At 44.9% G+C, this 144179-nt stretch overlaps 3 protein-coding genes and 3 long non-coding RNA genes across 10 annotated transcripts in view; 2 read left to right on the top strand and 4 right to left on the bottom strand.

The window, feature by feature from the left end:
* The first annotated feature begins 17204 nt into the window (after window positions 1–17204).
* Window positions 17205–26737, top strand: LOC135896278 (nucleoside hydrolase-like). The gene is made up of 4 exons (XM_065424640.1): window positions 17205–17537; window positions 22917–23211; window positions 25770–25906; window positions 26387–26737. The coding sequence occupies exons 1-4, from the start codon at window positions 17268–17270 to the stop codon at window positions 26735–26737; spliced, it is 1053 nt and encodes a 350-aa protein (XP_065280712.1). The 5' UTR covers window positions 17205–17267.
* A 6332-nt stretch (window positions 26738–33069) lies between these two features.
* LOC135920682 (uncharacterized) lies at window positions 33070–34745 on the bottom strand. The gene is made up of 2 exons (XR_010570286.2): window positions 34427–34745; window positions 33070–34362 (listed from the first exon to the last, which is right to left on the bottom strand). It is a non-coding gene; the product is annotated as an uncharacterized lncRNA (long non-coding RNA).
* Window positions 34746–35014: 269 nt separating this feature from the next.
* On the bottom strand, window positions 35015–36551 carry LOC135920693 (uncharacterized). The gene is made up of 2 exons (XR_010570287.2): window positions 36393–36551; window positions 35015–36328 (listed from the first exon to the last, which is right to left on the bottom strand). It is a non-coding gene; the product is annotated as an uncharacterized lncRNA (long non-coding RNA).
* Window positions 36552–41785: 5234 nt separating this feature from the next.
* On the bottom strand, window positions 41786–96291 carry Dic1 (Dicarboxylate carrier 1). 5 transcript variants are annotated; one of them, XM_065455628.1, is made up of 10 exons: window positions 96100–96290; window positions 80747–80879; window positions 77661–77780; window positions 73308–73468; window positions 68565–68606; window positions 63449–63563; window positions 58550–58642; window positions 56217–56297; window positions 53113–53169; window positions 41786–50234 (listed from the first exon to the last, which is right to left on the bottom strand). In XM_065455628.1, exons 2-10 carry the CDS (start codon window positions 80876–80878, stop codon window positions 50130–50132), a joined length of 906 nt encoding a protein of 301 aa, XP_065311700.1. In that variant the 5' UTR covers window position 80879; window positions 96100–96290; the 3' UTR covers window positions 41786–50129. The 5 variants fall into 5 exon arrangements, with proteins under 5 accessions (XP_065311700.1, XP_065311708.1, XP_065311716.1 ...); XM_065455636.1 differs by lacking the exon at window positions 96100–96290 and adding an exon at window positions 95734–95989; XM_065455644.1 differs by lacking the exon at window positions 96100–96290 and adding an exon at window positions 95728–95989.
* Window positions 96292–101764: 5473 nt separating this feature from the next.
* LOC135920701 (uncharacterized) lies at window positions 101765–103072 on the top strand. Its single transcript, XR_010570288.1, has 2 exons — window positions 101765–102349; window positions 102424–103072. It is a non-coding gene; the product is annotated as an uncharacterized lncRNA (long non-coding RNA).
* A 12066-nt stretch (window positions 103073–115138) lies between these two features.
* Window positions 115139–144179, bottom strand: part of LOC135920705 (uncharacterized) — a 35336-nt gene continuing 6295 nt past the window's right edge. Inside the window, exons 3-6 of the mRNA XM_070524650.1 lie at window positions 143975–144037; window positions 125028–125096; window positions 120940–120993; window positions 115139–115225 (exon numbers count right to left, since the gene is read on the bottom strand). Coding sequence (XP_070380751.1) covers window positions 115139–115225; window positions 120940–120993; window positions 125028–125096; window positions 143975–144037 — 273 coding nt within the window. The remainder of the gene's footprint in view (window positions 115226–120939; window positions 120994–125027; window positions 125097–143974; window positions 144038–144179) is intronic.

Consider the following 144179-nt stretch of genomic DNA (forward strand, 5'->3'; position numbering starts at 1 on the left):
CTCCTAGGGATGCGCCAGTTGACGCGGTGGACTGAAAACCGTCTGTTGGTTCTCAAAATGCTAATGTAAACGCCAATGCAGACAAAGATTCTTACTGTTGACATAGTCAAAATGTACGCGTACAGTCATGTTCGGCGTGGTGAAATTCATGCAAGAAATTTACTTGGCGGTTCCTTTCCTGACAATTCGGTTTTCCACTGAATACTTGTACTCTGGGTCGCGTAAATCATTATAAAAAGATTTACTATCCATACTATTTCCGCCTCCATTTTACCGATCACTATGCAGTACATGGCCAGGCCACGATGTACTAAAGCGAGTTAGCAAAATGTATCCATTCCCTTGCTGTAAAACATTCTTTTATATATTTTATAGTGAAACCATCCCGGTAAAAACATGGCTAGAGAAAAAATGTATCTTTGTCTCTTCTGTTAACTGTCGCCTTTATGATGTGCCAGAGACAATTGAACATTCTTTAATTAGCTGCACTGATGCCATACTATTTTGGAGTGCCCTCCAACGGGCTTTAACAAAAGACTGAGATAAACGCTCATACTGTGCCATATCTGCTGCCACCTTTGATAATAGTTTACCTTTGGTGAAATGTCATCTATCCGAGTATTCGTTGTCCTCGCGTGCTCTCAACTGCGTTCCATATGCGCCTCGGTAAGGTCAAACACAATACGTCAATCGTGTCAACCCGCTCATTTCGCGCGCGTGTAGTTGATAACTCGAAGGACCGACCAATGGCGTTCAAATACAATAATTTTCTTTTCTATTCTATCATATCAGCGTGACGTCACACGACCTCCTCCCCGTTGGCAGTGCCATCGTGTGCCCAATGACGCACGCACAAGGCCTCATCTTTCGACGTGACGTGTGCAATGACGCGCGCACTTCTGCACACCTTTAGCATTGCAGAACCGTAGGCCGAATGTGGCATCTGGGAAGCGTGCTGGTCTCGTACACTGGAAGCCTGCACGAGATTCCCATCGAGCCCCAATTTAGCAAATTTTAGATGTTTACAGGTTTACAGGTTTAGATGTCTACAGGCACCACACAGTGAAATTAGACGTCGATCTCCGTAATTTTGACGTGTTTTGGCACTCTGCGCTGTCAGCCATTTTGGCACCATCGCTCGTTGGCGAAGCCAACGACGGTGCGTTTCCTTCAATGGGAGATATAATGATTTCGCATTAATAAAAATAAATAGAATGCAGTTTCAGTTGCCACTCCGGTATATGTAGCCATGCCTTTAATGTATCGCAGAAAGATTTCCGAACTTTTGCGCCTTTTTGTCGGTGTTTCGCGGAACGTGCGTGCTCGTAAGAAAGTGGCTGAGCTCTACACACTTCTACAGAACTTCAGGACGTTGCCGCGATGAAAGTTTTGGCACACGTCACCTAACTTACCCTCTGGCCATAACTGCTTTATTGGTAGTATGTTCCGGTAATTTGTGAAAGCCTGTAGCTTGTGCGCCTGCCTAGCGTGAAAAAAAAAAGTGTGCAGATTGACCAGGTGGAATTTCTCATTTCGCTGAACACACGAAGAAATTGCTATATCTCTTCTTCTGAGTGAGGCGGTATGATGTTGCATGAAGTTTGCATTCGAAGAACGCATGATTACTTGGTACTACATCAGTGAAATTTGATTTCATGATGTCTCGTTATTCTAGTCAAGACGTGCAGGCTATATTGGAATAGGATGACGTGACATGGAGAGGCACGGGACGATACTATTGTGCATGAGTTGCGGCCATCGTGGCCACGCCGAAATGTGCGAACAGTGGTTCTTCTTGTTGCCAGGCCAAATAAGCGATAAGTTTATTGACAAAGTCGATACGCAAAATGCTGGTGTCGACAAAATGCTGGAACACCATGGACATTCACTGTGCCAGTGCATTTGTTGGGCTAGGCCATCCATGGCGCAGTGCCTGCAGTCATAGGCGGGTAATTGTATGGGCTCATTAGGTGGACGCTCATGGGCGATGCCCATTAGTTACAGGGGATTAGTTCACGTAGCAACACATAAATGCACCGGAATATCGAAGGGAGAAGGGCGCCGCGGTAGCTCAATTTGTAGAGCATCGCATTACGAATGTGATGCTCTACAAATTGAGTGGTATCGTTCCCACGATTTGGCAAGTTGTTTATTCATGCACTTTCAATTTCAATAATTGATCATTTCTTCATTTCAATTACTAGATAGAAGTGATTTCCCCAGTGGTGTCCTCGTTGTATTCGTTTCGTCTAATGATATGACTAAAAAATTGGTCCTCTTGGTAAACTCCGCTTCTTCTCGTATATACGTACATATTCTGCGAAGAACAAAGGGTTAGAAAAATGATGAATGCTTTACTCCCTAATACGAGTTCTCTTTTAGCGGCGTTGCATTCGTGAAACCCGCAGAGTGCGTGTTTATTTCTTTCGCCGTCACATGAGTCCATGAGCTCCTTGCACGAACATTTAATAACGAAAATGACAACGAATGCAGGAACGCGTTCCCGTGGGGACTAGAACTATTCATAGGGAACATCTCAGAACCCGTTGTGATATTTGTTTTACTATGTTCACTAATTAATGTTCGAGCAAGCCGTCCATTCTCTTTGTCCTTACATTTATCTGTATGCAGGAAGAAAGGAATGGTTGTCATAACAAGATAAAAATGCAAAAATCGCATTCAGTGCTTATATACATGCGTTATTCACTTGCCAACTAGCAAACGGCACACCGATACTGCAAAGTGTACGTATTAGGCTGGAGAGGTCTCTTATTATGAAGAAAGAGGGTAAAAACATAACTTTTTTTTTACTTCGCACACTTTGTGTAATTGGGCGTACGTCGTTGTCGCAATATAAACCGAACTGAGCAAGAACAGAATAGGGTAAGAAAAGTAAAAAAAAGAAGAGTGTGAAAAAGTGAAGAAGGGAGCGTGGGTGCGGGGAAAGAGAAAAAAGTGGAACCGCACGGCCTCGACACATCATTATGAACACGTGATAGTCAGGCCTCATCAGTGAGTTCACCCACAGCGTTACTGTCCCGCATACAATACTGAGGGTCACAGACAATCACATGTACCTCTCTGTGGTGACTTTCGGGCTCGCTAACTAAATTATGCTCAAAGATATCACCTTGGCTACAATCACTGCTTTAGAACTTAGTTGTGTTGAGAGTTTTACGGTCGACGCTCCCTGTGAGCCTTTCTTGCTTGCCAAATGTACTGAGAACGACATTAGGAAAATGATCGTCCCGAATCTCACACCTGCGTAGACTGAACAGCTGTGCAGCCTATTGCTTTCCTACAAGGATATATTTGACCCGAGCGACCAACCCTTAGGCCAGACGTCACTTGTGCAACATCGCATAAATACAGGCGATAATTCACGCATCCATCGGAGACCCTACCAAGTTTCAGCTTCGGAGCGTCACTCCATCAAAGCTGAAGCAGACAAAATGCTAGCGAAATACATCATAGAGCCATCGTCAAGTCCCTAGGCTGTTCATGGATGGTTCATGGAGGACGGTTCATGGAGATTCTGCGGTGATTACCGCCACCTCAACCACATCACGAAGAAGGACGTCTACCCACTACTTCGTAGCGATGATGCCCTCGATTGCGTATTCGGGCCACAGTATTTTTCGTCCATCCACCTAGGTCCGGATATTGGCAAATCGCTGTCGATGATCTAGATCGTGAAAGACTGCCTTTATAACGCCTTATGGTCTTTACCACTTCAAAGGTATGCGTTTTGGTCTATGCAACCTACGTTTAGGCGTATGATGGACTCATTACTCCAAGGATTCAAGTGGTCGACTTGTGTCTGCTACCTAGATAATATTGTGTTCTCGCCCTCATTCAGCACAGACATCGAGTGCCTTTCAGCTGTACCTGCCGTTTTTCGCAAGGCAGGATTACAGCTCAACTGCAAGGAATGTAAGCTTGGCCATCGTGAGATTACTGTTCTAGGACATGTCGTCAACGCGACTGGCATCCGACCAGACCTAGAGAAAATTCGCGCCGTGAAAGCACTGCCTGTTCCTGGGTCCACAAAACATGTCCGATGTTTCGTGGGCCTTTTTTCTTACTTCCGCCTCTTTGTTAAAAATTTTGCCACCATAGCACGCCCTGTCACAGATCTCCTGAAGAAAAGTGTGCCGTTTTCCTGGGGATCCTCTTTGGCCACCGCCTTTTCTCGCCTTACCACCATGCTCACCACCCCGACGATTATAGTACAGTTCACTACTACATCCCCTACATAGGTGCGCACCGATGCCAGTGGCCAAGGCATCGGAGCCGTCTTGGCAAAAGTTCAACTTGGCCGTAAACGTGTCATCGCGCATGCTAGCCTTCTTTTGTCACGTGCTGAGTGGAACTACTCTATTACCGAGCGAGAGCGTTTGGCTCTTGTGTGGGCAATGGCGGAATTCTGCCCCTAAATATACGGCGGGCCCTTTTCTATTGTAACGGACTGCCGCGCCCACTGTTGGCTTTCGTCTTTAAAAGAACCCACAGGGAGGCTTGGACGATGGGCTTTGCGGCTGCCAGAGTGTTCCTATTCGGTGGTGTAGCGGTCTGGTCGCCTACACAAGGACGCCGACTGTTTGTCCCGTTACCCTGTACGCACGCCCGCCAATGCCGATATGCAGTTTGGACATGGCGAACGAGTAACGCCATGATAGTACTTTGATGACCCTCATTAACCGAATGGAATCTGCTGTTACTGATCCATCGTTAGGGTGGTTCGTTTTTAACGACGGGATATTGTACCGACCCAGTTTTCATCCTGACGGTCCTCCCCTTCTTGTCCTTCCTCAACACCTCCACTCAACCGCGCTTGAGGAGCTTCATGACGCCCCGACTGCCGGACACCCTGGCTTTCCTCGCACCTACTACCGTTTGCGCCACCACTTCTACTGGCCCGGCCTCGCACGCTCTGTACGGCGCTATGTAGCTGCTTGCAAGCCTTGTCAACAACGCAAAAACCAGCAACGCTTCCTGGCGGGTGCTTACAGCGAATCGACATCCCACCTGAGCTGTTCTTTCGCGTGGGTTCGGAACTCCTTGGCCCTTTCCCCGAGTCCAGCTCCTGCAACAGGTGGATTAGTGTCGCTACTGATTACGCGACGCGCTATGCCATCACTCGGGCACTTCCCACGAGCTGCGTAACTGGCGTCGCTGATTTCCTACTCCGAGATATCATTTTAGTACATGGCGCCTGGGACAGCTCCTTACTGACCGAGGCCGCATTTTCCTCTCCCAAGTCATCGCCGATATCATACGCACATGTTCTTCCAAGCACAAACTCGCCACCTCCAATCATCCACAGACCAACGGCATTACTAAGCGACTTAATCGGGCCATTACTGACATGCTATTGAAATATGTTTCAACCGACCACAAGGACTGGGATGTGGCGCTTCCCGACGCCACGTTCGCCTATACTTCATCGCGCCACGATACTCCTGGGTATTCCCCCTTTTACTTAGTCTTCGGTCGTGACCCTGTATAACCACTAGACGCTTTACTCCCCTTGATGCAGGATTCGAGGACCGAGTGTGCCCACGATGCCATCGCACATCCTGACCATTCGCGCCAGCTTGCCCGTACTCGTCTATTGGCATCGCAGGAATCTCAACGGCGCGCTTACAATCACCGCCATCGCGACAAATATTTTTCACCAGGCTCTCTCGAGCTAGTTTGGTCCCCTTGCCGCCGAGTTGGCCTCTCTGAGAAACTCGTTCCGTGCTACAGAGGCCCTTACCGACTTCTACGTCAAGTGACCAATGTAACATATGAGGTACTCAGATTAAGCCTTACTACGTCCTTACCGACGGCCCCGTCAGAAGCACCGGGACGTTGATATTTCTGGCTGGGGTCCTGTTACGGTGGGAACATAGGAAAAGGTCGTCGATGGTGAAGACGACGAAGTGGCAACAGCATTTCGGGATTCTCGGCTGATGTTTAAATACGCATTGTAAATACATCCTGTCAACAGTCTTATACCCGTAACAATAAATATATATATATATATATATATATATATATATATATATATATATATATATATATATATATATATATATATATATATATATATATATATATATAAAGCCTGCAAACAAAGGCGCCAACCTGGCTAACATTCCAAGGGTTAGTTCTCTTGGAGCTAAATATAGACACACCATAAGGGAGACAGGAAAACGGCGCCACGGTTGCCTAATTGGTAAGAGCATCGCACCCGCAGTACGAACACATGGGTTCGTATCCCACCTGGGGCCTGTGGTTTTTTCATCGATTTTCGTTTCCTCTAACATGTCATTTCTTTCATTGAATTCATCATCATCAGCCTGGTTATGCCCACTGCAGGGCAAAGGCCTCTCCCATACTTGTCCAACAACCCCGCTAATGCACTAATTGTGGCCATGTCGTCCCTGCACACTTCTTAATCTCATCCGCCCACCTAACTTTCTGCCGCCCCCTGCTACGCTTCCCTTCCCTTGGAATCCACTCCGTAACCCTTAATGACTATCGGTTATCCTCCCTCCTAATTACATGTCCTGCCCATATCTTTTTCTTCATTTCAACTAAGATGCCATTAACACGCGTTCGTTCCCTCATCCAATCTGCTCTTTTCTTATCCCTTAACGTTACACCCATCATTCTTCTTTCCATAGCTCGTTGCGTCGTCCTCCATTTAATTAGAACCCTTTTCGTGAGCCTCCAGGTCTGCCCCGTAAGTGAGTACTGGTAAAAAACAACTATTATACACTTTTCTCTTGAGGGATAATGGCAACCTGCTGTTCATGATCTGAGAATGCTTGCCAAACGCACCCCAGCCCATTCCTATTCTTCTGATTATTTCAGTCTCATGATCCGGATCCGCCGTCACTGCCTTCCCTGAGTATATGTATTCCCTTACCACTTCCAGTGCCTCGCGACATATTGTAAATTGCTCTTCTCTTCCGACACTGTTAAGCATTACTTTAGTTTTCTGAAGGTTAATTTTTAGACCGACCCTTCCGCTTTGCCTCTCCAGGTCAGTGAGCATGCATTGCAATTGGTCCCCTGAGTTACTAAGCAAGGCAATATCATCAGCGAATCGCAAGTTACTAAGGTATTCTCCATTAACTTTTATCCCCAATCCTTCCCAATCCAGGCCTCGGAATACCTCCTGTAAAGACACTGTGAATAGCATTGGAGAGATCGTATCTTCATACCTGACGCCTTTCTTTATTGGGATTTCGTTGCTTTCTTTATGGAGGACTACGGAGGCTGTGGAGCCGCTATAGATATCTTTCAGTATTTTTACATACGGCTCGTCTACACACTGATTCCGTAATGCCTCCATGACTGCTGATGTTTAGACAGAATCAAACGCTTCCTCGTAATCAATGAAAGCTATATATAAGGGTTGGTTATATTCCGCACACTTCTCTATTACCTGATTGATAGTGTGAATATGGTCCATTGTTGAGTAGATTTTGCAGAATCCTGCCTGGTCCTTTGCTTGAAAGAAGTCTAACGTGTTTCTTATTCTATTCGCGATTACCTTAATAAGTAGTTTGTAGGCAACTGACACTAAGCTGATTGGTCTATAATTCTTCAAGTCTTTGGCATCCCCTTTCTTATGAATTAGGATTATGTTAGCGTTTCTCCAAGATTCCGGAACGCTCGTGGTCATGAGGCATTGCGTATACAGGATGGCCAGTTTCTTTTGAACAATCTGCCCGCCATCCTTCGACAAATCTGCTGTTACCTCATCCTCCCCAGCTGACTTCTCCTTTTGCATAGCTCCCAAAGCTTTCTTTACTTCTTCCGTCGTTACGCGTGGGATTTCGAATTCCTCTAGGCTATTCTCTCTTCCATTACCGTCGTGGGTGCCACTGGTACTGTATAAATCTCTATAGGACTCCTCAGCCACACGAACTATCTCATCCATATTAGTAATGAAATTGCCGGCTTTGTCTCTTAACGCATTCATCTGATTCTTTCCAATTCCTAGTTTCTTCTTCACTGCTTTGAGGCTTCCTCAATTCCTGAAAGCATGTTCAATTCTATACATAATATACTTCCTTATGTCAGCTGTATTACGCTTGTTGATTAACATCGAAAGTTCTGCCAGTTCTATTCTAGGTGTAGGGTTAGAGGCTTTCATACATTGGCGTTTCTTGAACAGATCTTTCGTCTCCTGCGATTGTTTACTGGTATCCTGTCTAACGGAGTTACCACCGACTTCCATTGCACACTCCTTAATGATGCCTACAAGACTGTCGTTCATTGCTTCAACACTAAGATCCTCTTCCTGAGTAAAAGCCGAATACCTCTTCTTTAGCTTGATCCGGAATTCCTCTATTTTCCCTCTTACCACTAACTCATTGATCGGCTTCTTATGTACCAGTTTCTTCCGTTCCCTCCTCAGGTCTAGGCTAAGTCGCGTTCCTACCATCTGATGGTCACTGCAGCGCACCTTGCTTAGCACGTCTACATCTTGTAAGATGCCAGGGTTAGCGCAGCGTATGAAGTCTATTTCATTTCTAGTCTCGCTGTTCGGGCTCCTTCACGTCCACTTTTGGCTATCCCGCTTGCGGAAGAAGGTATTCATTATCCCCATATTATTCTGTTCCGCAAACTCTACTAATAACTCTCCCCAGCTATTCCTAGTGCCTATGCCATATTCCCCCACTGCCTTGTCTCCAGCCTGCTTCTTGCCTACCTTGGCATTGAAGTCACCCATCAGTATAGTGTATTTTGTTTTCACTCTACCCATCGCCGATTCCACGTCTTCATAGAAGCTTTCGACTTCCTGGTCATCACGACTGGATATAGGGGCGTAGACTTATACGACCTTCATTTTTTACCTCTTATAAAGTTTGACAAGACCTGCCACCCTCGCGTTAATGCTATAGAATTCCTGTATGTTACCAGCTATATTCTTATTCATCAGGAATTCGACTCCTAGTTCTCGTCTCTCCGCTAAGCCCCGGTAGCACAGGACGTGCCCGCTTTTTAGAACTGAATAGAACTGTGTATAGAACTGTTAGAACAGATCAAAATACATTTTTGTTGTTCGTTCTTGTTCGTCCCGTTTGCTAAGACGCACTCAGATATAGCCATCGTATTCTTTTTACGTGATCCCCTTTGTCCATTACTGCTTTTCAGAGCAAACAGAAAATGCAGAAGTACAAATTTTATATGTATCATGCTGATTTACCAAATGCCATGATCACTGCATAGAGCAACGCCGTCGGCTTCGTGACGGAGAGTAACGCAGGTATGGCGTTGAGATTCAACGTCTACTATAACTGAAATGCGGGAAAACGATGCCGGTGACTAATGCTAATACTTTATAAACATCGGTGCTTAGAACTTTCGTGGTTGCGCTAGGTCGGTCATACACGGGTCGTCTTATATTTTAGTCCTTATGCGAAATGTTGTGATAGTGAGAGGATTTTTCAATTCACACCCACATTTCACACACAGCTCTCATTCTTGTCAACTAAAAACTGATCCAGCCTAAATAATTCACAAAGCACACACAGAGGCACCCCGCCTGATCCGCGCGTCACATGTTCGTACAGCCAATTGGAATTGCCGCGTAATGCAGTTACCGCTGCAACTAAAGGGTGCGCAATGGTTCTTCCACGACGTCCTGTGAATTGACATCACGTAACTTTGACGGAGAACGATGTATTAAACATATCCAAATTCCTCCTTAGCACGCGACAGCAAAAAATTCAAGCAGCGCCACGTTTGCCTCGCACAAGCCACCGAGGAGGAAAGGCTCGGCGGCCGCCCTTTTGCCCTCGTCGATGAGAAGGTTTATGCTACCGAACAAAACAATACAGGAAACTATGTCGAGTATTTTTGAAAACATGACGTGAGAACAACCTTAGGATGTTCAAAAACGTCCGAATTATATTTATTAACGACATCAAACGTGCCGGACGTGACAACTATGCAAATAATTTTCCATCACTGACAGGAAATTCACGCCTTTAGTTGAACTCAAAAAAAGACATAATCAATAAAAACTCACCAAAAGCAGCCCCTAAATTTTCTCGCAGTAGATTATCTGACCTTCACGGGGCAAGCATGTTCAATTCACCCTGCATCGTAGTCGGTGAGGCTTCGAATAAATTTGGTCAGGTGTTGTGCGAAAAGTAGGACCTACATAATAACCTGTGTCCTTCTACTGTCTTTCCGCCTGTGGTTTATAAACCTGAGATTCAGACTATAGTTATATCAATGACTGAAACATGTGCTTGTGAGCGCAGATAACGTCAAAGTTGTATAACGTCAAAGTTGTATAACGTCATTCGAAGTTGTAAATGCTCCCCTCGCAGATACCTGTAACCGTATTCTTTTCCTCGGCATCTATGCGTAACAAATGTAACTAGCTCGAGTTAGAGTTATCCACAAAGAAGTGCCAGTAAACGAACAAAATAAATTCCAACCTCTGTCTCTTCTGACTGGTTTTTTCAGGATAGCGGGGCACATATTCAATAATCGAATCACCTGCTTTATAACTGCCTGTAAAATTATAGCTCAGGGCCAATACGGCTTCAGAAAAAAAAAGAATCTTCCAAAAATAAATTACTCTAAATGAAGGAATAAATACTGCAAAACCTCGAAAACAGAAGGTTCACGATGGGTATATAGGCGAATAATAAAAGATGCTTTCGATGGTGGGCAAGAAAACATGTTTTTCGCTAAATGCTCTTATTCTGGAGTAAGTGGAGACAGGTCATCGTTAATAAACAGCTGTGTTAGTTCTCCGTGACACTTCACAGGCATAAATGGTGCGACACTAAACAAATAGATCATGAAGTGCCGTAAGCTTTGATTTTAGCAGCTCTTTTAATTTATATATGCGTAAACAATAATATCAATGAAACGACTTCTAAGAACATGTCATAAGGAGATGAAACGTGTTTTTCTTCTGTACAGGACTACATCTTCTTTCCGAATGAACTAACTCCTTGTTGAATAATTTAGACTCGTGATTGAATGCAAATAAGCTCCAATTAGGTAGGAAGAAAACGCAGTGCCTATTTTTTAAACAAATAGAGCTAAAAGACCTAGAAGACTAGATTTAAATCTCTTCGATTCAGCAGTGGTCATCGGCGAAATTCCTAGGGATTACAGCGCAAATATACATCTCTCTCACCACACATAGGCACTGTGAACGTAGAATATTTTGGGGCCATAGGTATTCTAGGTAGGTTGCCATATCTTCTGCCACTGAACTTGAATTAAAATAGTTACTTTGGCCTGATACCCTGCTGATTCACGAACTGTTCCTTGGTGTTGTCGACAACACGCCCAGCTGATGAATTTTCGGAGCGATATGATATGCAAGGCATAGTGTTCTATCATTTCCCAGTTTTTTTTTTTACTATAATATTACTCGTCCATAAAATACAACTTGTTGCAAATCATACGCCTACCTTTTCTTTACAGTGTTTGGTTCGGTTTGCTTGCTCAGGCGGCATTGTTCTGGTGTTTCCGGCTAGTGGTAATTATCTTATCCTTATCTCAGTATCGTTGCGATTGACGCACGCGACGACGCACTTTGTTTCGGGTTTCAACGGGTGGTTACATCGAAGTTTTTCGTAATTATTTGTCGCCGTCTTGCAAATTAAATGCCCATCGCGTCACACGCAGAGTGCTGCAGTGTACGTGGCCCGGTCATCTTCCGCGTTGACGTATCTTTTTTGGCCAAATTCCTTCAAACGACGTTCACAGCAAGCTCTCCTCCCCTGCTGTATCAAAGAATTGAATTAGCATGCAGAAGTGGCGCAGCAAATATGGCTGTCAACGTTACACAATTGGAATGTTCCAAGGCTCTCTGAATTCCCTCATGAAAGATTCATACCGCCACGTTGCAGTAGCGGTGAAGAGAACAGTAGTAAAAGTGTGAATCATGGAATTAACTCTACCGCCGTGGTGGATAGGCGGCTATGGTGTTGAACTGCTAAGCACGAGGTCATGCGATGAAATCCCGGCCGCGGCATTTTGATGGGGGTAAAATGCAAAAACACCCGTCTCTAGTGCACTGAAGACCTCTTCGGGGCGAAAATTATGCGGGGGTGTCCCCCAATACGGAGCCAAATTGTGGTTTTGAGAGGCAGAACACCAGATTTCAAATAAATTCTAGCTAACTCCTCGTTGGGCGAATCTATGCCCGCCAGAACAGGTTACACCCAAAATGCAACAATAGCAGCAAGCAAAGTTGGTGATAGTCGAACTCTGACAAGCGGATCAAGCACGTCGGCTTTTATACATGGCTCATTCAAGGTTCCAGCCTTAACGCTGGTGCCCGCTCGCCTTCCAGAAAGCACTACACAATTCGCGTGGCGCATTCAGTTACATTACACAGAAGTTGGTGACAACATACATAGGACTGAAATATCGCTAGCATTACAGAAATATGCACGCGTGTCGTGCGCTGAGTGACAGTGCGTAACATTTGGCAGCCGGTGAAAGCGGACACCAGAGAAAGATGAAGAAGTACACGCGTCAATATTTTTGTGCACCGTCATCGACATAGGCTCCCTGGATAAAATTTCTTTAGGTTATTTCTGGTGAACGGTTGACGTCAATTACTTCAGTGACATTCCTGCTCAGAAGTTTGTTAGATGTGCGGCTGGCATTCATCCAAAAGGGCAACTCAAAACAGTGGTGGGAACAAGAAGCCACTGTTTTGGCGTTTATTGTTGACAATGGCTGCGTGTCTAGCAGTGAACTTTTGCCAAGGTTAGAAAAGCCCATAAACACCACCGCATCCACCCTTCCCAGCTCATTACACTTTCTGGAAACTCTGCGAGCACTAGTACAGTACGTGCCCTAGAAGGCCGGACTGGTAATTGCTTTTCAAGTCACAGAGGTGCGTACTTTCCAACGCTGTATCAAACATGCATTACTCTAATTCATTCATAGCTCTTGCTTCACTTTTGCCTATGGGTCAGAAGCGATTTGTTTTGATGTCTTTGGTGCGGTATAACGTTTTGTGGAACGATGTCATCACATAATTTTCCACGCAATCACTCGTGAATGTGTCAGTTGCCCTAAGTTTATTCATGCCGGGCTCCGACATAGAACATCATATTTGCGAAGTTTTGCAGTCGCTTACTGATAAAGTTGTATTCTTATTCGTCACACTTTCAAGTTATGGCAGGGGACAAAATAGCCAGCTTCACACATTCCTGCGTATCATGTGTCAATCACTCACTGCTGGGTAAATTCTTTAACGACTGCACTCATATGAAAGCTGCGACGATTATCCTCAGTTATCCTTTAATGAATGTGGTTGGACTTAGTGGGGACACAAAGAATAATATATACTTGTACGAACGCTAACGACTGTTCAATTACTAAATTGTGGTGATATCCAGTTACAGTACTTTTTGGGAACTTGAATTTTGACAAAAAAAGTAAATGAGAATTTGTTTTCGCCAATGAAAAGCCGCGGTTTCAGTATATATCTTCGTTCAACATGTTATTCTGTGTGATAATCAACCCAATTTTTCTTGTATCGCACATTATCTTTCCATAAACTGGGTTTGTTGTGACCTGCTGTCTATACACTTTAACAGCTTCAAGACGTTCACAATAAGTAAAGAGCTTTTCTTTATATGCTAGGATATTTCTAACTAGGTTACCAGAGCCTAGAGCCTACCATTTGACTTTGCCAGTTCAGCTGATCATTTATATGATAAAATATACCTCGAATTTCAACTAGGTTATGAATTGCAGAGCGTACGTTGACTGTAATCAACAAACTTGAATACTTGATGGTATTAAGCGAATATTAGTGGAGTAAAGTTTCGAATCGCATACTGCCTTCTAATGGAAGGGTATTGGTCGGGACTTCTGGTCTGAGCACGAGGTCGCGGGATCAAATCCCGACCACGGCGGCCGCATTTCGATGGGGGCGTAATGCGAAAACACCCGTGTACTTAGACTTAGGTGCACGTTAAAGAACCCCCGGTGGTCAAAATTTCTAGAGTCCCCCACACGGCATGCCTCATAATCAGAAAGTGGTTTCGGCACGTAAAATCCCATAATTTTTTTTTTACTTCTGGTAAAGAATTATAGTTGGTATAGTGCTCATAGACAAAAATTACCACTTCACGGGCGACACTTTTTCACAGTAGCTGTTATATGCCACCTCTAGTGCTGGAATATTGTTACGCGGGAGAAAAGACGCATATTTACAGGTTACATACGAAAGGACGCTTCGTTTGCCGCTCAATATGGATACCGAATGGCACGAACTAAAGTCCCTTCATGAGATTTAAGTGCTAAGTACCGAAAACATTTGCATCACCGCTGACGCACCTTATTTAACAGCGCGCCCACTTCCGGCTGGGAGCGGCTTCCGTTCGCCATGTTCTTCCTAGGGAGAGTCCAGCTGCTGAGTTTGACGGTGCTAGTAGGCTTGTTTTCTTGCTTGCGCAGTTGTGTCGGCTACAGATTTTCAACGATGGTGACTTCTGTATTTCTGTCGCTGTTTTCTTAAAGTCAACATGGATTTCTGGACGCTTCTTGCTGCTGGCTGCGGCACTCTTTCAATGTTCACCTCAAGACAGTGGTTTACGCATATTTATTTATTTATTTATTTCAACATACTGTCAACCCTTTGACAGGGTTATTACAGGAGTGGGGTACAGAAAGAAACAGTAATAATAGTAATTGTCAGGGTAGGTATGCTAAACAAGCACAAATAAGAATGAAAAATATACATACAACAGTAAGTATGAATACGAGTATTGACAAGCATGCTAATAGAAAAAAACAACTAATCATATAGAGAGTACAAATAAATGACATCAGGTTGATGAGTACGTATTAGGCGAGTTGTGTAACATCTCAAGGAAATCATCAATTCTTTGCTGTTCGACTATAAGTCGGTCAATGGTATTCCATTCCCGAGTGGATCTAGGGAGAAAGGAGTAATAGAATGTATTGTTGTTGCACGCATATTCTTGTAGTGTGAGATCATGTGTGTGACGTAGTTGCCTTGTTTGTTTAGTTTCAACGTATCTTGTGTGGTCTATCTTAAAATAGTTGTGCAGTAGCATATAAAAGAACTTCAGGTGGTGGATTTTAGCACGACTTTGGAGTGAGGGCAAACCTGCGCTGCGTAGCGATTCTGTCGGGGAATCAAGGCGTCGATAGCGGTTAAAAATAAATCTAATCGCTTTGCGCTGCACATTTACAAGCATGCCGATATCGCCGCTTGTGAAAGGGAACCAGATTATAATGGCGTATTCAAGAATCGGTCGTACGCTAAAAGCTTAGTGTCACGGTCAGCGTGCCGCAGTGTCCGCTTAAGGAAAAACAAGTTTTTCATTGCTTTCGCGGTTATAGTTTCCGTGTGAGCTGCCCAGCTGAGATCAGAGGTTATTATTACACCAAGATATTTGTACTGGGTTACATTTCGGAGTGCTACATTAATAAAACCATAAGAGAATGCTAGGCTTGTTTTCTTTTTTGTTATTGTCATTGCAACTGTTTTGTCTGTATTAATTAATATTTGCCAGTTAGAGCACCAACTTACTACTTCATTCATGGCAATGTTCAGCTCATTTTGGTCACTGTAGCTTTTGACCTCTTTATACAGTACGCAGTCGTCTGCGAATAGCCTAATATTTGCGTTATTGTTGATTGCCAGGTCATTTATAAACAACAAAAATATTATTGGTAACAAGACAGATCCCTGGGGAACACTGGATGTGACATTTATTGTGTCAGAAACGTGCTCATTGCATTGCACAAATTTTTGATGGCCGGACAAATAGTTTGACATCCATCGAGCCATTCGACCATTCCCAAGTTTGCGGACCAGCTGGATAACTACCTTTTCATGGGAAACCCGATCAAGCGCCTTTGAGAAATCCATAAAAATTATGTCAATTTGGGAGTGTTCGTTAATGCCTGGGCCAAGTTGTGCATTATCTCGACGAGTTGAGTAACGGTCGATATGCCTCTCCGGAATCCGTGCTGGTTGGGGTGTAGCAGATAATTGTCTTCGACAAACTTTGTGATGAATTTGAGGATAATATGCTCGAGTAATTTACAGCTGGTACACGTCAAGGAAATGGGCCTGTAGTTTGATGGGATCGTCTTGTCGCTGGATTTATGCACTGGGATTATTTTTGCGACTTTCCATTCAGAAGGAATCTGTTAATCCTGGATAGATTTTGTGAATATTAAGCGTAGACACTTACTAACTGGTTCTCCATATTGTTTGAGAAAAGCGTTCGGTATCCCGTCTGGGCCACAGCTGTTTTTGTCATCAAGGTTTAATAGCAGACACAGTATAACACTGTCGGTTATTTCTGGGGTTTCTGGTAAGTTATTTTTGGTAGATGGGACAATCTAGGAATGTTGCACTAGTGCATTATCGATTGTAAAAATCGACTGTAAGTAGCGATTGAATTGATCCGCCTTATCTTTTGTTTCTATTGAAGGAGAAGCCTTGCTATCGCTATGTTTACCAGTTACGTAACGCCAAAATTTTTCTGGTGACGTATTCATGAACTTGGATAGAGTGGTACCATTGACGAGAATTGGCGAGAATACGATATTTTTTGGGAGTATACCGTATCTGTCCGCCTAAAGCTCGCACTTCTATTTCGTGGAAACTTGAAGCGAAGTTAACGGGGTGCATTAATTGCTAGAATAAAAATTTGCCATCGTACGTTGTAGGTGGTAATTAAAAAAAACAGAGGAATGACGCCATTTTTAATTAGGCGTTCTCAGTCCCGACACTGAAAATTCAAGGAAGATATCACTTACGAGGAGCACTTACCTTTGTAATAACAGTACGTGCAGCTTCTACTGGCACTACAAAGGGCCTTCTGTTGCCGACCCTACAGCTAAACCTAAAGCCACTAAAGGGATAAATAAAGTGACTCTGGACCGGCGTATACATACCCTAGTCATTGTCAACACTGACGTCGGAGCAGGCATACCAATGTCACTGCAGCAAATTTCGAGGTGGGAACCATTAATTGAGCAAATATTATTCTTTTTATCTTTCGATGGCCAATATGCGGAGTGCGTTAGCTATGCTAGGGCGAGCACTGTGCGAGTACATACGGTATACTTCTCGGCTCCCACCTGACGATGAACGTGTGCCCCCTTTGGTCCTTCCAACATCCGGAATTGCAAATCTATCGCTGCGTTATGCCTAGCAGCAAAACGCGACGCCGTGCTTCCACAGCAAACCACGGCTACTGGGTCACGCAGTGTTCATACTCATGTGGACGAGTATACGCATCGCCTGCGCTGTGCTTTTCCTGGCGGGAAACGCTGACTTCGTCCTCTCGACGGGAGGAAATAATACGAACTCCTGCCTGAGGCTTCTGCTCGACGTGGACCCCGGCGTAGACGACGCCCTTGCAATCACGCTGGCGGCGGCACTCCCGAACGTGAGAATCGAAGCCATCACCGTGGTCGCCGGAAACGCCGAACTCGAGACCGCCTACAACAACACGCTCAGGATACTGAATGTCGTCAACCGAACGGAGGTGAGTACCGCGCAACTAGTCGGAGGGGCAGCGAACCTGCATGGGGGACGTATATTCTCGGACGATCGCTTTCGGAGACATGTCACTCTCAGTGCGCGCTGATTGGCTGCTTGAGCAAAACCGCTCGAATAATCCAGCGTGCCGTGCACTACGTCGCGCGAAAGTGACACGGCGAATTCAACTGGTTGATCTAGGGCCAAGTCTGCGTTTCCACACGGGTCGATTTGCACCCCACCCGCTCCGCTACGGAGCGCTGTCCGTTGATCCGCCGAGCAGACTCGGATTTCCTCGAAACTCTGACGACACGTTACCGTCACTTCCGGATCGGCTGTATTCAGCTCTCTTTGAGGCGTTCTTTGATATGGCGGACCGGTGCGGGACCCAACTTAAGCTACGCTCCCTGCCGTAGCATGCTTATTAGTGGGTGAGCATTCTTCTGCGAGTGCCCCGGGAAAATTTGTCCGTCCCGCGAAAATGTAATGTCTTGTGTCTGCACAAAAATGCGTAATTTGCGAAGTTAAGACATTTAATCGTTATAATAGTGCAAGTGTAGATAATCGATGCATTTATAAGCCATAAGCAACAATTGAAAAAATATGATCAGAAAGAAAACAGTGCCCGTCAAGCCACCTTGATAGCTTATCTTAGAGCAGACAAGCGAGCTGTTGGTCTACTGAGTGCAGAATAATAATTGATCTATATATGTGATAATAACAGCAACAACAACAATAATAATATTAATAAATGATTGGTGGTGTTAAAAGAAAGAAATTACTGGCGTCGCCGTCGCCGCGTGAAGGTCCTAACAAAGCAGGAATAAAAGGGAAATAAAAATAAAAAAGGGGACACAACATCTCTGGTGAAATCGCTTAGAAAGGGCCATAAAGCTTCCTGACAGCTCTTCTCCACGCAGTTCAGTACAAGAATTTAATTTCTTTGGCACCGAAAGAAAGCGATGGGTAGACATACGTAAGCAAGGAAAAACGAAGTAAGTAAAAGCGAAGTAACAGCCGAGCCCAATAATGTTCACGCATAAATAAGAAATTCTCAGAATTTCGTTAGAATTTTTTTTCACTAGTTGATCTCCATTGGTCAGCCCCGTGCCTGGTTTTGTTGCTCACTTGTGGACTCAGCAGACTACACAAAATCGACCAATTGAATTCACCGGGAGTATCGCCGAAAGTGATCGTCTTCGAATACCGTCCCTGATTGTGAACGATAACGGCATTTTCCGGCGCCTTCAGTGTAAAAGTAACCAACTGCTAGCCAACACAATCGTTGAGCGCACTGTAAACCATTTTGCATCAGTCAATAAATCACACCCCTACAGGGCTTCATAAGAGTGAGTTATAAACAGCAACGCACTCCTAAAGATGAAAATGTATTTACACTGTGGGTAGTCCGTGTACATCGCTTTCTGCTGTTGAGCTTGAAGCGGCCGCTCTCCAAGCTCCGGAAATTGGTTTTACTAATTCATTTCATCTGCCGGTACCTTAAAAGAAGCCGCCAGAGAAGCTGTGGAGACATTGATCCTTTTCACAGTCTATATGATTCAGTACGTGTCATTATCATCAGCAGCAGCAGCCTACTTTATATCCACTGCAGGACGAAGGCCTCTCGCCGCGACTTTAATTACCCCTGTCCTGCGCCAACCGATTTCAATTAGCGCCTGCGAATTTTCTAATTTCATCGCCCCACCTGGTCTTCTGTCGTGCTCGACTGCACTTCCCTCCTCTTGGCACCCATTCTCTATTCCTAATGGTCCGCCGGTTATCAAACCTTCGAATTACATGGACTGCCCAGCTACATTTTTCTCCCCTAATGTCAATTCGAATATCGGCTATCCCCGTTTGCTCTCTTATCCAGACCGCTCTCTTCCTGCCTCTTATCGTTATGGCCTATCATTCTTCGTTCCATCGCTCTTTGCGCGGTCCTTAACTTGTTCTCCAACTTCTTTGTGAAATCTCGAAGTTTCTGCTCTATACGTTAGTACCGGTGGAATGCATTGATTGCACACCTTTCTTTTCAATGATAATGTTAAGCTTGTCCGGATCTGACAATGTCTGCCATATGCACTCCAACCCATTTTTATTCTTCTGTAAATTTTCTTCTCATGATCAGGGTGCCCTGTGACTATATGACCCAGGTAAACGTACCCATTCATTGACTCTAGAGGCTGACTGGCCATCTTGAACTCTTGTTCGCTTGCCCGGCTATTCATTATCTTTGTCTTCTGCATATTAATCTTCAACGCCCTTCTTACACTCTGTTAAGGTCCTCAATCATTTGTTGTACCCATCCCCAGTGTTGCCGCACAGGGCAATGTCATCTGCAAACCGAAGGTTGCTGCGATATTCACCGTTCATCCTTACTCGAAAATATTCCCAATTTAATAGCTTGAATACTTCTCGCAAGCATGCAGTGAACAGCGTCGGACAGATTGCATCTTTTTGCATATCTTCCTACTTTTCTTGTGGAGCATCGAGGTAGCTGTAGAATCTTTGTTGATATTTTCCCAGGTATTTAGGTTAGTCTACAGTACTTATTGATTACGTATTGCCTCTATGAACGTGGCATCTCTACTTAATTGAATGCCTTTTCGTAATATATGAGGGGCTATATAGTATTTGTACAGTAAATTTATATAGTATTTGTATCGCACCCCTGTTTAAGGTCGCTCTGTGTTTTTATTGGTTTTTACGTTGCTTTTCGGCTGCACATGTGTGTCTCATCTATATAGACTTGGCGTTTGTTTCATTAAATTATGAGTTGTCAATACCGCTTCGTGTTCTCACCCTTTGTTCAAGTCTCGTGTTTTGCTTGCGGTAACTTCCCAAAGTCATGAATAAGCAATTTGCCTACACACACACTCTCCTATGTTCAGTCTAAGCCACTTTTCGTGAACATTACATGCCTGAAAGCTCCCGTGATTTATCCGCGATGGGCGGGTTTCGCTTAGCGCGGCAGGTACCGTAATATAGCATTATTTCTCAATGGTTCCAACATCGTGGGACCGGAGTATTGCGCACGCAGGCGACCAGGGACGCGCCTATATAGCATACGAGACATTTTCGACCAACTTGATCAGCTCTTAAACAGAGTAATGTAGATAGTGTACAATTGTCTCATCCTTTCTCTGAAGCTCTCGTTCATACGACAGCGCCCAATAATTGTCGAAATTCCCTCTCCCGGAGAGCCGACCGGTTCACCCGGTCTCGATTTAGCTCTGGACGAGGCATCCAACCATAGGTGGCCCAGGTCGTCGCTCGAAGCTGCGGTGCAGACTCCCAGAATGTGTCTCTTCTCTGAAGATTTGTTTGATACCCATGTAGTGAGTTTTAGGCACACGTTATCCTGGTTGGCAACAGAACCCTGGGGGTCAAAATCCGGAGCGTTCCACTGTGATCTCGCTCGTAGCGCTGGTGTTGCTTTAGACTTATCGATCAATCAATCAGTCAAAGAACGACTGGTAATAATACGACCAACCAACACGGAAAGCCTGGAAACCATTCGTATTATATATTCGTTATTTTCGAGTTTAAAACAACACTATATAAAAGTGTTACTTTGCATAAAGCTTTCTCTGCATTCCTTCAGCAGAAAGGCATTCTTTATGCTGGAAATAATGCCCAACATTATAGTAAGCTGAGCTACACATCTGTTACACTACCAGCATAACAAACTGGCCAGTCTTACCACGAGATATTCATTTACAGGTCAAGGAGTGAACAAGAATGGACGACAGGTGATCGATACCACCATTGGCATTGCCGCACCATCTCCCATTCGTGACACGAATTTCGAAAGCGCCTGTTGGACGTCCATTGAATATTTCTTCATAAAAGAAGGAGTACATGGCGTGCGAAAAGACGCAACGACTCCAACTCACAAGTTTTAGAAAATTTTGCCATAACATAAAGGGCAAAAGATACGCGAAAACACGAATAAATTACGTATTGCGCTGACATCAGGAGTGCTTCAGTTTGAGTGCCAAATTGAAGAAAGTAATGCATTGTGGGTTCAGGTCGCTTTGCACTTGCTAAGTCGTATGCTTTTAGCGCTAAAACGGGAAACACCGGAGGGACAAAAAAGAACAAACGACAGGTAGGCACGATATGCTATGCTGCATCCAGCTCTGGTTTTATGGAAACAGCTGTGACATTATACATGCGAGCGCTATCATGATCACTCGCCGTTGTTATCTATACAGTGACCTTTGAAACAAGTAGACTTTTCAACTAGGAAAGCTTTTTTGTATCTCATCGCGGCCGCACGGTCTTAGGGTTAAACCTACTAGTTTCAATACCACAAGCTTAACTTTGCAGTCATGGATATATGGCAAGAGAATATATACAGATATATTTCGTTCAAAATGTTGTTCACAGCCCACAGGCAAAGGCCACAGACCATTGAGTGAACCCGAATTCGTCAGAGCTATATGCAGAATCGCTATCTACTGTCTCCCATCTCTCTCTTCATACCCATGCCCCCTTCCCCCAGTGCCGGGTAGAAAACCGGATATGCGTTTGGTTAACCTCCCTGCCTTTCCCGTATTCTCTCTCTCTCTCTCTCTCTCTCTATATATATATATATATATATATATATATATATATATATATATATATATATATATATATATATATATATATATGTTAGTCATATAATGAGAAGCCAACAAACACTGACACCAAGTACAACATAGGGGGGAAATTGCATGTGCTTAATAAATGAAATAAAGTAACGATAAGTTAATGGAAATTAAAGTGGATGAAAAAACAACTTGCCGCAGGTGGGAACCGAACCCACAACCTTCGCATGTCGCGTGCGATGCTCTACCAATTGAGCTACCGCGGCGGCGTTTCCCCATCCACTTTCTTGGGTATTTATGTGTACTAGTAGAACCCTGGGAGTGTTAGCCACCGCCCCCACTCACAGACCTTGGCGGCGGACGTGGAACGTCTTTTTTGCCGCAGGCGTCACGAGAACGTGATCTTTTCGGGTGAAGGCAACTGGTCAATAAACCCACATATGCTACCTGAAGGCCTTCAGGTGTACTATGATGTACTATGATATGCAATTCGTATTATTGTCACATCACTTTTCATTGCTCAAATACGTAATTGTAAACGTGATAGCTTCCTTTTCTGAAAATTCGCGGTTTTTGCCAATTTTTAGTAAACATTGACGACCCAAATAAAAAAATTCGAAACCAACAGTCACAAGATTTTAAGTTTTTCTTTTAAATTAAACACACCTCGTCAGGCTTGGTGCAGTGGTTGCCGAGAAAAACGAGTTCTCCTTTTACATGTATTTAGGAGCACCCGAGCTAAAGCGTCTTCTTTAACAGGTAACGACGCTATTGGCAACCTCTTCTCGCAGGTGCCGGTTTTCAAAGGGGCCGACCGATCGATCGATGGCTATGGGAGCACTGAGAAGATATACTTCGGTCCCGACAACTTCGGAAACGTCAGTGCGCAGTACCCGATGTCTAGCAACCCAGATATTTGTTCCCAGACTGGCTACGCCAAAATGATCGAAATTGTGAAGGCGAACCCAGGACAACTAACGTTCATCCTCATGGGCCCTTTGACAAACATGGCCATCGCGCTGCTCATGGATCCCGAATTTTCTACGGGCATCCGGCACGTATTCATCCTGGGTGGAACCCTTTATGGTGAGAGACAGCATGCACCTTTCGTCTTCGCAACCGTCAGCATGCGACAACGCGCGCATGCACTATATAGGCAGCTGGAGCCTTAGATTGCTTCCTGCTTTCTCTGTATGCGGGCCTGGGATATGCAGTGACGTGTGCCATTGCGGGATTTTGTGCGCAGCATCTCCGTTTTCCCTACCTGTCCTTTTCTCATCTAATCTCGGTGTGTTACTTTTCCAGTTCTCCAGAGCAAGGTTGCAAGTGAGACTTCTTTCTGGTTAATTTCCCTGTATTTTCCCTTTTCGCTGGCTGTCTCTCACAGACACACATTCTACTTAAATAACAAGAAATCGAGGTTGTGTAAAAATGGAGAAAGCTCAGGGGACAGACAGGTGGTCGAGAGCCTGGCAAAACTTCCCATCAACATGGCACAATGGCCACTGCTCTATTTGACCTGGCAGAGCATCGAGATTGTGTTCGGAAGAGGTGGGCACACTGCCACCTAATCTGCTTTTAAGGCACTAACTGATATTCAGGCTAAAAGAACCGAAGAGAAACAAATGTCGTTATTGTCCGGCTATAAGTAAGACAGTCATACCCTTTGGGCTTCTCCTCGAGTGAGTGAGTGAGTGAGTGAGTGAGTGAGTGAGTGAGTGAGTGAGTGAGTGAGTGAGTGAGTGAGTGAGTGAGTGAGTGAGTGAGTGAGTGAGTGAGTGAGTGAGCGAGTGAGTTTGGTAGTTAAATAGTTAGTTAGGATTGGTTAGTTAGTTAATGAGCTTGCTCGTTCTTTAGTTAGCGAGCAAGCGAGCAGCCTGGTATCATGAGATTTGACGGCTGTTCACTAGCACTACCGCGAACGCTGTATGATGGGCACCTCTCGCGGTTGCAATGTCATGGTGAGTGGGAAGCTGTGGTTCGTGTGTATGATATTATTACTATATCAACGAGCGATGCTCAAGAGACGAGCCGCCGCGAGAACGACGATCAAGTGGGTCTGTGCCCTTGGCGCGAGCGAATGTCGGCCTGGCTCTCTGGCTCCAGTCCAGTATAAATTAGTGTAAATAGCCTGTAAATCGCCTCTTCCGTCTGTGTCTTTCTACACGTAACAATATATTGCCGTAAATGGGGCGCCATGGTGAAGGTGGCCCCTGCAGAGTGCATGCGACAACACATACAGTCGGCCGCAAAAGTTTACAGGACACGGGATTGGCAAGGAAAGCTGAATTCCCGCAAGTTCTATATACATATATCCTGGAATTTAAGTTTTCAATATACAGTAGTACTAGTACCCTGCGCGTTGACAGATTGAACTATGAGTTTCGTAGCTCAATAGAGCAACGCAGTGGTGGAACAGCCATTTCACCTTTCGGCGCAGGTCCGGGCGCAGGCAAAATTCCGATTTGGCGCAGCAGCAGGCATTTTTGGCGCAGGCTCCAACGCGCGTGCGCTTACCATATATCAGGCAAACTTTTAATGATATAGTCGATATGTTGCGTAGAAGGGTTTGCGCAAGGCTAACCTCGCAAGCATGTCCACAAAAAGGACGCGACGTTCCTCCAGGCCGCGACGCACAAAGGGCGCTATGGCCGGGTTCATCGATACGGCGCAGAGATGGCACCACAGACCGAGCTTCAATAAACGCCTGTTTATTAGCCCAGGATGCGGCATAGTGTGACAGTCATGGCTTGTGGGCAAACATGGCTCACCGTATGACCGGTCAAGCATACGCCTGCACTGAACACGACTTCATGCAATATACTCATGTCATGCCATACACATTAGGGAGTTGTCGAATAGGGGCCACAAAGATTATGCGGCCGCAAGAAGAGGGCGTTGGAGCCACTGCGCATGCGTGAGACGCAAATAGAATTTTTCTCCTCCATCGGTGACGTTATCCCACCGACGTAGCGCAGGGACCCAAGTTTGACGCAAAATTTTCCGTCAACGAACATGGCGGAACCCATCGAAGTGGCGGCGCTCGCCGTGTACCACATTCTACCTCATTCGCCAATACCATTCTTAACCATGCACCGCGTGCGATACTGATCGCAGCGGCTCTTTTCCAAAAGCCCTACTATTATCCATAAACATTGATAGAGGTTAACAAAGCGCCAGCAAGACGGCACAGCGGCATTACACTATACGTCCGACAAATAAAAAATGTCTGAATGACGAACCGGATGACTTCGACAGGCTCATAGTTTCTCCCTGTATAGTGACAAACTGTATGGACAGGTTTCCGCTTCCTTCTGTGATGATGACAATAGAGTGCTGTTGGTTTTAATTTTTGATAGCTGCGAAACATCGAAGGAAGGAGGAGTTATGTAGGGTTTGGAGCATGCTCGACGCAATTTTCCTCTGAAATGCCATTTTGGCGCAGGATGGCGCCCGGAGCCGCTCTCGGCGCTGTTTGGCGCAATTGGCGCAGCTGTTCGACTACTGGCAAGAATTCCCATTTGCCGTGCATCACCCATCCCGTAAACTTTTGCTGCCGACTGTACGGCGATCAGCCTCCACGCCTTGAAGAGTACAGTGAAATATCCCCATAATATTCTTGCTTCTTTTTCTCTCTGCTGCAGCGAAAGGCAATGTCCGTTCTTCTGCGGAATTCAACTTTTTCACGGATCCTGAGGCAGCGCTTATTGTTCTTCAAAGGACCACATGTCCCATCACTATTATTCCTTGGGAAGCAATCCTCCAGGCACCAATGCCGTGGGTTAGTATTCGGAAGGCTGCAAGGGGTGCTTTTAATTAATACTATTTATTGAAAGGAGAAAAAAAAATAAGATGGCGCACGAGTACTGCGCCAGCTACCCTGTGCTTCAAGCACAGGTCTTGTGCACGCACATATGTTCATCTGCAACCCGATAGACAACTTGCATAATCTTGTTCTGCAAAGTATGCACATTATTTACATACGCACACACTACATACATACATACATACATACATACATACATACATGCATACATACATGTATATATATATATATATATATGTGTATATATATATATATATATATATATATATATATATATATATATATATATATATATATACACATATATATATATATATATATATTTATATAGTCATGCGGTAGTGACAGTCAAGAAACACCATAGCAAACATAGACGCTTTCCTGTTGGCCCCCCTATCTACCACTATGAATATACTCTGCCTCTCCCCCTTTCAGGACACCTTCTACAGCATCACGAACCAGACGGGCACGCTTCAGAAATTTCTGCGGGACATCACGAATCACACTGTTCAGTGCTGCCTGAGCGGAGGCCAGAGTCCGGGCGGCTTCAGCCTGGGAGACTTCCTCGCTGTTCTCGCAGCAGCGGTCCCCGAGAGCGTCAACCAGACTGTGCAGAATCGCGTGGACGTTGAGAGGTGCGGCATGCACACCAGAGGCACACTTGTCCACGCGTGGGCGCCCCAGACCCTACCACACGTGAAGCGCAACGTGACGATCGTGGAAAGCTTCAACGTCGGCACTGTCGAAAACTTCTTCATTGCCACTTTCAACCGAACCGTAGTGTAAGATTAAAAAATAAACTGCACCTTTCGGAACAACGGGCGCCTTTTACTGCTAGCATTATTTCGTATAACAAATCGCTGCGGCGATTATCCGGGCACACCAGCTTCGTGTCATGCATGCGGCATATTTTACGCCAAACGCCCGGCATACCTACCATGAATGCCTTCGAACTTATTCCTACGCATTTCTTGACCCTCGGATTTTAGTTCCCTTGCTGGATCTGTTTTTCTACAGAGGCTTCTTATTGGCCACGAAAAGAAAATCCTTGTGCTAACACGGAGCGAAGCTTTCTCAAGGTTATGCTAGAGTTGATAAACGTAGAGGATTACGGAGATGTTCTTTCTTACCTGAAGTTGCGTAGGTTAGGGTATCACAGTGGCCCGGTCTTCAGCGGATTTTCTCGATCAGCTTTTCTGCTCCTGACACCAATGAGTTCGTTAAATAGCCGATGTCATCTAAGCGTCATACCTGTTGCCGAAAACTCTGGTTCATTAAGTGCGGGCGGCTTCTTTGATGCTTGTTCAAGCACATATTCGTTATGCTTGTTTTGACTAGTTCCGAATGGCTGGAGTGAAATGACAGAAGTCCGACGGGTGTAACACCAGCACAACCGGTGGTTGGAACTTCAAGAAATCAGATGATCTCATCGAAATGCCATTCAACTGTGACTTCGAGGGGGTGAAGACGATCACTACATATACATAGAACTTCAGCACTCTCCTTCCGGAAAGGGTCAAACGTGCAGTCAACAAGCACTATAAAATTATCCACATGCCTAAACACTTCTTCGTACATTTGATGCCTCGAAATGATGTTACAAGCATCTGTCTAGGCGAGCTAAATATATATTGTTAACACCGGAGATAGGCAGGACCCACTGCATGGCATGGCACGGCAAGAACTTTATTTTGGTCCAGAGAAACTAGGGCCCGAGGGCAAAAGCCCCCAGGCTAAGTCGGTGGCTCCGCCCACGTATGCACCGGTAGTCCAAAGGCTTTCCCAATGACGTGAGCTCTCCGGATGGCCAGTAGTTGATAGGAGCACTTCGGTGGGTATGCGCCGACTCCAGTCCTCCTCATTGTTGAGATCCGAAGCCGTTTTGTTGGGGCACAGCCAGAACATACGACCAAATGGACACGGAGTGTGTGTACAACTTTTACGTTCCGCTGGAAAATCCTGGTCAATTTTGTTAAGCACAAAAGGTGTGGCATAAGATTTAGTTTGAATCATTCCTAATGTGACTGCCTGAGCTCGGTTGAGCTTCTCATGGGGGGGAGGAAGAAGCCTATTGCCGTGCCTATAGCGGGAGGTGATCTCGTGAAAAGCACTAAGTGGATCTTTGTGGGAGCCGCAGTCATCTTGGAGCAGTTTCTTATCTGATGCGCGGCATGTGAGATCTTCCACAGCAGAATGAGCTTGCTCGTTAGGATTGCAGCCACTGGGGCTGACCGAGTGGCCCTGAGGAGCCGGAAACCAGGCAAGGTGGGAGCTATCCAGTCGCTCATAATTAAGAGTATTAAGACTGCGTAAGTAACTTGTGTGCTTCCATTGAGACGAAGCCAGCTGGGTAGTTCCTATTAGCTGCATGGGGATCGGAGAAAATCGGGGAGCTTCTCCTCATTGTAATTGCAAGTTCTATGCTTGCTTCTTCGGCGGCATGAATTGAGGTCGTTCTTTATGACGCCGCGCTTATTAATTTACCGTTCTCATCGATCACGGCAATAGCGTACCAGTTCCCCGATCTATGTTGCATCGACAAAAAGAGCTGAGCTTTGTTGTTGGTGCAGTTTACCCAGAACGCATTTGGCCCTGGCGTTCCTTCTGCCCTTGTTGTGGACAGGATGAATACTTCTAGGAGTGGGTTCCACAAGTAATTGTTTCTCCACCTGCTTGGGTATATTGAACTTGGAGACGTCTCCTCCTCGAGGCAGTATTCCGACATCATCTAGAATTTTGCACGCTGGCTTAGTGTTGGAGAGTCTTGCAATTTCTTACATCGGATGCGCCTCAGTGAGCTCATCTATAGTGTTATGAAGTCCTAACTTGTGAGGAGTTTGGTACTCCAGTTCCAGAGCCCGTTTGAGTCCGGAGCGCATAAGTGTGTTTAACTTAGCCTTCTCTCCTTTCCCCCAGTTCAGGTGTGATGCAATGTACCTGACATGACTGACTGCAAACCCCAGTTTTTTGCAGATATTAACGGTTGTTCAAGATGATGAAATTTGAAGGTCAGTGAAATTTCATTCTAAACTCGTACACCCACCCCATCTTCCCCAAGCATTATACCTGGAAGAGCTGAAGCACTCCAGCGTGAGAGCTGTGCCCAACTATATGGCCATGGCTGGTGGCCCACAAAAAGTACACAATCGGGTGCGGACAACCCGCCTGAGCACCATCACTTGAAACCCAGCTGGACGCCAACAGCGACGACTTAGAGTGAGCCATTTAAAGATGACTTCTCTCTCTCAGCGGCTACGGCGTTACCCTGCTGAGTGCGAGGGTCACGGGTAAAGTGTTTGATTGCCTACCATGGCGGGGGTATTACAATAAATTGCGGAATGTAAAACAGCTTTGGGAGCAGGTCCAAGACACCGTGGTAGTCAAAACTTACCCGGAGCCTCCCACTGTGGCTTCATTCTTAAGTTACAACCCTTGTTTGACGTAGACGTTCTGCGGGAACCCGTGAGCTAAGAATTACAATTGCTACAATTGCTACGAACCAATGGATGTCTGATTTTCCCTTGATACATTACTTCTCTCCACCTCGCAGGTTTCCGCAGCACTACTACGTCAAACACTTGCCTTTGCTTCGTGTTGTCGACTAATTCGACTTCGCCCTGCCGTTTGCTAGCCGCCTGGTTAGCTCACATGGTAGAGCAGCTGCCCCGGAACGGCGGTGGTGCCGGGTTGGAGTTCCGGACTAGGACGAATTTTTCTTCAACTCTGAGGCTTTTCTTTCGAGGAACCCGCATGGGTTTCCATTGTAGCAATGGCTACGAAAGGGTGGATGTCTGATGTTCTCTTTGTTAATTACAACCCTTGTGTTCATTTTGTATGTGCGCATATCTTTTTAGCCTTCGTATGCGGACCGATACAGAAATTTGACAAGGGGCACGTCAACACACCGTGTACTTGTGACGGCGAGCATCGCAAAGTGAAAGTGCCGGTGAAAGAGAAAAATAAAAACACTTTATTTCGTTCGCTCTCCTTTTTTATTGGGTGCGGATGTCACACGGCAAATCTAATGTCATTTCTAACAAATAACATTTGTTGCGAGAAATGTCATTATCACAGCGCGCTGTCACACGACGAAAACTGACGTCATTTAAAAATTATGGCAATGACAATAGTAAAAAAAGCACAAGCAAAAATAGACTCAAACCCGCTTTTGTCGAACAATGATTTTGCAACATGCTAAATTCCACTCGATTATGTAATCATCCCTTGCACACCGTACTGGTCGATCACTAACTTGTCGGCATTGCTAACGAAGTCCAGTGAAGCCAAGCCGAAGATAGAGTAAGCATCATGGTGAAAAGCACGATGGGCGCGTCCGCTACATCTGCTAAAGAGCAACGAGAACGACTGTTGCATGTCATCGTCGTTCTGATGTGTATGCGGGTTCCTAATATCCACATTCTTGGCGCGTGCCACAGGAAAACACGTGGATTCATTTACGTCAAGTCTATCGAAGTGGCCGCGGCCGATGCTCCGGTGCGAACCAACTCGACTGCCGCAGCGAAGACTAAAGTCACCTGTCTAGTCACTGCATTGAGAGTCGCTTTCTATAGTTATGCACTGTGACGCACTTCAATGTCGTTAAAGTAATAATTTGGCAATGTAATTGACAGAATATTATATATTTTCGTAAACCAAAAATAAAAGAAGCATGTACTGTTTGCAAAATGACCTGTACGCTCGTGGTGTCAAGGATACACATTCGGTTCCAAAACGAGTGCGAATGAGTTTGAGGAACTCATTCGTTTGTAAACGTCACTTACGACGAATGTCACTACGTTTTACCGTGTGGCAGCAAACGAATGGCTTTATCAGCGAATGTGATTTGTAGTAAATGAGATTGGATTTGCCTTGATACAGGGGTGACCCCTTTTGCTGGTGACGAACCACCGCTGGCGTTGCGATTGCATCACATAGCCGTGATTGATTGATTGACTGATTAAAAACTTTATTATTTCACTGAGCTGGGGTGCCTGCCTCTTGACCTACACGCAGGTAGGGGGGGAGCATGAAGCAGCTCCCGCGCATTGAGGACGGTGAGTATTCGCTGCCTCAACGGCCAAGCGGATTGCTTGACGCTGGTCGTCTTCAGCCTCGCTCTGGAACAAGGCCTCCCAAGCTTCTCTACTGTCAATGCTTTACTTGGCCCCTGGGGAGCCAGCGCATTCCCAGGTTACTTGATCTAGCATGGTGAATTTTGCAGAGGGCGTCGTTATAGTCCCTCGTCTGAGTTAAGTATATAGTGATGTATAGTTCTTTCCCTGGAGGGGCCACCAAATGCGAGCGTCCTCCAGAGAGAGGGACCAATGCGGAGGCGGAAGGATTCTTCTTTAGGCTTTGTAATGATCTGCAATTTACCTGCACGTGATGATGTTATCTTTGATCCCTGGAACTGGCTGATCTGGAGTTGCCCGGTGGTAGAGTGCTCGGGCGAGCTCGTGAGCGACTTTGTTACCTGGGACTTCATGAGCCGGTACCTACATAAATGTTATGCCCCTCCTAGGAGGGTTCTTGGGTAGAATTTGGAGGGCCTCATCCGAGATTCTCCTTTTGTTAAAATTTCGGATACCTAATATGCCATCGCAAAATATGACTCCCGCTTTTGTACCCGCACAAGTGAGCGCAACTGCAACCTCCTCGGTTGTACAGGCGTTCCTCGTGCACGTGGAGCACACGCTATCTTAACGCACCCGTCCACCGTCGATACCGCTGCCGCGTCTCGGCCTAAGCGGCGTCCGCGTATATATATATATATATATATATATATATATATATATATATATATATATATATATATATATATATATATATATATATATATATATATATATATATATATGTATATATATGTATATATATATATATATATATATATATATATATATATATATATATATATATATATATATATATATATATATCGTCGACGCCTTCTCACTGCTCGCCTCTTCGTCATTGTAGACACTGTTCCGTAGCATTACCCCCGGCGGCAAAAGCGCCGCCTCGGAGCGACTAAAGGTCGGACTCGGAAGCACTGTAGTAGGCCTTGAACCCACTGACGTGCACGAAATCCCTAGAGGCCAGAGTAGAGGACGAGCTTGAGCTCACAGGAGCAATTTCGTACGTCACAGGCATCACCTGGCGCAGCACGCGGTAGGGCCCTGTGTATCGCGAAAGGAGCTTTTCTGAAAGTCCAACGTGGCGAGAGGGCGACCACAGAAGCACGAGCGCACCAGGCGAAAACTGTACGTCACGGTGGCGAGCGTTATACTGACCCTGCTGAGCGGTTTGCGAGGCCGTCAGTCGAGCACGGGCAAGCTGGTGTGCATGGTGGCAGCCAGTGGAAGGAGCCATCTCCTTCCATTGGCTGCCTTCCCACGTAGGGATCGCTGGAAACGAGGAGGCGGATGTCCTTGCTAAGGCCGCCCACCACCCGACCGTTCCACTCACCATAGCAGTCGCAGCATCGGACTTCTCCAGGCAGAGACTCAAACAGCTGCTCACATCCAGCCACCCGGGTAGCAGGGTAGCTACCAACCGCGCCCCAAAACTCCTCCCTGAGAACGGCCTCTTGCGACGGGACCGTTCCACACTCCTTCGTCTGCGCACGGGCTCCGTGTGGACGGCAGCTACCCAAGTAACCACGGATATCCGGGCGACGTCCGACGGACGTCCTTTCTGGATATTCGGGATGTCCGTGGGATATCCATGAATGTCCGACGTACGTCCGAGGGACGTCCCTGGGAAATCCAAAGGTAATCGCTTTGGCATCCGTAGTACGTCCGACGCGGACATCCAGCATGGACATTCAGGGGACGTTCAGGATATATATATATATATATATATATATATATATATATATATATATATATATATATATATATATATATATATGTGTGTGTGTGTGTGTGTGTGTGTGTGTGTGTGTGTGTGTGTGTGTGTGTGTGTGTCTTCCCGGGGATATTCCAGATATACACATGCCTTGAAGCGACAATAGTGGCCGGGACACATTCAAGCACCGGACCATTATATATATTACATTGGTGTAATGCTTGAATGCATTCTTGTTTTAAATAAACGAGAAATGAACTTACACCAACTTCCAAATACAATTAAACGTTTATTGTCACCTTATACATATACATAAAAAGACCAATAAGCAGATATATGCGTACTGTTCAAAGAACAAATAAATACACGGATAAAGAAGAAAACTTGCAATTTCAATAGCACAACAACAAGGTAGAGAACAGCAGAACAGAAATACTTATTGCCCACCCTGCTTTGACATTTGAGTTTGCAGCATGGAATAAAAAGAAAGAGCAAAAACACATCAATTAGCATTATTAAGCAGCGAAAGCAACAGAAATGACATGAAGGAATTAATCTTGACTACATCACTTCACTAGCACTCTGCGACACGGGCACAAAAAATGATATTAACTGGCTAATGCCTTAAACTTTAATGTCATTCGCGGAGTGCCACACGGACATGCTTAATGGTATTGCAGCTTAAATGTTATTCGCGACGTAGTGCGTTCTCGTAAGTCAACTTGCCGTCAAATGCGTACTCTCGTTCCCAATGTCTCCACATTCTGACGTGGCTAAACGAACTATTAGTGAAGAACAATCAATATATTCTTCACTTTCTTTAAACAATAGCTCTTTCTCGTGGCGTAGTGCGTTCTTACAATTATTAAAACTCACTTGGCCATCGAATGCGTACTCTCGTTTACAATGTCCCCGCCGTGGCCGTAGTGACCATATTCTCACGATATTAAACAAACTTGTAGAAAAAAACAACTAATATATTCTTCACTTTTTTAAAAGGAGTTTTTTATTTTCGTAGAGATCAGCAGGCGATCTTGCCGCTACTTACGGCTACAGCTCTGATCATGAACGCATTAGCCAGGAGAATCAAAGGGCGCCGATGAAGAGTCCGCGGTAGCTAAAGCAAATGTAGACTCCGGGGTCCTGCTTACCAGAAAACCCGCATTGACTTGTGCGTACACCTCTCCTAAGGGATCCTGTTCCGTTCTCACAGCGAAGTGAACCATCCGAAGCGTCACGTAGAGTATATCCATCAGGGAAGCAAGGCACATTGTCCTTAGTGCGCGTAGTGTCACAACCACCGTCCTGAACTTCCGATGTCGCCTCGGTGCAGCGACCAGCATCACAAGGCGTACAAATGTTTGCAGGGACAGCCCGAACGCACTTGTGAATGCATGCGTGCGGGGTATGCGCGCCACTGCACAGTTCTAGACTTGCGAATTCTCGAGCTGTTGATTGCTGGCTGCCGGTGCGAGATCCGAAGTCCTCGAATATCGTCTTTGTTTCCAGCGACGCTCTTTTTCGCGCGTGCGGCTTCTCCCGCAGTCTAGGCATCCTGGCACCTGTGAAGAAAACACATTTCAATACCCAAACGAATTAAAAAAGAAATCGATGCAGCTGTCATACCTTGGTAGCTGAGTAGGAGACTTCGGCAGGCACGGAAGGTGACAAACGCTGCTCCGCTGCCCTTAAAACGATCGCAGAATGAAAAATGGCGTGGCGACGATGGCTAGAGCTTGGATTGGGTTGGATGACTGCAGCGTTCTGCTTTGCCAAGGTTGTAACACTTCCACCCAAGTAACCACGGATATCCGGGCGACGTCCGACGGACGTCCTTTCTGGATATTCGGGATGTCCGTGGGATATCCATGAATGTCCGACGTACGTCCGAGGGACGTCCCTGGGGAATCCAAAGGTAATCGCTTTGGCATCCGTAGTACGTCCGACGCGGACATCCAGCATGGACATTCAGGGGACGTTCAGGATATATATATATATATATATATATATATATATATATATGTGTGTGTGTGTGTGTGTGTGTGTGTGTGTGTGTGTCTTCCCGGGGATATTCCAGATATACACATGCCTTGAAGCGACAGTAGTGGCCGGGACACATTCAAGCACCGGACCATTATATATACATATATTACATTGGTCTAATGCTTGAATGCATTCTTGTTTTAAATAAACGAGAAATGAACTTACACCAACTTCCAAATACAATTAAACGTTTATTGTCACCTTATACATATACATAAAAAGACCAATAAGCAGATATATGCGTACTGTTCAAAGAACAAATAAATACACGGATAAAGAAGAAAACTTGCAATTTCAATAGCACAACACAAGGTAGAGAACAGCAGAACAAAAAATACTTATTGCCCACCCTGCTTTGACATTTGTGTTTGCAGCATGGAATAAAAAGAAAGAGCAAAAATACATCAATTAGCATTATTAAGCAGCGAAAGCAACAGAAATGACATGAAGGAATTAATCTTGACTACATCACTTCACTAGCACTCTGCGACACGGGCACAAAAAATGACATTAACTGGCTAATGCCTTAAACTTTAATGTCATTCGCGGGGTGCCACACGGACATGCTTAATGGTATTGCAGCTTAAATGTTATTCGCGACGTAGTGCGTTCTCGTAAGTCAACTTGCCGTCAAATGCGTACTCTCATTCCCAATGTCTCCACATTCTGACGTGGCTAAACGAACTATTAGTGAAGAACAATCAATATATTCTTCACTTTCTTTAAACAATAGATCTTTCTCGTGGCGTAGTGCGTTCTTACAATTATTAAAACTCACTTGGCCATCGAATGCGTACTCTCGTTTACAATGTCCCCGCCGTGGCCGTAGTGACCATATTCTCACGATATTAAACAAACTTGTAGATAAAAACAACTAATATATTCTTCACTTTTTTAAAAGGAGCTTTTTATTTTTCGTAGAGATCAGCAGGCGATCTTGCTGCTACTGACGGCTACAGCTCTGATCATGAGCGCATTAGCCAGGAGAAGCTCTTTGCCAGGAGAATCAAAAGGGCGCCAATGAAGAGTCCGCGGTAGCTAAAGAAAAATGTAGACTCCGGGGTCCTGCTTACCAGAAAACCCGCATTGACTTGTGCGTACACCTCTCCTAAGGGATCCTGTTCCGTTCTCACAGCGAAGTGAACCATCCGAAGCGTCACGTAGAGTATATCCATCAGGGAAACAAGGCACATTGTCCTTAGTGAGCGTAGTGTCACAACCACCGTCCTGAACTTCCGATGTCGCCTCGGTGCAGCGACCAACATCACAAGGCGTACAAATGTTTGCAGGGACAGCCCGACCGCACATGTTAATGCATGCGTGCGGGGTATACGCGCCACTGCACAGTTCTAGACTTGCGAATTCTCGAGCTGTTGACTGCTGGCTGCCGGTGCGAGATCCGAAGTCCTCGAATATCGTCTTTGTTTCCAGCGACGCTCTTTTTTCGCGCGTGCGGCTTCTCCCGCAGTCTAGGCATCCTGGCACCTGTGAAGAAAACACATTTCAATACCCAAACGAATTAAAAAAGAAATCGATGTAGCTGTCATACCTTGGTAGCTGAGTAGGAGACTTCGGCAGGCACGGAAGGTGACAAACGCTGCTCCGCTGCCCTAAAACGATCGCAGAATGAAAAAATGGCGTGGCGACGATGGCTAGAGCTTGGATTGGATTGGATGACTGCAGCGTTCTGCTTTGCCAAGGTTCTAACACTTCCACGTGCATCTACGCAAACATAAATAGGTTTTTTTAAATATTCTATTATTACACAGTTAAATATTTACTTATTCTGGGAATATTCGGTATCTGATTTTCGAGTTTTTTTAGTTTCTGCTAAAGCTGTCGGCGCCAGAATAACATAGCCTTTGAGATTACTGTCAATGCATGGCGGCTCTGACGCATTATAGCTTTCGTAATCGCTTTCAACGCATGCAGCCACCAAAAGCGTAGCCTTTGAGATTTGTTTTTGTTACCTATAATGATATTATTGTATGCACAATTGAACACTGCAGACAACTTCCTGTTTTAAGAAACCAGCCAAAAACAGGCGCACACAGGAAACATACGAGAAGACAGGAAAGAGGCTGGAAGAGGCCTGTCTTGTGTATGTTTCCTGTGTCCGTCTTTTTTTTTGCTGGTTTTTTTCTTAATACAATGCACCAACTAGCCCAACAACGTGTTTTACTTCCTGTTCCAATGATAAACCTGAACCTACATGTTAGGAGGTCAGGACCAAAACTCTATGATCAGGAACTTTTCATAATGAGGGGTAACTTGAGTGCTTGGCTCTAGGTCGAATAAGTGGCTTCAAATGGGCGCTTATATATTCTGCTAGTCATCCACAAGCATTTTTTTTAAAGCAAACTACAAATTGTTTGTATGACCCACCGATAGAAAAAAAATCGTATTTTAATACTGCGATGTTAAAGTGGGCAGAATTTATATCAAGTTGGAAATATATTTATTTTGCTTTGAAAAAAAGAATGAACTGTGTCCGATAGAGAACAAAAATAAACAGATATAATATGAACAAACTAAAATTTCCGGCAATATATTTATGCTAGTTTATATATAACTCACTAGTGTATATCCTGGGCATGCCTATTTATGGACAGCCAGCGGACGTTCAAAATGGGATGTCCCATGGACATCCCGGTGGGATGTCCTTCGAACATCCAAACAGGATATGGACTTTTCATGTACGTCCCACGGACGTCCGTGTTGGATATCCGGATGGATGGACGTTGGGACTTATGGTGGACGTCCCACGGATATCCGTGGTTACTTGGGCACGTGCATCTACGCAAACATATATAGGTTTTTAAAATATTCTATTAATACACAGTGAAATATTTATTTATTCTGGGAATATTCGGTATCTGATTTTCGAGTTTTTAGTTTCTGCTAAAGCTGTCGGCGCGAGAAAAACATAGCCTTTGAGATTACTGTCAATGCATGGCGGCTCTGACGCATTATAGCTTTCGTAATCGCTTTCAACGCACGCAGCCACCAAAAGCGTAGCCTTTGAGATTTGTTTTTGTTACCTATAATGATATTATTGTATGCACAATTGAACACTGCAGACAACTTCCTGTTTTAATAAACCAGCCAAAAACAGGCGCACACAGGAAACATACGAGAAGACAGGAAAGAGGCTGGAAGAGGCCTGTCTTGTGTATGTTTCCTGTGTCCGTCTTTTTTTTTCTGGTTTTTTCTTAATACAATGCACCAACTAGCCCAACAACGTGTTTTACTTCCTGTTTCAATGATAAACCTGAACCTACATGTTCGGAGGTCAGGACCAAAACTCTATGATCAGGAACTTTTCATAATGAGGGATAACTTGAGTGCTTGGCTCTAGGTCGAATAAGTGGCTTCAAATGGGCGCTTATATATTCTGCTAGTCATCCACAAGCATTTTTTTAAAGCAAACTACAAATTGTTTGTATGACCCACCGATAGAAAAAAAATCGTATTTTAATACTGCGATGTTAAAGTGGGCAGAATTGATATCAAGTTGGAAATATATTTATTTTGCTTTGAAAAAAGAATGAACTGTGTCCGATAGAGAACAAAAATAAACAAATATAATATGAACGAACTAAAATTTCCGGCAATATATTTATGCTAGTTTATATATAACTCACTAGTGTATATCCTGGGCATGCCCATTTATGGACAGCCAGCGGACGTTCAAAATGGGATGTCCCATGGACATCCCGGTGGGATGTCCTTCGGACATCCAAACAGGATATGGACTTTTCCTGTACGTCCCACGGACGTCCGTGTTGGATATCCGGATGGATGGACGTTGGGACTTATGGTGGACGTCCCACGGATATCCGTGGTTACTTGGGCTAGGCTCCATGCATGTTTACATTTGGCAAGCTGTACCGGCGTTCGATTTTGCAAACTTCGGGCAGGTTCGGGTTGTCTTGCGATCTCAGCCCACGTGACTTCCTGTCAGAACCGGAACTAGCTGGCTGCCATCTGGCTGCCAGCGGGCGGCCAGCACTCCGAAAAATCGAAGAGGCCCAGTGCAATGCCGGGTCTACCCACGGCGGAGGTGAAATAGGCGTTAAGTACTCCCCATACGTGGTCCGATCCCAAAGATAGCGCAATGCCGGTTCTACCCGCGGCGGAGGTGAAACAGGCGTTAAGCACTCCCCATACGTGGGCCGATCCCAAAGATGTAGCGCAATGCCGGGTCTACCCGCGGCGGAGCTGAAACAGGCGTTAAGCACTCCCCATACGTGGGCCGATCCCAAAGATATAGCGCAATGCCGGGTCTACCCGCGGTGGAGCTGAAACAGGCGTTAAGTACTCCCCATACGTGGGCCGATCGCAAAGATATAGCGCAATGCCGGGTCTACCCGCGGCGGAGCTGAAACGAGCGTTAAGCACTCCCCATACCTGTGCCGATCCCAAAGATATATCGCAATGCCGCGTCTACCCGCGGCGGAGGTGAAACAGGCGTTAAGCACTCCCCATACGTGGGCCGATCCCAAAGATGTAGCGCAATGCCGGGTCTACCCGCGGCGGAGCTGAAACAGGCGTTAAGCACTCCCCATACGTGGGCCGATCCCAAAGATGTAGCGCAATGCCGGGTCTACCCGCGGCGGAGCTGAAACAGGCGTTAAGCACTCCCCATACGTGGGCCGATCGCAAAGATATAGCGCAATGCCGGGTCTACCCGCGGCGGAGCTGAAACAGGCGTTAAGCACTCCCCATACGTGTGCCGATCCCAAAGATATAGCGCAATGCCGGGTCTACCCGCGGCGGAGCTGAAACAGGCGTTAAGCACTCCCCATACGTGGGCCGATCCCAAAGATATAGCGCAATGCCGGGTCTACCCGCGGCGGAGCTGAAACAGGCGTTAAGCACTCCCCATACGTGTGCCGATCCCAAAGATATAGCGCAATGCCGGGTCTACCCGCGGCGGAGCTGAAACAGGCGTTAAGCACTCCCCATACGTGGGCCGATCGCAAAGATATAGCGCAATGCCGGGTCTACCCGCGGCGGAGCTGAAACAGGCGTTAAGTACTCCCCATACGTGTGCCGATCCCAAAGATATATCGCAATGCCGCGTCTACCCGCGGCGGAGGTGAAGCAGGCGTTAAGTACTCCCCATACCTGTGCCGATCCCAAAGATAGCGCAATGCCGGGTCTACCTGCGGCGGAGGTCAAGCAGGCGTTAAGTACTCGCCATACGTGGGCCGATCCCAAAGATAGCGCAATGCCGGGTCTACCCGCGACGGAGGTGAAGCAGGCGTTAAGTACTCCCCATACGTGGGCCGATCCCAAAGATAGCCCAATGCCGGGTCTACCCGCGGCGGAGGTGAAACAGGCGTTAAGTACTCCCGATACGTGGGCCGATCCCAAAGGAATAGCGCAATGCCGGGTCTACCCGCAGCGGAGGGGAAGCAGGCGGTAAGCACTCCCCATTCATGGGCCGATCCCGAATATAGTGCAATGCCGGGCGAACCCGCGGCGGAGGTGCAGTTCGCCATTAAGGGGCCCACATACACAGCTACGCTGATCATCCTTCTTCACAGAGTGTAAGGGCACCGAGCTTTTTTTCTCTGTCTTCTTCAGCAACGTCTACCAGTTCCTTATATTCCCAGAGTGTTGCAGGACACGCCTCCATTTTGTCCTCTACGTTTTCGTGCAATCTGTTATTCGCTGTTCATTCATATTTACAAATTCTGATGCTATTAGTTCATGTTTAGCATTAGTATCTCCTAAATTTTAAGGTCAAACGCTTATGATCACTATCTAGGTTATCTCTTCCGTGTTCATCCATCACCATTTGGTCTAGTCATTCATAGACCATTTCAGAGGCTAGCTTAATTGATGCACGACTGCCTATTTCCGCACTGCCACATTACCTGCCCGTGACACTCTCCCTGTTTACTATAAGATTTTTGTTTATCGCAGATCCATCACTAGAAAACCGTTAGAATCAGCATATCTGTCTAAATCATTCATGTACGCATTCATATCTCCCACCATTATTACCTGGTCTGATTACTTGAACTCATTATCACTTCTAATGCAATCAATCTCTACTGTTACTACTTGTTTGTATACTACAGGTATGAGGTAAGCTACTCCTAGCCGTTTTTTTGCATTGCCCATGTGCTGATAATCCATAAACGCCCCTTACATGTATTGTTTACCCTTTGCCAGTTCGGACCTCGCCTAATTAGCATGCCTACGCCTCTGCCTTTCCTTGATTCAGTCATTCTGTTGCACCCTTCCCATACAAAGTTGTCAACAACAGGTGGCTGCTCCAAATGTCAAGATGTGTTTCGGCCAAGCCGTGCATGCTAATTGCTTCGCCATTCAGGTGCGTTTCAATTGCCAGCCATTTTTTTCTACGGCATGCGAGGCGCAAAGTAAGCAGTTGCTGGCGGAGTAGAAGCCGCCCTACCCCCTCCCTCCCGTGCTGCCTCCCTGCTTTCATCCCTTTTGCGCACAAGATTGAGCCGCGATCATCAGTTCCCTTTGCGCCCGATAGCAAAATAGTATGCAGTTGCTGCCAGAGCACAATGGAGATGTTGCAGAGGCTTTACGTGCTGGCTCCAAGACAACCAGAAATAGACGCCACAATGCCACATCATGACACGGAGTCAGTGAAGGTGGAGTTTAGCCTCGATCACTCAGCGAACGAGTTTAGGAGAAAAAGCACAGCTAGGGAGGAGGTTAACTTGTAATTGTCCATAGCTGTCTTAATAAGAGGCCCTTCACTTAATTTGTGGCACTAATGTTTTACTGTAGCTGTACCCTACGCATTTGCAAAATTTGTCCAAACCATTTCAGGGACCCTTTGAACAGGAATGAAGTATTCACATGGCAGCAGACTATCAGATTTAGCGGAATCTTACCGATAGGGGTGCTTACATATGTAGGTATGAAAACACCACGTAAAAGAAACAAGAGCACTCAACACCACCACAACATTTATTATTGCATAACTGGGCAACACTGTACAAAAATACGCTTACGCAACTGCTGATTTTGTGCCTTGCATGTCCCACCCTGATACCCATTAGAGCAATCTAAACAAAGATAAAAATAAAATTTTCTTAGTCTACTTTTAATGAAAGAACAGTGTCACAAAAATATATTCATGATTCTCATTTCACAATGCTCAACTGGCAGTATACACACAAGCAAAACCACAGTAATATACAGTACATCAATACCTAGGTTTTCTCCTTTTGAAACTGAAAGAGCATCTCCAAAAAAGCAGGTTTGATGGCAAACCAACATTTATGATATGTTCTTTATTCGATGCAATAGTTTCTTCATTCTTAAGAGAAGCGGTGAAGTGCTCACATGACTGCAGAGAACCATCAAAGCCATTAAGACAGAGTGCTGACCATAGACATAACAACAGCTCACTCAAAAAAGCAGGCATATCTGTGGTAATGTTTTACCAGATAACGCCTTGGCTAACGCCTCGCAGAACCAGAAGCAAGGTCAAATCGACAACCACACACATTTTCGTTTCAAACAAGTAAAGAAATGGCATGTCTATTTCAAGCTGCCCAATCACCAAGCAATTATCATGGCCAAAACGAATACTATGGTGTATCCGCTATTATCAGTGTCTAAAGGAATGCTTTAGTACAGGAATTTCGGTGCAGTGATCATTCAACATAAACCAGGTGCACCGAAGCTGAGTGATGACACGGTAAAATACTCTAGCAATGTGCACCCTATGGTCGGCACTTATGTCTAGTGATTAGATGGCCAGCACCACCTTCACATATAACATACATGACTCAAGCTCGACACATTAATTTGAGGAGTAAGTAAATTGGTCAGGTAATGCTCATACACATGTACACACATAAGGCAATGGAAAATTTTGCCCCTGTTTTAAATCCACATGCCTAAATGCTTGTAATACTTAATGCTTTTAATAGTTCTCAGTGCTGTGAGACAGCCTTGCATGCTCTTAAGTTCTGTTAAACAAACAACGTGGCATTATTGTTTTCACTACCTAGGTGAATCACACCATATCCAGAGATCTAATTGTGTGCTATAAATAATAGCTGCCAGTATGAACTAGTTAGTCATGTGACAATGTGCCAATGGCAACAGTGTTCCCATGCATAGGCATGCCAAAATATACTTTTGCCACTACAAAACGATACACAGTTGTGAAACAACACTATGCGACACAATGTTTCGGGTTACTGCAAACCTTTGCTGAGCTCGCTTTCAGCGAAGAAAACAGTGCCTCAAGGTTGCAGACACGTTCACTTTTGTGGGCAAGAATAGCCTGCTTGATAGTTAAGATGGTCTATAATTGCACTGTAGAAGACCAGCACACAACACAGGAACAGTGTTATACACTGGTCTACTGCAATGAAATACAAACATGCCAAGCCTTAACTCTTTCAAAGGGTAATTCAGTGCCTCATGCAAAAAAAAAAAATGGATCACAGCATACAAGAAGCAAAACTTTCTATGACTGAGGCCAGTAGTGGATATTTTTCCCTATTTTCCTATTCCATTCTTAAATCCATTTACCTCCTGTACTTCTGCTACAATTCAGGCACAGTCCTTACATTGCGATCTAGCAGTTCTAATTCTACTACCTAAACAAGTTCTATTCCTAAGCAAGCAACTATGCAATGCTAGAACACAGTGCAACAGCCATACCCCTAACAAATTGTTCTTTGCTAGACCTACATTTCTAAAGATTTGAAAGGCAGTTTTCCTGAGATTAGAAGCATTCCTCAGTACAGAGCAACATGAGCAAGGCAGCAATACTGTACACAAGCTCTTTTAAACAACACATCACAATGGACACCGGTGTTCAGGGGAGGTATTGCGTAAGAGTCCACCTAGTGGACATGTCCATTTCGTCTGGTTAAGTTCTGATTGGCTGGGCTGGGCTATGCGTCTGCAGCAGCGAGGTGCCACAGCCAATCAGCACTGCAGCAGCGAGGTGCCACAGCCAATCAGCACTGCAGCAGCAGACGGAATGGACATGTCCACTAGGTGGACTCTTACAGAATACCTCCATAGCTCACGGAGTATGCTATGAGTGACAACTTCAGCACACCACAGAAATCCACTGAGTGAGCCACTGTGCGTAGGTTCAAGAACACAAGCAACAAGCAGCGATGAGCCACATCACAGCTTGCAAAACTCGAATACAGCTTTATATATCAGTAACAATGACCAGTGTGAAAATGAACAGAACCCAAAGGAATATGCCACAGTGTACTAGCCTATTGTGCTGCCTACGAAGAAAAGCCACATTTTTCAAGGGCCAAGTCTGGACGTTCCTTCTCATTAAATGAAGTGATATTCATTGCATACATTACACAGAATCAAGGCTGTAGGGAAGGGCTCCCGTGTTCAACAGTTTTGTGGAACTTAACAGGTTAGGCTTAACTTTAAGTTAGCTACAATAAAAACCATTTCTGTATTTGGTGATCAGTCAGTTTTGTCATCAAAACATGAACAGCAAAGTTACTTTGATAAGAAATATTTTTGCATGTGTGTGTGATTTAGCATCAAATAGCCTTTCGGTACATAAATTCCATCCCATAAATTTTTTTCCATGAGGTTTTAGGAAAATGCAAACACAGAAGGTGTGCAAGAAGCGGTAGGAACCTATTACATCAACATGAGAGTGACCATGGATGTTCGTGTCATGTTTATTTGCACAGTGGCTCATGCTACGGGAGATACACTAACTAGTCCAACGTGTTCTAAAGGTATACATCAATGACCTGGCAAATCATGAAATTGAACAGACTATTTTTCACAGCGTAATGTGTACAGAGGAAAGCAGACACTTTCATGAAAATAAGTTCAGCTTTACAATTCACATCACTGTATCATCGCAACTCAAGCAGCGAAGTCACCAACAAGTGCAATTAGAAAAAATTTTCACTAATACTGAGTGAAACAAGCTTACGGTTCTTTAATTTCTGCTTAGCTTCTTGCACCTTGGCAAATCCCTCGCCCTGAAAGATACACTTTTGATCTTCAAAATCCCTGTGAAATATGCCAACTTATACTCCACCTCACAAGTCACTTCCAGCACCGCCAACCCAGGTGGTGCAGTGGCTAAGGCGTCGCGCTACCAAGCCTGAAGGCGCGGGATCGAATCCTGTCTACGGTGGTCGCATTTCAATAGGGGTGAAATGCAAGAACACCCATGTACGCTGGACCGGATAACTTTGAAGAACTTTAGGTGGTCAAAATTTATACGGTCTGCCTCATAATCAAATTGTGCTTTTGGCACGTAAAAAGCCAGAATTAAATTTTTTTTTATTGCAGCACTGCAGAAAGTATGGGGCATTCAAAGATATCCTTACACAGTGAAAATACTGTACCAGGCATAAATGTCTGATTAATGGCTAGGTTACAGGGTTGTGCTTTTGCTTGGTACATGACATGTTACAGCTATACACGACCTGTTAGGACCTTTGCGCATGCATGCCATATACCGCGAATTCAACAGGCACCGAGCAGGATATACAGATGAGCACATCTCGAGAGGCATTCACCCTGCCTAGTGGCTTAGGAGTCTTGCAGCTTCCACAGTGCTGCAAACGACTTGTGAGATGAAGCATAAGTAGGCAGCACTCCACAAAAGATTCAAATAGCCCACAAAAAGTGAGCAGGATTTTCTCTATCACCATCTGCCACCACCGAGGGCTGCCCACAAGGCAACATATAGAAACCAATAAACAATAACATTCGTTCACAAGACGTTCATATCTAAAAGCCAATATGTAAAAGATGCTTAAATAAGATAAAAATTTTGGCCTTAGGTACACGTGATTATTTTGCACAGCTAAAGGAACTTCTGATTGCTAAATTCAAGTTATTCTTGAGGAGAGGTTACTAAATAATGATAAAATACAAACTTAACAAAAAAGGTTGCATAACACACAACCAATATAAAAACTCAGGTACAAAAATTAAATTAACATTAGTAGAACACCAGTTAACGTCAGAGCATTCTCGTACACTTCAGTTTCTCCCCTCAGCAAAGGACACAAGATGCAAATAATATGAGCACAGCCATAGAAACACTACGCTGAGGAGAGAATTAGTTTGTATGTTCTCAACACAGGATTTATGAGGCTGAGATTACGAAGAATACCCAAGGCGCTATAGTCATGCCGGAACCATTTCTACCATTGTAGTAGTAACAAATCAAAAGCATCAAATATCATACCGGTTGTGGCATATAGCATTTAAACCGATAAGTTTCTCACAGTTCTGACTTCTTGAACAAAGCAAAATCGTTTAAGTTCTGTTGAAACACCAGTGCCAAGGTTGCATTTGATATGAAGTCATCAAGCTAAATCACTCGCAACAAAGATGGCTTCAGGTAATGGCCTTGAAAAATCTGCTATCCACACGACTGGAATGTGCAAACTGGTCACACTTTTTTGTAAGTTGGGATGTCAGCGCAATTGTCAAGCTCGCCTGCCTGATATCTATTAACTTCTAGACATCATGCAGCCTCGCAAAGACTCTTTTCTAAACCCTGTCAAGCAAGATTACTAGATAACTAGGGCAATTTTCGAACTGCGCCTAGGAGCTCCGTGAAAACATGGCCCACATTCCCAGCAAAATTCATATTGTACCGAAAACATGTTGCACATTTCCAACGAAATTTGACGCGTTTGCTGCCACATCACACACAATGAAGGGAAGTCACAAGTGGCATCGCTTCTATCTTCTGCACAACATTTCTGCTGCATCCCTCTAGGTGGCACTGCGGTGCAATTGCACAGGCATAAAGAAAATGCAGGCGACATTAACTTTCTCCATGGCAAGGCGACACCTGTAAGCCCCACGATACAAGGGGTGGCCTACAAATCTATCTAGTCGATAAGGTTGCAACTAACATGCAGCATATCCTCCGGGATTGGTAGCTTATCTCTGATGTCAAGGGCCATGCTCTGTGTAAACACTATTCATTACCTGCCAAATAGTAGGGTGCAGGTCATATTTTGCCGAATGGCTAATGGTCGCACAAAATGTGGCAGTTAAGCAATGTCTGCGAGCATCGGCTTAAACAACTTACTAAAGCAAGCCACAGTTTGTTTTAACACTCGGCATTGTTCAGCTATTAAATCTTCCCAGGATACCACAAAGTAGTGACGCATGCTTAAGCACACAAAATGTTTTTCAGTTCCAAGCAAGCAACTTCAGCATATGCCCCAAGTAAGGCAGTCCCACAATTCAGAAAGCGTCGATGCATTTGGACTGCAACATTGTTAACTTGTTAATACTTGAGTATGTAGGCAAGGAATTGGAAACAACTCACATCAATAAAAGTATTCATATATATTTGTTACTATCTAAACACCTTGACAAGAAACAACATAAAGTCATGCACATTTATCAAACACCACGGTACCCCAAAACATGCAGATGTGCCCTATTTCCAATATTAAAACACAAATTTCCATTTCATTTCAGATAATCACAATGTCTGTGACAGTGCCAGCTTTTCTTGATGATAAAGTGCACTTTTATTTAAGTGCTGACAAACTTTCAACTCCGAAAAAAAGAAAGCTTTTTTTTTATTATTGTGCTGAAAAGAGGAGACACCTGGATCATATCCACTATGTTGAATGTGCCCACATAACTGACTAGATTAATCACAATATACTCTCACACAATCAATCAAATACTCAAATGGCTTTCAGAGAGATAAGGAATTTAAGGTATTAGCCAGCGAAATATAGTGCCCGTCACCAGTTTCAACAATAAGGCAAAAATATTTGTCAATGTGTTACAAAACACCAGAAATATGCCAGCCCCCCTCCCTGTCATGCCATAATTTAATTTCATGCATAGGGGAAAGGCTTACATTCATACTAACCTGGCATGTGCAAAACTCAGCTTCTACTTTGCAGTACATGACCTAAAGAAGTCAAATATAGCCTAAACATGAAAATGAATAGCATAAGATTGTCTCAGGTTAACATTATGAAGCAGCATTGACGACAGGAGTCAAAACGTAGACAAAAATATTATGAGTACTCTGACTACACTGTCGGCATCATTCTTTTGCATTAAGAGAAGGTTCAAGACTGCTAAATGCTACGAAAAATACTGCAAAGCACTTAAGCTTCCTAAATATTTGAATGCCTTCTGTGTCATGGGCAAGCCGAGTTCCTCCACCCATTTGCGCTAAAGATAATTAAGGACGAGCTTAGCTTGTCGAAGATACTTTTTCATTTTCTGGCAATTTTCATTTTTTTTTGTCAGAGACATATTTTTTTCTTGTATAGCGCTTATATTAAGGTTGACTTTTGCAATAAATGGTTGAGATTTTCTAAGTTAATGCCTAAAATATTGTCTACACTGCTTATCGTAAAGGACTATCATAATAGCATGGCACCAAATGTGTAAATGTGAACCCTTTTAAGCTTTGGTACCCAGGAAGTATTTACCTCATTATGTTTTTTTATGTTCAAGAACCCTGTGGTAGGGTTTCTACAGCTTAGAAGACGTGCATGAGCTCTCTCTTAAAAACCATTCAAAAGCAGTGATCAAACAAGAAGTAGAAGTTTCATCACAACTTCTCTGCAAAGCATGAACATTCTAATGCACAGGCGTAAACCCTGCAGAAGATAACCGAAGAACTTTGCATAATAGAATAATACAGACAGCTTTATCAACAGCACTAGTGTTTGCTGGTAGCATGTGCTAGTGAGCATATGCAAATGCTGGCAATTGGCCAGAGCAGCAACGGTAGTGGCAACAGCCTAGCAATGTAACAGTACAGACTCTGACCAAGGCAAGAAATGAGGAACTTGAAGTTTTGGCCACCTACAGAAGTATTGTTCAAAATGAATTGCCACGGCTTTCATGTGTGGACAGAGATATCGTTTTAAGGATTATTTGTCACCCTTGATGGTGTCTGTCCAAATTCAGCACAACCCTTACTGTCCAGATGACATTTATACAGAGTCTCAACTTATTCGATTTAGCACTGCCTTTCACACACAAAAAGTGTTGGGTGACAAAGCTAAAGGCAGAGGTTAGTCAATCTGGCATAAGCCGAGGAAGGCAGAATATTTTAACTTAATAACTGCACAAAAATGTCATCACAACTGCCTCATGCTCAGATCTTGAGAAATTAGTGAAAAAACCTAACCTCCAACGTGCAAGATTAAGGACAACAGAAGCCATTCCAAACTTTAGTACTCATGCTGTGGCCGCAGAAAGAAAACATTGACGCATCAGTAACAGACCACGAGAATTACACTCGCCATTAGTGTTGAGCACAACCAATGGCTTGAGACAAATCCTCTCCATAATAGCTGCTGAAATCTAGTGAGTTCAATAAACCAAGGTAGTCCCTAGTCAATACATAAGTACACAATCTTAAAGAAAATACTATGGGTAGCAAACAAATATAGAGTCCTGGGAACCTCGTTATTTTGGCATAAAGTTTTGCACTTAAATTTAATAAATGATGTTCTATTCATAGCTTTCATGTAGCGAATTACTTCTACATCGTGCATAGCATAGACAACATTCAAACATGGCCCTCAGTCTAGAAAGGACTGCTTTAAAACACCTGAGGCTACAAGTCTTACTTCCAACATTTATCTCGATATCATAATGTTAGGCACAAATAAGAATCATTTGCTAGTCTTCGCAGTGCTGCCAACATAGCCATAAATAATGTAGAACTTGTATCAGTAGTCCCATGTTTCAAATGTGACATCAACCTGATATCGATGCATTGTACATTAGAATGCAAACACAGCTCTTACTTGACTGGTGATGGTATAGTGTGTGAAATACTTAAACACAAAAGCACTGGTCATCAGTCCAACGCAGTAGAATGGACCTCATATCATCCTTGTATCGAAGCACTGGACATAACAACATGGCTCGTGATAAATCTAAGTAATTTATATTCGCCTTCAAACTTACCGATGTGTTGAAACTGGATTGACAGTCCCAGTAGAAAAAATATAGTGAATATAAAAAATAAGACGTGCGAAGGCAGCAACAACCTCACCTAAGTGTGAAGAGCGGAAGCAGCGACATATGATAGATGAAAGTACAAAAACAAAGTGAAACTACTAGCCACTTCCTGCCCAGATGCCAAACCGTCTTGCTCTAATACATCGCTATCATTTAAGGGGCGCTTTTGCAACAGCGCAAGGTCGACAGGGGAGTCACTTTGCTGGTGGGCTCGTGGTTGATGACACAGATAATGCAGCACACCCTCATCGCAGACCCGCAAGCATGGTGAAGAGGCGCTGCAAGATCAGTGTGTGAACCTGACAATGCCAAAATTGAGGCGCATTTGTTCAAGGAAGACCCAAGTCAGGATGGTGTGTGGACCCAGTCGCACAAACGCTGGGATGTAACCCTGGAAAAAGAAAGAAAAGGTATTGGAATCATTACGGAAGGCTGAGAGAGAGAAGAAATTAGGTCAACACGTACAATAGAACCTCGTTGATAGATCCCTGTTTATTATGCTCATCCAGCTCTTACGCTCTGAAGCACTGGTCTCGCCTAGTTTCCAAAGGGTAATGTGCATTACATACACTTTAGTTACATCCAATAACTGTGACAGTACACCACCAATGCATCATTGTCCGTTGGCAATGCCCATGTTGACGATCACATGTCACCATTGAAAATCGTCACCTTGAAAAATTATTGCGCAGTGCAGGATTGAAATTACCATGTTCAGATCGTTGCTAGTTGCCAATATCAACCCAGCTCATAAAGTGGAAAGCCTAGAGGATGTGGATGAAGTCACAAGTAGTAACCCTTAACCCACATTCGCAAATGCTGTCTCATGGCCTTTCATACCCTGTGTGGTTACTTTGATACAGATATAGAGAAATACCATCTGTGTTTTGGAAAAGCTAGCAATAAAGAGTCGCAGTTTCGCCCGAAAGAGTAAGCACCGATTGCAATAGCAAATTAGTGGATAGGTCTACGAAGTAAGGACAGTAGCTTTAGTACCTACATAAACTTGGAAACATTCGCTTACTAACTAAATTAACAATGATAGAATATTTAGGCATGACTAAATGAGGATATAGGAAGAAGCAGACATAGAAACAACAGTGTCTCTGTGTGTCTGCTTTCTACATTGTTATTCAGTTGCGCTTACACGTTCTATCATGAATTAAAACCAACTAGACCGCCAACATGTTCTAACTAAATAAGCATGATGTTATGCACGCACAGGTAAACATCAAGACATCTTGCTTGATGAGCGTGGAAACTCGCTGTAAATATTCTGAAGTGAGGAATCGCGGCAGCAGCAAGCACACTGACCTTCGTGCATCTCTTGCTTCAACACGAATAAAACGTTGAAAAGATAGTGCATACGAAGCTACCGGCACTACGTGTACTCTGTAAACATTGCAAATTGCTTTCAAGACACACGAACATCGGCAACGCGTCCCTACAGCATCGGCCAGAGGCGCCCACTACGGCATTCGCCATTTGTGCGCCCAACACCACAGTAGACGCCGCAGTTGTCTCCACTGTGTAAGCACCGGCAGGCGAGGAGGACATCGAGGCACCCTAGCAGCTGCCAGAGAAAAACACCTCTCCTTCCTCGCCTGACCCCTTGCCTCGTACGTGACAGGAGACGGCACGCTTCCAGCCCACATTTCTCGATCGCACATACAGCATATGGCACACGGCAATGGTTTTATCGCCTTCGCACTTTATACGGAACGTCACGGTGATGGCAATGAAGAGGCAGAAATGCGGCTGGAGTGCCCATACAATTGCTATTACAACATAAGGAAGGCAGTAAGGTGATAAAACTCGGAAACTCGAGACGTTTAAAGCCAACAAATGAGTGGGCATTTATCTAAAACTCGGAAGAGACCCGCCAGTAAACTTATGTGCCTCAGTGATCGTACTGTGACCACTGATGGCGCATGTACATGTGTAAATTAAGGAACACATGCCAAATCTCACAACAGTACATCCCTTCTTACTTGGTGTGCGTCACCACGTAACACGGCTGTACTGCGATGAACAGAACTTTAAAATCAAACACTGCCAAGTGAATCGATGGCGTTTCAGTCTTTTCCTGCTTTTCAGTTCAACCCACCAGGCAATTTGATTAGTTTTGTTGTTCCTGTCAGGATCAAATAAACAGAAGTTGACTGTAGGAGGTTGTGTGAAAACTGAAAGAGGGCTGCGAGGCTCAAAAAAAGGTTTGTATTATCGATGATTCGATCAAGGTACCAGATGAAAATTACCCACTTCACTTAAGTCTGATTCACTGCTAGACAGCTCTGAAAAAGCATTTAACAATAAATTAACGACCAGACAGCGATAACAAGCTTTACTGAGTGGGTTATGGAAAGTTTGTTGGCTACCTATTCAACTTATGGTTTACTGTGAGAGTGGCCTTTGTTTCATCAGCAGCGCTGCTACAAGTATTATCTGGTGTAGCATTTTCTGGGATCACACATTTTTTTCTCCACTGACCCTAAAAGCATATCAGAGACGTTCTACTGTAGTGGGAATTTGATGCTGGTACCATTTGGACAACAGTGAGGCACTCTTTTTAATTTGACATGGTAAGACGCAGCAACCATGACCATCAGATGACTCAACTTTGCAGCAAAGCTACCTCTCAATGTACTAAAGAGATGAAGTGGCGCAACTATCACCTCCAAAGCTGGCGAAGCAGACAGCTCACGTGCAGGTAGCATGAAAAAAGAACACGCGTGCTCATCCATAGCGGCCGCAGTATCGGCCATTCCAGAGATCCCGCGGCCCCTGTGGCTGGCTCGCCTAAATAAAGTGTGGTCACGGCAGCTACCACTTCGCACCACCCTCCCACAGAGACCCAAGCATAGGAAAAATCATGGGTCTTACTCGAAGCAAGCACAGAACAGTGAATGTTTTGGCGCAGTACAATGAGTAGTCTATCAATAAGCACAGTACATTATGCTAAACGTCCTTCTTAAACCTTTAGCTAGATTAGTATAATGCACTAACATTACAACAAGAATATATTTCACTTTCCTAGTTGTCGAAACAGTACTCTTCTTGTAAACCAGCAAATATTCATGGTTGCATCATAGTTATGCAAATCCAGCATTTAGCCCAAGACAAATGCATAAAAGCCTTATCGTGCCCTGCACAAAAACTACATATTTCAAAAAAGAAGACCAACTGTAGTACCGTACATACAGTGAATGGAACAAGTTCAGATGCACTGTTCCAGTAGCCATTCCAACCTTCTCGTCATTCCAACTCACCTTGAAGAAAGCCATGATCCCCAATTTCTTTGTTTCTAGGGCACAATGCAATATACTCTGCCAAGGGAGAGTCGGAGAAAGAAAAAAAAAACATGTGGTGAGCTCCATGCTGCACAAGGTGAGAGGCTATACACGTATATGTTTGCAATGCAAAACATATTAACTGTGAAGAGCACATCGCCACTATTGTGAGTGGTCCCTAATGCACTAAATTCGAAACACGTAAGCCAAGAACAAGACATTGCAGGTACACTTTTCTTGCTTCTTATGCAATGCAATGCTAATGTTAATGCTATTCAAGCCTGTCCTGGACTACCCACGTCCAATGATGCACAAGGTAAGTAAACAATAACAAGACTAAGCGAAGGTGCGAGCACGTAAGCTCAAGCCACTAAGCCTACAAATATCGCTATGAATATACACCAAAATATCATTTATTTATTTTGTAAATAAATCATAACCTTGTTACTTTGCATTTTACGAGAATGGAAAAAAATTCTGAATTATCCACTTAATCACGGAGTTAACCACGAATGAAATAAACGAATGTTTACTGTGTCACCATGCCTTTATTCAGTGCAGAATCATAGTTTATATTCTGAATTCCATCGGTGTGGGAATGGTAATGTTCTCTCGCCTATGCAAACAAGGCATGCTTTTAATTTGTAATGAGAACTTCTGCAGAACAAAGAGGTCCTTGGAACTTTTTTGGCTTTTTCCCCCTTTTTCAGAGCAGCATGTGCACTATAAACGTTTTCATATTGACAGCAGATGTGCCTTTATTTACTATGCATATCCCTATTGGTTAATGCAGAAAGTAAGGCTAGTAGAAAACTTGACTAAATATTTCCAGCACGTTTAAGAATGAAAGGGAAGGGCACAGGACAGAAGGAACATCAGTATGCATCCGCTGTTCCCTTCCTCTTGCAGGGACATTTGTCTCTTACATCCCCTGATATTTGTCTTCCCTGCACGATTATAGCGCCTCCTGACGTTTGGTTTCTCCACACGACAACCCACAATTGCGGGAGGTGTAGCTACAATGTATGGTGATATGAATGTTTCTATGTTAGCGCCGCCTGATCGTATAGGCAGCATGAAAGACCTATTCCTTGTTTATTGCCTATTTGGCTTTAGTGTAGAAAAGGAGCAAGAAATGCCATGCTGTATTTTTAGACTACCATGTTACGTCTTCCTTTCGTAAAGCATTTCAACCTTACTCTCTTATTTAAGCCACTGGAAGTGCTAAATAGATCCCTTGATCATCTTGTCATCAGAGTGATCCAACCGGCAACGACTCACCCGTGGCGATGCAGTTGGCAAGTTTTACGCTAGCGAGCAAGCTGGAGTGGATGTGCCTTGCATTGTATTTGATAATGGTTTCGGCAATGTTTGTCCCCTCCTGTGCCTAGCAATGAACCTCAATGAGGCATCTCCTTGCCACAACTGTCATACAAAGCACAGTAGAGAAATCTGTTGTTGCAATGGTCACACAGGCATGTGGCCAGTGCTCTACTGCCGAGCACCATGTGAAATGCCACACCAGGAAGCACTCCCCTTTATCTTTCCCCCTTCTTTCTATCTATCACCGAATCCAAGCACTTGCGTGGCTGCTGGGTGCTACTATGTCGTGGCCTCAAGCAGCAGCGGTGAGCTGGGAGTCGAAGTCCCTCTTTTCCCCCTCTCATTTAGGACATTGTCAGTGACTAGACGGCAGTCTACTCGTGTACTAGAGGGGTGAAAGGGTGATGGGAGAGCAGAGCGCAAGGCCTCCAAGGCATAGCATGATGCAATGAAGGCGTACCATGTGAGTAGCGAAAAGGTAGGTGTGGCAAAGATGTGGGTACAGTGGGTTTTTCCCGGGTGATAGCGTGGAGCAGGAACATTGTAGTAGGTGGTTTATTTCTCACAGAACACATACAGAAGTTGACGGTGCATCGGCTGCTCGTTGTTATATTCGACATATTGTTAAAACTGGTCGCGTTATAAACGGGTTCAACTGTAGTTACAAAACAAAATACGGCACCAGATGGCATGTTTAAATTAACCTAGTCTCAGAATTACCAGGGTCAAATTAATGAGCCTTCACTCTACTTATGCTGTTCTTTGAGTAACCTGCAGCAAAAGTACCACATTTACTCGAATGTAACACGACGACGATTGTAATGTGAGGATAGACTTTCCAGTCAAGCGAAATAAAAAAAATAAAACCACGAATGTAATGTGACATGAAAGGAAGAAGAAATGAGAATTTTATTCAAGAAAATCACAATTACTAAACAAGTGCTCTAGGGGCGATCCTTTTCAGAGATAGGTTCACTTTCACGAAATTTCGCGTGACTCGTGACTGAAGGCATCCCCGACAAGTATTTGAGGCACCATGGAAGCTTGGTATCAGTGCCAAGAGTGCTGTCACCTGCATACTTTCACGCGATCAGTGCTGGGACGAGCCAAGCCTCCCAAAAGCAAAACTATCTCTGAAAGTGACTGCCCGAGAATCACATCTCCTGGCTTGTTTGAAATTAAGTACTTCTTAAGAGGCCACAAAACCATTTCATTTGGTGTCGCTACCAGGTCACTACGAGGTCCACAGAGCCTTTCCAGCCGGCCTCGGATTTAAAGAAGGCCTTCTGTTGGTCTTGTCGTGAATCGTTGACATCGAGCTGCCGAGTAGCAGCGGAGGGTGCTGCGGCACTGTAACCGTAACACCAGTTGCAAGCACAGCGAAAATGACGTAGATTTCAACAAAAACCAAGTTTAGACTTCGATCGACTTGTTTACAGATTGGATCGAGATGCACAGGTTGCCAACATAATGATAAAAACTGCGAGATTTACAGCATTTCCTTTAAATTATCAATTTTGCTGTTATACGAATGTAATGTGAGGGTCGAGTTTCAAGCAATGAAAATCATGAAAGAAACTCACGTTACAATCAAGTAAATATGATTAAGGTTAAGAATGTGCCACACTGTGCTACAGCACAAAAATACTGGATTGTTCAAATGTTGTCTGTTGCTACAAGAAGCTTCATGGGAGCGCACAATTCACCGAGAAACATCTAGAAAAAGCAAGTATAGAGCGGCACTGCTGTTAAACACTCACCTTGTATTCACCTGGCTTAGCATTCATCATTCGTGTCTTCATGACGTCCAAGGGCTGCGTTAGTGTCGTCGCAATGCCAGCCTGCGACAAAGGGGATGACGAAATCAGCAGAAATAAAATCCAAGAGTGTCAACGTTTTTGCCGTCACCAATAACATATTTTTTTTAAGGAACTGTTAGCTTGCATCAAGTGACAACAGGTGAACATACTGTGAGCAGTCATTACAATGCAGGTGAAACAGCAGAGATTTATGAAGATTTTATGAAAAGGACAATTAGTAACTTTTTTGCTTGCAAATGTAATGCTCGGCACATGACCATACTTGTGTTTCATCACCATCAAAGTGTAGTTGCTGTAGGTCACAATTAGGGGCAAATGAATATTCAAAGTTTCAAATATGAATCATACACTACATGCTAACTAGTATTAGCATGCAAAAGCAAGCTATCCAATGTTTTCGAATATTCAAACCTAACCAAATGTTGCACAACAACTGAATGTTAGAGTCTAGTTACTGGTCTCCATCTGCTACACTAAGTACAGTCGACGTCCATCAATTCGATTATGACAGGACCGTCGAAACTGGGCAAATTATCCGGAAAGTTACACAATTACGGAAATTACACAAAAGCATGCCATTGATTCGCTTGGCAGTTTGCGTTTAATGTTTGCTTCGTCGCAACACAACAGTTTTATGCAGCAAGAGAGACAGAGAGAGAAGGAAATTTATTTAGAGCAAGGCAGAGAGGTCTGCCTAAGCTATAACTTGCTTCCCTGCTACTCTGCAATGGGGAAAAGGGATGGGAAGCAAAAAGGCTGATGAATGATGATAATATGAGGATGCGTACACAGTTGCCGACCTATTTTCTTGAGATTGTGGGGACCGAAACATAGTAAAGAAGTCTGAAAAATTGTTAGACCAAAAAAAAAGGAATTATTAGGCTTAGAGTGGCTTAAACATATCTAATAATTCCCCGCCTCATACTGCCCTTGGAGGCAATCAGATTTGCTTGGATTTGCAAAAAACTGACTTCGCCTCCGTATACAGCCTAACAACAGGATCACTGTGTTCGCAATATGCGATCTCCGGCACTATGGAGATCGAAGAAACGAGCGACTTTCTTTGCACCACTTGGCTCTCGCGAAGGCATAGAAGGAAGGCTTTGAGTTGTTGACAAATTCGACTTCACCCTGCCACTTGCTAGCGGCTGCCCCTGAAAGGCGGTGGTCCCGGGTTCAAGTCCCAGCCCAGGACGAATTTTTCTTCAACTGCGAAGTTTTTCTTTCGAGGAACCCATATGGGTTTCCTTTGTAGCAATTGCTATAAACGGGTGGATGTCTGATTTTCCCTTTATTAATTACTTCTCTCCACCTTGGGGGGTTCTGCAGCACTATTACATCAAACTCTTGCCTTTGCTTCGAGTTCATGACGAATTCGATTTCGCCTTGCCATCTGCTAGCTGCCTGGTTAGCTCAGATGGTAGAGCGGCTGCCCAAGAAAAGCGGTGGTCCTGGGTTCAAGTCCCAGCCCAGGACAAATTTTTCTTCAACTGCAAGGCTTTTCTTTCGAGGAACCCATATGGGTTTCCTTTGTAGCAATTGCTATGAATGGGTGGACTTCTGATTTTCCCTTTATTAATTACTTCTCTCCACCTTGGGGGGTTCCACAGCACTACTACATCAAACTCTTGCCTTTGCTTCGAGTTCATAACAAATTCGACTTCGCCTTGCCACTTGCTAGCTGCCTGGTTAGCTCAGATGGTAGAGCGGCTGCCCTGAAAAGGCGGTGGTCCTGGGTTCAGGTCCCGGACCAGGACGAATTTTTCTTCAACTGCGAGGTTTTTCTTTCGAGGAACCCATATGGGTTTCCTTTGTAGCAATTGCTATAAAGTGGATGTCTGAATTTTCCTTTATTAATCACCCGTCAAGTTATTTGACTATTCTGCATTATGGGAATTCCACTTTACCCCATCTGCTCCTTCCAGTTTCTTCATTTGTCTTTTTTTTATTTTACAAATAGGGTTCTAGATTCTGATAAAGCACTTCCTTCTGGCTCTAATCATCCACTCTATGTCTACGGTGCTGAAGAACAAGATGTAAAAAACGAGCAACCACTGCAGGCCGGTTTTGTATTACAATGACATGTGGTGAAGCACACACATGCAATGTGCCAGGAGCTTTGTTAAATAACTCAAGATTACCTTGCTGACTTGCAAAAATGTGGTCTTCAATGCAGCTAAGGATGACAAATGAAGAAAATTGATGCGAAACAGCAATTTCGTTGATACACTGCCTACTGTATTGCACCAAAACTACTGATATCAGAATCTTACCGCCATTAGGCTGGACGCAAAGTGTGTCGTTAGGTTGTCGCCAAAATATCCGGTCGTCAGCAGTACTTGCTTGATCTGCTCATAAAATGAGATCTGTGGAAGAAGATAGCAAGAAATGCACCTCAGATTTCAACTGGCATGACAGGAGCACAATACAATGATAACAAGAGATATCTGGTTATTTTGGCACCTGACCATGAAAGCAAAAGATAAGCGAAATTTACAATGTGAGAAAGATGACGTCGAGAAAGCCAGTGCACAGGACAGGTACTACCTCCTGTGCATTGTGCTATGTACTGCACTATGAGCACCTCTGCAGTGTTTCGTGGCATCATTTCTTCTGTGCTATCAATTTTACTTCTTTGTTACGAACCAGCTCGCCCAAGAAAATGTTTTGCTAAGCAAAAAAGCTTTGATAGATGGCTCAAGATAAAATTTTGCAACCTTCCTTACCTGAGTAAGAAAGCCCTCATTGTGTATAGGCCACCTAAAGCTTACTCCCGAAGGCACTCTACTTAAAGCTTTCATAGTGCTTCCTCACCGTAAGGCAGCCCTGAAGTTACTTTCATGCTTCCTTTTAATGCTCCTGACTCTGGAGAGCTTCCCCTCAATGCTTGTCTAAAGGAGGCACACAGGTGCATGCATGCTACCACCTGCCACTGGCAAACACTGAGACACAAGTCTGACTCGAAGGAAGTAATGGAGTTATAGCATTTCCTAAAACAGCAATGCTAGCAGTCTGATGCTGTCTGTGTCACAGTTTGCCCTCCATGGGTTAATTTTTTTACATATCATGAACAAAATTGGAAGAAAGTGCCCACACATTAGTAATATAGCACGCACTTCAATGAGGAACACATCTGACAAACTCTTTTTTTTTTCTGCTGATTAAAGGCATCTCCATAAAACTTATAACAGGTTCCCTTACTCTACAAAAGCACTCCTCTCATGAGTAAAGGTGAAGACGGGTTTCAGAATGTGCTTGCTTTCTCAAAGCTTTGCAGGGAGGAGGCATGAAGGGCTTTTCACATAAGGTTATGAAGTGGTGCAAGGACAGACAAGTTTTGCCATCACTATGAAGTACATGTCAGTTCCATATGTGAGCCAGTTTTCGGTGGTCCAACTGTTTGTGACATTTATTCTCCTTGACTACATGCCATATCCGTCCACAGATGGGTTTGTGTACGAGTTGAATAGTGTTTAGGTTTAGCAGCTTCAGTACAAGCTCAATGGTACGATCTCTGTTTTGTACAATTTCACTGCACCAACATTTGCAATTGAGAACAAAAAGAATGACCCAGTACAGTTAAGGTCCTTATTTAATGGGAATTACAATGGAGTTCTCTCAATTTTTTTATTAATTCTATCCCGACTGAAGGTCTTGGCTAGTGCTCATGCATTTCTAAGGACCCAAATTTCAATACTTCAATCCAAAAATTGGCCTTTGCCAGATAATTCAAACTTGACCAGTCAACACGCAGGCACCTGGCCTCTATGGTGACCACAATAACCACAATTGTGACCCCTTTAGTCGCAGTGTGTCTGTCTCGGTGGAGCATATGGGACAGTGAATGCATTGAACATATGCCATCTACCATCGAAAATGCCAATTTTCAGTCAGCCCTAGGAAGATTACCATGTTATAATTGTAGCTCACATTTTAATGCACACCTTTCTTTAAAGGGCCCCTGAAACGGTTCGGAGAAATTTTGTAGGCGCGTAGGGTACAGCTTAAGTAGAACATTCGCACCACAATTTAAGTGAAGCGTTACGTATTAATGGAGCTGCAAGCGATTAGAAGTTACCCTCCTCCCTAGCTATGCTTTTCCTCCTCAACTCGCTCGCCGAGCGAGAGGCGCTAAGCTCCGCCTTCACTGGTTCAGCGTCACGATGCGACGTCACATCGCTCACATCCGGTTGTTTAGGAGCACACCCCCTCAAGCGCGAGACCTCTCCGCTAGCCGCTTGGCCGTCGACCGAGAGCTATCGAAGCAGCGTGCGTTGCGAGCATTCTGTCGTAGCGCCGAACGTGTCCGGTACTCCGCTAAAAACAGGCAAGCTGGTCATTTCGGCAAATGACTGGAGGCATAAACTCAAGCTGATGAAGGAACTTTAGTGTAGACGTACGTGAGCAGTCTGATCGGTCTGCACGGTCCAGACACTTGCTGGCGCAGCGCTTAACCAGTCAAACAAAGCGCTAATATTGCTCTAACCAAGTGTAAAGCATTTTAAACATTTATAAATCAACGTGTTGATGATTACACTACTGCGAAAAATACACACCAGCAGCAAAGAATACGCTTCGTTGCTGCTACTGTGTATGGTTGAGCTCTGTGCCACCAGGTGGCTGCACCGTGCAGACCGTTCACATTTGCCCTTCTGCTCATCTTGTGGCTCATCCCGGCACAGTCAAGCGGCCAGACCCTGTCCCCTTGCGCTTGCGTTTGCCCTAATACTGGACTCGCGGTTTGCAGGTCGCTAGGTTTGCAGTCCACAAGGCAACAAAGTCGAATCATAGTGCTCGCGAAAAGACTGAGACCGACTCTGACCGCGGAGCTCTCGTCAAAATGGAGTACGTTGTAACACAAGCAGACGACACTTGCTGTGTGCCGGAAGTGCTGAAGTGTACAAAAAACTATTCTTGTGTATTCTCTTTAGGTTATTTTCTGTTTACAAAAACAAAGTAACTAACATTCCAACTATTACGAGCATCATTTGTTCACCATAAAGTTGGAAAAATTATCGACCACGCGCCCTGGTCAGCCAATCAGATAGCTCGCCCATGTGACATAATATGGGTTATTTGCATCATATGGGTAGGGGCGGCTTAAAATTCCGCCGAGCAGTGCGCTGCGATCGGCAGCGATGGGTATTTTTAAAACCTTATAATAAATTACACGCTTTACGCAGAGCACTTAGATGCATCAATTAATGATCAGAAGAACCTACTCTAACGACTCAGTACGTTTGTAGAAAATCGCCAAAATCGTTTCAGGGTCCCTTTAAAAAAAAAAACTGGGTCAAAAGTTGCTTGCACAGAGCAATCAGGAAACTAAAACTGCCTTTCCAACGTTCATATGCTTTACTGCAGAACATATATGTATTGTAGAAAAGCTGACTTTAAAAAGCCATGCGGCGAAGCTGACTTCAGGAAACCAGCTGCCAATGTGCAACGTATATTAGAATAACACCTAGGTTTGGGCAAGTTGGTTCATCTCTTTTCACAAAAAACGTATTGGACTTTAGCCAATTTTCCTTGCTAAAATACCAAGTGCGCGCTCGACTTCTACTTTGTTAGGAGCTTCACTGTTATTTTTACATTAGTTTTCTACTATGAATGCAAAGAATGTGTGCAAACCATTGATTCGGGAGCGCATGTTGGAATAGGGCAAATACCAGCAATGAAGAATTGGTGTGTTGATTATTTTTTCTGCACCTTGTTCAACTCAACCCTCTGGATAATTAGATGAATTTTGACGATCCTGTCAGGGTCGAATCAATTGAAATCGACTACGTTTCATGGAAACACAATCTAGCGGTAAAAACATTCAGTGCATTGCTACACTGCCATTGCATGGTACGTTTTCCAGCTGCTAAATTCCATATGAATAAGAAAAGGCATAACACATGCGCAATTGAGAGCAGTAGGCACTCACCACAGCCGCTTACCCACAGCACTCGCCTATCCATGTCATGTCTTAACACCGGCATGCACTCAGTTTTCTTTTCCGGTACCAGCAAACCTCCTCACAGATCATTGAAATCTACATTCACAGCTATTGCTGCCATATCCATGGTGATAGCCGCCTTCCCCTATCAGTTTGACAGCTTGTACGGCACGATGCCGTTGGAAGCTTAGTGCACGCTTTTAATAAGAAATAACTGAAACACACCGCTGTTTCCTGCAGCAGGTAGTGTGAAGTGAGGGTCAGGTTTCACTCTGGCGGCATTGTACTCTGGTGGCATCGTACTCCGCTGTCATGTACCAGCTCAATTTTGTTTCCATTTCCTGCTGCCAGATGGACAAGTTTCCCGCCACAACAACCAAGTGGCCACAACAATACTACCTGCCAAAATGCTCCACCACAAGAAACATCTGACCCAAGTAGAATTCGAGATGTGCAAACATAAGCCTGCTGAAGCCACAAAAATGACAATGTAGGTCTGCTAGGATCCCACCAGCTCAACGTAAGTCAACGTCTCATGCTGCAATGATTCATATTACATAATTTTTGTGACTTCGCATAGTACGTTCTCGCAATTAGTACGCCTCTTTTTTGCACTTTTTCCATGATGTCTGAATGAGTTTCTGTTGCATATTGCAGTTTAGCACTACCGTACTTACTCAATTATAAGGCGGTCACGATTATAAGGCGAGGGTGCCAGTTGGGGGACCCCAAAAAAGAAAATAGCACCTTATAGTGTGGCTTCACGGCTTACAGGCGAGCGCTGCCGTAAAGCCACACTTAAAGCCAGAGTTGTACTGCTGTGAAACCACACTATATGGCGAAATTCACACTGCCAAAGGCCAAATTCACGTATACAGAGAGATGACTTTGAGGTTAATGATTATGGGGGAAAAACTTTGCCTCATATTCTAATAAATACAGTATTTTGCAATACTCATTAGTTTTGTTATGAAATCTGGCTTTAAGAAAGCACAGCTGCTGTATCTCCCTAGCATTACGTAACACCTCCCTCGTCAGCAGTGCACTTTCCATGCAGCTATGCACTGTTGTGTATGTACCACATGACATGCCCCTCTGTCTGTGCGCACCTCCTTTATCACTAGCTGCAGGCTCTGGCGCAAATGTTCATGCAACGACACAACAATGCCAGTGCAGAACCATGAGCTGTCATTCAGTAAAAGAAAACTGTAAATGAAAGACAGCCACCAACCTGCCCAATAGTCATGAGCACAGCTCTAGCTGTAGCTGTGCCGCCTCCTGAGAAAAGCTTGAGTGCGCCTTCTTGCCGGTAAACACGCCAGAGGCCATCCAGTGCGTTCTTGTAGCTGAACAAAAGCAATGGGACATGTAAGCAGCATGTAAGCAGCATGTAAGCAGCATGTTAGCGTAAAAGACAACAATACTGTCACACAGCAGTGATAATGCAAAGTGAGCAGACAAACCCTGAACAATGAAAGCAACAAGCTCTTTACAGGTGAACCCGTGCACGCACGACTCAACCGCAGTATCACCAGGCGTGGTCAGTGATTGTTAGGCAGAATTATGAACTTGCGATCAGCCCCTATACGAATGGCATCCTCATACATTCTAATGAACCAACATTCACTGCCTGCTGACAAATTTACTACTACAGTTGAGTCGTGTGATGATGGAGCCCCATGTGTCATGAAAATAGCTTCACTATGTATAATACTATTCGCAATAGGTGTGCACACGAATATTGGCGAGGAAAAAAAAACATGGCTAGGTCAATAGAGATTAAACTTCTCTTTAAACATACCAATCTTTACGGAATACCGGGCTATCAGAGACTGGGATGGCAGGTTGGGTGGATAGCGATACCTTGTGAAACTACGTTCAAATGCATTGTGTTAGGCTTTTTTTTTGTTATGTGGGTCCTTCCGTTGAAGAAAAATAAACATTCACTTCGCATTGATGGTTACATCATTGCTGACACTTTACAGCAACAGCTAAGTAGAATGTGGTTAGCCAGCGCAGCGCTGCACTCTTTTTGACTGAACTCTGTGCCACTTCATGGCACCATGAATGTGGTCTCCAATATACCGCATTTATTCAAATATAAGGCAAGGTTTTATTCCCAGAATCCTTAGCCTCAAAGCCAGTGCCCACTTAGTACCCAAATTTTGCCTTATAGTGTGGCTTCATGGCAGTGTGGCCGCGATGCCATTAAGCTGTACCATAGGGTAAAATTCACGGGTAATTTCACGCAGACGTGAAGCCCCACCTAGAGAAGGAATTGGCAAATACTTGCACTTTACATGCTGTAGCACCCTTCACCCCCATTTCATAGTTGCCATTTCACGTTTTGGCTGTGCTGGTAACTCGTTATTTTGGAAAATCTCCAACAAGTCTGAATAATCCCTCAGCTACTCTATATCGCCTAAAATTAGCATGCATACTTAAGCTTTCTTTCTTGGGTTCCCGAACTGCGCCCTTGCCTTACAGCCGTGACCACCTTATAATGAAATAAATATGGCAAATGTCTCTGGTAACCAGGTATCCTATGAAGGGTGATAAGTGTATTGCCTACTAACAATCTAAAACTCTCTAATGTAATAGAAATGTAACCATGATGCCACCAATAGGCCAACAAAAGATCCCCTGTGGATTCTGATTGACAGCTGCTCAGCTCAGCTGTCAGTCAGCCAAACCAAGCCACTGGCCAAAACGTACATGCGTGTACAGATGTACCATTTCAAGTAGTTCTGCATAAGTATTTGACATTTTTTGCAACCAGAACATATATCTTGTTTCATGTGAAAAAAACTTGCTTTGCAGCAACTCATACTTCAGTTGGATTCCGCATTTTTGGTATGTTATAGCAGTAGAATACTCATTGAAGTAAAGCTGGGCCAATGAAATTGCAAGATTTGTACATTGTGATAAGCAATAATTTTTTATATCTCTGTTCAATACACCAAAGTTCAACTGTGCCCACATACATACCAATACAACATCTTGATCTCTTTGGAGCACATACAAGTGCGCTGCCCCAATTATGTGGTTAATATGCAGTGCATAGCATTCACAACCTAATTAACCATCTCACTGTGCCAGAGTTAAAAAGTTGTCTATAGGGGAAGCATCGCTAATGCCTCGCATTATTAATTGCGTCTGGCATGGTTGTGTATGTTGCACATTATCAATGCACTCATGCTTTGGCCATGGGTGCCCTTTTATTGATTGCTGTTGACTAGAACGAAATGTTTTGTTTGTGTTAAGGTGCAAAATCAGTTATTACAGCGGAACCCCATTGATACGTTCGTCGCTGTTGCATTTTGACAGTCCTGCCTTAAAGCCCATAGACTCCTATGCATTATGTTCCCATTCTATAACGTTCTTGCATCTTGTGTTGCAATGAATTTGGCGGTCATGCAAATTTTACGGTGCACAGGCAAATTCGAAAGTGCAAAATGTCGAAAGTATGTGATCGTCATTCCCTATAAGTATATCACAGTGAGAGTTTGTTTTTTGCTGGCTCCCAAAAGTCAGCTTAATTGCAATACAGCCATGTTAAATGGGGTTCAATACATTATGTGGGTACCGACAGGGTTCTACTGAATAAGCAATCATAGCCTCATCCCTTTATTAAATAGCCACTTTCCTACTGGAAATTCAAAAGATTGGCATGTAAAACAAGTATGTTCTCACATAAAATTAAAATACCTAAGTTGCAAAGGTACTTGCTGTCTATATGATCGGTGAAAATATGCTTGTCTTTGTTTTTCAACAGGATGGCAAAATGGTATGTAAGTTATTATAAGTGGTTCCAGGTATTCATTATATATGGGTTGTTGTTCCTTCCTCATTCTCAGTAAGTAGTTTCTAAGACGAGTGTGCCCTATATAGAAACGGCGCAGGATCACTTAACAATATTTAACAGTTGGTTAATAAAACACTCTTGGTGACAGCACATTTTCAATTCACCAAGGAGAGGTCCAGCATGATGAAATTTGTTATTTCCTTGCACTCCATTTCCCTGCGCTAGCACGTTTCATGTTCTCATTTACACACCCAAAAATCTCATACTTTATGTGCTGAATTCCATGACAAAATGATACTGTGGCATTGTGTGACACACTTTACAGAAAGGCATGGTTCTTTGATTAAAGAGGTGTGCTCAAAGTGAGCAACCTAGAGCATTTAATGAGATTGCTTGGCAGCAATTCGTAACATCTCTCATAACGTTATGTTGAAAGGGCTCTCATTATCTCAGACAATTTTATTCCAGCTCATCTTTAACCTTCCTGTAGTTCTAGTAAAGTCAAACCTCATCATAAAGAAGTGGCATCCAACATAAATATACCTTTGTCATATCCGACACAGTAGAACCTCGTTCATATGTTCTGGAGAAACGTGAGAAAAAACGTACTACTAACCGGGAAAACGTACGATCTGAAGTACTAACTAAGAAATTTGACCGGCTCAAGTATTGTTGACAACAACGTAATGTGAAGCGTTACTTGGATCGTGGAGGCACGAGACACTGGATACCGCTGAAGTGAAACGTTATGCCCACATCCCGTCACCTGCAGCAGGGAGCAGTGGCGCGTTTTGATTATAACCGCTAAAAGCGTGCTGTATGGCATACCAATAGAAATAAGCACCACATGCTGTAAAAGAGATAGCTGAAAATGCTTATCGCAATAGGTTTGGTGGCGATAGATGTGAATGTGTAATGTGATGACACAGGAAGAGCTTCGCTGGTAATTGAATAAGAAACTATGCCTCTTGTGCGCACTCACTAAGAAAGTGAGTGCGCGCCGTCGTTCTCACGTGAGACGGGTGGGTGGGTATTGTGGTAAAGCTGCCACAGTAGGCAGCTATAAACTGTTCTCGATTGCGCATGCCTCGCGCATTTTCTTGTTTACGTGGGATATAGTGGCTGGAAAATGTATCATACAATTGCAGTTTAGCAACGTAGTTTACGTTGGTACCAAAGAATCGTGTTTTCCGAGAATATATGAACCGACAAAAAATAAGCGCAACTCTATTGGGCCATTTTTTTGTTGTTGATTGCGAACGTTGGCGCTGGGAAAACCTATGTAATGGGAACATATGAACGAGGTTCTACAGTATTTGTCTTAAGTTTACAAACTAATATCTGCAATAAAGTTTGCAATCAGGTCTATAAGGCTTTGAGTGGTGCTAGTTGGCAGGACATAGTTTTGTTAACTCCATTCCATTAATTTGTACTTTGTGTGAACAGTACAACACAGCAAACAGAACAATATGAGGTTTGTGCAAAAGAAATTTAAGTGTAACGCTTTCAACTGGCCAATTAGGGCAGCCCATTGGCAGTTTCACAAGGTGGTACAAAGCTAGTGAGTAACACTACATTATAATACTCAGGCTACTGGCCAAGATGCGCATGCACGTCTAGAATGTGCAATTTTAAGTTGCCCTTGCTGCGTACTGGACATTTCTGCCAACAGAATAGATACTTTGAGCAGCCAGCAAAGAAATATTAACTTCACCATAACCAATGTTGCCTCGGAAGTTGCATTATCAGTTTCTTTACAGTAGCAGAGGAACATTGATTGAAATAAAGATTGACCTATCAAATTTCATTTACTTCGGTACAGCTGTGTTCGTTATACAGTAAGCCTCAATATAATGTAGTCGGTAAACTCGGCAATTCGGTTCATTATATCAAAATTTTGTTGCACTGAAATTTTACCTTTTATGCAAATAAGTGCAGTCACCAATAAATTTTTCTTGCAAAGAAAGGGACTGCAGAATTTTCCGAATTATCGAGCAGTCGCAAAAAGCAAATTTGGTAAGACAACAATTCATTTTCATAAATTTGGGAAATGGCGACGAATGATACGGTCTCATGCCACTTGCGTCGACGATATCTTCACATTGGCGGTAAGAATTAACGGAAGCCAGCCATGCCTTCTTTCACGTGCACTCCACCCCCGCAGCTGATTGTGTTGCCTGCACTGGGACAATGCTATCAGGAAAAGCACTGGCAGCAGGGAGGGAACGCTTTGACTGTGTTTCACTCCAGAAGGGTCACAGAAACTCAACATTACGCAACCTACATAGCACAGGAAGACAGCTTACATAGCGCCAGGCCATCTTTATGAGTTTATGAAAAGTGGAATACTTTGTTATAAAAAGAATTTCATTATATTGAAGTTCACTATATCAAGGTTTACCTGTACCAAGGTTTGACCGTAACTAAACATAAATTAAACAACGCATCTTTTCCAACATTGCTGCCACGCTTCCAACCAATTATAGCCGAACTTACTTATCAGTACAAGAGAGGCACGTTTCATAAAGGCATAGGTACTCACTTTCTCCGGCTTTCAACAGGAAGCTTGATATCATTTTGCATCCTTAAGCAAATAAAAAAAAAGCAGAGAATGAGAGAGAAATCAGGACCACCCTGCAGAAGCAGCATTGCCACATCACACATAATTATAAATAGTTTTAGGTGGTTCATCTCTTGTAACCAATTACCAGTATGTCTTAACAAACCAATCAATCTTAAGGTAAATGAAGGTGGCATCATACACTCAATTCCACACCTATTTTTACTGGGTAGTTGTGCGTAACAGTAACAAGCTTTGACAGTGAACATGCAAACATGTGACCCCACAGAATATGCAGAATGTGGTTTGTATATTGAACAGAGACACTCTAACATAGCACTCGAGCATCATCTGCTACTCTGACCACCACATGGCCTCTGGAAATGACATAGCATGCAGCCTCATGCATATGCTCAGACAATGCACATGGACGATTGGGGAGTGCATCCATGCAAATTACAAACCACGACAGAGTGCTTTGCATGTATTGTGATGTGCATGCTCCTTTCACTGTCATATAGCTTGCGAGTGCAAGGTAGACACCGTCACAATGATACAACTCCAGCAGCCACAATCAACTTCCATTAATTTGGCCCTGACAGAACAGACAAAGCTGACCTAATTATCAAGGGAGTCTAATTAAATGAAGAGGCAGAAATAAAGTCCAAGCATGCTACTGCTTCAGGTGGCACTATTTACCCAATTTTAGCGCATCTCCAAATCTAGTGTTCAACCAATATCATATTAAAAACATTGCATGCCTATGATTCTGCCAATCAGAAACAATATGAAACCTACAATGTTTAAATTCGCAGAATGAAAACTTATTTATGCTTAATGCTTATTGTCATCATAGAGACTGGATGTTCTGGCACTAAAATTCTATTTTAGTCCCCTCTAACAGGAGCTAAAGCTGTCAAACAGAGCATATATAAGCATCAAAAGTCTGACTTTTAGGCATGTATAGGCTCAAATATTAGGCATTTCCACTGTGTATATAAGGATAAACTACGATCTTCTAAAGAACACAGTCCAATAAACCCCAGTTTTGTCATATTAATTATATTTTCAGCATAAAATGGAATGCGGCAGTTTGCATAGGTGACAACATTTATCGGAAACCTAGTCAGACTAGACTGGAGAAGAAGTAAAGTACACAAGGGTAGTGTTTTGAGTGAGTTGCTGTTCCATGGAATTTTTTTGAATTAGCACAACTTAGAAACAGTGAAGAAAACAACACAAAGACAAATAAAATAAGCATAAAAACTGGGAACAAGGAAGCGCAAGCCCATGCCTGCCTTCTACTTTTTTCTCATGTGATTTTCCACATTGGTCTTGTGGCCTTCACTAATTCTGAGTTAAGCTAATTCAAGCAGACCAAGAGGAAAGTTGTGAAAGCAGTGATAACGAAGCAGCATCTCAGTATTTTCGTGTTTTATGTTACTGCTGCACCATTCTTACAGAGTATATTAGTTTGCACGCACAAGAGGAACACGCTCAACATCTATTGATGTTAGCGGTGCATACTTGTTTTATGGAAAGATCAATGTTTCAATGTCCTATTGAGTGGAAGAATGTTAAACATTTAGGACCTTTGGCAGTTCTTTCATCAGTGAAAGTCCAAAATCTTTTCCCAAGACATAAGTTTCAAGCTAACTCTTAGTAACAGCCCGATTACGAATGCTGGTGAAACTTTCCTGAATGTCCGCAATGAGCACCACATTCAATGTCAGAGCTGTGCCCGAGCATTCAAGTGTATTTCGATAATGTCCCCGAAAAATGTGCAGTGAGCATGCAAATACGCTGAGTTACCTTCGACCGTCTCATTGCGAACAGCAGTGTGCGAGCTCTCCTCACCGAGGTACCCTCGTTCGCTTCAAAGCTGGTAATAACCGCCTTTACACTGGCAAAGTGTTTGTTTATTAAGCGGCTGCCTTGAGCCTAGTTTTTCGGCGACTGAAATCACTTTAATGAAAATTAGGTTAAGGTAAAACATGCAAAAAAAAGGAATTTCCAGAAACATTTATGAAATCTAATATAAGCACAAGCATTAAATTACCTATCTATAGGCTCAACAAAGATACCATTTGATTCTTTTAACATCCATAGCTTTGTGCTTACATAGTAAATAAGCACGCTCAGGAAGTAAAAATAGCGCATTGTGGTGTCGTCTCCCTTTCGTCCTTGTTTGCTGGCGCTAAATATGCTTTCAGTCTACCAACACGCCCAACAAATGGCGAGGTAAAAAGGGCATTTTGCTTAAAGTTCTGGTCTCTAGTCATCAGTTAGCTTTTGATTGCTGTCTAAGCACCATGTGTTGTTCTCCTTGCAGTTCATTGCATTTGATATTCTGCTTTTCTTGAACCACTCTAGTCGCGCAGAAGCGCCAGACTAGTGCGAGTGCACTAATCACCTCGGAGTATGTGAGCAAGGGATCGTCATTGCTTTCCACATTGTGTCCATGATCACTTTTGCTCGGTACAATGTAGGCAATGTAGTCTTCATTTTCGGGATCTCCCATGACCTTGACACCATCATCCACACTCACAAACTCGTTGCCCGTTGATCTGTCAACGACTTCCAGAAATTCTGACAGCTCGCTCCAAACTTCGAAGACACTGGCAACGGCTTCAGCAAGCCGAATGTGCCGAATGCGATTTTTTTTCTTTTCGTGAGTACATTACACGCATTGAAACAGTTTCTTCCATATCAGTTGTGAGTAATATCGTTAATATCGACAAGTCTGTGGCAATAACGCAGCCATGTCCACTTTGAGGGGACAGAAACAGAGATGGGTGTGCTTAGCTGCCAGTGACATAGAAACACATGGCGGGTATGCTGCGGAAACTGCGGCATTTGTCTTCACTACTATCCTGACATGGCACGTTTCCACCAAGTGAGGACGAATATCTTAGCTGTGTTAGAAGTGACGGCACATGAATAGGGTACACTTCTAATGTATCAGTGTAAGCATGGCTACTATCGTTGCCGCTCGCAATTTGTTGCGTGCCCACGAGTGCAAATGAGAAGAATCGATAGGCGCCCTTTTTTGTTGTTTTTGGTGATCACAACCATTATAAAGCCTACAAATAATAAAGCCAAGGCAAGTTTGGTTGTAGCTTTTTTCTTCATGGAAGTGTGGAAAGTGATGAAAGGAATAAAATGAATAAATTGGGGCATCTGCTTAATAAGAATGTTTGGTGCGTGCAGACCCCTTGGTATGTCTTGAAGAGTCGTTTGCATAGCATTCGACAGCATTCAACAGATGGTAAGCTCGATCATCGTTAGCTAGACTTGGCAGACGACATATCGCTGTGGCATGTTCATGGTGCGATCATTACATGGGAAAGACATTACGAGAGTGCAATCATTATGCAATCATTATGCAAGTAAATACAGTATACTGCCTCACTCAAACTGCTTTTTCCAAGATGGCAGAGATCTCATATTTTACATTGCAGAAGACCCCATTTCCCCCCGAAATTTTCGTTTGTGCGTCTTATCGACTAGTGTGATTTCTGCGAGTCTCCTTACCCCACAAGTGTCGCAAAGCACTGCACAGCAGCATTTGTGGCAACTAAGAGGCTGAGCTTTTTAATAGTGGAGCCACACCACTCATGGATGTGAGCTTATGAGGATAAACGTGTGGATAGAAAGACACACGCATAAACAAATGAACAGTGTTAATGCAATCTCGAAACTTTCACATTGACTAGCTTCCCATGAAGCCATAAACTTTTACAGCCTCTAATTGCTCTTACGATAATGTCCACTCACAATATACTGCATTCAGAAGTAAACAAAGACTTAACAGAGTGGCTCATGATCTTTTGCTGCGTAAAAAAGAGTGCAGCTATGTGAAAATATCACCATATGTGCGAAGTTACACCAGCAATGTTGATGACTTGGTTGGGTGCGGAATGGAAAGTTTGGCCTTCCTTTTCTCTGTTAACAACGGACATTTATTTCTCTGACAGAGAAATGTAAACAGAGCCTTGAAATGAAAATATGCTAGTTTGAACTAATTCCGTGCATCAACAACTGCTGAAACTTCAGTGCACAGGCATGTTCCCATTCCAACCCCACTGCAATGCAGTCGTCAGAGCTGGGAATCGAACATGTGCCCTCTGCTCAACCATAGAATGTACCACAACCTATAAGCCCCTCCAGTAGGTACTAAGCAGTTTTATTGTGGTGTACGCAAAGCCCTTGTGCATGTTATAAAGTCACAAGTTCAAAATGCAAATGCACAGAAAGCTATGAAGAGTGCTGTAGGTCACGTACACATACGATCACTTAGATTTAGCTTGCGAGTTTTAAGTGGTTACTGCGGCTAGTGTAACAATATGACGGCGCCAAAGCCATCTGCCTCAACCCAAATCCAGCCTTGTTAGTTGTTCTGTGCTGCGACAGCAAAACATAAATGGTAAAATCAGCTTTTGCTAAGTGCCATTTTTCTGAGAACAAAGTATTGGCAACATTTGCAGCTGTCCTGAGGCTGCAGGCCCAACAAAAGATTCCACTATTGCCGCAAAAGTGCCTTGATTTCTATATACCAGATGGCGCCACAGCACTGGACGTTGGCCATCCATTTTCCATGTGAAACACTGTACTGAAATTCTCATCAAGGACATGTGTAGAGTGAGGCCTTAGCCATTTTGTGTGCACCTATGTAAACAGCCAAAACACTGTAGTGAAATTGCCTAATGGCTAATGCTTTCTCACCTGACGTTCACCATGTCAGCAGGAGTACCGACAAAGCCGCCAGTGGCGCCCGCAACACCAGCAACGGAGATCTTCTGGTAGAACTTCATGTTCTCGCCCGGTTTAACCAGGTACTGCCGAATGACCTCGTACATGCCGAACCGTGTCGTTGAGTAGGTCAACTGCAGCATGACAACAATTGTGCCTGGAACCTCGCGACGAGTTAACAGTGATCTCTATTTTTAGCCAGACACTATTATTCAGGATACATACCGAGGTTCTGCTATAGATGACAGTGAGGCACAGCTTGCTTAGTTGCGCTGTTATCGATGATTACAGGCGAATTCTCAATGCTTTTTCGCAAAATAAGAATCAGACAGCAAATAATTGTAGTATAGTGTCGCCCCCTGTCAGATCTATGTGTCATCGCACATGTATGTTTTGCAGTTGTTTAGCTAGATGGCGTACCCCCCTTCTGTCATGTGACGAGCATTGGACCAATTGGGAGGTGTCATCTGGCGTGTGAACCCTTTATAAGCAATAAACAGCCGCCGGTCGGCGGAGTCTTCGTTCCGGTTTTCAACGGGAGCAGTTCGCTCCGCGTCTCCTTTACTGCGCCGGCGTTAGCCGGGCGTTCGCTGGTCGGGGCCCCCCGCTTGCCTGCCGCTGCCGACACAACATCATTGGCGACGAGGATGGGATTCCCGCAACGGTTCCGACCGAAGCCCCGGGAAACGAACGAGCTTCGTGAGTGAAGCGTCCCTTCCTGTGTCTGCACGGCCGGCAAACGCCACCGACGCACTTGGCGTCGCGAGGCTTCCGAGCCTAGGCCTACTCGCCCCCTTGCTCTTCCGTGGCCCATTCCTGCGGCGAGCTCCGGCTTGCCTCCTGCACTGCCTCCTGCACGCTACCCGGCATGGCATTTACGGCGAACCTTCCCGTTTTTCTTGAAGTGCCCGGCCCTCCGTTAATTCCCTGGTACCGCTGGAAAAAAATTTTTCAGGCCCACCTCGAAGCGGCCGGCGGCGGCGACTGGACGGACGCACGGCGAGCGTCTGCGCTCGTCAGCGCTCTTGGGTGTGAGGGACAACGGAAGCACTTCGCAGCCGAGGAGCAGGAAGCAGCAAGGCAGTTAACCAGCGCAGCGTCAGCTTCAAGCGAAGCAGCAAGGCAGTCGACCGGCGCAGCGTCAACGTCAACTGATGCGGTCCCGCCAGCGTCAGAGTTTCCGAGACTCTTGCAGCGGCTTGACCGGCTGTTCGCCGCGTCAACAAATTTCCTGGCGGAACGGCACGAATTCACCAGCCGAAAGCAGTTTGAAGGAGAAGGATTCCTGGAATTCGTGACCGCATTGAAGGAGAAGGCGGTACAGTGCAACTTCGGCACAAGCTATGACGAGCGCGTCCGAGACCAAATCATACATGGGGTAGCGAACGCCAGCGTTCGCGAAAAGTTGCTGGCTTATGGCGAAACCCTGTCCCTGGACAAGGCAGAAGAAATTGGACGCTCGTTAGAAGCCTTGCATCGAGCGAACCGCGCGTTCGGCTCCGAAAATGTGCGAAGAATCGAGGCATCGCAACTTCGCGTTCCGTCGACGAGCCAAGATGGCCGACGTAGTCCGGGAGGCCATGAAGATGGCCGACTTCTTCCGAGAAACCGCCAAGAGGGCCGACATTTCGCACGTGGCTCCTCCGGGAACCGTGGTGCATGCGACCGGTGTGGCAGCACGGAACATATTGCAACGGACAGGAATTGTCCAGCAAGGAACCGGCGGTGCAACGCCTGCCACACGTCGGGCCATTTTGCATCCGTATGCCGAAAAACCCGTATTGTTCAACACGTCTCTTCCGCAGAGACGCTGTCTTCAACTTCCGCAGGGCAGCCGTCCGCGTCTGTCTTGATGGTAAGCGCTTTTGAAACTAAAGATTTGGAAGTTCCGGTCGTAGTTAACGGCGTCTCCATGCGACTGCCGGTGGATACAAGAGCGTCTGTCTCATTGATGACGGCCAAAGATTTTGGAAAGCACTTTGGTCGACAGCCCAGACTGTCACAAACAACAGTGGACTTGAAAAATTTTTCCAAGCAACGCATCGACATTCAAGGCCTGTTTCAAGCCACTGTCCAGTTTTTTCAAAGGTCATGCTCCGTCACGTTCCACGTAACGACTACAGGAACATCACTGCTGGGTTTAGACGCCATCCAACGCTTGGGCATACAGATTGACGGTACGTCGCTGACATGTCGTCTACCATCACTTCCTTCAGTACAGAGCCCCACAGGTGTGCCTCCGGGTTTTGATCACCTTTCCAGTGACGAGTTGGGTCTCGTCAACAACTTTGTGCACCGAATTCATTGGCAGCAAGATGCGAAACCAGTATCTTCAAGGTTGCGCCGACTACCCCTGGCTCTCCGTGACTAGGTCACAAATGAATTGCGACGTCTCGAGGACTGCGACGTCATCGAGCGCGTCGACGCTTCTGAGTGGGTGTCTCCACTCGTGGTGGTGCACAAGAAGGATGGAACCATGTGGCTCTGTGTAGATTCACGGGAACAGGACAGTCTTGTGCCTCACGTTCAAGAAAGGGTCTTGCAGAAACAGTGGCAGACTAAACAGTACGTAGACAAATGTAGAGGTGCTCAGGCAACTCGTATCAAGGTGGGCGACACCGTCAGAATAAGATTTAAGAGGAAAGGATTTTTTAAGTACAGTAAACCTCGTAAGGTCAAGGCCCAGATAGGACCATCTACTTTTCTACTCAGTGATGGGAAGACGTGGCATGTGTCTAAGTTAACCCTAGTGATAAAGGACCCAACAGGTAGTACATTGTGTACAAGTGACAAAGATTTTTTGTACTCGTATTCAAACCTCGATAGTCATTCCGATGACTCGTCTGTAGTGACATCGTCTTCTCATAAGCATCAGCTAAGTAGTTCGTCTGACTCTATCACTTCCGGGTCTGCACGGTCAGCAGTCGTCTCCGATTCCGTAGAATCGGTAGCCTCCCAGGACTTGTTGGGACGTCGAGAGGAGCTTCCTGGGCAACCCTCTCCAGCTTTGAGCGACAACCACATTCAGTTTTCCAACCAGCGGGAGGGAAATAGTGGGACGACTGGGTCTTTAAAGTCGACCGCTACGCGTCGCAACCCCCAAAGTTCTTCTGGACCGCACGCGTCCTCATCGTGACAGACAACGGCCTCCGTGGCTCGATGATTTTGTTTATGTAGTGTAGAGCGCATTGCCGTCTTCGAAATGCCACGGCTAGGGGCCTTGCTGCGACATTTAGGAGACAGTCCACATGTTTCATTAACACAGGTATAAAGTGCTCCTTGTTGCGGTGCAGTGAGTTTTGTGCCGTGTTCCTTGTCCGACTTTGTTTGAGTGACTGCCTGTGTTTTGGTGCCCAAGACTGGTGCGCGTGTACGTGAACTTGGGCGGGGACGGATTGAATTTGTTGTGGACTAAAGTGCGTGCTTTGTGTGCAACTGGCGCGCGTGTGTGAACATGGGGGGAACGAACTGAAATCGCCTTTGGACTTAAGTGCGCGTCGTGTGTGCGCGTTTCACTTTATGTTACTTTGTTTCCAGGGGGGGATGATGTAGTATAGTGTCGCCCCCTGTCAGATCTATGTGTCATCGCACATGTATGTTTTGCAGTTGTTTAGCTAGATGGCGTACCCCCCTTCTGTCATGTGACGAGCATTGGACCAATTGGGAGGTGTCATCTGGCGTGTGAACCCTTTATAAGCAATAAACAGCCGCCGGTCGGCGGAGTCTTCGTTCCGGTTTTCAACGGGAGCAGTTCGCTCCGCGTCTCCTTTACTGCGCCGGCGTTAGCCGGGCGTTCGCTGGTCGGGGCCCCCCGCTTGCCTGCCGCTGCCGACACAACAATAATATTTTCGGTGATACCATTTAACGTGCTTTGCATTAAACAAATATCAAACTAGGTTCACAAGCACTTGTAACCAAGGTAACGAAAACACGGAACATTAAAGTCTTTCTCAATTTGGAAAACACTGGTAAGTCCTGTGTGTCTAATAGGCAGGGTAAGGGCCAGATATATACTGCATGGAGAATGCCATATTATATATACACACATGCTGTCAGGAAAAATTCTCATGCCTTTTGCCTGCCCTATTTTATCCATCGACTCCACATGTATTTTGCAGAAAACAAAGATGGCTGCATACTGTCAGTGCACCGCCGCTGTCTGCACATTATGCGACAGTTTGAAATTACTTCAACACACAGCACATCTAAACCAAAATAAAATGTTCAGGCGCAGCTACAAATGCCTAGGTGCTTACACCTCGTGAAAATTTTATATGGACTACAATTCCATTAAGGTGGTATTAAAGGGTCGTTACAACAACGAACCTGCCGCAGTATGGACGCGCTGAGCCCATTGTACATGGCCAGGACACCCTGGTGACGGACGATCGTCATTGTGCTGTCCACCAGGCTGACGCGCCCCACCGACTGTGTCTGCAAATGCACCTACAAGGGGGGGGGGGGGGTGAATGTGCATACATTAGTAAATTCATGCTCTTACTACAGTGCTGTGTACCCTGCTGATGGTAACAGACCTTTGTTGAGCGCTAGCTCATTCAGTACTTCTTTAGTCACCCTAGTGGACTTACTGGAATGTTCCTTTATTGTCCTTTTTCTATCCTCCCTGATTCCTTTGTCTTCCTCTCTTCTGCCCTTTCTATTCCCTCCATTTCTGAAGGCAGTTGGCTGCTACTTTTGGTACCTCTGATACCTCAGCCAGATGGGCAAATTTGGTGTCACTCTTAGTGAGTGCATTAAGTGCATTAGTTGAACTACGATACATGCAAGTGTGTAGCATCAACAGCAGTGCTTATAAAATGATTAAAATACTATTACATGTAGGGCCGACACTAATTTTTAAACCGCTGTTTTTGTGAATTCAAACTAAATGTCACCGTGCCATCTGCGATGGAAAACGCCATTCTAGCTCTGTTCATCTTCGATGCAAAGTGGTCTTGGCCTGTGACAACTATTAAAAACACTGTGCTTGACAATAACACAGCATTATTTTGCAAACATTCTCCACAAATGACAAATTATAATATGCCTAAGCTCTGCAGTCACAAATCACGATCTACTGTTGATAAATGTGTGAAATTTACACAATCTTACGGCAAGGCGTTGGAGACTCCACAGAAAGCAAGTGAAGATGGGAGAATGACGTTGTGCATTTTATATAGTGACCCATCATAATTATACAGTAATTAAATATTCATTTATTCTGCAGTCAGTCATGCTAGTTTCCTCATTGAAAATATTGAATCGCCCACTTGAATTACATGTGCACATTAATTATTCGCAGCAAGCATCACAAGGGAAAAGAAAGATATCTCGCAATTACTCCTTAAATGCCCCACTTCAAATGTTCCGTCAAACGCCTTCACCAAAGCGGTAGTCTCAAGTGATATATTTGACTCGGGAGTAAAATGAATGTACTTTAGGAAAGCATAGTGTTCAACTTCCTGAAAGCTTATGTTCACTGCCTATTCCTTGCAGCCACTGTGCACAAATGGCAAAAGTAAGTCGCATCAAAAAACATGTACGCCATGACTGAAGGGCCTAATGATTTACAGACTGACACTGCTTTGAACAAAAAATTGCACTTTCCCTTCCTACAGAGCTGTGCCCCACCAAATTGAAACTCGATGCATCAAAGTGAACTTGCTCAAAGTGTCACTTAATTTACCTGTGTTACTAGAGCATGACTTTTCTTTTAAGTTATTTTCACCTCAAGTAATGATAGAAGTCACATTTCAGCCAAAAGGCAGAGCACTGACAGCGATAGCAAAGTATTAGATAACCGCAAAAAGTAAGCTTCGTAGTTTTACTGGAAATATAAGTTGCAGTAGACATTCGCTCATTAATTAAATTAACAAGCATGGTGCTATGTGCACACAGGCAAGCGTGAGCGCATCTCACTCAATGACCGCAAACACTCGCTGACACAACACTGGCAAGATGAAGAACGCAAACAGGGGGCAGCAAACAGTTCTGCTATATCATGCTTCAATGAATCTCCAAAAGTTGAGATTACATGACCTCTAGCACAATGCACCTAGAAGCTCAGCGCACATGTAGCCACCAGCCATCTTGGCTCATCCCAGCTTTGCATCTGCCAGAGATTACCTCCAAGATAGGGTGCAGGTAGTGTACATGCCCAGTCGCTCAGAAAGCCTTTCGCAGTCTGGCATTTCAGCACCAGATTTCAGATAAAAAATAATATATCTTACATGTGTTTCCCAACAATCACACTTTTTCTCTCTCCTTTTCATTTTTGGGGGAAGAATTGTTTGCAAGGCACATGGAGAGCAACGGAAAATCTAATTATCATACTTTTTACACCCGCTTCTAACACAGATAACACAGATACGAACAAGTTCGAACATGGTCGATGCCTTATATTTACGGCGCCATCTGTACATTTAAAAAGTGCGCCGACTTCTTAACTTTTTCTTTTATGTCATGTGCTGCCTCTATGTGGGGATACAGGGAATTTTTTTCGCACGCCTCCCTCTCTCGGTTTTCGTTGCATGGTTTGTTTTAGCGCTAGTTTGCTCCCGCGCGTCTATATCCTACCGCTCGCACAATGGCGTGCGCGCGGGCGGGCAGACATTTGGATTTTGTTTCACAAGTGGTTTCGGCTTTTTGCGCTTTCGAAACTGATCGCTATCTCGTTCCTAATCGCTCAAAGGGCGACCACTTGTTTCTCGCTAGTTCAGTGCTCACAGGAGTGCGCATAGGAACGATGCCGCCGTGCATGCGTTTTCGTTTCTTTTCTTTTTTTTTAAGACTCGTGAAAACTAACTGCCCTAGCTGGTTGGCAATAAGATGAAGATTAGCAGAAGTTTGTCACACCTGTTGCTTTTTTTGGTGGGCACACACCCAAACAGTTTTCTTGAGTGCGCACACCTATGCAGTTTGATTACGCTATGGACGTACATATTAGTATAATAGCAGGAACATTTGAGGCTTGCGAAATATTCTCGTGTACGGATTTTTAAAGCCTTTAACTATGTGCATAAAAATGCATCAAATCTTTAATTCTGATAAGTTTATTTCCTTTTTTATTGTTGTTATTCATGAATGAAGAGTGCATATATACCAACGCAAAATACTTTTTTTGCTCACTTTACGGTCACCCTAGAAAAATTAGGGTAAATGTTTTTCGAAATAAGTCCCTAAGAAGAATCGGAATCTGCAATAAAAGAAATCGACCCTGGGCAGTCGCATATGTCGAAAAAAGTCGACCCTCAAAGGGCTAAATATGATCATGCCTGTTAAGTGTAACCCTCATCCATGTGAGAAGCTTGTGGTTGAGATTCTACAACATCCAAAGTACATGTTAGCAACCCTTTGAGGAACAATGCATTGTCGGTGTTGAATGGGCTGGCTCGACAATCACCGTGACAAACCTTGAGCAGGTCAAGGGGATGTGTGAAGCAGGCAGCCATCGATCCTGCCAGACCCCCGAAGTACCACCGGGCCAGACGCACTTCCTTGCGAGGCGGGGCAGCCCCCGGCAGCTGCTGCTTTTGCATTGCCATTCTGAAGGTATCATTACAGAGAGACAGAGGAACACATTACACAAAAGATAAGGCAATGTATTAAAAATACCAACTGCATTGAAACACTGGACCTTGTAAGAAGCCTGGTTGCAGATAATGTACAATGGATGCATCACGAACAAGCCATCAAATATAGACCTATTTGACACTGAAACGTAGAAGAAAAAAAAAATGGTGCCATTATTGCTTTCTGGAAGTGATGAATGACCCAGAACATGCATCTCCTTGGGATGGCCTTTGAGATTAGGCACTGCCCATGGCACACTGAAAAATCTTGGAGGCTAGAGGACATGCTGGAATTTAGATCATATCCGCTAACCACCAGGCCTACATGTCAACTGCTTAGGTGCTGCTTAAGGGCCACTAATGAGAAAATTAGACAGTTAACAACGCTGAAGCTTTGCCCAGATTGCTTCATTAGTGCAAACCATACTAATTTAAAATTAATTTAGGCAAAGTTGCATTTCACTGCAGTCAGCCTTTAAAGGTTTATAATCGACAGAGCCACAGGCAAGTTCAAAACTCCGGGTGAAGTCAATGTGCTCACACTAGAAAAAAGCATTCAAAGCAACAAGGACAGATGAAAAGGAAGTGGAAAGGAAATGTACATGCCCCGTCAACTTCCTCTCAGTCAACTGCTCGCATTTGAAATAGGCGATGTGCCTACGCTTTTTGAATCGGAACACGCACCAGCATAAATCACTAGATTCCATTCGATTCAATTCTACTAAAGCATGTGAGGATTATACATTATGGTGGCAAATACGAGAAGCAGTAACAATTCATTACCCCCATCACCACACAAACATGAAAATGCAGAAACTAAGAGGATATATCTTATGCGAGAATGGGAAATTAAAAACAAGTATTCATAACAAGTATTCATAAAAGTGCACAGAACATGCACATCTCCAGCTCACTTAATTTCATTTGTCTGTACTGCTTCAAACCTCATTCTGTTCACCAATATGAATATTTACCATCTAACCAGGATGTCTACCAAGATGAGATGTCCAAATTCCCTGAGTTTTCCACATTTTCTCTGAGTGCCTTTGAAAAATTCCCTAAGGACACCGAACTTTGTTTTATGTCAAGACAGGCTGAACCCATGTTGCCCAATGCTGTCACTCTGTAGTGAGCATGTTAAACAACAAAAAAGAAATTAACCCAGTTTGAATAGTAAGGAGTAGTGTTTATTTTATTCAAAAAGAAAACAGGAGGGTGCAGTTAGTAAAATGAACAGAGAGAATAAAATATCTATTAAAAATGGCAAAACCCATCACAAATAGAGTCTAACATTCTCAATTACGAATAAAAGGAGACGCATATGGAAGCAAATATTTTCGAATATGAGCTACTTCTATCAACTGATAGCAAGCTTATTGGTATGAGGCCCAAACTTTGTCACAAGTGAGATTCTCTCTGAACAGCTGGCAAGTCAACCTCAACTGTCCTGACATACTCTCAGCCTGTGCACAATGCCTCTGTGGTGCGTTTCGCCGCTTTAAAGAGTTTATTTTTGGTTTGGGTGAAGAACACCTGAATATCGGCGTCAGCCAACACTGTTTTTTGAGTTCAAGCTTCTTCAAAAAAGCAGTGGCACACTTCCTTTCCCGTTCATTCCTCAAAGCATACATAGGTCCTTTCTGATCCCATCCTCCTTCCAACACTCGTTTGCCCCACGGACGATTTGAAGCATCCTCTTGGGCAGCTGTACAGTCAACGTCCAATTTTTCAGACTCCCTAGGGGTCGCGAAAACGTCCGAAAAATCGGGCAGTTCGAAAAAAATTTATGCATGTCTTTACTGCCCTTAAGGACTCAAATCGCCACAGCCACATACGAAAAAGCTCTGAACGCCTGCCAGTACACTCATTCAGCATATTGGTACTCGTACTGTGACAGGAGTTGGCGGGGGTGCACGTGTGCATAATAAAGGAATGCACACTGTGTCCCGTAACAATTGCCCCTTCCCACGCTTGTTATGCTTCACCGTAATACGTTCGCGTATGCTTCACCGCGTAACAGTACTATATCGAGGTGAAGCTGACCGTCGGAAGCCGGCTTTAAGCAACGTGTCGTGCATTCCGAGCTTCGAAGCCAATCCCGAGGACCACAAAGGCGGAGTAGCTGCCATTGCCGACAGCGGCGAATTCTTTCAATGAAAAACACGGTACATAAATGCAAGAAGCTTAATAACGAACGCCGAAGCAACTAGGAGTAACGTTGCCGCGGTGGTGGCTACGGCTGCCAGCGGATCTGCGTGCGAGAGCGTCGATTCGAGGCGGCGCGGTAATCAAAATAGAGGCGGTGGTGGCTTTAATTGATGCCGTTTCGGACCTGAGGTTACGGCAAAGAATTCCGGAAAAGCGGACGAGGAAGGGTTTTTGCGTCCGAAGTTTCAGACGTTCTGATACGCTGACGTGATGGTGACGCGAAGCCGTCCGAATTATCAGGCATCCGAAAATCGGTCGTTGACTGTGCACCGGCAACTCCTCCAGCCGACGATTCGTTATGATTCCTTTCTGTAACTCGAGCCAGCATTACCGCGACTTTCGTTCCCTTTCAATAAAATTAAAACTAATTTTCCCTGATAGAAGCAAATATTCCTCAACTTTTCCCTGAGTATTTGCAGACTATTCAAAATCGCTGAGAATTCCCGCTTTTCCCGGTTGGTAGACGCCCTGAGATCCCAATTCTATTTAAAAGAGTTTGTGGCTGACATAGTAGAATGGCTAACAAGGAGAAGCAGTAACTATTCACTACCAACAGCCCCACACAGATGGACATAAAGCATAAAAGTAGAATGGTACATTTATTGTTTATTTCAGCACTTGTTCCTCTTCATTTCTAAGTTAAGCACCTGCCTCTTGTAGTGCCTTTAGTAATTCACAAATACATTTCATCACATTCATAGAGGCCCTAACAAATGAACAGTTTACGAAACATTTGCATAAGGCTTACTGACAAAACATTGATGGAAAGTTGCCCAAATTTCTGCTCTTACTTTCTCCCTTCAAGTTAAAAAAAGAATTTTAGTGTTGACGAGATTAACATAGGCAGGAATTATTAAGAAAAAGTCCAGCTAACTTAAAAACCATACCAGGCACTAATGTTACAAGCCTTACTAATGTTACAAGCTTTACAAGCCTATTCTTGACTCGAGAAAGCCAAGAATAGCTATTTGCAATTACTGAAGCCAAAGTTTATGAACTGTCTAGTCTGCTGAGAAACAGCGCAATATTGTGCATATTATATGGAATTGAAAAATCAAAATAAATCCAAGGACACCTAAGCACTTCTTATGAGTTGCGAATGCGAAAACATTAATGTCCAACTGAACATCCCTGAGCGGTCCTTCGAGCTTGCGCGGCGAGTAATGTTTGCATTAATGCTCGTTTTACCTGCCGTGTATTGGGAGAGTTGACAACGACAGCGGATTGCGCTGCCGGCCTGTTGCCTCATTTTGCTACATTCTTCCACTCCCTTACGTCTGTGGTGTACTGGCTTGGATGGCCATGTTTCGCTACTGCTGAGGTTGTCGCCGCTGATAGTGTAGATGCTTTATACCCCGGCACACAAAATGGCATTAACTTCCTAATGCCTTAAGGTTCAATTTCATTTGTGCAGCGCCACATGGGCAAATCAAATGGGATTTGCATTAATGCTATTTGTCACCAAAAGCGTTTGCCAGAAGTCATTCAACTGAGAAATGCGTGCTCTCGACACCATAGCTTACTCAGTGCAGTTTACTTAAACTATTTGAAACAGCATCCTATATAGGTAGAAACAAAATTTTGTGGTGTTTAAGCCATATCGCACACATAAACAAGCACATCAAGTTCCATATAATGCAAAAAGAAAACAACATTAGAAGAGATGCTGCTGCAAGCGGAGTCGTGTTATATGTTGGCAAGAAGTATACAACAAGGACTAGTTCATCGCCATCACCATTGTGCTTCGACGGTTGCAATGTTGTAAAAGACAGAGACAAACTGAAGCTAGTGGCACCATAGTATGCCTACTTGTACATTTTGCTAGCCTTGAAAGCAGGTTAAACATATAAATGCATGTTTATCTGTTTATTATTACCCTAAAATTGGTCAATTTGGAAGACGCTATTCTTGACATCATTGGGTAAAATGTCATTAAATTTGGATGTGTGGTAGCGCTGTGGAAAAAAAAATTCATTCAGGAACTTAAAGCCTTCCCATCTAAATACCAATTTCTGTGCCTGCGTGGCACGGGTATTAGCCTCCATAGCAGTACATGCTGCTCAAGCCAGAGTCATTAGCGCACCCCGTGCATTCGTGATGTGGCATCGGAGCCATGGGAAGTTAGGTGCCCTTTCGTTCGCTGGTAAAGATACTGCCGGCTTTTTTGCTCTATGGGCCATTTGACAATTTTGAATCAAAATGTTCGCCTGCTATGAGCCAGCCTTGAGGTGCCAATGAAGTGACCAAGACTTGTACGCAGGTCACGAGCTGCAGTTTCATGCCCTCTACAGTATGCCATCTAGTTATTATGGCTTAAAGTTGTATTTTCACAGACACACATCAGCATATTTTTCTAACAAGCATTTTTTCTATTTAATGACTCAAATCTGGCTTCTAAGGCAAATGCTCTATGGAACATCAGAGTTGGCAAAGCACCGGCAGGCAAATGCCATGAAAACTGTCATGCTAATGCTACCTCCAGCTTGAAAGCAGCTGAGGTTGGTAAACGTGGTACAAATGCTGCTTTTTTGACAATCGCTCTTTCACAAGTGTCTTTCCGCATCACACTAACATGAAGTTGATACTGTTTGGAAGAATGACAGCTTCCAAAATTTACAACCTCACAGTGAGCTGCTGCGGGAACATAAATGTGGTGTCACACCATTTGAGTTTCTTTTCTGGCTTTACCAAGCCTTTTCTCTAGGTAAGAGTGGCTTTTTCAGTATTGTAGAAAAATAATTAGCTAATGCAGCTCAAGTTAGTTTTCTTTATTTTAGCGTCCCTTTAAATAATGGCAAGGTGTGGATTGTGCTTACAGTACACATGATACAACTATAGCTCACACCCAGGCTCTATTAGCCACTGAGAATGAAGAGAAAGAATGTAGCTTCCCTTTAAAGCAAGAACGAAGAGATGAAGTTCGATTCAACAGGAAATGCAGTAAATTTACAGCAATTAGGAAAAAAAAAAGGAATTCATAACAAACCCGCGCCAACTTTGTTCAACATTTTTCCCTTTCGTAGCATATTGCAGCCTATTCATAGGTCCTTTAGGCTTCGACGTCCATAATTTGATTAAACCAAACAGGATGATGAACCTTCTCTTCTTGTACTTTACAAAAAAGTGCGAGCCAAATGTCCCTACTGCTGGCCTCACAAAAACAGTTACAGCTCAGAATTTTCAGTTTTGGGGTGAAGTTTGCCTTGTGAACCCTCCCACATGATGCAGGCCATGGGTGCGGCTGCTGTTTTGCCAAATGGAGCCCGTCCATGTGCTGGTTTCCATTGGGGCATAGGGACGGGAATGAAATAGGCAAATAATAGTGAACCTCACCACTGTTATTTGCGTGATACTTTTCCATACATATGCCTCTATTCCCTGTTGTTCCCTCAATAAACATACCCTTTATCCTAGTGGCATAACTGCGTCAACTTATAACAGTGTGTTTGCATGAACTTCAATCTATCATTGGGGTTTTATGCTCCAAAACCACAGTCTAAATTACAAGGCATGCTGTAGTTTGGACTACGGATTAACTTGACTGCCTCGGGTTCTTCGAAATTCACCCCAAACACAGTCTGCCAGCGTTTTTTGCATTTCCCCCCCACTGAAACGTGGCTGCCGTGGCTGACAATCGATTCACAAGAACTGCTGGTTGCATTTCGGCATAGCTTGTGAATGATGTATAAACATTGCATGATATTATGGTTGTGACTTGGACGGTGCATAAACACAAACAGTGCGTACTATTACACATTGCATTGGTGTCAATAAAAACAATTGTAAACATCCCATTTAGTTTTACACAGCATCTAATTAACCACTTCACACTGATTCCAACATGTTCGTTGGGTCTGCATAACTTTTTTTTTATGTACATATCATGAATTGTTATGTTTATGCTAGAATAAAATCAGTTTAACAAAGTTCAACTTATTAACAATGTCACTACCATATAAGACACCTCCGTTAAATAAGTGCCATGTCAAACAAGGAAAATAACAAGAAAGGTCTACTCTTCAAGGAGTACTTGACGTCACATGCTCAAACTTTTTGCGCGTATACTGTAGACAGACAGATGGTAACATACTCATAAGATGCCAAGACGTGGGATCATTCCCCACCTGCAGCAAGTAGTTTTTTCATCCACTTTCGTTTCCACTAATTTGTCATTAAGAAGCCAACAAACACTGACACCAAGGACAACATAGAGAAAATTACTTGTACTTAATAAATGCACTAAAGAGTGCATTCATTAAGTACAAATAATATCCCTTATGTTGTCCTTGGTATCAGTGTTTGTTGGCTTCTTACGATATGATTAATATAAATCAGGCCACTTGGTTAACCCTTTTCTTCTCATTCATACAATGGCAAGGCGTATGTGCTCACACATCCACATATTTATTGCAAGCCTTTGCCAACATATTGAAACAATTCTGCTGTTTGGAATATATTGCATTCTCGTTTTCATAAGAATCCACACATTTAATATTGTCAATAGAGTGACAAATTTTGAGCATTATACTTACAGAATATATCTAGCTGTCAAATGCTCCCGCTTTTGAACATGGGAAGGCGGCTAAGATCCAGTGCTCCCTCATATTTAAATGCCATCAATTACTATGTTTGCGGCAGAGCAAATATAACCTGCTGGTAAGCTCTTGCTAGACATCTCTTGACAGTTCCACTTGTTAAATCTTCTTTTGCCACAAATAAAGTCCATGCTCAAATTTACCTTGCTTTGGTTGGCTTTTCGTTGCCAACAGTAAACGGAGTCCAGCGATTGCAATGGAAGGGCACAGATATGACGCAGTCTCAAATGCAGCAAATGAAAACCATCACAAAAGACATTTCTTTGTTTTTCTTGATGCATATGATTGCAGAATCACATGCTATAGGGAACATTTTTCTATGTTCTAAAATTAAACTTGCACATCCGCTGCACACACAATATACCAATCAGGAATGTTTTTGCCATCAGGACTGAGGCGGCACAGCTGCAGGGCACCTGGTTCCATTTCCAACAGATGTTGCATATGCCGACGACAATCAAAAGAAAATAGTTGGCGCATTTATCTGTGCCCGGCAGCTGCCAGATTCAGCCACACTTGTTGGCGTTTCTTTTGTTCATATAACTACAGAGTAATGGCTTCGGGTTTTCATTTATATCCTTGAACCTTTACATTATAACGAGAACTGAAATAATAATGAAGCAAATATGCAGTGCTCAGCAATTCAGAGACGATAAATCGGCCTGCAGTGCGGTCAGTGCTTTTTGCTCCACCAGTAAGCACGCAGTCACAATCACGTAGTCACGTAGTCAAGTCACGTATTCAAATGGAGTTACAATACATCACACAAGCTCTTGCTTTCATCGTTTACCGCAATGCATCAGCTCGGTGCATACAACCAGTGCCCCCTGGTGGGGCAAAAAGCACCAGCCGCCATGCGGGCCTATTATCAAATTTGAATTGCTCAGAACAGTACATTTATGAGGTGCGCAAATTTTAAAGCCTTTCATCAAGAGTGCTGGTCTTATTCTAGACCAATTTCCTCTAACCTTTTTGTACTCTAGGTTGTAAAAAGAGAGGTGAAACTACTACTCTCCACCTGTTTTACCCTGACGCTCAAACTTCATACTAAATTGTATTTTGGTCTTATCCAACTTTGTCACAATCCTATGAGCAAGTCTGTCTTTGAAGTTTCTTTCCCCCAATCTGCTTTTCAATATTCGTCAAACTCATTAAGAGAGCCATTTACATAACAATGACTACAGTGGCAGTCTTTTTTTGGTGCGCTCTTCGTATGCTGTTTAGCTTCTGAAAGTGGCACATGGGCTATATAGGACATCATGGTGGTGGGCTCCAGATTATGTCTACCTGGGGTTCTTTTAATGCGCCCTTAAATCAAGATACACGAGTGTTTTTTTGCATTCTGCACCGATATGAGAAAGCGCACAGTAGCTGGGAATCATTGTGATTAATGTTGAAGCAATGAATCACACATATGGTATTCTTGGAGTGATGCAAAAATGGCACAATTACTGGTTTATGCACAGTACAATCTAGTTCGCAATCACTTAGCTTGTCAAAAGTTAGCATCAGCTTAACCATTCGTAGTGCCTCGAGAAAGCTTTTAAAATCTTCAAGAGTTTTCTACGTAGGCTTTTTGTCTAACTCTGGCTCCTTAAGAAATGTCTTTTTACGACAACCAAATAGCTCACATTCTGTTGTAGACACATTTAACTTGCAGGTTTGCCCTTTGACTGACTGCTGCCTATATGTTTAGTTGGAAGTTATCTTTACACTTTCCTGTTTGTTTTCTTTTTAAATATTTGTTTGAATTTTTTGCATTGCACAAGTGCTGCCTCACCATGGCTTCCAGCAGCAGATGGGCACCTTGAGAAATAAATGAATGCCTGAATGAATCAATCAATCTTGTCCTCTGCTACAGAATACAACATCCAGAATTCCAACGCAGTAGAGCACATCTCTTTTGTAGAATTGAGTATGAAATGTCAAGAGTGTGCTGCCGTCAAGTAGTGTTGTGGATTTCACTCGCCATCTAATTGGACTCTGATTTCTATGCGGCTTACATGAAAACTGAGCATGAAGAAACAACAAACGAGTTAAAAGCACAGACAAATGCTCATTCCCAAAATTGTGTCAAGGCTGTCGTCATCACGAAGCACGGGGACCAAAGGACATCACAGAAATAACAAAAACGGCACAGACAGCATGTGAAGGCAAGTGCTTTATCAGTGTGCTATCTGTCCAGCTATCAACTGAGGGGCTCGATCTACCTTGACCCAATGAACCACATGGGCAGCACGATAAAGTACAAGCTCCTTAGTTTCTGTTAGCTAAACATATCTGTTCTGTTCGCTCTGAAACAAAAGCCACCGGGTGGACATCTCCATCCCATTTATCTTTCATCCCTGTTTCTCCTGCTTCATAGCTGGCTTCTATTTCTTTGTCGAGGATGGGCAGTGTAAGGAATCTTTTCAATCTACGCACACATGCGTTTTAGCATTTGGCCCCACTGAAATGTGGCTGGTGGCTGCTGCAGTCAGGTGTTGAATTCAAGAAACGGCCACAGAACACAATGGCCAGTTAGCCACCAAAGTGAGTCCATAAGCTTTCTGGAGTTTATTGAGAATCTCAAATTGCTGCTTACATACCCTTGACATGGTGCTCATAGTGCAAGGGCCAACTACCCACTCCAACCGCTGTATCACCTACAGCTGGAAGTGCCTTTACAGACGCCCTGTTTCTGCCCTAGAATGGCTCCGTGCGACTGTTATGGATGCTGGGAAATTAACAAGCATCTGTTATATGTCTGTTATCAACACGACTTTTAAATGCAAGTTATCATTGAACAGTTTGCTCTCTGTTTCTTTTTTTTGGCTCAAAAGGACTGTTAGCTAACTGAACACTGCAATTCGTCATTTAAGAAATGTTCACCTATTGAAGTAATCCAAGTCAAGGGCCGAATATGAGCTATCTGCCACAGGTGATTTCTGAAAGGTGTGTTCATCAAAAAAAGAAAGTGGTACATGTGCATGTGTCTGGTAACTGTACAATTGAGATCCTTCTGCTTTGTGCAGGTAAGAGTGATGCCTATATAAATAACGCAAGTGTAAGAGAACCAATGCTCCAAATTCTCAGCTGAACGTCCAAGTTGCCTCAAGGATAATAGCAGTTCTAGTGGGGAAATTTTAAAAAATCTTTGATCTTTAAATTTCTTGTACTAAATTGAAGATTTCAATGCCACGCCTAAAATGAAATTATGGGGTTTTATGTGCCAAAACCAACCACTTGCTGGTAATGAGGCACACCGTAGTGGAAAACTTCAGAAATTTCGTCCACCTGGGGTTGTTTAACGTGCACCTAAATCTAAGCACACAGGTGTTTTCGCATTTCGCCCCCATCGATATGCGGCCGCCATGGCCGGGATTCGATCCCGCGACCCAATGCCATGCTCATTCATCAAAGGGACATGGATAATACGTTACACGAAACTCTGAACAATTCATATTAGTTTCTTTACTAAGGATCACTTCAGCCCTAATATTAAAATTTAATGCAGCAGTACTGGGCCAATCAACAAGTAGTGACGAGCTTCCTTGAGTGAATCATGTGATTAAAACGTGTCAAATCAAAGTGGGTACAACAATACAGTTATATACTGCTGGATATTCAGCTTTAGCAAGAATTTATACAAGTGCATTACATAGTTGCAAGTGGGAGCATGCCGTATTGCCTGCCCACGTGAAAAAGTGATATCTCCTGGTCTTAAGATTACCACAATACACGTGAACTGGTGCATCCTGAGTTTATCTCAGCCGATCAGATAAGGACATGACAGAACTATTTGCACAGGAAGCCTCAACGAACAAACAATAAAAAATACAGGAAAAAAAAACAGTGCTACAAGCAGCACTTGAACTGCTGGCTATCTTTGAATGGTTAGGTTCCGGGCGTGCTTAATGCACACATTCCAGCAGCATTGACATGAGGCTGATGTATACTACTTCCCTGCACTTGTTTTAAACATGAATGTAAGTTATGAATGTTTTATATGCAAAATTACATACCCGCTGTGAGAGACAACATAGAAAAATGCATATCAGAAAACAGTTTGTTTGATGGCAAATCAGTTCTGCAGACTGCTGTCCACTGCTTAAGGAACTCAAGCATTACGAATTTCATAAAAAAATGCCGTCAATCTAATCTCCATTACAAAACTGCCAAATAATCGGCCGTCGGTAAAATCTTGTTCGCATAGTTCGCGTTCCAGCATTTCTCTGAGACCTGTGGTTTTTCTGTTACTACTTTGACTGAGTGAATAGTTGAAGCCACCATGGCGAAGTGCCCCACATTATTCTGACCAGCAGTGGTTCGCACCGTGCACCAAAATCACAGTGCACAAGTGCTTTTGCAGCCGCTACGGTCAGGAATAGAACATGCGAACCCCATGTTTGCCAGAACGACGACTCAGCCACTTCACTTCGTGAGCAGGAGGACAAGAAGCGCCAGGAAATTGCAGGCAGACATTCAGAGCAAAGCAAGTTGATCGCTTCATGGTCTTATTTCAGAACACAATATTTTTTTTCTTTGCACGAATGCTGCTAGGGACACGTTTGGAATTCAATATAGTCCAGCTTGCAGTCTGATGAATGCATTGGCAAATATATTTATAACAAGGTCACAAGGACCTGTCAGATTTATTTCCAAAATCACCTATTTTATTCCTGCTCCTCAGGGCTAATTTGCATTACAGAGAATGGGACACATGACTGACACTATGTGCATGAATGACAGCAGGACAGTGTAACAGCCTGTCATGTTTGGTTACAAAACTGATTGGTGTGAGTTGATGGCGTTTATGCTCCATTTTATACTTAGCAGGCGATGCTGGAAAAGCCATGGAAGTAGTGTGCTTTTAGATGTCCGAGTCAGAATGTTTTGCAGTGTAGTTATAATTGATCGGTGACACTCCCTACCGAACAAGTATTACAACTTGTGGACTTGACATTACGTCAACTCGAGTGGCATTTGTGCATATCTGTGCTGCCCAAATGCAGCGATGCAATATGTTTTGATCACGAGTGCAGGCGGTGCACTGTGGCCACTGTTTGAAGAACTGCGTCACTGCGTCTCCCCACTTAGAGAAGCGCTGTGGAGGAGTAAAAATAACAGCCAATAGAACACACAAGCTGCACCTCGAAAGAGAAGATTGCAAGTTTCATAAACAGTTTCTAGAATCCAAGAAGCACTTCAAGCCCTCTTCTCAGGATGGAAGAGCACGGCAAAAAGCAAGTGCAACATTCTGGTTGGCAGGATTACAGCCAGTAAAGTGGGTACAGTCCATTAAAAGGCAACGCACTACAAACAGGCTTGATGGAGCACTTAAAAAATTACTTATGGAGTACCCATGAACACTGTAGCGGGATGTTGGGCAACTTGGTTACGGGACCACATTTTGTTGCCGTGCTAAAACACGAAGACGCAGACAAAAAATGCACAACATCCTGGGTTTCTTTTCTACGGCTTCTTGCACTACGATAATAATGTTGCTGTAACAGCAGTTTTAGCAGCAGAAAACCTTTGAATTATTTGATGGCATGAGTGAGTGACTATAAGGCAATACAAGTTTACTGCTAGTGCAGACCGACCTACAGTGTGCCATATTTTAATGTTTTAAATTACTTTTGACTGTGTCATTTTAAAATCTTCGATAAAAGTAGAATACTTACACTTTGCAGTTCGCAATATTGTTTAATTGCTTTAAATCAGGAATGGGCGAACATGAACTTTTTCAAATACGAATCGAATATGAATATTCAAGCATAGATGCATATCTTAACTGAAGGAATACTTATTTCAGTGTAGTTATGTACCACTCTCATATTGACTAGTGCAAACAAAAAGACCACTATCGGGGACAGATGATCAGATTTAAATATAAGATCACTACTTGTTATTAAAAGAACAGCCCTTTCTTCTCTATTTTTTCTTTTACAGTGTGCCATATTTTAATGTTTTAAATTACTTTTGACTGTGTCATTTTAAAATCTTCGATAAAAGTAGAATACTTACACTTTGCAGTTCGCAATATTGTTCAATTGCTTTACATCAGGAATGGGCGAACATGAACTTTTTCAAATACGAATCGAATATGAATATTCAAGCATAGATGCATATCTTAACTGAAGGAATACTTATTTCAGTGTAGTTATGTACCACTCTCATATTGACTAGTGCAAACAAAAAGACCACTATCGGGGACAGATGATCAGATTTAAATATAAGATCACTACTTGTTATTAAAAGAACAGCCCTTTCTTCTCTATTTTTTCTTTTACAGTGGACGGCAAGTTGGCTGGTGCGCTTGCGTACAGGTTTTCAACTTTCTGAACAGCCTCACACGCCATTTGTAGTTATCCTGTTTAAAGTCCCGGATAGAAATTATGCATTGCTGTAAAAAAAAAAATGGTGTGTTTGGACGTGACAACCTGCCACTTCAGTCAATTCGATCCCAACCTATACCACCTCCTGCACGCAGGGTTTGCTAAAAACTCGATAACACAATAAATTCGGCAAATGGCGCAACTGCTTCCCTATGTGACCGTAGCAACCTGTCCTGTGATGATTATGATGACTTGCATTGTGCCTTGGCCGATTTCTATTTTGAGATTTTTGTCAGCACTGATGACAGTGTTGAGTTCTGCAAGCCACTAGCCAACTACAACATATATCGTTATTGTAATACTGTAGTGAAGTAGTCTGTCAGCGACGACAGAATACATTAAGGAATAAAAAAAGATACGAGTTGGTTCATTCTGCCGCTTTTCGGCAATTCAATTTTTCTTGTAACTCGAACAAATTTCTCAGTCCCGCGAGGGTCGAATTAAGGGGCATTGAGTATAACACTTATAAACACACTACAAGCAAAAGTCAGATGTCATGTAGGTGTCTAACGCAAAACTGCAAACAAAGCTTGCAGCACTGATTTCGTTTCCACATTGCTCCGAAAGCTTTTGGCATTGTTCACTCCCCATAACTTGTGATACTTCGTTTCACATACAAAAAACAGTAATCAAGCTTTAACACTTGGTCGCTGCAAAATATTTTGCTTGTTTAAAATATTAAAAATTACCGAACAGTTCTATTTCAAATACAAACACAAATAGTTAGTATATAGTATCTAATTTTTATTCGAAACTTCAAATATTCTCCCACCCCTAATTTAAATCTAAACACCCTCTCCATTTTGGTCATCACATGTAAATAAATTGGAGTGCTCAGTTTCAAGAAAGCGCACTAGCGATTTCACAGCCTAAATTAAGTTTAGAGCATCGCTGAGTGTGCTGGCAGCTGTAGGTTAAGTCAGAGGGCCCAGGTGCGCTCTGACTTCAAGATTACACAGCATCTGTTGCCAAGACAGTGCAATTAAGTGTTTCAAAGCTGCGACTCTGGCACATGGCAATGCTGCATGACGAATTATTTCAAAGTGCATGCCAAGAGCACATGACAGTTACGCGTACTTAAAATTGGCGATGATGTAATATTATTTACTACCCAAATGGTGCAATGCACAGGTGTCTATAAAGATTAATGTCTTTTTTTATAGTAGAAGCTGTCCCGGCCTGTTCAACTGTTTCCCCTCACTCTATGCTACATTGAGCAGACACCCTGTCTAATTGTACGAACATGAGCGCGTTTGCCTGCACAGGCCGTCAAGACATGCTGCATCTCGAGTTGACGCAAGAGAACATGCAATAAACGCCGCGCGTAACTTGCCAGTTCTCTCGTCACAAGCAAGCTCGAACGAGGTGTTTGTTCTCCGCACCGGCCAGGAGGATTTTCCCCGACCCAACTAAAAGAGTGACTCGCGAGAAATGCTACAACAGCTTATCACCGCTTATCCGTTTTATCAAAGCAGGAGCAACGTTGCATGTTATCGCGGCCCCGTCAGACATATGAGGAAGTCGCACGGATGTCGCGCGCTCTCCCAACGTTGAAAGAGGAGACAGAAATTTGTCAACCTGGCAACTTGCCGCCAACACTCAACGATGCACACAACCAGCACACAAGGACGATACGCACACTCACAAAATGCGGTCGCGTAGCGTACACGTCGGCACAGAATTATTCGCCAAGTCAGGACACCCGAATCAGCATGACGTTTGGATCCCGGTCTTCTCCCGTTTCCCAAGTCGCGGCCACTCTGCTCGGAAAGTAAGTATTCGGACGACTCTCCGACGGTCTTAAAGGTCGCGCGTGGAAGGTGATACTTATTGTCGAACCCGCTCCCCTCTGACGTCCAGCGAGTGCAAGCGTCATTGACGTGTTGGTTTCGCGACCGCTGCAGCGGTTTCCTCATGACGGCGAGAATGGTTACGTGAGAGAGGAGAAAGAGCAACCTTCGTTGGCGCGAAAACCGGCATAACAGGGCCCTATCTCCGGGGTTTCCCTCACCTTCAGGCGATGGAAGACCGCAGGAGGAAAGGAGCGCTTCACGATCGGGCGATGCAGTAACCACTGATTACGGCAATTTTTTTCCTTCTCCAAGAGCCGCAGGAAACGGGCGCCGGCATTTCGAAAGCCACCGGATGGAGGAGCGCCGCAGCTGGCCGCAGCGCAGCGGCAGTAGTAGCGGCAGAGCGCTACAGCTGCGACTTTGGACGGCCACCAATGGCTAGTCGACCATCATCAGCAGCTCATTTGTGATTTTGGTTTCGGTTCCTAAAATGACGTTTTTTGTGATCCGCAATCGTTGTCGTTGATGCATTTCGTGAAATCATGGCCTTCGAGATCAGTTTTGTTACGCTGAGAGAGCCGCCGCGGTTATAACGTGTTTCTGGCAGAAGTGTTGCTTGCTAGGCCAGTTGGTTCACACTGAAACTTCAGAAAACCAGCGAAAAAATAGAGACCCAAACACTACGGAAAGAAGAGACACCACGACGCTGGACTAGCAACTGCAGATTGCTTTCGCCGCATACAATCTTCAAAATGAGTGTATGTTACTAGGGAGGTAGGCGTCCCTGGTCCCACCTGCTGCACCACAACAGCAGCGATCCGAACAAAGTAATCAAAGCAACATAGATGTAACATGGAAAGTAGAGAATATAAACGTATGAGTAACGGGGACTCGTCAACATGGCTTCTTTTTTTCTTTTTACGTGCCAAAACCACTTTCTGATTATGAGGCACGCCATAGTGGAGGACTCGGGAAATTTATACCACCTGGGGTTCTTTAACGTGCACCTAAATCTAAGTACATGGGTGTTTTCACATTTCGCCCCCATCGAAATACGGCCGTCGTGGCCGGGATTCGATCCCGCGACCTCGTGATCAGCAGCCCAACACCATAGCCACTGTGCAACCACGGCGGGTCTCGTCAATATGCAGTGGCTCATTAAGTGATGCCCCAAAGATGACGGCCATGGCATGTATTCGTCTTTGTAATCACTTCCGGTATTCTCTGCCTGCAAAGGACAGCCTTCGAGATCTGCTGTCCAAAGGATCAGTCGTTTCGTTTTTACTGGGGCAATGATTTGGACACCACTTATTGTTTAGTTGTTGTAAATTCGCCGTATTCTGCATTTATATTTTTTTGTAACTCAGAGATAACACTTTTGTTGTTCAGCTCTCATTTGTGTTATGTGCTATCAAGGCACATGGACTGCGCGGGGTTGTTACTCCGCCGGCCAATCACAGACGCAAACAGAATCGTCGTCATGCGACCATTTCAAAATGGCGTGGTACTTTATACCTTCGGAGCGTCTGCTGTTCTTGAAGAGAAATTTCATCGGCGGAAGCGATGAGGTGTGCAACAGACATGGACAAAGTGTATGAAGTCTGAACATTTCACTCTTCAAAAGTCAGCGGTACAGTTCATTTCACTGCTGACCCCGTTTCACCCATGAAACTTCACTACCAACTGAGGGGAAACTTGACAATAAATAGTTGCAACCAAGCAAGCGTTTTATTTCAGTTCAATAAACAATTAGGCTTTCACCGTTCAACTGTAACAAACGAATGAAAACGTACAAAATTACGTGCTTAATTTTATTTTTGTAGTAACCGCCTTATTTAGGTAACAGGGAAAGTTTGAAGTACGAACTATTTGCAGTCTTGCGGAGGAATAGTGGCTGGTGGTAATGAGGGCGTGGGCGGAGCTTCACTGCATACTTCAGTTGTACCCGATTATAGTTGGGAGCAATACTGCAGCTCCGAACCTGGACAAGCTCGCTCTAGTAAAAAAAAAAAAAAAGAAGAAGGCAGTCCGCGCGGTATCAAGTGCTTCTTACATAGAATACACCGCGCCTCTTTTTGAAAAACATAAAATCCTTATAGTTCAACACTTGTACACTCTACTGCGTTCCTATAACAAAGCAGTTGTTAATGATTAATAATGTGTGTTATGTTCCTCTTTTTTTGTCTGTTACCAAGTGTATATCATTTATTTATTTCAATGCCGCAGTGTGTTTTGCATTGTTATTGTGGAAACATTTCACTGTTCTTTCATATATTATATAATTGCAATGTTTTATGGCCACTAGATAAAATGTAATTTATATGGCGCTTGATGTGTAACCCCATGCAGCCATATTGTACCTATAGGGGGTGAGGTTACCTCAAGCCGCGTCTGTGCGGCTTTTTTCCCTCATCCACCTCCATTTACCACTCCTCTGTACATGTGTGTGTGTAAATGGAAATCAATAAATCAAATCAAATCAAATCAAATCAAAATCACATGCTTTTCTCGATATTGCACGATTTGAGTCCCCGATAACATAACCTATTCGTGTCAAGCTCTATGGCGCGTTCATTTTTTTCGCGCACACAGTGCGGCCGACAGAGAATTGAGCATACTTTACCAACGACATTAGATCACTATGACACACTGAATATTGACATCACAACGCTAACAAAGAAAGACATCATAAGTTTATTCACGCAATAAAAATGAAAACCACTTTTTTTGTGTTTGCGTCCAGCCTTTGTAACATATATGCATATGATGCGCACTCAGCCTTCCTCTTTGATTCTTCCTTCTTACATGTCCTTAGAGTACCATGTTTGATTTGTAATGTAATATTGGTTTTAATGTATATTTGGTACAGTGCTTTTTATTAGTCGTTAGTAATGCTGAATGTGTTTCGTCTCCATTTCTGATGGATGGCTGGAGCCCAGTCAAGCTGCACTGCAGCAGCTTTTTTTCTCCGGCCACCTTCTTCACATCGTAGAATTGCGATATAAGGTTGATTGATTAATTCGTCAAGCAAAGAAAAATAGTATTGCCGAAAGTTATCCATCAAGGATACGCGATAGGCAAGCATTCTATTTTCATTAGGCGCTATCGAGCTACGGATAAGACAGCAACAAATGAGCATGTAACTTACCGAAGTTGCAGTTACACGAGTAGCGAAGTACGTTTCCGCTACATTTCTTCTGCGCTGGATGGATGGATGTTATGAGCGTCCCCTTTGAAACGGGGCGGTGGGTTGCGCCACCAAGCTCTTGCTACTATACTGCCTAATATTCTACCTAGGTTAAACAATGAAAAAAGAAAAAAAAAGCACTATGAACTACCACGCCCAAATTTTCTGATCCCCTATTGCTAACTGTGCTTTTGTACGTCTCCGTCTTTTGTCGTTTCCCTACTTTTCTTCCACCAATCCTCCAGTCGCCTCTTACTAATGTCTATTGCGGACATGTTTGCTTTACCACTGCTCCCTCTGAACCCAAGGGCTTCAAGGAGGCCAGTGGTGCCTAAATCGACCGCTGGGTAGACGTCTTCACATTCTAATAAAACATGCTGCGTAGTTTCCCTAGCTTTACCAGAGCAAGCATATGCTTCGTCTTGCTTCTTATATCTCGCTTAATAGGTGCGTCTTCTAAGGCATCTTGATCTCGCTTCGAAAAGTAATGAGCTTCCCTTTGAGTTATCATAAATGGTTTCTTTCCTGATTTCGTTTTTTCCTCTTAAGTAGTTACTCATGGCAGGTTTCTTTTCCATTGCCGCCACCCATGAGATTAATTCAGCTTCTCTGACTTTCCGCTTGACCTTTGTTGTTGTGTTGTCCACCCTACAGGCCGCATACTTGCTGGTAAGCTTCCTAGTTCTTTTCCTCCACTGTGAATCAATGTTTTTCCTGTACAGATACCTGAACACTCTCCCAGCCCATTTACTTTCTTCCATATTCCTCAGCCTTTCTTCATACTCAATTTTACTGCAAGCTTCCCTCACTTCAAAACTAGCCCAGCCCATATCACCCTGCACAGCTTCATTTATAGTCTTCCCGTGAGCTCCCAATGCGAGGCGACCCACTGACGTTTGGTTCCCGTCGAGTCCTGATTGTACCCCTGATTTATAGCAAACAACCGCATTTCCAAAAGTAAGTCCTGGAACCATTACACCTTTCCACATACCTCGGAGGACCTCGTACCTATTGTATCCCCATAGCGCTCTGTGCTTCATTATGGCTGCATTTCTCTTCCCCTTTACTGTTATGGTTTTTTCCTGTGTTTCCATATATCCATTGCCTTCGTTTATCCATATACCAAGGTATTTATATTCTGTTACCCGAGGTATTTCTTGGCCCTGTATCTCCACTGTCTGTTCACTGTTTTCATTGAATACCATAACACCTGATTTTCTAACACTAAACTTCAAGCCTAAATCATTGCCTTCCTGTCCACAGATATTAGCCAGACGTTGCAAATCACTTTGCTTGTTAGCTAGCAACACAATGTCATCCGCATAAAATAAACCTGGGAGTTGCTGCTCTATTGCGTGTGCGCTTTCCGCACACGCAGAGCCATCTTGCGGCAAACACAGAAAACCCCCTCCTCTCAATGTACGGCGCTGCCCGACAGGTGGCGCGCCACGCGCACATTGGGGCTGTGCGAGGACCAGTGCGAGGCGCGTCGCGGCCCCGACTCCCTCTCCCCTGACGACGCTTCGCCATGCTCTCTCACGGGTTGCAGAATCAAGCGTCGTTCCTTTCTTTAGATCACTATCTACAGATGTCTCTGCCCGTGGCGATCAGGACGTTCGGCTGGCGTAGATCGTTTCCCCCTCCGAGACACCGAGTTCTTTGGTTCGTTCCGCTTGCTCAGGCGCACGTTTCGTTGCCGCGCCGAACGCTGCGTTGCTCGACGCTCACTGCGTGATTGGTGGGTGCAAAATCCGATATGGGGTGCCTCGTAAGTGATCGCTGCGCCGTAGCGCATCGTCTTACCCTTGGCGGGTGGACGGGAACGCTGTAGCGTTCCACTCTTGAAGGCGAAGCTTAAGCGTCCTTCAATTTTTGTTGCGCTGCGTTAGCTGGACCGTGCTATCCCGGATTTTGCTGTGGCCAGGTGGGACACGAGGAACTAAAGTTCGTGAAATGAACGCGCATGCAACGCTGTACGCAATGTACCGCGCCACGGCAATGGCAACGGACGAAGGAATATACGCGGGAAATATTGCCCTCTTTGGCGGAATCATGCTAACGTGTCATCGCAGGCCGAAACCGATGCGTTTCAGAATCTGTGAAATGAACGCCTTGCAGGTCAGTGATTCCTGCTTTTTACAGCACGTATGGTGCATTTGCGGCACGTAGATGTACGTTATGAATGCATAGTTCGTGTTCGGTAGCAACTTGCTTTTGTGCGTATTAAAACACATGTTGCTTAACTGTTGCTTGTTCCTCGCATTACTTGCAACATCACGAAGTCTTAAGCAGAGCGCGTTCGAGGTTCATGCACACCTGCACAGCTGTGTAACAGTCGCGATCAATATGAAGGCGATCGCGCGCATCGACCTGCGGGCCTTTCCAGCTGCATAGCGGCCGATATCGGAACTGCGACGATAAAGCTTGCGTTGCCTTCTTTCCCTCGCAGGCTCTTCCGGGCTACAACTGTCACCCCTATCACTACCTCGCCACCTTTTTCCTGTGTTTGTTCTCTAGGCTTCGGTTTATCTGCATTGTATATCATTTCTTTTTCATTTTTACCGATATAGCAGGGACGGGTCTTTCTGCCGTCACAGGTTTTGATAACACTGTCGCTGTTTCTACGGCCCACATACGCCGGACTGGTATGGAAAAAAAAAAGGCACCGGGCGTCCTCAGTGTGCAGCTTCCGGCGAGCATGTCAGACTTATCAGAGCCTCTTTGTGACACATAAATGCCGTTTCTTTTGCTCCCGCCTTCAGTCGCTCCCAATATGCCACGGCGGTTAACTGCGGAGGAAAGGAGCGAAATAATCGGTGTAGGAAAGGCAGGCTTCTCTCAGAGGAAAATTGCTGCCATAATAGGCCGTCCACAGAAAACTGCAAACCGTACCCTCAATGCCTATTTCAGGGAGGACCGTGTAGCGGATGCCCCTCATCATCGCAGGCCCAGGAAAACGACTGAAGATGAAGACCACCTCATCGTAGCTGCAGCCGCCCAAGACCCCTTCACAACTGCACAAAAAAAAATGCCGAGCAGATCGACGTTGATGTTAGTCTGCCCACTATTCGAAGGCGACTTCATGAGGCAGGACTGAATAGTCACTTAGCCGCAAGGAAGCCCCTCCTTACGACAACTCAACTTCAGAAACGTTTAGAATTTGCCAACCGTCACAGAAACTGGACGTCGCACCAGTGGCAGCAAGTTATATTCAGCGACGGCTCCACATTCTCCACTTGCTGGAATCAGCGACTCCGCGTCTGGAGGGTCTCCGGGTCCAGGTAAAATTGTAAGATAGGAATGCGCATGCCTTTTGCGCATTTCAAAATTGATTTTTTTTTCTCTTTTCCGGAAGGTACGATGAGGACAACGTCCTGAACTTTGTTGTCAGCGGACGTGTCTCTGTGAACGTGTGGGGTGCCATCAGCTACGCAGGTCTTGGCCTGCTGTACCGCATTCCGGGGAGGCTGACAGCTGAAGCTTACATAGAGATTTGTAACAGCATTCTTCTCCCATGTGCTATTATTGGACCCTTCCCGGACGGCTGCTTTTATTTTCAACATGGCGGGTGCCCTGTACACGCCTGCATCTGTAGTGCAGGAGTACCTGAACAGCAGTGGCTTCGCACAGCTGGAGTGGCCACCGCGGAGTCCGGACTTCAACATATTTGAAAACATCTGGGAGATTATAAAACTAACCTGGCTCGCATGCATCCGGACACAGGGAGTCCAGAAACATTGTGGCAAGCGGTAGAAGGCGAATGGAATCACGTTCGAGGAGACCCGGCCGTAGCCGAGTCACTCTATGCATCTTTGCCCAGGAGAATCGAAAGCCTCCAAAGGAAAGGAGGGCGCCCTATCAAGTATTGATAGAAAGTCAATGCATGTCTGAAGCGGGCATTATCGACAGAGTTTATGTTGCATGTTATGGATGAGTGCAGCATGCTGAAAATTATCCTTTTTTTTTTTGCAGTGAGTAAAATATTGATCAATGTTATGCCTTAATTCGTTTTGGCTCTTTAATAGCAACTTTTGCGCCTGCAGGCAGAAAGTAGAAACGAACGGCAGTGTTAAACACCGAAACAGTTGACAGTATTATAATATTATAGTATTGTAGTTACAGGAAAATGAAGGCGCAGTAGATGTCACCCCTGGTATAGAAGGGAGTGAAGAAAAGGACGGAGAAATTGCGTAGTAGAGGGCACCGGAACGATACGGGGGCACTTGAGACTATTTTCGTGCTGTGAATGTGAAAGTGCTGATTCGAGATGTCATAGATGTGTATCTGATCTTTATTCGGTTGACTTAAATAATCCCAATCATGAGTATTCAATTCTCACCCCCCCCCCCCCCCCCCCCCCAAGGATGACATATATGCCTGCACATTCTTGATTTTCCTCCATTCACTCTATTGCTAACCGAAATTCAGGTGAGCAGTTATCCCTTATAGCGAAGTGTCGGAGCCCACGTGAGCAATGGGCTAGAGAAAGTACCTTTCCATTCCTATGACCGACTACCTCAGGCGGTTTTTGGTGTCGTTTTATTTTTTTCTGGACGCTGCCACGTCCGCCGCTGCCACGTCCGCCGCTTTCTCCTGCCGATTACTCATGTATCGCTTTTGCGTTAATAATTTCGATCAGCTGGGAGCTTCAAAATGTGCTGCCCTCGCAGAGCTAATAGATGCGGCAGTGTGCAGTGCAAATGAGGATATAAAGAAAAAACTTAAACCTGACACTATCGTTACTGAGAAGACTGCCCGCTCTTTGTGGAAGAGCCTGAGTGCAACGGAAGCTAGCGTAACTTTATTCCTGAAGGATAAAAAAATGCCGCGCAAGCGGCTTTTTCTAGCATAGGTTGACGCTTGCACGATTACCTTCCAATTGATTGCGTCCGGTCTAGCAGTATACACAAGATTACGACACGTGCGTATCTGTCTGCTGACGCGTAAAAAAAAAAATGGAGGACGCTTAAGCTTCGCCTTCAAGAGTGGAATGCGACAGCGTTCTCCTCGACCCGCCAAGGGGTGTAAGACAATGCGCTACGGCGCAGCGATGACTTACGAGGCGCCCCGCATCGGACTTTGCGCCCACCTATCACGCGGTGAGCGTCGAGCAACGCAGCGTTCGGCGCGGCAACGAAACGTGCGCATGAGCAAGCGGAACGAACCAAAGAACTCGGTGTCTCGGAGGGGGAAACGATCTACGCCAGCCAAACGTCGTGATCGGCACGGGCAGAGAGATAGATAGATAGTAATCTAAAGAAAGGAACGGCGCTTGATTCTGCAACCCGTGTGGGAGCACGGCGAAGCGTCGTCAGGGGAGAGGCCGCGACGCGCCTGGCTCCGGTCCCCGCACAGCCCCAATGCGCGCGTGGCGCGCCACCTGTCGGGGCAGCGCCGTACATTGAGAGGAGGGGGTCTTCTGTGTTTGCCGCAAGATGGCTCTGGATGTGCGGTAAGCGCAGAAAAAATGTAGCGGAAACGTACTTCGCTAATCGTGTAACTGCGACTTCTGTAAGTTACATGCTCATAATTACCGATATACACCACAGTATAACTTTCTACGGCACGTTTCTAAGGCAACACCGCATTCACTAGAAGCGCTTTTGTACCGCATTCAAGCATTGAACTCGTGGCTGAGTGGTAGCGTCTTCGTCTCGCACTCCGGAGACCCTGGTTCGATTCCCACCCAGCCCATCTTTGAAGTTGCTTTTTATTTATGAAGTGCTTGCCGTGATTTATCGCTCATGGCCAACGCCGCGGACGCCGACGCCGACGGCACGGCTTTTCTGCGACACAAGCTCCTTAACGCTATCGCGTTAAAACGAAATTTGGGATTACTAGAAGGGAGTGACAGCAGCTCAAGGAACAGCAAAAAGAGAGGGGAAGCTACTCTGATGTTCCGCTCGCCACGGAGGGTGATGACGTAACGTGGCGCTGCTTCTTTCCTCGGTCGCCGCTCGAGCGATCACCTTCATATTGATCGCCACTGTACCTCAATACACTTGCTGATAGGGCGTTACGCAGAATATGTGCATTTTGCTGCCCTCGGCGCCGTGCGCCTGCCAGCCGACGCTTCATCCTGGAAGATGGGAAAGAAGCGGCTTCTTTGACTTAAGGAACGAATCCTCCCTACGGCAGGGGTATCTTATCTGTGCGCGCGAGAGGCGCAGGGAAGTGAAGATTAGCGGATGCGCTGCAACAGTGAGCAAGGCTCCACAGAACGTACGCCTGCGAACACATCAAACGGCTGTTCCATGGTCGCACGTAGGCCTATTCTACCCGCGTACTGTTCGGCACCGTGCGCCGGCTATCGCAAAACTTAGGTTACGTGAAGCTTCACTTACCGTGGTAAGAGGGAACCTCAGGCCGCACTCGATGAATCTAAACGCGGAGTCAGAAATGACATTGCGCCTCCTCGCCGGCGCGCTGCCGTAGTCATGTGCGGCCACCCGAAGTTTGTTCAATAAAGCACGACGATTCCTCAGACGAGAATGTGTTTGTGCTCATAAACTCCAAATGGATCGCAAATGGGTCGGTGTGTCGTACGTGTCTCCAGTGCGTTCTTGCAGTGCAGTGAGAATGCGTACATTTTTTTCGTATGGCCAGACGTCTAGCTCGCAAGACCGTCTGAGAGCCCGAGGAAGTCCAAGCAGAGAAAAGCAAGCATAAGGCAGCGATAAAGGTGACCTTTTTTTAAGATCGCGCAAGAACTGGGACGCGGCCGGTACCCGCGGTTGATGAGAATAGCTGATTTGGCTAGCCTGATAAAGAATGTTCATTTTCGTAAAAGCCAGTAAAGGCAGCAGATTGACCCACGGCCCCATTTGCGAAGTTCATTATGAACTTTTTTCAACATGACTTCGGCAACAGTAATCCCTTGAGACATCGCGATTACATGATTTTGTTTAGTATTGCACGGGCAGCCGTCCGGGCAGCCCGGTTGCGCCCAGCGCGGCGTGGTTTCGCCACAAATGTATAAACAAGAGAGGACAGCTGGCCCGAAAGGCGGAGCAACGCCACGAGCAATGCCAACTTCCGGCCTCACTTTAGCTTCACAAAGAGTGACGTCAGGGCCTCTCCCGAGTTTCCTTCCTCCGTGCCAGCGGCCGAATTGACTGCAGCGCACCAAGCCGTGTGCGTTAATACCTGAAGCACAGCTCCGGTTTTGTGTGCGCGCGTTTTGAATACTAGCTGGTGCGCGTCACGCCAGCTCCATTGTTTTTTTTTTGCAGCAAATGTTATGTTTGTTTTTTATTTATTGAATATTCATTTGCAAATCATTTTGTTGATAAGTAAAATTGATTGCGAACGATCTTCAGAAGCCTCCATTGAATATGTGCCACGTACAATTTCATAAAGACGCAAGACACCTTGTGAAATGAGGAAATGTTTATTTTGTTCTTTATAAATGCTCTTCGCGGGCTTTTTGTGCATTCATCCAATGTTGTGGCACCAGGTAAGCAGCAGTAGTTTCCGCAGGAAGCTCCACCAGACGACGTGAGCTGACAAAATTACAAGCAAGTGTTATTTTTGTATTAACATGTAAGTATAATGCCTGCAGAGGCGAAGCGTGTGAAAGTGGTGAATGGACGGCATTACAAACAAAAGCAGTTCGTATTTACACATACGGCGTAGAAAATACCCGACTCATCGCAAGCAATACCGTACATACCCCAAACACATCCTAATTCCAAGCATTCCCCTCTTTCCAAGACTTATTTCCTGCACTTTAATAGCACGAATGTGCGGGCTACGGCGCGTTTCGCCAACTTGGCTACAACCGATGCGATAGTACGCTACGAATACACAGAGGTGGACACAACACAGGCTCTCAACCAGAGCATGCTGGACGCTCGCAGAATTCCTTCTACTCGCACTCAAGACAAATGCGTGGGTGCCGTTCAGAAGACAGAATTTTCGAGTTCCTAGTTCCTGGCGTTTAAGCTCCTTGGCTTATCTCTTGTGCGTTCTGCAGGCGCAAGCAACGCACTCCCGTGTTATCACTCTTGACGATTGCTCGTCGCGTTTTCGACAAGCGTGGGTACCGAAAGAAGGCTTAAATTGTTGCGGGGACACAAAAATTGCCACAAGCTTGTCGCAGTAAGATTCAGTACGCGCCAAACTAAGTTTGTCACCACGGCCGAGCTGCTTTTCGCTGAGTCACAACAGGCGCGGCGAGCGGGCCTCATAACATCAAAGTACCGAAAATAATTTTCAACAGTGTTGGGCGTCAGAGAAAGCGCCATGAACTCGTGCATTAAAGCGCGAAACCGCGCACTAAGGCCGAGCTGATTTTCGCTAACCGCGTCACAGCGCCAGGCGTGCCCACTGCGCTCGAAAGGTACCCCAAAAAGTAATGAAATTAGTTTCAATAATGTTGGCAGTCAGAGAAAGCGCCAAAACTTGTCGCAGTAAAATTCAGTACACGCGAAACTGCGTCACAGCACCCTGTGCGACTAGCATGCCCAAAAACTACCGAAATTAGTTAGAATAATATTGGGGCTCATAAAGCGTCGCGAACATCTTCCAGTACGATTAATTAATTCAAATTAACTGCTCCACGACGGCCACGCTGCTTTTCGTTAACTGCGTCACAAGTCTAGCCTAGCTGCCGGGCAGTAAGCCCGGCAGCTAAAGTCGGCAGCTAGACATACGGCTCATCTTCTTCATACAGCGGCCCATGGCTACGGTGTACTCGCCGTCAGAGTCCATGGCTTCTGGCGTTGAGCTCTCCCAGGAATCGAGCTGGTCCGAGCTTCCAAAGGCACGTCGTCCAAAAATGAGCGATGAAGTAGACGACTGACCTTGTTCAGGCGGTCGGGGGAACATCTTCTTGCTCATCCTTGATGAAATGACTCTCACGAAAATGAAAAAAAAAAACCGTAAAAAATGGCAAAACAGCGAGGGGCTCAGAGCACCAATGAGCTCTGGGCACTTCTTTGTCTTCCCTGTCGAAATGAGAGAAACTACGCTCATGTGACGTACGAGTTCACGTCGCGGAACGAGGATCGTTCATTTTGCATAAAGCCTCCATCGAAATGCGGGATGCCGCGGCCGGGGTTTGATTTGGCGAATTATATTATTTTGGGCACCATGCAGGAGGCTTCAGAACATTTATTCCAGGGTTTCGAGGCGGAGGACCTCCATTTAAAGAAATGATATAAACTACAGAAATTAGGATATTAAATATACAGCAACCATTGCGCGAAATAAAGCAAAAAACGTAACCTGAGGAACATATATGGCAAATGGCCAACTGTTGTTCGGTAAGTTGTTACTCTGCAGGTTCTACCATTCCAGTTTAATGGAGAGAGAGAAAAAATACATTTATAAAAGAAAAAATATATATATCTATATAAAGGACAACCGCGTAGTCTGTCCACCTGCAGTGGTTGTTTAAAAAAATTAAATTATGAGGTTTTACGTGCCAAAACCACTTTCTGATTATGAGGCACGCCGTAGTGGAGGACTCCGGAAATTTCGACCACCTGGGGTTCTTTAACGTGCACCTAAATCTAAGTACACGGGTGTTTTCGCATTTCGTCCCCATCGAAATGCGGCCGCCGTGGCCGGGATTCGATCCCGCGACCTCGTGCTCAGCAGCCCAACACCATAGCCATAGAGCAACCACGGCGGGTATGGCAGGAAAGAACCCCTCACTTAGTGCAATGGTCGCTTCAATACAGAGCTACTGAAAGTGTGATCTCGCAACCACGAGAGTGACAGTTTTTCCGGTTCTTCATTGGTCTCTTCTGAGATCCCTCCTTATACCTGATGTCAGGTATCAGCCTCGACGTTAGCCAGGCAATTGCAACACTGCTGCATCCGACGTGGAGGAATACCATAAGTGAGGAAGGTCCCATGAGGTACCTTCATTTTATCTACAAGGCGCTAGTGCCAAACCTTATACCATTGTACAGTTTAATGTCTGGTTCAGAGTCTATAGAACTGCCCACATACAATTAGTTTTGAACAGTTTTCGTGTTCCCGAACAGTTTTCGTGTCTTACCAGTACTCACCTACGGGGCAGAAACCTGGAGGCTTACGAAAAGGGTTCTACTTAAATTAAGGACGACGCAACGAGCTATGGAAAGAAGAATGATGGGTGTAACGTCATAGGATAAGAAAAGAACAGATTGGGTGAGGGACTAAACGCGAGTTAATGACATCTGAGTTGAAATCAAGAAAAATAAATGGGCATGGGCAGAACATGTAATGAGGAGGAAAGATAACCGATGGTCATTAAGGGTTACGGACTGGATTCCAAGGGAAGGGAAGCGTAGCATGGGTGGCAGAAAGTTAGGTGGGCGGATGAGATTAAGAAGTCTGCAGGGACGACATCGCCACAATTAGTAAATGACCGGGGTTGTTGGAGAAGTATGGGAGAGGCCTTTGTCCTGCAGTGGGCGTAACCAGGCTGATGATGATGACGTGTTCCCGAAGGCGCAAAATTGCATCTTCATGACAATTGTATGTCGATGCCTGCGGTTTTGAACATAGGACAGCCTCTGTTATGTACTCACGTATGCGTGAAAAAAATTGTAGGCGCAAATAATGTGTTCATTTGTGGCATGCGCCTGAGAACGCTTACAACTTGAATGAACGTCAACGGGATGGACGCTTGCACAGCGTGTTATGTACGCGACAGCAAGGCGGATTCGCTGCATCAAACCGTTTCCCCACATGTGTACTAATCTTGAGCGAAGCATGTAGTTACGTTGCCCGTGGAAGGGAGATCTGAGCCACCTTTGGTGAGGGAGACAGACTGTCTTAGTTTGACTAGAGCACGCGTACATATACACTTCATCCTGGCTGTAGTCGCAATAGCTCAAAGAAATAAGAAACCTATGCCGTGCAAGTTCGCACTATGCAAAGGCAGGCTTTACACCGAGAGACCATGCCCATGCTCTCATCTGAGCAGGAGAACTCTTCTTTGCTGTTCCTTAACTGACAACGTTCTCAAGCGGAAACTTTAGGTCGGTGTCAACTCCAATTTCTCTATTCAAATACATGTAAAATGCAGAAAGACTTTCACGAAACAACCGCCGGACCGATTTAAATAAGGCTTAAAGCATTTGAGTGAAACGACCATACGTTCTATCAACTATAGGAAGCAGAATTTTCATTTAGGATCTAAATGATTTTATAGAAATTGCCGGAATTAAGTTAAAAAAATGAAACGTGAAATTCACAAATCCTTAACTCCGCACCATAAATAAACAGCACAATCCTGTAAACTGCATCAGTTAACTGAAGCGTCTAGAGATGAAAAATGTGAGGAGTAAATTTACTGCTTATGTGAAATTGGTGCTATTTTTACAAGAGTTTGGCAAAAGCCCGCACACAGAAATTAGTGGTAGTTTTATAGACAAACGCCATGTTAACGAAATCCCGTGATAAAGAAATTCGCGCGTCCACGGAATATTTTCGTATCCCGGGCGAACGCACATAGGATTCAAAGCATTTCGTACCTCTTGACAGCGAAATGTCACTGTACTGCAATCCCGCATCAACGAAATTTTGCCGGAATGTAACCCCGCACATTACCTACTAGCGCAAGACTACGAGGCCCCAAAATGCACTCAAATGCGACTGCCTTGCACTGAAATTGCGTAAAATACCACCACATTACACTGGCGTGGGTGCCGCCATTTTTGTTGACGAAAGCAACCAAGAACCGGAAGCGATCGCGTGCGCTGGAAACACGTCGTGGCCGCCATCTTGCTTGTTCATGGCCCGTTCGAAGCGGAACGCATGTTGCTACCGACATTTGATGACGGCATTGCACACAATGCAGTGCGAAATTTGCGCCGCGTTGAAACAAAATGCAGCAAAACCGAGGAAATCTACGTCCCACGGTCCTGGAATTGTTAATGGCGCTTGAGATAGCGGTCGCAGCATGGAGTGTCACGCATCGAACCGCGATTGAACGGTCGTCCGGGAATACGCATCCCTTGCTTCAAAAACGTAAGAACGCTAGTTCTGGTGCCACCCGACAGGCATCTCGTGCGTTTTCGGCGCCGGACGTACATTTGCTCGAAGGGGCCGCAATCTCGATCGATTGCCTTCGGGTATACGAGATGCGATCACTTGCGCGCTAGGCACCGGATGTCTCGGCGCCTACGGGCGACAGCGTACGCCGGAGAAATGCTGCTGCTTGCGTGGAGCGCTGTCGCTTTGCGTCCGGTGCCGAGTTACGCAAAAGCTCGCAAATGTGATCTTATCTCCGAAAGCAATTGACCGAGAACAGTGCTCCACGGCAGTGTTGCCACTACTGACTTACGGATGTGGTGCACTTTGTACGAAAGGCAATGCGGTTCTGTATCCTCGAGCAAGCCTGCCAAGTTAGGCTAACGGAATTTCTATAGTAAAGTTTCGTTCTGTGACACGTCGTCTATTTGCGCTGTCTCATTTCGCAACGACGAAATGTGTGGAAAGCCGAATTTTTCCGGCGTTCCCCGCCGATTTTGTTATTGCGAGGTTCAACTGTATTTACTAAAAGAACGGTGAACATCACATAATTTTTTGTTGGCTTTTGATGTATCATTAGGTGCAGTTTATGGAAATGCGAAGTTTCATGTTTGTACTGCTTCAAATTTTGCGAACTGTAAAAAATTAAAAAGATCGAGGAATTGAATTGAAAAAATTTTTTTTCTTTCATTCAACAAACCTTATGAGAATGGGCAAAGAGGTAGTCCAGAAAAACAATTTCTCTTATGCTATGTATTTAGATAGGAGCTCACAAGCTAAGGTTTCTTCATAACTGCTTAAACACTTATAAAATCACAAAAATCGACAAGTGTCAAACGCTCGGTACGCGACATTCACAATAAATTGCAACCTCACAGCGAGAATTTATTTATTTATAGGCACGTATGTAGGGTGAAAAGAAAGAGCTTATATATATTTTTGTTCATGCGACAAAATGCAACGCTCATATTTACCAAAAGTAAAGCTTAGAACGAATTGATTGGTTATTTGGCCTGACATATCAAAATGGCAGCGCCTGATAACAAGAGAACGGCCACTTTAACGCTGAGTGGCGCTATGGGCCCCTATGAAGACTGGATGTAGTACTGTTGCGGCTCCTCCATTCTGTTTTTGGACGCCGAATATAGTTACCAGAACATTGTTGGTTGTGTGTAGCGCTGCCTACACGTCCTCTCAGATGCCTATCGTTTAAAGCAAGCAATACAAAGAAGTGCATGCTGCAGCCATGACCATGTCATGACCGGCAGCTGTCGCTATCATTGAAAAGTGTAACACAATCATAGCATTCCAACGAAACTAACATATGAAGCAGAAACGTTAATTTGTCAATAAAAGTTGAACCGGTCTACTTACCGGGTGTAATCCGAAAACAGCTTAGGACGGTAAAGATAACCCCCGTCTGTAAACGTGATATCCTTAACGACTCAACGAACTGTCGCCCAATCACCATGTTGTGTGCATAAACACACTTTTTGAAAAAAGAAACGAATTCCCAAAATAGTGCTAAATGTTTTGGCACAACCACAGAAATGAGTACGTTGAGTTGCTGACACAATGAATTAGTTCAATAATGAAACACAGATGACATTATGTACATTCCTCGACGTGCAAAAAGCCTTTGACTCCGTTGATTACAAAATTGTTATAAATAAAGTTCAATGATATGGTTTCAGAGGAATCTCCACAGAATTCATTAAAGCTTTTCAACCAAGCGCAAGCAGTCCGTACAAATACCAGATTCTGAATCAGAGTCCCAGACAACAGGCGTCCAATGGGGTTCGTTACGTGGCCCTTATTGTTTTTCTTTTTTATTTAAGGACTTGCTAATTTCCCTCACACATACGAAACCTGTTCTATATGCTGACGACGCGGCTTTATTGATTACCTGGCAAAACTCCGAGGAGGCAGCAGTAGTTGCAAGTAGGCAACTACACAGCGCATTGACTCTGTACAATGAAACCACCTTGGCTTTAAATCGTAAAAAAAAAACCAAGTTTATCTTGTTCGCTTGAAGTAGAAAAGAAGGACTTAACCTATGTAAACTGCATATTTGTGGGACAGCTATTCAGCAGGGGAACAACTACAAATACCTCGGAATTACAATGAACGTAGGTTTAAATTGTACGCGTCATACTGATGAACTACGTAAAAAAAACTAACGTTCGGTTGATTTACTTTAAGGTAGGATACCGAAAAGATTGCAGCAAATTCACTACGCATAATATCCTTTAGCTTATTTTATTGAAACCTCACATATTGCATTGAGAGATGGAGTTTCACTTACATGTTGCATTACAGGCCAGTTATAATCATACAGAAAATGGGCTGTTAGAATAATCACTTGGTCAACTAGGAATGAGTGATATGCGCCACTATTCAATTGACTGAACATCATGCCGTCAGTACTGTTGGTGACTCTAAAACCGCTACTTTAGTGCACAGAATAATTATAAACATTTCATTTCATTGTTCATATTTTATTCCACCTAAATGAAATAAAAATAAAGACGTCTAAAAAATGGACTGGAAGACATACTCACCGGAAATAACCTAATATCCCCAGGGTTTAATAAAGCTATGGTCGCCGATTTATATGGTTCACCGGTGGAAAATGTGTAATTTTTTTAGTTGCGAACATAAAATCCTCGAGAAAGTTTGAACTTTCCTGGAAATAGTACATTCTGTCTAAACTTCACACTGTAATGTTAAGTAGTAAACATGTGCACACCTTCAGTATGTGTTTCTACGTACCAGTACATATTTGTCAACGGATCGTATTGTATGAGGTATGCATTCCATAGATCCACAATAGGTTATTGGCTGTGGATCCAGACGTGTCTGTCGCCACTTATCGTATATTGCTTTCTTTCTGACAAAATAAAACATTCCATTTGTCAAAGAAGAAAGCTTGAGAAGCTGGGAACCGGACAATGAGCGATGCAACGAGAAATCTTGGGAGTAACGTTAAGAGACAGAATGACAGCGGTGGTGAATTCGAGAGCAAACGAGGGTATAGGCTACATTCAAGTTAACATTAAGAGCAAGGAATGGAGCTAGGCAAGAGATGTAATGCATAGGGAACACAACGGGTGGTCCATTAGAGTTACAGAATATGTGTCAAGAGAAGTAAACCGTAGTCAAAGACGGCAACGAACTAGGCGGTGTGATGAAATTGAGCAATTCGCAGGTGTAACACGGATAGCACAAGCCAGGAGTAATTGGAGAACACTGGGAGAGGCTTTCCCACTGCAGAGAACATAGATAGGCTAATGATGATGATGGTGATGATAACTCTACACTGGGTCTGTACCAACCAGCGCAAATTTTAATTCTTATAGGTGATTGAAGTATATGGCAGCAAGGCGGTGATATGGCAACTAGGCGGTGTGATAAAATGAAGAAATTCGCTGGCATGGAATGCGGTCAGCTGGAGCAGCACAGGGATAATTTATGCGTCGGTGGGAGAGCCCTTTGTCCTGCAGTGGAAATAAAATAAGGTGGTGACGATTATGAATAAGAAGACACAGTTACTACTGTGGTAGCGCCCATTTTGTGTAGGTACGTGAAAGGCATCGCTGGCGGGATCCCATGGTCTGAACTTTTAGCCGCGATCATTCCTTCCTTCCTTCCTTCCTTCCTTCCTTCCTTCCTTCCTTCCTTCCTTCCTTCCTTCCTTCATTCATTCATTCATTCATTCATTCATTCATTCATTCATTCATTCATTCAAATAACTTTATTCAGTGCCCTGCGATTTGGTGGGGTGGGCCTGGACCACGCCTAGGTCTCAGCCAAGGGTTGTTGGCCCTTGGCAGCTTCCTCGGCTCGCTGGACGGCCCAGAGTTGGTACTGTAGGTCCGAGCTGAGCAACGCAGACTCCCAGCGCGCGCGGAGGATCCGCGATCATGAGTAGATTAAGAAATTTCACATCTGCGGAATGGGAAGAAGTAATGTTTTCTACATGCAAGTCAAGGCGATTCGAAATTAGAGCCAGTTTATTTTCCGTCATCAAGGCCGTCCGCGTGTCCACCACCGTTCTTTCATTTATGCTGCCATGAACAGACCCCAGAATAGGAACGTCTTCAGGCAACGAAGAAGATGCCTCTGACGTAACGGATCATGCCCAACATGATGTGCTTGTCCAGTGGAATGTCCGCTGCGATACAACGCTGTGGTCATGCGGGCGAGAGAGTAAGAAAACGAATATTAATGGTCAAGCCTTTGAAAACCTTTATCGCCACTTGCTTGGTTGATTGACCAAACTCATCGGCTGATCGATATGTATGGTCATACAGCCTAAGGCTACGCAGGAGCTATAAAAGCTGTTGCGGAGGAGGGTTCCATAAGAGTATTACTATACACGAGTGTGAGTCTTGGCACACCGCTCACCTTACACACACCTGTAGAAGTGTTTTTAAGACAACATTGCAAGTATAGCTGCTTGCACTGAAAGTGCAACGTACACTTTGATTAGTAATATTTGGCTGAACACTGCAGACTTGCCAGTAGTGGGATAATCACAATCATTTGTGGCAAGAGGACTACCACTGCCCACTACATGAATCGTGATCACCGGAACGAACAGTTGAGAAGACGACCGCCAACTTCACGTTGCCAGACCTGTGTATGGGCATTTCTTGTCCTATGGCTGTTAGCCTCGTGCGCGACCGATGCCAGCGCTGCGAACGGCGCTCTGGTGACGTCAGATGTGGGATCCATCTTTGTCGTCTGCTACGCGCCAGCTATAGAATAGCTTCCGTTTCATCCGTTTTCTCGCTTTCTAACTGTGTCTCGCGCAGAATGGTGCTCACCACTTACCGTCTGTATTGTTTTTCTAGACTGAGTACTATAAATGGCAGCATCAGGAAAGCAACAAACGTTGTATACTTTATGTATCAGCTATATCGCCACCCGCCCAATTGCTATGGCATTGCACTGCTTAGCTCGAGGTCACTGATTCAACTCCGGCCGCTACATTTAGATGGAGGCGAAATGCGAAAATGCCCACCTATGATTAAATTTAAGTGCTCATTAAGGAACCACAGGTGGCCAAAATGAATCCGGAGACCTCTATTATCGTGCGCGTCATAATCATATGGGGGTTTTGGCACATAGAATCACGGAATTTCCTTTTTTATAATTTTCTTTTATATAACGACAGCCCTCACGGGCATGGACATCTCGTGACTCAGTCACAAAACAAAGCGCCGAGGGAGTAAATAATATTCCACGCAGTTTTTGAAATGAAGCACGATCGCATGACTCATTCCCGAAATTTAGCGCCGGTTAAGTGGCACTGTAGCTTAATAGAAATTTTAAATTTCGCTCACAACTCTAGTCGCTCTGTGTTGCATATGACAAACTTTTTCCGACCAGAAAAATGTAATTTTTTAAATGGCAGGCTATTTATCCCACACATTAGTTGCCCCAGGGTCTGTCATGTTTCGCAATCGCAAGCACGCTTTGCAATATTTTCTTGCAAGTAAATCTCGTTATCACTTTCTAACACAAAAATATTATTTGATTAAGTTAGCATGGGACCATTTCTGTTCAACACAATTTCAGACTACCACAGAACGCTCGGATGACATCATTTTATCAGCGTAGAAATATAAATATCGTTATTCTAACAAAAAAAATGAAAACGCAGGAGTGCCTGTGAACATTTTATTGCGCCTTTGTACCTTTATCTATATCCGAGAACTCGAGCAAGAATTGCGCCAAGAACTGCGCCAAGTTGCCTTTAAGGCCAAGATATAGTCCGGCGTTCTCGGCGCGCCAGGCCGCAGCAGGCGAAGTCGGATACGCTGCGCTAGCGACGCCAGGGGTGCAAGAAATTTGCTTCCTCTAGAGTTCGGCGTGCGCGCACAGCTCGAGGCTGGCGCCATCTGTGCGTCCGGGAGCGCAACTTCGCCGCGGCGAACAGCTGTTTACATGGCGCATGCGCGTCGTTCGGCTAGCGCGCGCGCTTCTCGTTCCGCGCGCTGTTTGTGCGCTAAAATAAAAGCTTTGCGGGATGGCGTTAACTTGTCCTGACAGCCAGAAAAAAAACATAATAATATTTGGGGTTTTACGTGCCAAAACCACTTTCTTTCTGACTTGGGCTTCTTTAACGTGTACCTAAATCTAAGCGCACAGGTGTTTTTCGCCTTTCGCCCCCATCGACATGCGGCCGCCGTGCCTGACAGCCAGAACATCGCACTCATATTGCTAGTACTTCGGCTACGTCAAAAACGGAAGCGGACCATGTATGTACATGCGAAAGCTATTCGACAAGCGCTCTCAACTCGGCGACTACCACCAGCTAGTACAGGAGCTGCGAAATGCAGCTTACCTGTGGCGAGACCACACTGCTTTCGTATAGCTTCCCACGCGTTGTTCTTGCGCTCTGTGTCGCGGTGGTCCATGCGTTTCACATCGTATACACATGGAAGGTTGCAAATCGCTTCAAGCAGGCGTCCTCACTCGCGCTGTCATCCCACACGGATGTTCAAAAAACCACAGCCGCACTGTCAGTACGCGCACCGCAGGCCGCCATTCTGCCTTCTGCTCGCTGCCGCTGCAGCGCGCAGTGCATTCTGGTCTAGCGGCAGCCGCGTGAAATAGAACACGCTCTATGTCCGCGCCGGCGGCGTTGTGCTCGCCAAGCGCGCCTAAGCACGCCGGCTACGCCGGGACGCCGGACTGTAGAGTGCGCGCTTTTCACCGACGTCGCTTAACCGCGACGCGCGTGGCCGCGCGCGCGCGTTACGCCGGACTATATCTTGCCCTACGTAGCGAGCGCGCACGCGCGCGGAGTGGCAGCGGTGTCCCCCCTCTGACGTCACACGCGAGAGGGCGCCACTCAGAGGTCTCGGCTAGAGTTACTGTATATGCTACCAAAGGAAGCATATACAGTAACTCTAGTCTCGGCTAGTGTTCCTGTATATGCTCCCGCAGGGAGCAGAGTTGCGCATAGGTCCGGTTTATGATCCAGCTCTGCTGTGGAGCCACTCCTCGCGCGCGCAGGAGGCAAGTGCCGCGCGGTGTTCCATTTGCTTTTTAGTCTGCTGGTCGCGAGCCACATGCGGCAACTGTGCGCAAGTGCTGAGCAAGATGACACGTTTCAATGCAGGCAAAGCTCGAACGATTGGCGTAGCCGGAGAGGTGCCACCCCCCCCCCCCCCCGAAATGTTTAGTTTGCGTGTACATATATACACGCACATATACAAACACACGCACGAATGTACGTATAAAGAATAGGACACCCCTCGATCTCTCAAAATAAGGTCCTGACTACGCCCATGGCTCGAACAGCTCTAAAGTTCACGTGCTAACGCGCATTACCTTAGAACAAAAAGCGGTGCATTGTTTCTCAGCATGCATATGAAGTTTTCTCGCGGAGGCGGAAGGCAAGAAATGTTTTAAAGGGTGTTTAAAGAAAACTTGACACACGTGTGGTAGACAATTATGTGAGCACATTTTAGCTGCAGAAACGAGACGAACAATGAATGCCGCCAACAGAACTATTCTGCCTGCAATATTATGTCAGTGACCGTTGACCGTCATTCATCACTAAACGTCGTTCACAGCAGCTGCGCGCTTTCGATATATACGGTGCAGACACGTAAATTTAAACGCATTTCAAATGTTCACATGTGCACATCTTATGCAAAGCTTATTTTTACGATTGATACCGCAAACTTAACAGCTGCTTCGTAGCAGCAAATCTCCAAGTAGAAAAAGATTCAAGATGCACGAGCTTTTACATCAAATTTATTTGGTACAATGGAATGGATGAGCAATGGCTGGTGGCAGAAGGTAATGAGTGCTGGTTCTTGGAGCCATGGGGGGCAGAATTCAAAGCCACTGGAAAGGCAACACGTTATTAAGAGCAACAACAAGTTATTTTTATTGGACTAATCACATAAGATGACAAACTGGCAAAGTAATTATTCTGACATTGCAGACTGTATTATGACAGCACACTTTTCGTTATCTTTTCGTACTACTCAGATTAATTTACTATAACACAGCGCTTATTAAACGCACAAAAATAATTTCACATTCCTCACGTCGACGAAGGCTTATGGAACAAGCAACATATTGGGGGTGATAAATGCTGAAGCTATCGCAGCTGTCTCATAAGCGGGAGCGCACGGTTTTTTCGCCTACTACAAAACAATGAACACCAGCACATCAATCGACTTTACATGAAAAATCAGAACGCCAACAAAAAATAAAAAAGAAGATGGAGCAGAGAAAAGCCAGAGTACAGCGGGCAAATTGTACCTGCAGTATTTACATTGTTCTGAACACACTTTTCTGTAGCCGCATAGTCAGAACAGTCGTACAAGCAACAAAGCGAATTGAGCGAGTTGGTAATTTCCTCCCGATTTTTACGATTGATACCGCAAACTTAACAGCTGCTTCGTAGCAGCAAATCTCCAAGTAGAAAAAGATTCAAGATGCACGAGCTTTTACATCAAATTTATTTGGTACAATGGAATGGATGAGCAATGGCTGGTGGCAGAAGGTAATGAGTGCTGGTTCTTGGAGCCATGGGGGGCAGAATTCAAAGCCACTGGAAAGGCAACACGTTATTAAGAGCAACAACAAGTTATTTTTATTGGACTAATCACATAAGATGACAAACTGGCAAAGTAATTATTCTGACATTGCAGACTGTATTATGACAGCACACTTTTCGTTATCTTTTCGTACTACTCAGATTAATTTACTATAACACAGCGCTTATTAAACGCACAAAAATAATTTCACATTCCTCACGTCGACGAAGGCTTATGGAACAAGCAACATATTGGGGGTGATAAATGCTGAAGCTATCGCAGCTGTCTCATAAGCGGGAGCGCACGGTTTTTTCGCCTACTACAAAACAATGAACACCAGCACATCAATCGACTTTACATGAAAAATCAGAACGCCAACAAAAAATAAAAAAGAAGATGGAGCAGAGAAAAGCCAGAGTACAGCGGGCAAATTGTACCTGCAGTATTTACATTGTTCTGAACACACTTTTCTGTAGCCGCATAGTCAGAACAGTCGTACAAGCAACAAAGCGAATTGAGCGAGTTGGTAATTAAGTTAACATTCTTGGCGTATATGTGCAGCGCGACACAGACGTGCCGTTCTTTCTTTGTGCCGCGACTGTGTCGCGCTGCACATATACACCAAAAATGGAACAAGCGAACAACCTCTCATGCCAGGCGTGCGCATTTCAGCGTGTACAGGCGTGTTACTCGAGATAAATGCTCGAGTAATAAATACTCGAGAAATTTAGTGTAAACAAGCCGAACTCACCTCTGTAAACAAGGAGAACGGACCTCGCATATCCTGGTCCCTTTTGGAGCCGACCGGTCTTGTCCGTCCGCACGGCACCGCGTAAAAAGCTTTGCCACCTTCCGTGCGATTAGCGCAGTTTTGTGTCAAAATAACCTGCTTCGTAGCACTTCACCAAAGTCATTACCTTAATATTTTCGAATGCCGTACCTGCAACACGGAGCCAATCGTTGGTACGCACGCTCGACGGTCCACTGATTGCAATTTCGATGACACTGACAGAAACGAGTCGGCGCCATTTCCGTAAAGTTTGCTTCGGAGCGCGCATTTGATCATTTGACGTCCTTTTGTACCACGTGATCACTCTCGGCGAATAGCGGTGCGAGCGGCGCCGGAAAAGTTATGCGCAACTCCACCCCCTGCGGGAGCATATACAGGAACACAAGTCTCGGCGCTAAGAGGCGTAATACAGGAAACGAAGTAACATTATTGCATCTATTGACTGACTGACACAGCACTGACACAGCGTAAGCGTCACTTAATGCGCTTTGAGGAATCAAATTATTCTTTAGGGGAAAAGCTACAATGAAATCCTAATGCTCACCTGAACCTGCTTAAGCATTCTGTCCACATCTTCTACGGAAACGTTTAGCATCTCCTGCATAGAGAAACGCATAGAGGCTGCCGGTACTCGTACACGTACACGTAGCTGTTACTAGAAAGACGTTGACTGTAATCACACAGGTAAACTTACAAAAATAAAGTGATGTTTAGAATGAAAAGCAGGAACAGCGCCACACAGGACGAGCGAGTAAACAGGACAGAGCGCTGACTAGCCGCAGTCAGCGCTCTGTCCTGTTTACTCGCTCGTCCTGTGTTGCGCTGTTCCTGTTTTTATTCTAAAGATGAACCAACCAGCCCCATTGAACGCACTGCAAAGTTATGTTGCGTTACCATCTATTCATTTTAGGGCACGCAGGGATATGCGCACTTTAAGATGACACGTACCATGTTAATTGAGAACCTGAACGCACCACCGTAATAAGTCCTTCTCGTTTGCACAGTTAGCGCACGTCCCTGTCAGATCTCGTTCTGTTGCAACTACTTCGTTCCATACACGCTCCCAAAGTGGTGTTACACGTAATAAGCTGTACACCTAGTGATAGGGATTTAGTGTACTTTAGGCAGCCTAGTTTTTGAGATTCAGTCTGTAAGCAGGTCCGGTAGCGTGTGCCATTCGATCGGCTAAAGTTATTTAGTTTACTTGAATGCTAATCCAAATATGGATGGATGTACCAACAGAAGTGCGAGCATGAAATTGAAATAATTACGCTATGCTCGCCTTAGAGGCGTCTTTAGAAAAAGTGGGTAGACAAAGGCAGCAGAAAAAATTTCCGTCTTCCGAAAGGCAATACAAAACTCGGAAACGCTATATATTACCTCATATTTTCGTGCGAAAGGCTGTAAATAGTGAGGCGTACGAGCGACACTAGTTAATGTACTCGGAGTCCAAAGGTTCCGTTTACTGTTTCATGTGCAAACTATTTTCGATTTCAAGCAATCCCAGTGCTTTCACCACGCACGGCTTTTCTGATTGGAAAAGAGCAGAAGAAAAAGTTTGCACACATGAAACTAGCGTCGAGCACTGGAACTACGTGGCAGCATGGCTCGCCCGCTCTAACTCGAGCAGCATAATTGACACGGAGCTGGTTAAGCATCTTGTCACTGAGGCCGCTTACTGAACAAGAGGTGTTGAAGCACGTAGTCGTTGTAGTTAAGCTTCTAGCTGAGCGCAACCTAGCGTTTAGGGACAGGGGGGAGATTTTTGGTTCACCGAGAAATAGAAATTATATGGGAGTGCTTGAGGCCATTGCCAAGTTTTATCCCTTTCTAGAGGAGCACATCAAACGCTACGGGAACAAAGGAAAAGGTCACCCATCGTATCTGTCAAAAACCATTTGTGATGAATTTATCGAGCATATGGCGAAGGCTGTCAAGGAACGTCTCGTTGACGAAGTGAAACGTGCAAAATACTTCTCTTTAATTGTTGATTCGACTCCAGACCTTACTCACGTTGATCAGCTGTCAGTATTTTACGATAATATTTAAATGGGAAAGTTTACGAACGCTTTCTTGGATTTGTTCCAATTGACTCACATACCGGCTTGTATCTTTTCGATACCGTGATGTCCCTCTTGACGACCAATGGCATCTCAATTGATGATTGTATGGGCCAAGCTTGTGATAATGCGATTAATATGTGAGGAAAATAGAAAGGACTGCAAGCTCAAATCAAACACCTGAACGAATCGGCAGTTTACGTCTCGCGCGCTGGTCATTTACTGAACTTAGTTTGCGCATGTAGCGTTGATAGTTGCCTTCAGGCAGTCAAATTTTTCGCAATAATTCAGACTTTATGTGTTCTTTGCTGCCTCACCTAAGCGATGGAGGTATCTTTTTGACAGCATGGGCGGAACTGGCCAGCAGCTTGTTTTGAAAAGTCTCTCTAGACCAGGTGGCCAAGACACGCTGAATCATGTAGGGCCGTTCTGAAAAATTTCAATGCAGTCTTGTGCTGCCTTGAAGCTATATCAAAGAACGAGGAAGAAAACGGTGGCACTAGGAACGAAGCGCACTCTCCCTTCAAGAAAATGACAAAACTAGAGACTGCATTCATGACGATTTTCTGGAGTGAAATCTTAGAGCGCTTTGACTAAACGAGCACAGCACTTCCGAAACCAGGCCTAGAAATTTAAACTGCTGTAGACCTGCTGAGCTCTCTAGAAGGCTTTGTTAATTCTTTGCGACCTCTCTTTGATACCTTCGAAGAGAGAGCACGCACGCTAAGTACGAATCAATGTTATCAGGATGAGGGCAAACGCATCGTTTTGAGTAAGTACCCGGACGGAAAAAGCGATAGTGCGCTACAAGGTCGAAAAAAGTTTATCGTAGACACCTACAATGTTGTACTTGACAGTCTAGGCCTCTGCTTTGAGAGTGCGAAAGGCTGCCTACACTGAACTCTGCCAAAGTTCCGGATTCTTAAAATTGCTGATAGAAGTTGGGAGCGAGGCCTCTCTGGCACAGCAGGCTAAGAATTTGGTGAAAACCTACAAAAATGATTTGGAGCCAGCATTTTCCGCTGAAATCGTTCAGCTTGCGAACTTTCTGCACAACTCTGTGTGCCAGGACACGATTCCGCTGGGAATAATGAAGTTACTGCACGAAAGAAAGCTTATTGATGTGTTTCCGAAGCTTTCTATTGCTTTGCGAATGTACTTAAGCATACGCGTGGCAAACTATGAGACCGAACGATCGTTTTACAAGTTGTCGGTGATAAAAATTGCCAGGCTTAGCTTGCTTAAGCCAAGAATGCGTTGCATATTGCGCGAGTTGGGGCCCAGCTTTTCCTCCGGCTGTCGTGACGTCACGTCACGTGGTTGCGCTAAAGGTCAATGGTGGCTGCCCGGCCGCGCCCAAGGGCTGAACTGAGTGATTGCAATATGCAACGCATAAAAATAGAAGCAACTTAATAACAAACATAGCAAACTTAAAAGAGAATAGACCCACATGTGAGACGCGCAGCAATGAACAATGGCTCATACCCTCAATGGTGGCCGCGCGGCCGCGCCCAAGGGCTGAACTGAGTGATTGCAATATGCAACGCATAAAAATCGCCTTCGTTCGAGCCTCCTTGACGACAAGGTGAACTCGCTTGCTATCATGTCCATTGAAAGTTACATCCTCTGCGATCTATCCTTCGAACAGACTATATCTAACTTCGCCAAAGCGAAGGTGCGCGAAAGATGCCATTTTAAAAGAGGACTGCGCTATACATGAATAGTTCCAATAAGTTCGTTGTGTCGCCTCCCAGCCTCCACGTTGCCAATGAAACGCTGAGCAGTGTAATTCAAGATATGCAAATCTTCGTTGTTCGTCTCTTGTTTGTTCTTGTGATATTTAGCGTGCTGATAAAGAACTGTATTTTTGTTGTTTTCGATAGCGCCACATTTATTTGGTGTCTTCCTTGCTTATCTTACCTTTAACGAAAATATTTTCAAATAATGTTTTGTAATTAGAGTTCGTAATTTTCATCTGTATTGTAGTGCATTTTATGGTGTTTGTATTGCCTTAAGTATTGTATATATCTATTGCATATTTATTGAGTAACGTGTATAACGATTACTGCAGTCTGATGCTTGAATTTAATAAAGAATGTTTTCGATACAACCATGCCTCTCCTACCGGATTAAACTTAATGGTGCAAACAAGTCCTAGCTTCAGAAGAATCTACATCTGAGCTGTGTTGTCTTTTCTGCGTTCTTGTTCGTCTTGATTGCACTAAACTTTTCCTTAAAACCTAGCTTTTGCTGAAAACAGAATGCAGATTAATCACAAAGTGAACATATCTGTTGGTGTTTACAACAGCACGCGTTAGAAGCCCGTTTTGTTGTTTTCCTTATAATAATAACAATAATAATAATCCCGTTGATCGCACTTCGTTCTTTTTATTTTCGCGGAATTACAATAAAACGAGGCATATTTCCAGTAGAGTAACAGGCGAAAGGGGGGGGGGGGGGGTCAGTATAGGGGAAGGGGGCCTGCATGCACATTAGCCCAGGGCCCCCATTTTCTTATATAGGCCCCAGCCCACGCACAACACAAGCTGCTGTCTGCGTCAAGCAACCTTACCGGAAAAGCTGAAGCCAGGAAAAGTGAATATGCCTTTCCGCACTTAACGAGGTCCGATTGCATCCTCTTCTGTGCTGAAAGAAACGCATTAGGACCAGTGAAAAAGGTGTCCTAGCTCAATTTTGATATATACAGGGCCGGCATTTTCAGGTGTTCACTTTCGGGTATAGTATAGGATTCACGAGATTGCATCGTATCTCTGGCACAGGGTCAAGCACAGTGCTAAGAACGCTGTCGCCCGTTGACGCCTGCGCATCCGGTGCGATAGTTTCGGGCCATCTCGTGACACGTATCCGCGAAAGTGAACGACCGACAATGTTTCCCCAGAAAAATGCTCGCGTCACTATGAGCCCCGAGAACGAACTACAGGGGCGCTGCGAGCGCCGCTCGTGTGACGTCAGGGCAAGTACTCACGCTTGTCGTCTGCTGCAGTTTGGGGGGTGTTCGGGCGCCTTCTGCAGTGTTTTTGTTTGTTCGCTCTCGTTCCCTCTGCTTGTATACTTATGGCGGTCTTCTCAAATATATCTTTACGACGTCTTCGTTCGGGGAAATTTATTCAAAGAACCTATTTCTTAGACGACAATACAGTTCTCAAAGGCAACACTACAGTACCAGCCGAAGGAATGCAGACCAGCCCAGTGCGGCTTTTTCATGCGCGGATCGACAACCGCAAATACATAGCATATAAGAATCCAGCTATGATGGCACACCAGAAGTGGTGCAACAAATATATTACAAATGCTGGCTATATATGACTTCTACAACATTTACCTTCATTTTACTCTGCTACAACAGGTTTGCTCACGACGAGTAGTCCATGGTATAATATCGAATTTTTGCATTTCTTCGCAGAAACACTCGGCAGTAGCGCTGGGACATAGCTAACACTGCAGTTTACATTATATCAGCCCCACTTGGCTTCTTCAACTACTTCTCAAAATTAGGCGGTTCTTCACGTGTTTGACGGCGGTAATTTGAAGTAAAGCTAATTGAGGCTTACAGCTGCTTGCAGAATACGAAAAGGAATGTGCCAATATATACTCCTTTTACAGTGCTACACGTTCAACTTGAGCAATTTATTGGTGTTTTTTGCTTGAGGAATATACATGACGAATCTGCTTGGCGATCTGACACAGGCCGCTCGGCCCAAATTTTTTAGAGAAATATGAATTTTGGACTGTATGGCTGCAGCCAGAAAGAAACCGAACCGTCATTCATTAGTAGTATGGGACACATTGAAGATATAATTCCCGGTGGAGGGTCAAAAATCAAGTGAAATATGTAAGGCTTGTTGTGTCTTCCTTACGAAAGTTTGCGAGGTTCTCTTTTGGGAACTGACGAAGCGAATAGTTCTGCGGTTGTAGAATTAAACAACGCTGCATCGAGACATGGTGAAGCAGAAGGTGCTTGAATTTTCCTTTTCTAGGCAGCCTATAGGCTCTGCTGCAGTACTCGAGTACTCGAGTATAGTTTAGGCATTGCAACTGGCGCTGTAAAAAACTGCTTTATGGCTTCAATTCGAGCTTGTACGGCACTGATGGGTTTCGCGAAGAATGCGTACCTCGCCATAAGTACAGTCGGTTGTTAACGTTGTTCGAGGTCTGCGCCATATTGTCGATAAAGGCTACTGAGGGCCACCATGAAACATTTCATCGCTTGCTATTGATTGGCTCTCGACCTTAACCACGAAACTTTTCTTTCAGGTGATTGCTACTATGGCATTTGTGAAATAGCTATGTAAATAATCTACATAACACGCCGTCGAGTTAGCAGCCATGAGCAATTCGTTTTATGGGGGCTTGTTTCAGGGAGCGGTGAGAGTAATAGCAAACTTTTTCATACGAAATGCGCACCTAACTCTTTCTTTTACGCAATAACAAATTGCCCACATTTGACTAGAACAACTCACCAGAGTAATAAGAATCAAGATGAGAGTTTCGCAGGGCAGTGTCTAACACGGAGAACACGTTAACACCACATACCAAGATTTTTCTTCCATGTAGAATGTCTCTTATAGCTAAGTACTAAGGGAATGTTACGTATTTAGCGCAGCATCGTACACAACTTCGCGTATTGAATTTGCAGACATTCTTTTTTTACGCAAAATTTATGGACAGACACGAAGCATATATGCATTCAAAACCAGTAGAGGAATCCAGCGCTACATTGCTTGCGATATCCAAGTCACAAACTTTCTCGACTCACGCGCTTTTGAAGAAGGAACAGTGGTTCAGGCATGGCAGCAGAAAAAGGAAGCCGACATAGCCTTCAATAACTATGGCTCAAGCCACCCATACCCCAAGCATACACGAAGGCAACGAGCGCGCGCGGCCGCTGAGCGAACCGGAAAAAGCGGCGTCCTTGCCGTGACGTCACTCGCGAGAGGGCGCCACTCGCCGCTAATTGTGACCAGATGAGATTCCTAACCTTTAGCCATAATGGATGTAAAAGATTAAAAGATAGCGAAGGGAGGCAGGGGAATTGAAAGCAGCTAAGCTGCTGGGCCGCCTCTCATCCTGCCGACACGCGATTTAGCAGGTTTTGCGGAATATGGTAATGCTGCCGCGAGGCTCTCCACATCTCTGTAAGGTGCCTGGCGGTGGTCTCGTGCTGACGATGCCCTCTCGGTGAGCGCATATTTCCCCCGTCATCTTTTAAGAGGTTCAATACATACAAGCATTTGTCTCGCAAACCAAATTATTTCAATAATTTCTCTCGTCGTATTCGAGTGCTGATTGCCGTGTTATAGTTTGTTAACGAAGCTTTCCCTCAAGTCTAAATATTTTTTAAGGCATTTTGTCGTGTGCGTATCATGGCCACGCACGCTTATATCGCCTTCCGTTTCTCTACCACGGTTGCGCTTTAAAACCACTGCGCTGCAAGTTTGCTTCAGAGACTTTCTTTTCCTTCCCTCCTCTCCGCCCTTAAACTGGCTCTCTTAACTACTACACGCAGAGACAAAGCAACAGCGCGCGCATTAGATCCTATAGATGAGATGAATATTTACAGTTATTATTAGGGTTATAATTATATTCGAGTGCTGATTGCCGTGTTACAGTTTGTTAACGAAGCTTCCCCTCAAGTCTAAATATTTTAAGGCAGTTTTCCTAGTCTCTAAAGCCGCTCGAGCTCACGCTGCTCCTCTGGCGGCCATTTTTCCAAGAAATTATGCCTTCCAACCACTCCAACCACAAAATCGCCTGTCGCGGACATCATCATGTCCCTTTTCACATAAGTATGAGGCTCGGAGCAGGAGCTATGGCGCTTGAAAGTAACCGGTGGCTTGACGAACCAACCGACTGAGCTACCTTTCCGGGCAACATTTAAGGGTCACGAGTTCGAATAACATGTTATGTTTCTTTTTTTTCTTTTTTTATTGTCTTTTCCTTCATTTTATCACTTTACGGAAACCCTCCTAAAAAAATTATATCCTCAATTATGTGTGGCCACACATGTGCAGGTCATAAATACCAGGTTCTCTAGCCGAGTGCCATCCATGCGGTATAACCGAGCTCAGATTCGTCCACCTTGACTGACCAAATAGGGCACCACTGTAGGTTAAATGAGGCGTACAACTCCTGCGGGACCCGCCGTGGTTGCTCAGTGGTTATGGTGTTAGACTGCTGAGCACGAGGTCGCGGGATCGGACCCCGGTCACGGCGGCCGCATTTCGATGGGGGCGAAATGCGAAAACACCCGTGTACTTAGAATTAGGTGCACGTTAAGGAACCCCAGGTGGTCGAAAATTTCGGAGTCCTCCACTACGGCGTGCATAACCAGAAAGGGGTTCTGTCACGTAAAACCCCATAATTTAATTAATTTAACTCCTGCGGGGACGGTAGAGTATCCGTCTCCAGTGCAAAAGGACCGTGATTCTAATCCCGGTGCCGCGCAATTCTCCACCGGAAAATACAAAAAAAAACCCCGTGTGTTGAGAAAATTGCACAAAAAGGCCTGGAGTGCGGTCTGATCCCGGCGACCAGAACCGGTAACGCACTCTCTCACCAGAGCAGGATTGGCCACCCTGGTGCAGTACGTGGCCACAACCTCCCATATGAATACAACAATCAAACCCCGGCCCTCAGTCCCCAGCAGCCACGAAGCAACTGACCACGGCGGCGGTCAGATCTGTGACACTGCAGAGTGTGCTAAGAATATCTGGCTGGAAATGTGAAGAATATAACCAACCCTTATTTATAGCTTTCATTGATTACGAGAAAGCGTTTGATTCAGTCGAAACCTCAGCAGTCATGGAGGCATTACGGAATCAGGGTGTAGATGAGCCATATGTAAAAATACTGGAAGATATCTATAGCGGCTCCACAGCCACCATAGTCCTCCACAAAGAAAGCAACAAAATCCCTATAAAGAAAGGCGTCAGACAGGGAGATACGATATCTGCAATGCTATTCACAGCATGTTTACAGGAGGTATTCAGAGGCCTGGAGTGGGAAGAATTGGGCATAAAAGTTGATGGAGAATACCTTAGCAACTTGCGATTCGCTGATGATATTGCCTTGCTTAGTAACTCAGGAGACCAATTGCAATGCATGCTCACTGACCTGGAGAGGCAAAGCAGAAGGGTGGGTCTGAAAATTAATCTGCAGAAAACTAAAGTATTGTTTAACAGTCTCGGAAGAGAACAGCAGTTTACGATAGGTAGCGAAGCACTGGAAGTGGCAAGGGAATACATCTACTTAGGGCAGGTAGTGACCATGGATCCGGATCATGAGACTGAAATAGCCAGAAGAATAAGAATGGGTTGGGGTGCGTTTGGCAGGCATTCTCAAATCATGAACAGCAGGTTGCCACTATCCCTAAAAAGGAAAGTGTATAACAGCTGTGTGTTACCAGTACTCACATATGCGGCAGAAACCTGGAGGCTTACGAAAAGGGTTCTGCTGAAATTGAGGACGACGCAACGAGCTATGGAAAGAAGAATGATGGGTGTAACGTTAAGGGATAAGAAAAGAGCAGATTGGGTGAGGCAACAAACGCGGGTAAACGACATCTTAGTTGAAATCAAGAAAAAGAAATGGGCATGGGCCGGACATGTAATGAGGAGGGAAGACAACCGATGGTCACTAAGGGTTACGAACTGGATTCCTAGGGAAGGGAAGCGTAGCAGGGGGCGGCAGAAAGTTAGGTGGGCGGATGACATTAAGACGTTTGCAGGGACAACATGGCCACAATTAGTACATGACTGGGGTAGTTGGAGAAGTATGGGAGAGGCCTTTGCCCTGCAGTGGGCGTAACTAGGCTGATGATGATGATGATGATGACAGGAGCACTGTGCGCACTGTCGGGATATCCCTGCCGCCGGAGCCTAACAGCATTACGTAGTACGGGAGAAGACGCATGTTGGGTCCTTCATACGTCAGTTAGGCTCTCGAATTTCGTAATCGTTCATAACGCGACTACGTGAGCTATGAATTATACGGTATGGAAACAAACAGCACTGCAAACGGGACACTGAGCGGTCAGTTGAGGGCCCTGTGACATCAGGTTTTGTGTGCCATTTTTAGCCCCATTTGCTTCTATAATCTTCGCTACTATGTCCCTGAATTTCACATTGGCATGACGCGAGCGGCAACACGTTGGACAGCGGGCTTTCCCGACCCTTTCTTCATTTGGTGGTGTTTTGGAAAATGGAGAGAATGCGAAAAACGATTGCGTGCATGAGGGAGCAGATTCTAGTTGACCAGCTCGGGATACTGGATTTGGTTGCGGTGATTTCTTGTGATGTGGTTTGGAGAGAGAGGCCACCAACCGCCTAGAACGTGTCGTTAAATGTTGGTCGAAGTGAAAATACCACGATGTAGTTACAGAATCGAGCAGTCTGTTCGCAGCTAAAGCAAGAATTATGATTTTAAGCAGGCAGATTGGCGCGGAAATCCACAAAAAAGGGAATTGCCGCGAACTGGCGGAGAAACCTTGGCACTTAAAATGTAGTCTATGAGATTACTACTGTACGTAGGTCGGCTGTTACCAAGTGCCACATACTTGTTGTTTAAAATCGCAGTTATTATATAACACATGCGTTTGCGCTTTACTACATACGGGTATTACGAAGTAAAAAAAAAGTTCACGCTAACGAGTTGCAGTGTAAAGTGCTGCATGCTGGGCACTGCCTTCGCTACAACGAGTGCAGTGCTAGAACTGTGGCGTCTGGGTAACTGCATGCTCTCCCTCTCCCTCGCTTGATACGGAAAGCGAGGAAGAGGGCATTCATGCATCCATGTGGCGTCCCTCGTTGCGCGGCGGTGCACATGAGTGCTTTTGTACGCGTTCGAGTTTGCGAGTGAGCGCCCCGAGTCCTGTGGCCTCCGTGTGACATATAGAGAACGCCATTGACTATAGGCCGTTTTTTCGTAGGCGCCGCCATATTGTGAACGCAGTGGCGCCGCCTATGAGCAGCGCCATACTGGCTTGGGTGAAAGCGGTCTTTTGCATGGCAGGTATATGCTCGGCGGTAGGTTCCGGCGTTTGTTTTCGCAGTCGTGCGCTCTGCTTAGTATGACGTGCGTCTTCTACGTCGCAAACGGTTCTGTAAGACGTGCTGAAGTGGTTTAAGGCATCATGGCATAAATTTCTGCTGGCGTTGAGGTGAACGGAACACGCAGCGCGATGTGTGCGCGCATATTTCAGCCTACAATCAGCCTCGGAAATCAATTGTGTATTTCTGAATGTTCCAATCACTAATGTGATCATATTGCAGTATTATCCTCTATTTCTAATCTGCGGTTTACGAGCCATGAAACATACGCGACGATCGTAACAGCGCCGGTACCGTTCTGCTACAATAGGAGCTGTGATGTTATACTATGACATGCGTTCAAACTGTTCGCTGTAGGTTACATTGCGTGACTACTTGGTTCCATGGATGAGGTTTCCACCCCTGAATAAAATAGTTTTGGCAGTAATAGCAACATACCTTACAGTCTGAATTAAGCTTCTCCAGCAAAGGGACTGTTTAAGAACTGCGCGAGTGTCCTAAGCAGTGGTAGGTGCTGGATTACATATATCTTTGTTCTATATGCCGCATGGTCCAAGCCTACGGCATCAGTGGTCATATATTTATAAACGTTGTGCGGAGTGAGTATGCGAGGTCCTATCGCGGCGTTAGCCAGTTTTCTCTTGCTCCTTCGAGAAAGAAGATGATAACCGAATTTTTGTTTTTCGGTTGTGTTCGTTCCGTTCTCTACGACGCACTCACACGTATTACGGAAATGCTGGCATCGCATTCTTTTTATGCGATCCCTCTCATATGTTATGGCTGTATGCAGGCCAAAAAGACAATGCCGAAGCGCACAGCTTACATATGTATCGTGCTGGTTCACCAACCGCAGTGATCGCTGTGTTGAGCAGCGCCATCGGCCTCATGCAGGAAGGCTAGCGTAGACATGTAATTTGAAGCCTACTAGTGTTTAAATGCGTGAGAACGATGCCGGTGCATCATAAATTTTTGATAGCGCCTGCCGCTTAAATGTTTCGTGGTTGCCTTAGGTTGGCCGTGCACGAGCATGCGCTCTTATGCTTTAGGTTTTGCTCCCTACGCCAAGCGATCAGATAGTGAGCAGATTTACCATTTCATGCTGCTAATACAGAGACACCGGTTTTGTTTGTTGAATTAAAACCGATATAAGCAAAATAGTCCACAGCACATACACACATCGCGTCTGATAATGTGCGTACACCATAGCTGATAAAGCGCGTCACATTTTTGCGCCCCCAAGAGATATTTCCGCCTACTGTAGTTACCGATACACCGGAATGCTTCCCTGACGACCATATATGAACGGACATGGCGTAAACTTCACAAAGTAAGGTCGAAAACATCTCGAAATCGTTCCGCAGCACGCGACATCAATATTTTCAAGCAGCGCCGCGCCGGATCGCCCAAGCCAGAGAGGAGGACAGGCTCTCCGCGAACCCTATCCTCCTCGCGCGATGAAACGGTCTATATAACTATGCCGTAGGGTGCCAGCACTACAATAGGTTTGTTCGATTCAGATCGATTCAGACAGGGCGCACGGCATCCCAAGTGATGAGGTGCCGGTGGTGCTGATTGTGTTGCGTTGCCGGGCTGCACCGACTTACACCCTTACACCTTGCCGGTGTAAGGGTGCACTGCACCACGACAACACCTCATCTTGCAACCCGAGCACTCGTGGACGGGGGTGTAGGACACGTCGCTGCAGCTCAGACAATCGAGGACCTATAGTTGCAGCACACCGTAAATCAGTGCAAAATGCGCAAAGAAGCTTGGTTTATTCGAATAGAGCTTAATAATATCATTGATGTCATATCTTATCACTTACCTTGGTGTGGCTAAAAAAGAAAAAAAAGCCTTCACTTGTATACGACCAAAGCAGTTGGGCAAGAAAGCACGAAAGTAATCAGCTGGTATTGTAGAAATAATACGACACTTCGGAAAACTTGAAACGAAGGAAGATCGGCCTGATAAACAAAACATTACTTTCTTGCAGCTATAGCATGTAACTTGTCGTCTGTTTCACACCACATGTAGGCGTATAAATCGCTATCGTGATCACCAATAAATGTTTCAAGCACATTTACAGCATTCAACTAACACTCCCATTGCAGCAGGGGCGTAGCCAGGGGGGGGGGGGGGTTTATGGGGCTTCAGCCCCCCCCGAAATTTTTTCGCGCTGTCCATGCACCGCCGACCAAAGCGACCCCCGGCGCCGGAAATCACTCTGGATTTGGTCTAGAATATCTTTTTGACGCTCGAAAAGACATTTAACCGCGAAGATTGCAAACTCGGGCTGGATTTCGTGGCAACGCCCATACACCGGGAGTCACATAACGCCAAGCAGTCCCATCTGAGCACAAAGTTTCAAGGGCACTTTTTTGGCTCGCTGCGGCATCTCACTGAGGCCACGGAATCTACGGAGCGCACGGATATCAATTGCGAAACTTTATGGGTATAAATCTCATAAGCTCTTGATGTGAAAGGTGCATTGACATTTCCAAAGTTGTGCTTTAGATTTTCAATTGCGGAACTTTGTGGGTTTAATGTTGTTATAAACATTTGTCGCCAAAGGTCTATTGACTTTTCTAAAGTCTTACATCGGAACATACAACGAGACAAGCCAAATCAACACACTAGCAGACGAGTTCACAAAGCAGGCAGCGAGGTCCAATGAGACGAAGCGTTGGGGTGGTTCATTTGTGCCGTCATGTCACATAAAAAAATATCAACATTTTTTTTAACCTACGCCAGAACATCCATGTCAAGACACTAAAGCCAGCCAAAGTAACTACTTTCTTATTTATTTTTTCTACTCTGACATTTATTCGCGAGGGCACATTGAGGCTCTTCAATTTTTTTTTTTTGTTCTCGCTACCGTACCCGCGGGCTGCCAGAGCCAACCAGAGCGCATACGTTTTTCTCGTATGGCCCCGACCACCGTGCGGTGCACTTCGGTGCGCGTTCGGTTTGCTCTGGCCGAGTGGATTTTCACCGGACAGAGTTTGGGACGCTTTCTGGCTAGCAGACGAGAAAAAAACACAATGATCGCTCGCCGGCATCACTGTGGGGACTAGAAGGATTGCACCGCATTCCTTGAGCGGAACCTTTCCGGAAAGTCTTGATTCGCCGCTGTAGGATACTGAGCAGTATGCGTATGGTTCCCAGTGGACCAAGCGTCTCATGCTTTCTTCGGTATTCCTTCCGTAGCCCCATTAGGTGCCCGAAGTAGGCATTAGATTCTGGCCAACATACTTTCCTATGCGTTTTTTTTTCATTGTGGTGCCTCCGCCTCGCAGAAAAGAAATACATTGTAGCGGCGCAGCGAATTGTCGCATGGTGAAAGTTCGATTTTGATACTTCTTTTGCGGAAAGTAATGGGTGACGGGACGCTTCAGTTTCCGGATACGTTTATTATATTATTGCGAAAGCAATTATATGGACACTCCAGGCGCATTCCTGCCATCGCCCTCATGTTTCATATAAAGTCCAAGGGTGATAACATCGTGACCACACGCTGCATGCTGTATGTGCGAGTGAAAGCGTAGGAGGGGAGGTGGAATGGGTGAGCCGACGATGGTGGCTCAGTCTTGTGTGCGCAAAGGAGAAAAGCGGGGAGCAAGCGCGCCGCCTTCCGTCGCGCGCAATACATTAGGAAGAGTGGATGGAATGGGGGCGGAATCTAGGATTCTGTAAAACTATGATTGTGCAACATGTTTATTTGCCTTGTTTGACGCATTATATACAGTTACTTCTTCTTACATACATAGACTCATTGGAGACTTATACGTATACTTAAATATCTTGTTGCGAGGTTTAGTGTATACATGCAGTGAACTTTGTTTCCAGTGACACTTTTTTGTCCTTTATCAAGCCGTATTCTCGCATTTGTATATCCCATTTTATCTTAGCATTTCTAATGTACGAGGGCGAGTCAAATGAAAGTGAGCCTACCCTAACCGCGCAATAATGGTTCGGTTCATTATCTGCAAGGCATGCGCGTATGAGAACTGCATGTCTCATTTACAAAAGTGACACGCAGGTGTCAAGATAAATGTTCTTTAACGCTCTCATACACTGGGTTGAATATGGTTGCTTCACATAATGAACACTTCAAAAGTTCAACAGCTCGGTGTCGCGAAGTTTTTGACAGCTGAAGGTGTTTCCAAAACAGAAATTAATCACCATATGACTGCCGTGTACGTTGAACACTTCATTTCATTGACCACTGTGAAGCGTTGGAGCAAACGGTTCAAAGGACGTTGCAAAGACATTCGAAGACCGGGCCAAAACAATCATGCAATCATTTTCGGCACATACGAGTATGAAATTTTATGAAAAAATACATATTTTACTTGTATTTACAGAGCGTAGCTTTCAAGAATTTGTTTGCAGCATCTTTGGCAATGACAATGCAGTTATTATTCATGTATTTGATCCCTCGATAAATTGTTTAAGAGGAAGCTTTAGCTCGGGCCCAATCCGACGCGGCCTATTCGAATACTTGTAAAACGCAGAAACGCTTTTCTGAGATAATCCTGCTAATCGCTTTTATTGAAATTGGTTGCGTTTGGGAGAGAAAGTTAAATCCTAGTGTCTGTTGGAAACAGAACTTCGATTTAGGGCCTGAATTTTGTTTAAAATATTTTGAAAAATTCGAAAGTTTGAAAAAATAGAAGCACGATGTTTACAAACTAATAGCTATGCATGAAGAACAGATATTGTGGTTCTGTAATCAGCATTTATTGTCACAGTCAAAGCGGACAAGTTTGCTGTGTCAATTTGTATCTTACGTGAACTGGTTACGTTGTGTACAAGGGTTCTGCAAAAGCCATATTTCCACAGTACTAAATTTTTTTGAGATTCATGTGTAGCATATCTATTTTGTCCGCTGCAGATGTACTATTAGATGCAATTCACAGAATTGTGATATCATTTATCATTGTTGAGTCACGGAGTTTTAAACTTGATAGTTTCGTTTGCTGAAAATTTTCAATTTCGGCCAATTTTTAATAAATAATTGACCGCCTAAATGAAAAATTCGAAACCAGTAGTCACTAGAATTATACTTTTTCTTTTAAATGCAACAAACCTCCTCACATTTGGTGAAGTAGTTGCAGGGCAAAACGAATTCCCCTTCTACATGTACTTACATAGGAGCACCAGACCTAAAGCTTCCTCCTAAGGAGGAGGCTGAGCTGGAACGTGCAGCTATATATATATATATATATATATATATATATATATATATATATATATATATATATATATATATATATATATATGTATATATGTATATATATATGTATATATATATATGTATATATATATATATATGTGTATATATAGGGCCAGTAGCGTAGCCCCCCCCGAACAAAATTTCTGGCTACGCCACTGCATTGCAGATAGAAAAATTCTGATAAAAGTGTCGCATGGCGTTTTCCGCGTTACCAGTATATGATTGGACACTCTCACCGGTGAGCTTTCCGATTCACTAGAAAAAAAAGGACGGTTACCATAAAAATTGGCTTTTCGTCCCGTTAAGATCAAACTCTCAACCCCCTACAGCGGTTCTCGGCGTGACACTGCTGCTCTGTAGTTTCGGCTATGCCGAGTTGTAAGTCGACTTCAATGTTCACCTGTACATAACTGCTTGTAAATAGTTGCGCATAACGTATCGTTCGTTACCTTCAAAATATAAAATGTGCACGGCGTCCCGTCTCTGCTGCGAGAAGCAATGAACTAGGTGAGAAGGCGTGACGTTCGTGACGTTATGAGATGTTCGCGCAAAAGCTTTGGCGTAATTAAGGGCCCATAGAAGCCTTGAACAGCCATTAAAACCTTCCCATTGTGCCTGCTATTCAAGCTCCGCAAAGCGATACATTTGATTTCTTTTTAATGGTCGTTAGTTTGTGTTATACAGCTGGAATAAGCTGCTACGTAATGGAAATAACATTACAAGGCTTATCACTGCCTCTTCTTTGCTCCAAAGAACCTGCGCAATTTTGGAATGAACTATTCTTCCGTGTCAACTTTAATAGGCGAACATTGTATTCCAATGCATGCATATAATTTTTTTTTCAGTTTCTCAAACAACTCTGAATAGACAGTCAGGTGCTCACAAAGGTGGCAACAGTTCCAAGGTTTTTTTAAGAGGACACAGCATAAAAAGCGCAACACTAAATCAGTTTTGAAATGGAGCATTCTTTCAACTAGCTCTTATAATATAGTTGACGAAAAATGGGGCGGCATAAGCGAAAAAGGTGAAGGCTTTAGTTTCCTACGTTTAATTTTGGAAAATGGTCCCACACTACATATAGGAGCCCGTGAGGAACATCTAAATAACTAAATACGTAAATTTCACTGAAACCGGAGATCTGGTGCACGCCAATGTTATGTTATTGATTTCAATTTATTCTTGCGTATTCGCATTTTCTGTGCACGAACTCACAGGTTGGGTCTATGATAAATTTAGAAGTGCAATAGTTTATTTAATGGTAATTATACCCAAGCCGGTGGTGTCCAATTCCATGGCGTGACGAACAGCTATTGCGAGAATTCCATTGTGTCATCATCCGTTTTTCCTTTGTGTGTTTTTGTACCTTAGCAACTCTCTCCGAGTACTAAACCTGTTGTTATCGCGGTCCTAGAATATATATTTTTGCATCTAGCTCTTTAGTACACTAATTTAGTGCTTCTTTAGGATTGAAACACTATAGAATGCTTCATAACATGCCATGCTTTCGGAATAAATCATGGATATAATGAAAGCGCAATATTTGAAATGTCAATTTCTTCACAGCGTATTATAATCCAAAGTAAGGTGCATGTGTTTAAGGCGGCAATACTGCAAGGGTAATGAAGTCGAACCCCACTAAATATGAGGTGCGAAACGCAGGTGCGTAAGGGACTACTTTTTGCGGCAGACGTGTCGAACTTTTCATTTTCTTTGTATCGCTGTGGAGAGGCGAAGAGCGTTACGAAGGCCTCTCTGCCACGTGGTGGCAGCCTTTTGTTTTGTGTCTAAGTGCGTACCGTGATGATCTCTGACTGACGAGAGAGTTGTTCACGGGCGCCAGCGTAATGTCGCCCGTATCGTGTCACCACTTCCGAGTGTGACTTCTTCAGTACACGTTACGAGCGCTCATGGAGTGCGCGTTCGTCGCCGCAATAGTTCATTTATAGGCTCTCCAATTTTAATGAAATACGTGCTGCTTATAACAAAATCTACTTCCCGTCCTGGAGACTTGGTTGTGATGCCGATGGGTTGTAGAAGAAGGTCTTCTTTACGAGCAGATTGTTTTGTAGCGTAAACGAACACAATCCGCGATTAAAACCCTAGGGACAACGTCGGTGTGCCCTTCTAAATACTCGACGAGGCCTTTTAGCTCCGGGTCTACTCGTCGCTGTTCACCGAAATCTTCCGCGCTTATTATTCCAAGAAAGGCGTCATCATCCTCGTCATTTTGCGGCGGTGGGTCGATGGGGGCACGTGATAGGCAATCGGCATCAGAGTGTTTTCGTCCGGATTTGTAGGTTACAGTGACATCATATTCTTGCAGTCTTAGGCTCCACCGTGCCAGCCGTCCTGAGGGGTCCTTTCAGTTCGCTAGCCAACACGAGGCGTGATGGTCGCTGACGACATCATATGGCCTGCAATATAGGTAAAGGCGAAATTTCGCTGTAGCCCAAACGATGGCGGGGCATTCCTTTTCGGTTGTAGAGTAATTGCCTTCCGCTTTTGACTACGACCGGCTAGCGTAAGCTATAACACGTTCAAGTCTTTATTTTCTCTAGACTAGGACAGCACCGAGACGTAGGCTACTGGCGTCAGTGTGGATTTCGGTATCGGCGTCCTCGTCGAAGTGCCCAACTACTGGGCGCGACTGCATGCGTTGTTTCAGTTCTTGAAATGCGTCGGCCTGCGGCGTTTTCCACTTGAACTCGACATCACATTTAGTTAGATCTGTCAGCGGCTCATCGACGCTTGCAAAGTCCTTGATTGTGTGCCTGTAGTAGACACACATGTCAAAGAACCGACGCACTGCCTTCTTGTCGATGGGCAGTGGGAACATTGCGATGGCAGCAGTCTTCTGCGGGTCGGGGTAGACTCCAGACTTGCTGATGACGTGGCCTAGGAACAGAAGCTCATCGTAAGCGAAGCGGCACTTTTCTGGCTTCAGAGTGAGCCCTGATGACTTGATGGCCTCTAGTACTGTCGCAAGCCACCTAAGGTGATCGTCGAAACTTCCGGCGATGATGACGATGTCATCAAGTAAAAAAGACAGGTCTCCCATTTCAACTCTGCTAACACGGCGTCCATGACGCGCTGGAGCGTTGCAGGTGCCGAGCAATCTGAATGGCATGACCTTGAGCTCGTAGAGACCGTCTGGCGTGATGAAGGCGGTCTTTTCGCGATCTCTCTCGTCGACCTCTATTTACCACTAGCCAGACTTGAGACCCATCGACGAGAAGTATTTAGCGTCGCAGAGCCAATCCAATGCGTCGTCTATTCGTGGGAGTGGGTATACGTCCTTCTGAGTGATTTTGTCCAGCCAACGATAATCGACTCAGAAACGTATGGTTCCGTCCATTTTCTTCACTAAGACAAAAGGTGATGCCCACGGGCTTTTTGAGGGCTGCATGATGTCGTTGAGCAGCATTTCGTCGACTTGTTGCCTAATACCTTCACGTTTTCGAGTCCAAACTCGGTAAGGGCTCTAGCGGAGGGGTCGAGTGCACTCTTCGGTCAATATACGATGCTTTGCGACTAGTGTTTGGCGAATCCTCGATGACGTCGAAAACGATAAGAGCAGACTTTGTATCGTGGAAGCAGACTTCTGAGCAGTTGCTGCTTAACCATGAGGAGACTTGGATTTATGTCGAAGTCTGGTTCGGGAACTACGGTCGTCGGTGTAGATGCACCATAATCCGGGAGGACAACCGCATTGCTGGTTTCTAGAATTTCCTCGACGTATGCGATCGTCGTGTCCTTCTTGATGTGCTTGAACTCCCGGCTGAAGTTTGTCCGCAGCACTTTCGTTTTTCCAATGTGCAGTCGAATGATCCCTCTTGCGACACAAACTTCACGGTCAAGTAGTACACGTTGGTCACACCCTCGATGATGCCTTCTACGTCTGCAGGTGTTTTCGTGCCGACGTAGACGACAATGCTGGAGTGGGGCGGTATGGTGAGTTGATCTTCGAGCACACTCAAAGCGTGGTGACTACGACAGCTTTCCAGCGGTATCGCTTGATCTTCCGACAGTGTTATCGACTTCGACTTCAGGTCGATGATCGCGCCGTGTTGGTTCAGGAAGTCCATGCCGAGAGTGAGGTCTCGTGAACACTGTTGGAGGATAACAAAGGTGGCAGGCTAGGTCAGGTCTTGAAATGTTATTCTTGCGGTGCAGATTCCAGTCGGCGTTTTAGGTGTCCTCCAGCGGTGCACATTTGAGGGCCTTCCTATGCACCTTCTTGAAGTGGGTGGCGATGGGTCCACTTATGACGGAGTAGTCGACTCCTGTATCCACTAAGGCGGTGACTGCTTGGCCGTCGAGAAGCACGTCGAGGTCGGTGGTTCTTTGTCTGGCGTCGCGGTTAGGTCTTGGCGTCGGATAACGGCTGCGTCCTGTTGAACTGAAGCTGAAACGTCGCGTCGCCAAGTCTTCTTTCCTCTGTGTAGTCTTGACTTGATGGCTTCGTCGGCATGGCAGCGTCTCGTTGGTACATCGTTGAGATCGTCTTTTCGGCGTCTTCGTCGGCGGCGGAGGATCTTCGTCAGTTCGACGAACAGCAACCGCACCTCCATCAATTGCTGCCTTTAGTTTTCCGGATATGGGCTAACGAACCGGCCCCGGGCTGGGCCAGCGTATGGACGGCGCTGCGGTGACAGGTAGCGGCCTGGTAACGGCGAACGGGATGGTCGTCGAGGGCTCCACTGTGTGGCAGCGAGATAGTCGGAGGTGGCACGTGCGCGCGGTGCGTTGATGGCGAACCGTCGCAGTCCCATCTCGCGGTAAGGGAATCGGTGGTAGATGTGCCCGGCCTCCTCGCAGTGATAGCAAATCGGACGGTGGTCCTTAGTGCGCCAAACATCAGTCTTCCTTGGAATGCTGCGTGGGACGGCGGGTTGGCATGCTGGCGGCAGGGGTGGTGGTACACGGCGGAACTGTGTCGTCACTGGACCCTGCCGTGGGCGCGGAGGGGGAGCATGACGGCGGGCTACAGTGGCGTATGTCATCGCTTGCAGCTGAGGCTGTGGTGATTCAGGGGCTACTCCGAGTTGTTGTTGGAGCTCATCACGTACGACGTCGGCAACCGCAGACACTTGAGGCTGTGATGAACGGAGCAGCTTCTGCAGCTCCTCCCGCACGGCCACTCGGATTGTTTCGCGCAGGTCGTCGGTGGACAATGACTGAACTCCGGCGTAGTTTGTCGAGTTCGTGCGGCGGTTGAATTGCCGGTTCCGCATTTCTAGTGTCTTCTCTATGCTGGTGGCATCGCGAAGAAGCTCGTCAACAGTCTTCGGTGGGCTTCGTACCATTCCAGCGTAAATTTCCTCCTTTACACCACGCATCAGTAGGCGGACTTTCTTCTCCTCGGACATTTCTGAGTCGGCGTGGTGGAATAGGCGGCTCATTCCTTCTGTAAATATGGCAACGTTCTCGTTTATTAGCTGCACTTGGGCTTCCAATCGAACCTCAGCCCTTTCTTTACGGACGACGCTCGTGAAGGTACGTAAGAAGTTACTTTGGGAACAGCTCCCACGTTGTCAGTGTCGAGTCCCGCTTTTCGAACCAGGTCCTCGCAGCATCTTGCAAGGAGAAGTAGACGTGGCGCAGTTTGTCCTCAGAGGTCCAGTTGTTGAACACCGAAATCCTTTCGAAAGTCTCCAGCCAGGTTTATGGGTCCTCCGCCGAAGCTCCACGGAAGGCAGGTGACTCTTTAGGTTATTGAAGCACGATGGGCGACGCTGGTGCTGCCATTATGGTCGTTCACTTAGTAACGCTCTTCCTGGTCGTCTCAGACAAACATCCGTGCTCCGGGGGCAGTCCTTGCAGCCCATGGCTGGCTCGCTGTCCCTTCGCGACGCTGGTGTTGTCCTCGGGCTTCGGGCTTGGATCGCGGCTTTGCGGGGGCGTCCGGTATATGAACGCACAAGCACCTCCACCAGATGTCACGTGGTAGTGACGTTGAAGAGAGCAAAATGGTGACTGGCGAAACTAGCGTTTTATTCGGCGAACTTGTGCCCACAAAAGCAAGTTACACTCAAAGGAGAGCAATAGCTCGAACACGATCGGCGGTCGTCGAAATCTGATCAGCGGGTCAAGCACGTCGGCTTTTATACACCAGTCGTCGAATGTTCCAGTGTAATCACTGGGACCCGCGTGTCTTCCACAAAGTTCTACATTATTCGCGTCGGGCATACATGCAATCAGATTCCACAAGGTTCGGTCACAGACAGCGGATGGAACCATCGATAACATTCCAGAAACTTCCAATACATGCATGTGCATCCTGCGCTGTGCGATAACATAAGCAAGTACACGTAAGTATAAGTAAGATAAGCAAGTACACGTGTCACAATTGTTAATGAAACTGACCGGAGCCTGTTTTTTGAAAAAGGTGGCGTCTGTAGCAGCGAAACGGTACCTAAATTCTAATTGGCTGTGACGCCATGTCACGTGCGCACCTCGACGAAGCAGAGTGGGTGAAAGGAAACAGTTGTTGCCGCGCTGGCGCACCACGTGGTGCGTGAGTGGAGAGGGCGTCACCGCGATGCCATGTCGCTCTCTCTTCCACTCTCGTAAGCCTGTGTTACTCGCTCGTTCCTTGCCCGCTAAAGTTCTCGCCTGCAGTCTCTTTTCGCTTCGGTAATCGCTATAAAGAAATTAATGCATAAAAAGCAGACTAAATTCCTAAGAAATAACGCTCGCGATAGTGAGTTTCGAAATTACGACCCCACGTTTAGAGCCCGAGTGTTTTACTGACTTGGCTAAAGCAGCGCCATTTTGACGGCCATTCTGTGCACTCCGCTTTATGACAACATGCTACTTGGACCGAAATTTGTATTACTAGACGCGACGTGACGAAAGCGGGGGCGTCAAAATTACCGGGGTTACTCGGTAGCGTCCCCCTTAGGATTCTATGACAGTAAGTCAAGGTAACATGGTCGTCACGGATCGAAGCGCACCGACCTTGTGCTACCTGGGAGGTGTTGGCCAAGCGTCTCAACGCCCTCGCTTGCCCACTAGGAGTTCATAATTCGAAGGACTGCTCATCGGCGTTCAAATGGACGTTAATGTTTTCGCATTCAAAGCTCATAGGGAGTGCTCCGGTGTCTTCGGATCTTTAAAACCTTTGTGTCAGTTGAAATATCAAAACTTTATCAGAAGGGCCTAATATTAAGTCAGTTGTCTTCAACCAATGACAAAATGGAGGTCACATCTCACCTTGACAGTGCCCTGAAGCTGAGAATAGCAGAGATGAACCATGATGCAGCATTTTGGTAGACTCTGCACACGTGCCCGCGTTGAAAGAATGGCGTGTTAGTAAAATTCTTCCAATTTCAGGTGCGGAAATTACGCTGAAGATTAGCTTTACCCTTATCTGTTTGAAGTGCGAAAAAACAAGGAATATAAGTGGGGAATATTGTTT

The sequence above is a fragment of the Dermacentor albipictus genome, chromosome 8 (assembly GCF_038994185.2).
Source record: "Dermacentor albipictus isolate Rhodes 1998 colony chromosome 8, USDA_Dalb.pri_finalv2, whole genome shotgun sequence".
Lineage (NCBI taxonomy): Eukaryota > Metazoa > Arthropoda > Arachnida > Ixodida > Ixodidae > Dermacentor > Dermacentor albipictus.

Bases quoted from the DNA above. Each gene is read 5' to 3' on its own strand.
- LOC135896278 (XM_065424640.1), top strand. From the start codon at position 17,268: ATGTGGACGAGTATACGCATCGCCTGCGCTGTGCTTTTCCTGGCGGGA. The intron at 17,538-22,916 runs GTGAGTACCGCG...CTCTTCTCGCAG, and splicing joins ATGTCGTCAACCGAACGGAG to GTGCCGGTTTTCAAAGGGGC. The intron at 25,907-26,386 runs GTTAGTATTCGG...TCCCCCTTTCAG, and splicing joins TCCAGGCACCAATGCCGTGG to GACACCTTCTACAGCATCAC.
- Dic1 (XM_065455628.1), bottom strand. From the start codon at position 80,878: ATGGCAATGCAAAAGCAGCAGCTGCCGGGGGCTGCCCCGCCTCGCAAG. The intron at 63,564-68,564 runs GTGAGTACCTAT...GCTTTTGTTCAG, and splicing joins CCTGTTGAAAGCCGGAGAAA to CTACAAGAACGCACTGGATG. The intron at 56,298-58,549 runs GTAAGATTCTGA...CCTTTGTCGCAG, and splicing joins TTGCGTCCAGCCTAATGGCG to GCTGGCATTGCGACGACACT.